The sequence below is a fragment of the Scatophagus argus genome, chromosome 5 (assembly GCF_020382885.2).
Source record: "Scatophagus argus isolate fScaArg1 chromosome 5, fScaArg1.pri, whole genome shotgun sequence".
NCBI lineage: Eukaryota > Metazoa > Chordata > Actinopteri > Scatophagidae > Scatophagus > Scatophagus argus.
Window position 1 is genome coordinate 5,082,886 of NC_058497.1, and position 144,179 is coordinate 5,227,064.

The window sequence follows — 144,179 nt, forward strand, 5'->3', positions numbered from 1 at the left end:
TCAGTCTGAGTCTTCTCACCAAGGGGTCATTCCTTCAGAGCTGCTAATCCACCATGATGAACACACAAACACACATTCATGAATGACAGAGGCAGAAACCGCCACCATCTGAAAGGCACTCACAGAAGGAGAGAAAAAACGTAAACTTTCTGACGTGAAATGTTATATCAGCCTCGTATCGTGTTTTCAGCTTCATCCATCTGACAAAACACTTATCTGTCCCATCTTGCGTATCTATTTCACCACTGGAATAAATCCAAGCTGTTCTGCTATGAGAGCCTTTCACCAAAATCCTCCCCTGAAGGGTCGGCATCAATCCCAGCTCCTCTTTCATGTCTAATCGACTTTTACAAGCCCCGTCGCTCATAGGATGACTTTTACAACTCTTGCTCCTGATTGGCCGGATGACTGAGTGTCGCCTAGTGGCACAGGTGCAAAACATTACCCCACTAATAAGAGCCGATTACAAACAGGTGTGTCAGCTGCGCAGGAAGGCAAGGTGACTCTCTGAAAAGGAAGCGAGCAGCTTCTGAGGCAGGGGAATCTTGACATGACTGAACACACGAGCGAGTATTTCATGAAACAAAATGACTCATTTTAATAAGCTCTGCTCATTTAAGTTTTACAAAACAAGATTGGGTGGACGCCAGTTCAATCAAGACATAAGTTCTGCTTCATTCCATCTGAGAGAGGGGCAGATTTAGGGTGGATGAGCCAGACTGAGTCACTCGACTCTTACTGCAACTAAACATCATGTTTGAGGAACTGAAGGCTACTGATCCCTCATGCCAACTGATTTAATCAGCAGCATTCCAATAAGCTTTTTCTTTCATTTATAAAAACCCCTGTAACTTTCAGTCAAGAGTGTCTTATGTTGCTTTGTTTGCTCTCAGAAATATTTAAATATTCTAAAAAATAAACATTTCCTTCCTTTGTGTGGTTTGTGACATTTAAAAATGTTAACAGGCATCATTGTCAGTTAGCTACCTGCAAAACTTGTTCGACCAATCAGCCGCCTCTTGCATTTCAGTATTGTTATGTTTCTGTCAGGCATGTTAGCCACTTTTTTTCAAGGTGCTTTGTGTCATTACTAGTGAGTGGCATAAACAGCAGAGAAAGATGACAGGTAATAATTGGAGAGAGAGTCAGGAAATGACTTGCAACAAAGGTCACAAGCTAGATGTGATCCAGTGTTGTTGTGATTCCCCAGAGTTAGCTACTTCTTTACCAATAAATAGAAGGGAAAAGAGTAACAAATATGGAGACTAAACATAAGAAACACACAAGACAATCCAAGCAATTAAACAGTGCTTTTAACCACACTCATACTACATGCCAGATATGATAGTTGTACCCTTGCATCAGTAAATTAAATGAACATAAATGACACTAAAAAGGATCAATAATACACTGATTTATAAGAAGAATAGAAAAATTGATGAAAATGTGAGATTTCTGATTTGTTTCAATGTTGATTTGAGGAAGGTCCACTAAGATTTGATGCTTTCATTTGCTGTTCTTCTTCAGTCTTCCAGTGGAGCTCAAGCTTCAGTGACAAATAACATGTGCTTCCTGTTTAGTGCTCATACAGGTTTTCTGTAAACAAATTGGGAAGAGAGTTGTCTTCAGGGATTACAATGTCAATAAGATTAAGACAACAACCAACCCTCCAACACCGTGAAAACACTTATGTTTATGTTGGTAAAACACCTCACCTCTCACTGTATTCCTATTGGCTGTTACGGGTCTCAGTGCTTCCAAATGTCCAGTGCAACTGGTCCAAACTAGTACTTTCTTTGTCTAAACTGGAAAATTGGTTGTGTTGGCCAAATTGTGTCAGTAAGCTGACAGAAAGATGTACAGCATTTTCCTTTTAACACTCCCAGCCTGGAGACTTTTACTGTCAAAGAATGGAAACAAAACTGTTTAGATTAGTTTAGCTTTGGACACCATTAAGACTTCAAGAAACATAACTTGAAATCCAGATGTAAATACACTCAGCGCATACCCAACATCTCATCAACTAAATCAGCTGTTGAAGAGAACCTTGATGCATTTGGTGTCATATAAATGGAAATAAGCTTTGTCATGTGGATCCAAGCAGGTAATACGCAGCTTAAGAAGTAAAACATTCTAGTCAGTATTGAATTGTTGAGATAATGCAGTAATCAAGACAACTGGCACGTTCACAGCATGTACACACAGTATTAGGAGAGGGAAAGACATAAACAGCAGTCTGGGTTTGAGTGGAAGAGAGAAAGAAAAAGATCCAGTCTGATCTGTTGGAGGTAGATTTGAATGTCAAGTAAAAATGTAATTCAACTTAACTAGACACTGTCCAGACATTGTACAAGATGTGTGTTCATGCCAGAAGATTGGGGGGGTGGTGGTAATTCTCAGGAATGAAGTGTTTTGAATCAGGAGCAAGAGTTCAGTAGTGCAGTAAGTTTAAGATCCATAATACAAACAGAAAACAGTGGAGATGTTCTAAAACCAAGGGCGTAATTTCCCCTCAAACAATTTGAGAGAGTTTCGTCTGTCAGGCCCCAAACAGGCCTCTGATTGGTGGCACTTGTTGATGTCAAAGGCAGCTAGAGAGGAATGTTTTTCAGACATTGCGTTAAAAAAAAAACTACGTGCCTGACAGGAAAAATGATTTAATGTATGGTGCAATGTGCTGCATTAAGGTTTACATTGTGTTGTAAGTTCATATATGCGTATGGTGTAAGTAAGGTTAGTTACTTTTACTTAACATTTTTGTTTGACCTCCGTTATAATGGAAAGCCTGATAACAAGTTCCATCGTAATGTGTTGTTTGTTAGATTGATGTGCTAGTTTTAATTCGTAAACCCACTGGTCCATCAGATGTCTGTGTACACCTTAGTATATACTCTAAGCCAAAGTGTGGCCTTAAAATCTTGTGACTCACACGGATTTCTTAGAAAATCAAACTTGGCCATTACTTAATTAATTAGGTACGGTGGCGTAATTTATTATGCAGCAGATGTTAAATAGTTTCCCTGTCTCTCTTTCAGTAAAGCTTGTGTTGAATCAAACAACAGAGTGACTCATTCGCTGACTAAGGCCTGCGGCTATGTGAAGCATAAGTGTTTTTACAAGATTGATTAATTCTAATTCCTTCACCCTGATCCGACTGGCTTTTAACTCAGGTCTGACAGCAGATTTTTAAAATGGTGAATGATGCAAAAATGAAAGCTACAGAGGAGTAAGTGTGTGTTTGTGTGTGTGTGCTGCTGTTTGTAAGGCCAGAGGAGGACAATATGCTCTACTCGAAGACCATGCCAGAAACTTGTATAAACAGAGCAGTGGCCACAGTGGCTCCCCTGCCAAACACTGGGTTTCTCATCAACCTCAGCGAGCCACACACAAACACAAAGTGCACTAACACAAAAACAAACACACAGGAATAGGGAGATAAAGTGAGCAAACTCTGCATATAGGCACATAAACACATTAAACAAGCAGACAAAAGAGATACACCCAAAAAAAGAGAAAACACACTTGCATATGTGCTAACAAGCTGACCTCGTGACTCACATCCCATTACAACTATGTGAGATTGAGCAGAAGCCAAGAAAATCAGTGTCAGAGTGGATCCAAACTAAACATGAAACCGCATCGCTTTCTCTCTAGCCTTCTGAATCTGAAAACAAAAACAACAACGTACAAATATATACAGATTCAAATGTCAAAATGATCCAATCTATTTCCATTTTGCACATATTGATTTAGACAAAACAGACCACAAACACCACAAAGTTAACAGGAGAGAGCAGGTCCTTGAGTTGAGGGTCCTGGGGGAGAGATGGAGGGATTTCCCACATGTGAGAAGTGAAATATGAGCACAGAGTGATGGAGGAGGAGGAATAGGGAGTTGTTCGGGGGCTGATATCCATCCAGCGGGTTCCTGGGACAGGAGAGAGAAGCAGGGAGTTGGAGATTGGCCTTCCTCCACCTTGACACGTGTCCAACAGCATCCTGGCTTAGAGATCAGAGTGAATAGTAAGGTTGGAGACGCACAGGCAAGGACTCAGGCCTGAATGTGCGTGGCCAATGTTGGGTCTGTCCCTCTGGGACAGCTGGGAACAGTGGGGGTGTCTAGAGGTGGAGGTGAGGTGATGGTTGTGTTTGGTGAAGGGCCATGTCCTGTACTGTTTTACTGCCTGGGGTTCTGAGGAAGGAGAACAGCAAGTGTGTGTTTACACATGTATGCGAGTGTGTCCTGTCTAATGTTACATACAGTACATACTACCAAAATGGAAATTAAAGGATCATTCAAGTTTATTACAGCTTTCTCTTATTTTTAGCCATCATTGCCACTGATTGTGATAAAATTATACTAACAGTAAAAATATTTGTAAAAATATATATGTAAAAAAACTAGCTAAAAAATAAGTCAAAATCATCATCATCATGAGGTCTGTATCTAAGAATGGAGCTCAGACTCGCTCTGCAGAGGGTGATGGTGACAGTCCAGTACGGCCTCAGTCCTTTGGACCTGCCTATAGAGAGCACTGCAGTGTTGGCCAGTTTGACAAGCTCCCAAAAGCCTATTCTTATTGGACAGATTCAGGTTCCCTAACTATATCAGATGTTCTTATCAGATGTTATCAGATGAGCTTTCTGACAGCACTGTTGACTCTTGTGTGTCGCAGGACCGTGTAGCAGTCCTACTGACCTAATTAACCTGGGGCCTTTGTAAAAACCTGTCAGATCATTGTGCTAGCTCTTGACCCATATGTCCTTTTTTATTTTTTTAGCAATGTTACTGTAATTGTGCCTGGGTACCACAGACTCCAATTTGAGAGGATTTGTGTCCTCCCTGAGTGATTTTTTTTATTTTTAGGGTTGAAGAAAAAAAAGTAATACTTTCCTTGTTGTCCCAACTAAATAAAATGATCTAAACGTTAATTCTATTCCTTGTTTTGCTGGGGACCCCCTTCAACCCCCTCAAGGACCCCAGTTGGTCCCCAGACCCCAGTTTGGAAACTATTGTCCTACATTTCAGTCAGTAACTGAGTGATTAAAACGTAGGTGCACAAAACACAGGAGACCCACTTATTAATAAAACAGAATTGTCCTTTAAGACAATGTTAACTGCGACCTCTGTTGAATATAAGATAAGCATATGTCATAATGTGAAAATCTACTTTTTGTGAACTTGGTGTTGGGCTTGGCCACCTCCTGCACATCAATGTTTGTCAAAAGCTTTCAGCGCCATGTTGTGAAATAGAAAACTAGCCAGTAATTTTTTTTCTTCCTTTCCCTGGCAAGCAACACTCTCTCTCTCTCTCTCTCTCTCTCTCTCTCTCTCGTTCTCTTTTGTCTGTCTTCCCGTCTTTCTCTCTTACTTTGAGCAGTCGCAGGCTGCTCTCAGAGGAAGTGATGCAGTCCATCTGGGGTGGTCGTTAACATGTTCGGCAGACAGCGAGCATTTGGCAGGGGACACATGAAAACATCTTACGCACTGAATCCACAGCAGAACCCAGGGGTGCATTATAATGGGAATTTTTTTTTTTTTTGAGGGGGGGGGACGTCTGGAAAGACAACAAAGCTGTGGGGAATGTTTATTTATTTATTTACACTTTATTTTCTTCTGGTTCAGCAATCTGGATTGCAATTGTTTAGGGGAAAAATCATTCATAAAGAACAATTTCTCAAATGCCTTTCATTTGTCTATAAAAATAAGCAGCTTAGATGTTTACTTGTCTCTTTTTCTCTCCCATTCCCCTTGATCCACTTAAATTCTGGGACAGATGCACTCAGCATGACTTTTTGGTACAGTAGCACTATGTCATTGGCCAGCAATAAAATGCCTACAGACTTTTAACACCATCCTACTGTACCATTCAAGATCAAATGACGACTGTTTTCTAATGACACTTACAGAAAGACGCATAATGTCATACAGCTGACTAAATCTAGTCAAATCCTTCTGGAAAAGTGATACGTGATGAAGTCATACAAGTTAAAATCACTGGTATGCAGATTTATGCTTATTAAATGGGGGTTTGTCTGCATAATGAGCTCAGTGGTGTGTCATGCTGGGTGTCTGGATATGCAGTCATAAATCTAGTGGCACTCTAAAATACAAACCACTGTGCCACATGGCTTTAAGAAGAGGTGATGAGATGCTGCTGGGTTTTAGGATTTTGAGGTCCACGTCACATGCGAAAATAAAAACAAAATAAAAAATTTTCTTGTTCACTTTCTAGGCATAAAAGCATATAGCCATCAATACATAATCTAGATATAGATATATAAAATATAGATATACAGTATATATACTATTTCTTGTGTTCTTGCATGCGTGTGTGTTTGTGTCTACAAAATATATAACAGTAGAATCCAAAAGATAAACATATAGAAATATATAATATAAATGAATATACATTACATACATTTGATTCAATTCAATGACATCTCCAAAACTTACTTACTCATTTACATGACGGCCATTTTTCTGAAACACACTAGGTACACATGTGCTGACTCAGGAAAGATGTTTGATGATCAATACTTCATACCCTGATGTACTTTAATATGAGTGTGATGTAAAATAAGGCTAAATGATGCATATTAAAATATAAAACAGGCAGGAATATCTATTTATATGGGCTAAAGCAGCTGTAACTGCTGGCTAAGTGATTCATTAATACCTCCATAGGAATGGCACTTTCTAGGCCCAGGGGAGTGCAGTAAATATAACATAAGCAAGTGCGTGTACACATGCCCGCATCATTGCATACCCACACACACGCACACTCACATTCTCATTCCACAGGAGACGCATTTGGAGGTGTACGAATTAACCTCAAACTATCATTAGTCACAAACAGCACATTTGCACTGTGCTACAGAGAGCACTTTCTGATTAATTTGTTCCTTCCGTCAGGGTACAATATGTAGGTAAACACTAAAGAGCGAGGCTGTGGGCGGCAGAGCTGGTATAACAAGAAGAATCATCCTCCATACTGTGTACTCCCGCAGGAATGTGGTAGAGGCTAACGTTAATGGCCGAAGTTATCAGTGTCTACTCAAGCCTTTTGCTGTTACTACTGAGTATGTTAAGAGGCGTGAAATAACTTTCCGTACATATGTACTGACATAAATACACAGACCACGCACTAACAATATACCAGTGATATGCTACGGTGGCAACACGATTCCTGAGTTCTTGTAGGAGGTTGGAGCAATCAGTTCAAATCCCTGGACCAGGTGCAGGACTGGATTAACCCACAAGGAAGGCCAGAGGCCAAAAAAAAGCTGTGGACCCCTGTTGACATCCATATGCCTATAATGACATCTGATCACAAAACCTTGCATTTGCACCAGTAATTTTTGATTTCTTCATTTTTCCTGCGTGTTTGGATCTAAGTATGCAAATTTAGCAGGCAAAGCTGGCAGATATATGAACAAACATAGTGTGTCCCAGGTCAAAGGAAGAAATGCTACTGAAATAACATGAACGTGAATGTAAATGTAACGTAACCATAGAGACCCTGCCCTCTGACTGCATTTTCTTATTTGCTGCGTGCGTGACATTTCTGGGTATAAAACCTTTGGGAGGTGGATGTGTAGCCCCCGGTCAACAACACCACAAAGCGTGAGGTTAGGACTCTATGAAAACATAATGACCCAGTTACAGCTCTCTCTTGGTCTGTCACGGATGTATAAAGAGATGTTGGTCTGCGTGTCTGCTTGACCTTCAGCAGGGCTGAGGATGAAGGTTGCATTTCGGCTGCGTTCACACAAAATCCAGAAATCCAGAACCAGGGCCTTCTTATTTGTGCTTTAGAACGTAACTGCCATGAAAAATCCAAAAATAATGTTTTATTTCTGTATTTCACCCCTTTGTTCTCACTAAGACCGTTCCCTCTCTTCATTCACTCTTTTCTTCTCTTTTCTTCGCTCGATCATCACTGTTCTCTCTCTCTCTCTCTCAACTGTTAAGTCAGGGAGGAGGGGACAAACTTAAATGGTGTGTTTACAAACAGTGTCTGACAAATCCTGCACAGTAAGCCTTGAAGGAGAGCTTCACATTCCCCACGTCTAACTTCAAATGACAGACATGGCCGTATGTACAGTTCATAGGGTAATTAGTCAGTGTAATTGATCTTCCTGTCCATACTGACAACACAGAGTCACTAAAGCGATTTCATGTAAATGATGGGTGCCAGTCTACGTTCTGTCTAAAAATTAAAGTTCCAAAGTTCAGCTGGAGTTAATGTAAGCCTTCAACTGCCTTTAAATCAAGTTGAAATCTTCCCAAATTACCTCTTTATGTTTTCACAGACTGTGTTTTCTTTCCTGTGCTGTGATGGAGTGGCTTTAACAAGGATTTGTCTCTAAAGACACTGTAACGTTGCCTAAGCCTCATTTTACACTCAGGTTTGCTTAGTTCACATGAATAATTTCTGTAACTTTGTTTGGACAAACGTGATGAGACATACTTCCATGCATTCATGATTTGGCAACATCTGAATCAAATGACAATTGTGGGTTTGGTTGCTTAAGCTGCCAGATGATGCAATTACACAGACTTGTGTAAACTAATTAGCAATGCAATGAACTCTCTGAGTCTGTCAGGGTCTGGGGACCTGTTGTCTCTTTTTCAGTGATGGTAATTCAGTCATGACCAGGTGGGATAGTTCAGGTGGAGAATAAACATGAACACTTGAACAAAATGCACGCTCTCTCTCGCACACACGCCTGGAACTGCAAAGCTACAACTTTTTAGTCGAGGCCAAATGTGCCTTTTTTACAGCAACAAAGAACATTGTGAAGGAGAAAATCCTTCTATTCACTCTCCTCTTCTTCTCTCCTCTGCTGCTTTTCCTGTCCAGTCCTATTTTCTTCTTCAGGGTTTTTTCCCCAACATCAAGCCTCACTTTTACATTCTGCACAGGCTTTAGCAGACGAAATGGAGAAGAAAAACCTCAGCCTTAATTTGCCACTTAAGTTTTGTCACATATCCTCAGCCAAATCCTTGAGTCTCAGCTTTTTCCCCTTGCACTTGAATTCACTCTCAACCCCCTCCCAAAATAGCTCAGTATCATTTTGTAAATCCCTATTAAAGCTAGAATTAGTCTGTCCCTGATTTTAACAGGAACATGACAATTTGAATGAAATCATCACCAGACCTCCTCCCATACTAACCCCCTCTCCCCAAATGTCTGGTTTTTTTATATTTTTTGTTCTCTGTGTTTATTAGTTTCTGCACTCCCCCACCCTCACTGGTTTCACCGCGGGTTCAATAATCTGCTTAAAACCTCTGGGCTGTGCTGTCTTTGCAGTGCGACCAGCCATGGCCAAATGTACCAAGACACAGGAGAGGAGGGGGGAGGCGATGAGAGAAACTATTGGGGGAGTCTGAAATGAATCCGGATTTTTGCAGGGTGGAGTGAGATTTCCATTTAAATACATCTCACTCACAGGATTTGGCAGTTTGTTCCCATGGCAACAGAGACCCATCTTTGGATTGTGTGTGCATGTGTGTGTGTGTATGTCATGTATTGTATGTGTGTGTGAGTCATGACCTCTTAGCTTGACACTTTTAGCCAGTTAGTTTCGCTGCAGAGGCTGGGGCCGACCAGTCGCTCTCATTTCAGAGAAGGATTTTCCGTTGCTCTCTTCCTTGACACTGAACATTACTTCTACTCTGCTGTGCTCTGAGGTCTTCTCCGAAATACTTACTAGACTGCAGCTAGACTGAGTATTTACCTCTTTTGACTACACCTGACAAATACACAGGATTAATGGTGTCATCTGGTATCACATCATGGATTATAAATGACAAGCGTGACTAGTGGACAACAATGGACAAAGATACAGTGTATATAGTGAATGCAAAGTTTTATCAGATGGATGAAAGGTGCACAGAAATATGTCACTTTTTAAAATGATTAATTCTGAATATTTTGTTGTCTTGTATCATCATTTTATCAAGTACCCCCTATATAGAATTCATATGAAACACCAACTACACAATATAAAATGAATAAAGATCTTAACTGCTATGTGTGATGAGGGCGGGATGATGCACATTTGTGTTAACTTTCAATAAAGAATGTAAATAACTACATGTCATTTGCGTTTATTATTGTGCAGTTGCTTCTGTCCAAAAGATTTACATAAATGTGTTACTTGTTTATGGCACGTTTTCTTTCACATGGTACCTTTGTCCAGTAGTGACTGAATATCACTGCTCATCAGTTCTAATTTTTTATTATCATTTTTTTTGTTTTTTACAAGACATAGAGATGTCTCAGAACAGAGACATCTAAAGTAGAAGCCAAATGAAAAATCTATACTGTGATCATGCTACAACAACCCCTCTTTTGAATATTTTTGGAGCAGATTATACACATTCCAAGAATAACGATCCAATCCAGCAGATGTCGGAGCATGTAACAGAAATTGACCTGGCTTATTCACAAGGCTGACTGAAAAGACTAAACCAGCCGTGCGCTGATCAGTTCAGCCCTGAAGCCTCTTAAACCCACGACTGCAAAATCATGAGACACTGCAATGAGGCCAGGCATGAGGAGGTGGGGCGGGGGCTGTGATAAAGGCACAAAAATTGAGGCCGTGTGCACAAGCTAAATGGATTACTTCCCCTTAAATTGAGAGATCATTGTTTGTCAGGAAACTGGTACCCCATGCTGGCTTTCGGGCCAGGGGGTGCATTGAAGGTTGGGATGCGGGTGAGTGGCTGAGTTCACTCATTTGCAGATGGAGCAGGGAGACAGAAGGAGCAGGATCTGTCAGACTGCAGGAAGGCAGAGCTGGGAGGGAGCAGTCTGACTGAAGGAGAAGCTCATAAAGCCGCTGCTGATTGAAAAAATCCAAAGATCCCCCCTACTGAGTGGGCGCAGCTGCAATGGCGCATGTTAAAAGAGTGGCGAAGAATTGGGGTGGGAAGGGGTGAATCTAGGTGTCAAAGGGAATGTGAGAGGAATAGGTGACTGTGCGTGTGTGTGTGTGTGTGTCTGCCTGCACAAACTCACAGCACCAGTAAAAAGAAGTGGTGCAGTTATTTTAGTTTCAGATTTGAAAAATGAGCTGTGACTTAAGTTATAATAGCCTCTAAATGTCAAGCCAGAGCCAAATGATCCAAAACTATATGCTGTCCTCCTGCTCCTTCAATCTCCTCCTCTTCCTCTCTCATTGTGCTCATTATTCTACGAGTTTTCTCTCTGGAGGTGGAGGGATTCCCTCTATTAACAATGATTACTCATAGAGGACAAAACTAAGTCCTCACAAAGGTAGCAGAACAAAAAAGTCATGTTTCCGACTGATGAGCAAAATAGCCAACACTGTTTCAGATGCATTTGTAGTTTCTGCTAACAGTGATATTTAAATCACTAGTTAAGGTTAGGTTGCTGATAGTTTTGTGTCTGTCTATGTTAAATGTCTATGTGTCTATGTGTCTGTATGTCTACAGACTACCAGGAGATGTGTTTCTTCCCTTGGTAGAGTCTCATCAACTCATCTCTCACAGCCACTGCACCAAGCTAACATTGCAGATGAGTCTCTCCACTGAATGCCCAGCGACAAAATTAATACCAACCTATGAGAAAACTCTTGATAAGACAGTAAACAAGCCCACTGTAATGTAATCACAGAGTTTTAGATTATAATCTCTATCACTACTTATAAATGGAAAATGTAATCATGTTATTATAACGCCCAACAATGAATAGCTATAGCTGCAGTTATAATTCTAGTTTGTATGTGCACAGTGTACACTGTGATACAAGGTCATTGGTCATTTGTCTTTCCACCAGCCCCTTCTTCTCAAATATTACAACATCTGACCCGACAGCAGGCCTCCGTTACTCTATCCCCTTTCACTCTACCTGAGATGATTGACAGCTGTGAGAATTGTGCAAACAATAGGGCTCCAGATAAACTGTGTATGTCCTCAGAGGTCACGGGGTCAGATCGAGGGCCACCTGTTTGGGCCGGGTGTGCCATTTTAGTGCTCAGTCCTGACACACACACGCACATGCAGCGGCGCTGAATGACATGGTTCTCTTCCTCCTTGGAATGGCAACAGACAGCAGTAAATTAAAATGCTCTTTTCCTAATAATTAGCCCCTCGGCGGGGGCGACCTTTGTGCCTCCCTCAGCAGGAGAAGCACACAGGTAATTAATGCCCCCCAACCCCATCCTCTTCTCGTCATCATGACACACACACACTCACACACACATACCCTGTGGGGTTGAGGATCACATGGGCCATTGGCTCCCCTCTGAAAATGATATCCTGTCCTCTATGCTTCCTTCGGGGCATCTCGCCTGGGCATCCATGGGCAATGGCAAGGAAACAGTGTGTGTACCTGTGTGAGTGTGTACTTAGTGTCGTGTTTATGCAAGGAAAACACAACGAGATTACTTGCATGAGGGGGTTACTGTAGTGACTGGTTTGGAAAGGAGAACAGGGTGTCTGCTAAAACTGAATGTGTTTTTGTGTGCTGATATATATGTGTGTATATGTGTGTGTGTATGTGCACAAGGACATTTGTGTCTGTTCATGCATGCATCCATATGGGTTGTGTATGCATATAGAATGTGTGCTCAAGCAAATCTGTTCAAGAATGCATCCATATGGGCTGTGTGTGAGTCTATACTTTGTGTGTGTGTGTGCATGTGTGTGTGTAATAGTGGGTTCTAGGCTGTCAGAATAGCTGTGTAATGGTGCGTGGTCCCTTTTGATAAGTCTTACAGTTGTGACTGTGGCCCCGTCCTCTTATCTCCAGAGGACAATGTTGCACTCAGAGCAGCTGCTGCCACAAGCACAACACACACCACCTCACACACTCCCGCTGCTTCACAGACTCCCATTCATCCCCACATGCTCAGCTTCACACAAACACACACACACAAAGATTGTTCCAAGCATAGAAAAGTGCACAAACATTCACACAATATGTCATGAGTACCCTCAGCCCAATGTTCCAATGCGACACACATATGCACACCATCACAGAACACACACAACTTCACAGTCTAAACAACTTAGTTCTTATCTGTTCAACTCTTTCTGACTTCAAATTACTGCGTCATTATCTAGCACTCACCTCCTTAAACGGTAATAATTGATAAAATGAGATTGATTAAGCATGCTATTAGTGCAGGATAATTGGCTTGATAATGAGCAGATTGCAAGCTAATTGCTGAACAGATAATAAGCCTCAAATCTGCCTCGGGCAAAAACAGTAAAGTAGCAGATATGCACTCAGTGAAAATGATCAAACTACAGGAAAATGTGGCCAGATATTAAAGATTGCCTCTTTGCCTTCCAACCACCCAGCTCAGAGTGGATGCTTACTGGTATTGGCACTTGTCACAGCTTAACTAGAGTGAGTCACAATGTTATGCATCACAATGACGAGCAAAGAGAAAGAATAAAAATGTGTCTGTACAAAGAATTTCCAGCTCAATCTTTGCTTTACTGGTTGTGGCTCGGTATGAATTTGCTTTATGAAATGTAACTGGTAAGTCATCTTCACTTAGATGCCAACGTGAGCTTCTCCTGCCATACACCTGATTAGACGAACATGGAACTTTAGTGGGTTGTCACTGATCTTTGCTTCTGGTGTTCCAAATAGAAAAACAGACATCATTTTTGGGAGCGTTGTCAAATTTTGCCCCATTTCAGACTATCCACTAAACATCAATGTCTGACCCAAAGACAACATTCAGTTGGGCTGAACACTGGGACAAACACAGGCTTTGTCACACTGCATGCAATAATTATCCATCTGATTTTATTGCCCCTGCATGACTTCATTTTTATCATTATTATTATTATTATTTTAGGCTTTTTCATATGTCTTCTTAAATCAGATATATATCAGATATGCACTGCATGCTGAAGTGACAGCTTGCTGTAATGGTGCAGTCATGGTACAGTGCTGTCACATGTGGGTTGAATGGAAACACTCAAGGCAAAGAAGATCAAGCCTGGGAAAAAAAAAAAAAAAACAATCATCATTTGTTTACTTCCAACTACAGTGTGAAAGCAGCCAAATGCAGGGTTGTTCAGAAAAAGGTTCAACAGCTTGTTATTGTTGTTGTAAATTTTAAAGTTGTACAATCCTGTCTCATTATATTTTAAGTCACTGTGCAGTGTTCTGGCATCCGATGAGCCTTCAAACACATGGTTCTATCAATCAAACCAGCTTTCCATGATTGTATTTTATCATGTCGCCTGTGCCTGTTGTGACACTCACACACCAAGCCCTTGTGCTTTTTATATGCAGAGCTGTTGTTGGTGTGAGTGTTCATTCAGACACATTAGCACATAAAACACAGGATACTGCTGCTACTTCTATGCTAATTTCACAATAGATAAAATGAGTTCTGTCATAATAATAAGTTGTTGCCATGTCATCTTTTAAGTCTTTAATGAAACAGATGTAAAATTGACTTTTTCTGTATTTCATCTTCTTCCTGATAGCTGCAGCAACAACCATATTTAATTGCAGCCCACCCTCAGAATCTTTATTCTACACCAATAATACTTAATTTAAGTAGTTGTACACATGAATGAGGTTTTTAGAAAAGTGGCGAGTAATGAAACCATCTGAACTACTCCTCATACTTTGCCGATTGGTTGTCCCAACCCATTCTCAAAAAATGTTTTCTTTCCTCCCAGACTAACACGGCAAGCTGATTTTAGCTGTTCCCTCCTAAAGTGAAGACCACTTTGTTCCCAGAAACTTAAGTCTGTATGCAAATGTTTTCAGAAGTTTTGGTGGCATCAAAAGAGTAGCTGCAGGCACTTTTCCTTCACTTAGACAGGGTTTAGTGAATTGATGCCCATGTGGCTCATCTTTTTTTTTCTATTTCCTCTCTCTCTCTCTCTCTCTCTCTCTCTCTCTCTCTTTCTCTTTATCTCTCTCTCTTTCTTCCCATCCATTGGAGGTGTCTTTCAGGATCCCTGTCAACATGCTGGCCATCAATGGTGCTCTGTCCTCCTGCCTGGGCCTCTATTTGCCTTAGGGCTTCCCCGTCGCTCCAAGCAGCCTCCCTTTGTGTGGGAGAATCACAAGGGAAGAAAGCAAAGATGACGGAGGAGAGGGGGGCAGACGTAGAGTTTTGGTAAACAGTAGCCTGTCACAGCTCAGCGGGAGATGCTATAGCCACTGCCTTCTCCACAGCCACCAGGGAGATTTTTAATCGCCGGGGCGTCTTAAAGAGCCAATTAGACAAAGGAGGGTTTTGTGTCATCTCTGCAGAGCGGTCTGGACATTGACAAACAACTGTGTGAGAACTGAGGGATGTTTCGGGTGCCTGAGAGGGGGCCTGTTATGGTCAAGAGCTGTCTGATTAATGCCTTCTTGCATACTGTACTGACAGATGGGCTGGGAAGTCTCGACGAGCCTGCTGAGAGGGATTTGGTTAGCAGTCACCTATAGAAAGTTTCTGAATATTTCAGGCCTTAGAGCACATCATGCTTTGTTACAGTACCAGGTGGACAGCAGGAAAAAGTACCTGAACTCACCCAGCTTTCACGCAGTTTTATTTCCAAGTTGCTCAGAAAATAGGGCACTTAGAAACACCTTTTTTCAGGTTTATCCAACTTAAAACGGGATCTTATGGGCTTGGAGTTGCTCTGAGCTCATCAGTGAATACAGTAAAAGGAAGAGGATGTCAGATGTCCTAGTCTGGATTCCAGGCGTGTTCCCAGACACCAGGCCACTGTGGCCGACAAAGTCTCCGCTGTCATTAACCTACATCGCTCTAAATTACCTCCTATTCCCAACGAGGGTAGAAAGAGAAGTGTGTGTGGGTGTGGGAGAAAGAAAGAAAGCAAGAAAAAAATGAAGACATTAAAAAAAGAAAGAACAGAGGACAAAGGAGAAGGAAAAAGAGGTAGAAAAAGTTACATTGGCAGGGATTTCAGGAGGTAGAGGCAGGAGAAAGGAGCCCAGGATAGATGAGGACAGTGATGGAAGCTGACAAGGAAGGAAAAAAGGGAATGAATGAGAGAGGTATGGCCTAAACCATTAGGAAATGAAAACCCTGCATAAAACTTTGTCATATTTTGTCACCGGATCCTGCATTAAATGTGAAAAGAGTGATTTATTAGTGTTGTGTTTTCAGCATGAAGATGTAATTCATTGGATTGTAAATACCGAGGCTGAGTGTGTGTGTCATTTTCACGACATTTGGGAGTTCTGGCTTTTAATTAAAATCCTGGAGAGGGAGGCAGAGACAGTGTGTCCTTGTGTGTGTTTCCTTTCTCGCGCGACTATTCTGTGCTTGTGCATATTTTCGTGTATGAGCGTGCGCACTTTGTCGTGTCTTTTTTATCATGTGTAATTAATGTGGTGTTCTGTTGGCGGCCGTGCTCAAACTGTGCACAGTTTTACCACTGTGGTCTCACAATAGCCACACACACAATGAAATGAGAGAATGAGAGACAGATAGATAGAGTTGACTAGACTGAAAAGAAAAACACACTCACACACTCCATTGCCTCAATTACCAAGCAGAAAAGAACCAAAATGATTATTGAATTCCAAGACAATTGCAACTGAGGCAAACAGTAATAAGTAATGGGCATGTTGTGCAAATTGATTATGGGGAAGAAATGGCCATGAAATTGAAAAACAACAGTAATCAGAGAACAAGCTGAGACAAAAGGAGCTCATTTAAAAGGCTAAGAAAGGAGAGGAAAGGAAGAGATAGTTGAGGGACAGAGTGATGTGACTGGCAGCTATTGACAAGGTGATTGACAGGTAATGGATGGCCTCACACACCTGAAGCCTCAGGGCAAGTGGGCGGGGACAAGAGCATCTCAGGTGACACTGAGAAGTGGAAGAGAAAGATCCCAACCGTGATCTAAGTGACACAGATACTGACCACACATGAGGGGTCACGAATGCTCACACACTCCAGTCCAATCATGCATGTAGACACACAGACACACACATTCCTGACGATGATGCTGCAGTGTAAAAATGAGTTGATCCCCACTGTTCAGTGCTCCAAGAGATTTTGCCAAAGCCAGAGACAAAACAAAATAAACAAAACAAAAAAATTCCGAAGGCTGGAGGCATTTGGAGATTCTGGCCCCCTCTGGTTTCTTTTATATCCTACAACTTGTAGACTGATTCGTAGACTGATTTTTTTCTTCTGTGTTTTGAATGGACCTCCCATCAGGAGTAGTATCAACCAATCAGCTTGCTCTGCTGCCTACAGCTAGCCAAAACAGCCTTTTGTGTACGATCACACAGATATTTTTATCATGTCGCCTGTGTGTAAAGTTCAAGCTGAGACCTGCAGTCGGTCAACAACCACTCAACCAAATGCATTCAGCTGGTGTCCAAACGTAGAAAAGATGACGTAGATCAGTTCAGTTTAAAAAATGTAACCACCTCTGAACTGTGTTGGGAAAAAGCAGTAGAAATAGTTTAAGCACAGATGTGGTTTCTTTTGTGACTGTTGCTCAAGCATGTCTTTTCCGCCCTGCCAGTTTGCACTAAAATACGATACAAGCTGCAACCAAATGGATATAAACAGTTATCGGAATCTGATATGTGGAGCATGTGGAAATGAACATGAAGGCCTGCAGTGTGAACACAGACTCAGACTCACAGACAGAACACATATTTCAAAAACACGTGGGAAGGATTCATAGACAGAATGCTCCTAGCCATAACATACATTTGCACATGCAAATGCCAAACCAGACACAGTTTCTAAACCTTATATTTAAACAAATCTTGCAGTGTTATATGAGAAACACCTTTGCCTTCACTCCCCACCTGTTTGGTAGTCTGTGCTGGACTTATATCAACATGCTAAATGTGCTACGAAGCACATGTCTGTCAGTGCTTCAAGAGCTTCAAAGCTAGCAAACACCCCTCTGGAGGTTAACTCCACATCCTTACATCTCTTTCCCCCCCAAACAACATCCTTTAAAATAACTTTTCATCTTTATCCTTCTCTTCTTCCCCTTCCTTTGCCTTCCTCTTGCCTTGTACTTTACTCAGGGATGCAAATGAAAAACAGTTTTAGCCCAGACGCTGGTTCTAACGTTACACTGAAGTTCTTTCAGACTCCCCTGCCGGTATTTTCTTCCAGGCAAGCAAGTCAACTCAGCAGGACAACTTTTCTATCTAATGCTCAGTAGTTATCTCATGCTGATGTTTGAGGGAATACTAATTTGTGTGTTTGGTTTTTTTTGCCAAATGTAGTGGGCGGGATTTGTGTTTGTGCATGGCTTAAGCTGAGGTAGCAATGCAAAGGTAAACATACAGAGGACTAACAAAATTGCAGCAGCTATGTGCACTCACAAGAGTCAGAATTTATGTTTGATTGCCTCCCTGCGTCAGCTTCACAGAGCCATAACAAAAACCAGGCACCCAGCCTCTCAGCTGCATATAAGAACACAGGTGCCTGTGTTTAGCTAATACTCATACATCACGCAGCATGTGCATAGGAGGGCAATATCTGCACCCTGGTGAACAAAAATAATAACTTTACAACAAGGTTGACAGGATTTTTTCAAATGGGGTAACACAAAAAAAACCATCGTGTCCTGAATCAGTCACACAAATGAATTTGTAAGATACTTGACACACAGGTGGAGGTATATATATGTGCGTGCTGCATTACAAGCTGTTACTTGGGCTGTTCTTGAAAAAAAAAAAAAGAGGGTCATTGGAGTTGACAGTTGGGGTTTGTAAAAAGTCCATAAGGAAATGAAGATCTGGGAGGAGGGACTTCCCCTTGATAGGTGACTGTTAGGCAAACATATCTGCTGTAAAAGCACTCATAAATCATGAGTAAGGGGCAAGGCTTTGACAGTACACACTATGGTCACAATGGGACTCACCTAGAGCTAAAGTATAGGGTGAGGAGGACGGGTGTGATGGCAGAGACAGGAAGGGAAAGATGAGTAGAGAGAAGAAAGAAACACAACGGCAAAGATAAAAGCAAGACAAGGAGAGGCGAGGACAGTCAGAAACATGAAAAAAGTTTAGAAGCATAGCTGTGTTAGAGGGCATAGAAGAGAGAAGTCCAAAGAACAACGGACAGCTCGTTTGATTGAGGAATGTGGCAGAAGCAGGGTGAGACAGAATTAAAGGAGTGAGAGGACAGCAAAGGGAGAAGGGGAGGGAGTGATTGATGAAAACCCTGAGTTACAGACCCTTGGAGGAGGACAGAACACCTCACTTCATCACAGTCACGCACGCACTTACACGCACACATGTCTTTGTCAAAGTCAAACTCCTTAGAACACCCTCAACACCCTTTGATCCCACAAACACCTCGAAAATCACTCACGAACCGGCCAGAGGCATCCAACCTCGTACTTTTCTATTCACTGACCCAGAACTAACCTCTGTTCGCATATACAACCCCAATCCCAAAAGTGTCTTTGTATTGTTGTCAGTCGGATACATGCCAAAAAGGATGAGCAAATTTTCACATTCTGTATTACTGTACATAACATCCCAACTTCTATTGGTATTGGTATTGGGTTGTACATAGCCTCCAGAAGATATCATGCCCTGTAGAAACAAACCCATCGCGGTACTCTAGCTTCTGATTGAACGGTTTCAGTATCCACCGTCAAAAATCAAAACAAAAAAACATTCTAAAGCATAAAGTACCAATCACATCTGACTCAAACATGAGGATTCCATCATAAAGAAAATGGCTTTTCCCAAATTATTGGGTGTAAATAAACAAGGACAAGAAAGGAACCTAAATGTTGTACCTGTGAACTCTTTCACAAATTATATGCACAAATATAGTCTCCAAATTGAACTTTTCAAGTCATAGAAACACAGTTAAAGGTCTGTGGCTAACAAAACAAAACAAAATTAAGAGAGCAAAATTATTTTGTGCTGTTTTTAATGGCCAATCTTGGAAAGCCTTCCAGTAGAGACAGACAACATGTGACAATCGTTTGAATATCAACACTCTCCCCTAGACAGCATTTATAGTGTTAAAGAGAGGCAGAGTTAGTAAACCAATTAGTGTATCCATGGTCTCCACAGGATGAATTACGCTGGCTTTAGTGAGCCCCTGACTTTTCTCCCAGTGCCACCATGAGGTGGACATTTTTGATGGAGCATCTCGTCAACTATGTAATGAAATTTAAAACAGACATTCGTTGAGGATTAATCCTACTGACTTAGCTGATTCCTAACAATATGTTTTAACAGATCGTCTATGCCATGTTAAAATTCTGAGCAAAACTGGGAGACGGCAAAAAAATTGATTCGTCAAAGGTGATACATTTATAACACAGTCTGACACACACATGGACACACACACACACACATTTCGAGCTGGCTGTCCAGTTTAATGCAAGATCAAACAGCATCAGACATCTTTATCTTTTAAATTTGATGTAGCTTGCCGACAGGTCCACAGGGAAACCCCTCTGTCTCTGTCTCCTGGCAACACTGATGCTTGCAGACAGCAAAAATATATCATAAAATCCCTTAAAATATATGAGTCCCATCTCATTCCCAAAGCATTAAATAGAGCAACACAGTAGGGTGTGACAAAGTGGCGTCAGTTTTTGACAACCTGGGATGGGAAGAAATATATAAATATGCATGCAAATGTGATCAGTTGAGACAAGAGAGTTGAGAGTGGAGTCAAGAGCATATTGCCCTTCATTTTCCCCCACATGAAATCTCCCCAATTGAGATTCTTATCATAGTAAGATTACAAAGACAGAGCTACTGTATATTGGTGCAATGCAAATGTGAAAAATCCACAAGTCACTCCAACAGTGACTTGTGGATTGATTTGCCTATTAGTCAGGGACAAAGCCTTAGTGTATGGATGCAAACACAGACACACACGTACACTGTTTGACAATGTTCCACATCAAACAGTGTCTCCAGACAGGTAATGTGTATGCAAAAAACACTAAAAAGGAGGACAAAAGTATGAAGGAGCGAAAGCATCGAAGGTAAACAGTGTGTGGGCTTTGATGTCGTTTGATGTCTGATGCATATTGCCCCATTCTCCTTATTAGATGAGAGAGGGATGGAGGCAGAAACAGCGAGGGGGATGAAGAGACAGACGACATGAAAGCATCATTAGACAGCGGTGGATTTAACCTCTCACAAAAGGCATATCCACAAACACAAATCAATGCCAGCAGATGTGAATGCCACATACTATTGTAGCTTTGGTAATGAAAAGATGCCTCCTCTATCCGCTCACATGCTGTCTCCTCTTGCCACCCTGAAATATCAACCATCCGTGCTGGGAAATTGGGTAAACTCATATGGGCTATCTTTAAAGTGGGTTTAAAAGTGTCTGCAGTAGCTATGAAGCAAATCATATTGTGTATCTATCACAGCAGGCTACTTCAATTCACAGCAAAAAGACAGGACTGTGAAGCTCCCGGAACAACTATCCTATTTTTTTTTACCTTCACCTAGAAATCAGTTGCATAACATTAATTAAAAGCCACATTTTAACAAAGTCCTCCATGCACACACACACACACACACACACACACACACACATACAAACACTCACACATGACACATATATGCTCAGTGACCCGTTGATCCCTGCGTCAATCTATCTGTTAACAGACCCAGTTGACCTCCACCTGACTGTTGATGCATACACAAGCCCAGAGACTCTCAAGCCACTAACTGTGCCCTCTTCCTCCGTCTCTCTTTCACACGCACAAACGCGCACACACACGCAAAGACACACATGCAATAAGGTGGTATAGTGTAGGCTTAGAGGGGTGTTAGTGATGTAGAACATTCCTGGCCTCCATTCTAAAATAAGGAACCTCTGGCTTGGACCATAATCCTTTATATGGTTTCTACTCCGGCCTTCTAAGCTTTAAGCTCACTCAGATTTTGGCTAAACTGACTGTATTGTACTGTATGGGAATCTGGTGGTGGAAAGTGTATTATGGCCCAATCCAAGTGCAACACTGATTATAAATTGAGGGCCAAGACTGCAATTAGAGCAGGAGAGAGTGGGTGCACAATCATTGTACACACACACACACACACACACACACACACAAAGGATTCAAAAATGTTTTATGTATGGAAGCAAATAATAAATATTTGAATCTTTTGAGCAACTGAATGCTTAATTGTGAATTTTAAAAACTACTGATTTTTTTTAAAAAATATAAATAGCCTACCACTGAATTTATTTAGCATTGAAATATGTGTATTTCAACATGTTCTCATTCAGATCATCAGATGCTGCCACTTTGTCACCCTCCCCTCTGACTCTTGCAAAGGTACCTGCAAACAACTTTGAGCACATTTAGGCAAGTTAAGTCTGAGTTTAAGCTTATTTATTATTATTAGTTTGATGAGGAAAACATGGGTCATTTTTGCATAGTTTTCATCAGAGATAGTTTTAAGCCCAGTGTGTCTCAGACAGACTCTAAAGGGTACCTTTTTCATTTGGATGAGATGGCACGGGACATGACAAATACCACGTCTGATGTGATACTTAAATTTATATGTATGTTCAACAAAGAGATAACAGCTGTTGCTTCTTAATCTGACACATCTTATTTTTCACCATTAGATCACAAAACTACAAAACAAAAATACACTACAAAGCTACAAAAATACCCATTCTGCTCTGATTGAAGGTTCATCCCTAACAAATGATCTCTGATGAGTACAGACACTACGGAGCACGCACATCAGACAACAGACAAGTTTGGTCTTTCAAGAATTCACAAGTGATTAAATTTCCCGATTATCATATTCAGTTGTGAAGGTTCAAATATTCAAAGCTTATATATTTTCTTCCTTATGCCTACTACCTATGGCACAGCATCACACCTCTGCACACACACTCCTCTTGACAGCCCCCTTGAGGTCTGCAAGCTCTTCTCCCGCTTCTTATCAGCAGCAGATTATCAGTGCCTACTGTATTGTTGCGAATGGGCACACCATCCCAAGCCTAATAGGCTGCCTAAGTGATTTTGTCTTTGTCCTTTTGTGTCCTTGCTTTTCAATCAACCCCCACTGATTGCAATCTAGCCAACCAGGTGAGTGGATTCGTCAGGAGAGTGACAATTGGCTGTCGAGATGGGACAGATCCTTTATCTCAGTGGGACTTCCTGGATTAATTGAGATCGGTTAAGTGGAACAGGGGAGCGAAACATTGCGATGAGTTGAAGATCGCAGAGTTAGAGGGTGCTGCTGATACAAGAGTGTGTGGTGCATGTAGGGGGAACGAGATGTCATGTTTCAGCAGTTCTCAGAGTGGGGTCTTTGAAGGCCAGTCACAGCAGGTTCCCACAACATGTCTGCTTTCAGACTGATGGAAAGCATTTAAAATACACAGTTAGGTGTTTTCTTTAGTTCAGCTCTCTGCTTTGCAAATTAATGCAAATGTATCCAGTCTGCATATATTCAGACAAGACCTGAGGACCTGAGGATAATTAGACTTGTTCCAAGATGCTATAGACCTGATTAGATCCTCATATAGAGAACACTGGCAGCGGCATGATGTGCCATCAATTAGCAAACAGATGCAGCATAATGACAGTATCCTAAGAATGGATGTGAAGTTATTGCAAATATTAGCTAATGATTTTTCAAAGACTAATTTCTATCAGTAACTGAAAGAAGATTTTCTAACAAATTTGGTAACTGCCAGTCAAAGTCCAAAAATCATGGTAATTGAGAAGCATAAATCTTTCACACAGGCTACTAATTTTCTCCTATGCATTTTCTCACAGTGATTGTGATGTTAAATGTGTTATCTTATTGGACTGACTCAGAACCTCAGAACCAACTGGAACCACGAAGACCTGTGGATTTATGACAGTGTATGTTGGACTGGCTCAAACTGAAGTAAAGTGTGTGTGTTCATGTTATGTTGTATGAACACAATTTTGGATGCCTGGAAATACATGTTAAGAGTATCAATGTATTGATGCTTTTGGTCTTTTCATAGGATTTTTTGCAAATCAGAAAAATAAGGAATATATATTTGTCCTTTAAGTGAAATGAGTTACTATAATTCAAGAAATCAATAACGCTCAATGGGAGTCCAGTGGGGTAAACTCTTCAAAAGGTGACATATAGAGCCTAATTGGAGAGTTGTCATATAAAAATGTCACATGTCTGTCACATGATGTGTGTGTGAGAGGGGGTTGGGTTGTGGGACAGGAATAAAGGCTTAAGCATTTGTGTGTGTGTGTGTATGTACTGAGAGAGTCAGCCTAGACAACAGTAGCAGTAGGGAGTGTGTTGTGAAATAGTGTGCAGAAAAGTAATTTCTAAACTCTGTTCTCCCCTATGTGGCCTGTTTGCCCTTAGGCTCAGCATGGCCTGGCATTTACATGGTCCTAATGTTCAGCACATGCTCATGGGACACAGTCCTAGGTACAGAAATGCACACACACACACACACATACACACTCATCCTTACAGACATGACATAGGATGTTCATCACAGCAAATAAAAACTTCCACATCACCCACAGTACACACACAGTCAAGTATAAGCTACCACAGATAGATACATCCAGGGAAATTAGGTCATGCACATCTGCTCATGCACACAAAATGTGCACACAAAGTCTAAACAGACAAATAAAACCAGAGGGCAGAGAGGCAGAATGACAGCCCAGACTGAACGAAGAAGAAAAGACATCACATTGTGGTTTCCACTGGTGCTCCCCTCTGTCATTCTTGACTCCTGACAAATGGTATGTCCCAGGCCACAAGTTAGCACATGCATGCTTCCTTTCCCAGTCTTTCTTTCTGTCCTTCTATTTGTCTCATTTTTATGTCTATGTTCATCTGTCTCCTCTTGTTGTTTTTGTTTCTGTCTCCCTGATCTTCCTCTGCTCCTTCAACCAGAATCACTGGCCATCCCTAAACCCTGTAAAACCCTTCATACATCAGCATGTCCTGCTCACATGCAACATTGAATCAACTTTCCTTTGACACTGATCCAACATTTCCCAAGCATTCCCACAGCCCTTGTTTAATCCCTGACTGGCTTTGTGGGGCCCTTCTGCTTGGCCTCTCATTAAACCCTTCGCCCTATTGTGATCCACCTCAGCAGTTTAAAGACAAACCAGAGACCTCGACAAGCTCTGGTCCTTTTTCATAGCCACATCAGCTGTGAATTAACTTTGAACGTTTAGGTTGTTACCCTGTATACAAGGTTGCAAGCGAGGGATTCATGTGTTCATGAATGTGTGTGTCCTGCATGCGTATGAGCTACTCCTTGCCACGCGGAGCAGGCTTTTAAAAGTAAACATCACCCATGACTCACAATCAATGATGTGTGACAGTCACGATCTCAGGTCTTCCATTTTTAGGCGAACCGCGACGCCCCGGCTCCTTCGCTGGCCTCCTCTCCCTGCCTCATCCCAAAGTAGAAGCACAATTCTGACCTTACAGCAATAAAAAAACATCACTGACATCTGTTACAACGAGCCCTTGGCTCTGTTATGGAGGTTTTATGTGGTAAGGTTCAGGGACAAAAGACTGTAGCCAGGATTGAAGATGTATGCAAAAAGGGTGGGACAGTAAATCTCAACCTGGAGTCTTAAAATAAAGCACTTTTTTTTTTAAATAAATAATGAAACTTCATAATCTTGTATATGGATAATACAAGTCAGTTGCAGCCTTCTGATATTGAACACTTGCCCTAAAATGGATACATCCTGTAATATAAAAACCTACACGTGGAAAATTGAATGGATTATTTTTCGAAAGTACTTTATAAACATTATAAACTAAATATTCTACAATGGCCAAGTTAACAATTATAACAAAGGAGTTTGCTGAAAAATCAGTTCATTCCAATGGAATAGTCTCAACTATTAGAACCCTGCTGTTGCTCTTATGAATTGTTTATAACCAATCCATAACACATTAAACGACCATTTCATTAAGTCTTCGATTACAACTTATGGACACATTATAGGAGTGACTTATTATAAATCTATACCAACAGCTTGATATCCAAAACTTCCTCTGTAAAGTCAGTACTGTCTATGACGCACCAAAAGCAGCTAATTGCTGACAAAGCCTGCTCCAAATCATTTCATAAAGTCATGGCTGCCAGACAAAGCAGCTTAGCATAACAAGTAATTCATGGAGAGAACAATAGAACAAAATGTGCTCTCACCATGCCAGATTAACAGCAGGAGAGACAAAGATAGCGGAGCAGCCAGACCAGTCAACGCCAGCTCCAGCACACCTGGTCCTCAGGACCTCTCACCTCAGCTCCAGACATCATAGCCAAGGCCAGAGAAACAGGAAGTGCAGAAATTACGACTGGCAGGAGGAGGATGATCAGAGGGAGAGGGAGACGACCGACTGCTGAGAAGGAGGGAGTGGCAGAACGGAGGTTTCATCTGGAGCAAAGAAGAGAAAGAAGCATGAAGAAGAAAAATAGCGCAAATGATGTCAACCCTATCTGCACGCATACACACACACACACATTGTATGTTATTGTGTAATGTTTGTCAAAGCATAGCCTATTTCTGGAAACCTTCACATACCGGGAGAGGTGATGTATTGGAAAACAAGCTGAGATGAACAAATGAGTGCAGCAACACTTGTAAACAAATTTCAATGCATTTAAGATGTGTGAGAAATCCTCCCTTAAGTGCAAAGCCAACACTTGCCACGGCTAAAACAAACATGCAACTCACACACATGCAGACACACAAGCACACGGTGGCCCTGATTTATCACTGGTTAAGTCAATATAGGCATAGATAACAGGAGATGGTGAAAAGAGAGAAGAATGGAAGGATAACAGGTGGAGGAACGGTCCCTCTGGCTACATTCAACACACAGAAAATGCCCAAGGTAAACACTGGCACCATGCCAAGGCACGAACATGAGCATGTGCATGAGCACACACACGCATATGTCCCGGTATACACACACACACCAGGATACACACTTCTGAGCACATACACACAGCCCACTGTAAAGCTGTCATATGCTCAGCTCTGCCGCAGTGCTGAACCCAGCAGCCCTCTCTTCTTTGGGCCCATCTGTCATTCTCCCCATCTCTCCGTCTCACTGTCTCTACCTCCCTTCATCGCTCTCCCTTCTCCTTGTAATACCTTTTAACCTTTCTTATATTCTACTTTCTATTTCTTTCCTTTCCTTTCCTCTATCATTTCATTGCATGCTCTCTCTTGACTCAAGTAAAAATCCAAACCCCACATAAAAGAGACATGAGGGGAGAAAGGGAGGAAGGGGGAGCCATAGAGAGTCTCAAAGCTCATGTCAAACACTGAGATTTGGAACTACTGTCAGAAAGAACCCCAAAATCTGACACTCTTGACATCAGACACACAGACGCGCTCATACACACTCCCTGGGAACACTGTGCTTGTGAGGAACTAACTGCGTTATGCCCTCTAGTACTACGATCCTCTTTTTGATTTTGCTGTGGTGTTTTGCACTGCACATCATAAGTTGTCATTAAAGTATGATCAGTACTGTGAGGCCTTTTTTTTTGGGGGGGGGGGGGGGGGGTGATGAAACTTGAGTTTCTGTCGGTGCTGCTCTTTGTCACTGTAGACACGATGGTTTGCAGCTGAAACTAGCTGAGCTGTTCCTCTTGTATTTATTCCAAACAAACTGCAAACTGAAACCACAGCACTACCTGTGCAAGATTTTTCCAAAGAAACACCCCGAAACAGCCGACAGGAAAAACTCTACCGAACTGCCTCTGGTTCATGACTGTGTTGCAAAAGGAAGCAAAACAGAAATCCATACACGAAATAATGTCCACGATTATGATTTTTAATTCTCCCATTTTTTTTTATTATAATGTAGAGACAAATACAAGATACAGTTTTTAAAAGACAAATCTAAGCTAATTTTAAAATTCATTTACATATCACTGAGCTTACAAAATGCTAAAACAGCACACAACAAAACATTTTGAGAAACAAGGAGAAAACAATTATTCAAAGAAAAGACTCAAAGATAAACTGAAGCCTGTCCATACAACACCTTAAATTTTAGCTTGAAATAAGAATCTTGAATTCTTTTTTAAAATGCACAGGAAGTCAGTGAAGAGAGACGGGAATGGGGATACCGTGTTTTCTTTCCCTGGTGTTTGTTCAGAGCCGATTGAGTGCGGTTTGGATGAACAGACGAGAAGCAACTAATTTATGGTTGAGGCGTTGCTTTTGGGAATAAATCTAATGAAACACTAACCATAGCACTGTCACATCATAAAACAGATGTGAACCTTCGGAGGGCACAGACGAAGGATGTCGTTTTGCTGAGGGGCTTCTGACCCGAAAGTGCTTCTGTGTTTCCTTTCAGACAGCATGGACGAAGTTTGTTTTGTGTTTGTCGAGAGAAACTGGAGAAAGTATTATTGATCCACCTTGGTTAATTAATTTTCAAACAATAGATGATTCAGTCATGCAACTGGAGGGGAATGCTGAAAAACAGTGAGTGATTTTCTTTTGTGAGAAACCAAACATTTCTCTGACACCTAACCCCCAACCTAGCTGAAATTTAAACCTTTAGATGAGAGCAGCAAAATGTTCTTTCTTCACCTTTCCACTCCTGTAAGGACATTCTGCCCTTTTAAAGAGAGAAATACAAGAACGCACTCACGTGGACACACACACTCAATTTCCCTCTCTGTCAGATACAGTATCCCAGATAAGCTATAAGGTACATGAGAGGGGGGTGACTGTCCATCTAGATAAAGTCCTGCTATTGATGACATGAGGAAGTCCCCGTGACAGGCTGCTGACAGGAGGGTCAATAAGGGAAGGAAGGGGAGGAGGAAATGGGAGGACATTGTCAATCATTAGGGCTAATGATAGGGGCCAACGCTCACACTCACAGACACAGACACACATTAACATACTTACACACAACAACATGAACACGCACCAGCATCGGAGGTCGAATGAGGCTGTCCAGCTGACTGGACAAATTATTGATTGCCACTGGGAGAGAATGATGTGGTTAAACATGAGGTCACATTTTAAAATGACTGCATCAGAAAGCTACAAAGGGGCATCCAGACGTGGATCTAACCATCAGCTGGTATCATATTATGCTTGTCATTGTAATGCTTATTATGTTTGTCAAGGGAACATTTTTATGAATGGATTTTCAGTTGCTTGGGTTAAAGACTGAATAGTATTTGTTGCTAAACAGAAGTTGTTCTCTCCTGTCCGGCTCAATGGCACCAGAGAGACGCGTGATTTCGATATGTTTGATTTGTTTTGATAGAGTTCAGACCTCACAAGCTGATTGGCTGGCGGCTAAACATTCACTGCCAAAAGGTTGACGCCCAGGAACATTCCAAACACAGCAAAATACATCCAGACAGAGGGCAGGGACGCTGTAGATACAAACACTGCCACACACTTCTAGTTTATGAGTCTATACATTGTTTTTTTAGGAAAAGTGGACAATAAAGACAAGAAATGTGAGTCTTTGGTGGAGGACTCCTTGTTATGTCATCCTATTTTAAGGGGGCAGTGAAGATGTGAGCTGTATAATAGAACTGCAAATGCATAAGAATTAAGATGGTCTTCCTTTCATTGATTCCTTAAGATAAACTGGTTCTTTGTAACAAATCAAATCAGTCAGTCACAAGTTCCACTTTAACCCTTTACATCACTGGTTAATGGTTATACTTTACCAGACTGGTCCTTCCCCGTCTGGTAAACACCCTTATTTTTCTAACTCTGCGACTCCAATTTTAAAAGCAGGCTTTCTGTCAAAAAATACTGGTGAAAACAACTGTTTTATTTATTTATTTTTAGGCAGAGTTGCACTGTCAAGCATACTAAATGTCCAAAATCTCTGGATGGCTCTTAAAAGTCCTAATAATTTGCTGGCTTCTGTATTACATTTTTAAGCGTTTAGATAAGAGTGACAGAAGATGATGACAAATGGAGGGAAAGAGATGTGATGATGAAGAAAAGAGTAATGGGAGGGAGATGGAGTACATTAATTCCAGCAGGATATGGGGAAATACATCTGAAGAAAAATCGAACTAAAGGGGGGGGAAAGGGAGAAAGGGCACTGGGAAAGATAAGGAGAGAGGTGACAAGGAAAAAGGAGTGAAAGAAAAAGGCGGAGAATTGGTAGTGACAGCCAGGTGAAAAAGGACAGGAGTGGAGAAACTGCAGAAAGAGAGATGGCGATTGTGTTGGAGGAGAGGAAGCAAACTGTGTGGATAGAGTGACACACAGAGAGAGGGAAAGGAGAAAAGCTCAAAAGTCAGAAGCAAAACTATTACATTAATTCTGACAGGTGAGGAGAGGAAGTGTGTGTTTGTATGTGTGTGTGTGTGTGTGTGTGGTAAATTGGTGCTGACACGGCTAGCAGGTTGTGACATTAATTAGCAAGCCTCAGTGATGGCTGAAACCTAATCTCCCAGAGAAAGGAGACACCGGGGGGACACATCAAAACAGACACACACACACACACACACTGTCTCTGTGCTGACCTCGCTTCCTGTTACTGGTGATGAGGGGTAGACATGGGTAAGGTTACTGTCTTAATGTGGGCAAGATGTGTCTGTTTGTGTATCTGCATTTGCGTGTGAGACTGTGTGTCTGCAGCTTTTAAAAATTCAGTTCAGTTAATGTGAAGTCAGATAAATCAATTATCAGAATCAATACAAGTACTGTCAAAGTATTTGGAACAAATAATCAGAATTTTATGGATCTGTTTTCCCCTTTTTTGCGTGTGGTGTGTGTTTGTGTTGATGTGACTTTCTGCATCATCATCTTGCAGTTAAATTTTGTCTTTATTGCCCCTGTGAGGGAAATTGGGGTGACAGCTACATTTATCAAACCAAAAAAAATGGATTAAAAGCAAAGAATAAAAATATTAACATCATGAGCTGCCTCCCCCCCTTCAATTCAAACCATGCCCTTAGTGTTAACATTAATCTGGAAATGTTTAGCGTTTGTTTAGAAGCAACATCCATAATATTTCTCTGGCTCTCATTTACAGGAGGCCATTAAATGGAAATTATTATCATATTATCATTTTTTGCCACATACAGTATGAATCGTGGTCAGTGTCACAACAGAGGCGGTACTGGTAACATTCTTTTCCTTAGTCTTCTATTTGATTCTATTTGTTCCCATCTCTCCATTTGCTCTCAGACGGGCTCAAATCTTTTAATAATCATCTTCTTGCGAACACAAAAACACAAATCAAAGAAACAATTATACAATGTCCAATATTTTCAATGATGTCCTATGCGTCCTTTGTAAAGGTTTGAGAAGTGTGAACTTATTGGGCGAAGGAGCATGAATATAGGAAGGAAATCAGCCAGCTTGTTCACTAGGAAGTGTATTCACCACGCAACCTTACTGCCACGATGATACAAAGCAGTTTGTTAAGTTCAAGGCCAGTGTGTTGCAAATGTTTTCTATCTACTGATTTTGGCTTAAGTGGTTAAGTTTGGAGAAAGATTCCAACGATCGTGACTGGCTCTCACCGCCTTTCAGTAGGTGGCACCAATCTACAACACCTTTCAATGTCCCTCAAAATCAGTTAGAATGAAGGCAGCGTCTGATACCAGGCAAGCCAGAATTGTATTTCCAAATCTCTGCAAGACAGTGAGTAAAATGTTATTATGAACAATACAATGGGGAAAAAAAATATGGGAATTAGACCCTAGGAGACAAATAACAGAAATTCCTTTTAAGGTTCAGATTGTCTTTAATGCATGTCTCGGTCTGATTGAACAAGATTAAATTCAAAACCAAAACTAAGCTTTTCACCTCAAAATTCCACAAGTTGATGCATTTATGGTAGGGGCTCAGTTAGGAGTCAGGAGTTAAGCTAGGCCAAACATAATGGGCACCAATACATGCGTTCTTTGTCCTCAAATGTCTTACAGTCAACAATAGTGGACAACACTGAATGTGTATAACCTTTGGCCTGCAGGGATCACATGTCGCAGACTTACATAAACACGCATGACAAGGGCACACGTTTGTGACAGCCCACATGGTAAAGCAGGTCAAAGGGCGCAGAGGAGACACAAAGAGACACAGGGACAGAGAGGGCCACAGAGAGATAGAGGTAGCTTTTCATTCAGACGTCTGAGTACTTGCAGGACTCAGACATACACAAGCAGTTAGCACTGTTTACAAAAGCCAGCAGCAGAACCAATGCAAACCATACGCAGAGCTGAGACACTGGGGTGAGTAAGTTGGAGTGTGTCTGTGTGAGTGTGTGTGTGCTGTGCCAAAGCAGCAGGTCTTAATGCAGCAAAAGGAAAACAGAGATGATGTTTTTTTTCTAATGTGCATACCTCTCCCAGAGCAGAATCCAGTTCCCTTCCCGGTTTCCCCCAGTGTCTCTCATAAGCACGTCTGGTTTTGGTTCACATCTATTCAGCCTTCCTGTGGGTCCAAAACCACAGTCACATTTCACAGACTCTGTGCCCGCCGAGCAACAGATAAAGCTGTTTTGAGTTTCCTTTCATCGTATCAGAACATAAGCAGGACAGAATCGGACGGTGAAGAGTAGTGATGCACAGGACCAGGGTGTTTAAGAGCTAAATATCATATGTGACAACACGGGTGTATTAAATTTACCCACAGATGCACACACTGTGAATACAGTTGGGAGCTGGTGTGGATTAAAGAAAGCAGACACATACAGCACATAATGTAAACACATGTGCACGCACAGGAAATCAGAGCTTATGATGATTCTGGCGATGAAAAAAATGTTCAGATTTAAGTTGGCTGATAAGAGACACAATACATCCATTGTGACACTGGAGGATAGTACAGAGAATTCAGTCCCTCAAAAAAGAAAAGTTTAAGGAAGCGTCCATGTGCTGCCATATACCAAAGAAGCATTTGTAGTTTTTAGTGTAATGAGGAATGAAATTTACATGATTATAGGGAATACTGTAGTATTGTTTCCTGTGTTTATATTTGTTTGATGTATCATTGTTTATTTGGAAATTATATCTTATTATTCATAGGTATAATTTTACCAGCTCTCTGCCCAAAAATATAACAAATTCACTCCTTTTCACCAGTATAAATATCTGGTGTGGACTGTAATATTTTTTATCAGATGATCACCTTTGGTTATCATTTTTGCTGCCTGCTCTTCTTCTCCTTCACAGCAGCCTTCAGTCCTACCTGCTCGTGCTCTCTTCTGGCATGATGCTGTGATTGGATATGTTTTGTTCCACATTACAGAGTGCTGAATGTACAGGGAACCTCTATGACTTCTCTTGCCCAATATTGTTCATGGCAGTAGTGCAAATATACTGTATAATTCTAATAATAAATAATAAAAAAAAAGTTTTAAGCTGATGTCTTGTGCCTGTTGTGGGCCTGTGGCTCGGGTCTAAAGCCTCGCTAAGACTGTCCATCAAAGAGCCACTGATCATATCCCCCGTCTGGGAAAGTTCCAGAAAAAAGTCAGGAGACTTTGTGATGAGACAAAAAAAAAGTAATAAAAGTGATTTTAAATACATAAATTCAGCCAGATCAAATAACTGCCAGATCAGAACATGCCCATAAGGAGGGCATTTGAATTCTTTTTCTTCCTTTTTTTTTTTTTTTGGGTCGGGGGAGGGGGGCATAAAATGTCAAGTTACCAAAAAAAATCCCAAAAAACTTAAATCTGCTGGTATTAGCGCCACCCTCAAACCTCGTATTCAAACAACGCAAGCCCACTTTTCATTTTACACACATGCTCTTGCTTTCAAAGCCAAAAAAGAATGATCCCAAATGTAACACAAGCCTCATAAAGAATTTCAAGGGTGAAACACAGACTCTGTCCCAGATCACAACAGCAGAATCACATTGGATGGATGCTGCCTCTTGGTCCAATGGCAGAAAATCAGCTTTGCTCAGTCTGCAGCTTTGACTTGGTCAATTTCACGCCTCTCTTTTCTGGAGAGGGGAGAGGGGGACCTAATTCAGTGTGTTTGGGAATGGCCTACATTGGGTGTAGCTGCTGGTTCAAATGCAGGGATGAATTAAGATCAATTTCAAACTGTGTAAGTGTGTGTGTGTGTGTTTGAAAAGCCTTTTAGGTTTTTCTGTTCTTGGCAGTTAATTTCTGAGGTACTTGGCACAATTTTTTTGCTCTCTCCATCCCACTGCCATGCCTCTGAAACCTTGCTTCCTCTGCTCTGTACCCTCTTGGCCCCGCTTGCTCAAATTCCACTGCTGTTTCACCACTTTCACTGTCTCGTTCTTTCCAACTCTACTATGTCCCTACCTTTTTCTCCTTCTCTTCTCCATTTTCACTGCCTCTCAGCCTACATCTATCTTTTACCCACTATCACTTTCAGCTCTCTCCCCTCTATCGCACTTTATTCCTGCTGGACTGGGCCTATGGGTAGCAAGAGTGTGAGTGAGTGTGTGTGGAAGTCTGACAGTGGGACAAAAAGACAAGCAGAAAGGAAGGAGGATGGGATAAAGCTCGAGGTGCGTGTGTGTGTTTCCATGTCTGCAAGTGTGAGAGGAGAAGGAGGATGAGTGTATTATATAAGTTATCCATATGTGTATGTGTGCGTGTCTGTGTGTGTGTGCTCTCATTCTAGTATGTTCCCTGCTGAATGAGCTGAAACACACATATGAGGCAGCTGCCAGCTAATGAGATATGAGTGTGTTTCCCCATGTGTGTGTTTATTTTACATGAATACAGTACATGCATATACAATATATGGAATTTGTAATATATTTTGCATGCATTTGCAAACTTACAAGTGTGTATGTGTGTCTTGGCAGACCCCCTTGGCTGTTTGCAGTAGTCTAGCAGTATTTTAGCTAACAAGTGCATATGGAGAGCGAGAGAGACATCTCATTCCCCCGTCTGACACTTCAGCCTGGAGGCAGGACAGAGGGAAGCTGACACACACACACACACACACACACAAGCACAGGCACGGACCCATACACACACACACACACACCCATGAACGCACACACCCTAACGAGACCCAAGAGACAGAAACTGGGAGAGATGAAGTTACAGACAGTGAAATGAATCTAACACAGAGTGAAAGAACGAAATGGAGACAGATATTTTAGTTACAAGCAAAGACAGACAGATATTATGTTATCATGATGACATATGATCCAAGCTATCATGCAATTCAGTATGAGTCAAAGTGGGTAAGGGGTCCATTAAAGCCTGATGTAGCTAACATATTCAGCACTGACAGAAAATGCTTTCATTTGCATGTTATTTTATGTTTACTGTCTGCAGTTATTTTGCCTGTCTTTCTGCTGAGATGCTTCTTATTGGATTTTGGTGAGTCTTGGTGTGGGATCTCTGTGATGTGACATTTTGGAAACGAATGATCTTCCCACACAGGTTGGACTTCCATGTGGGTACTACAATTACAGGCCAAAACAAGGTGACATGTTCATCGCTGATTGGCATACAGGGGTGAGGAAGCAGGTCACATCTTTTGTGAGGAAGAATACTTCTGTTTCATTGTATTTTTGTTTTTTTATATCACAAATCACAGTGTCACACTATATCTCCAAAATTTTATTACATGTTGAAGCAAGTATTCTCATATTCTCAGAATGTTCAGAACTTAATGTTATGTTCTATATCAGAAGGAAATTGAATAAATGTACTGAAATAGAATCTTATATGTTGAGAAAAAATACTTTATTCCTGCATGGAAAACTGTCCATAAAATGTATTCTGTTCTGAAATCAAACACTCTGTTTAACAACACATGTTGTAATACTATTCTGTATTATGGAGCATTCTGCTCAACAAACTGAGTGCGCTTTACCTACCCAAGAAAATAACATTCTGTTCTGTAGTTGAAAATTCTCTTCTACACTTAGAAATTGAATAGAATATTCTAGAATATTTTCTAGAACACACCATCCTAAAAGAAAAGAGGATGGAGTGTTCTATTCTAGAAGGGATGTTGCATGCTAATTAATTGTACCAAAACAGAATGTTCTAGAATGGAATGATCATTCACAAAGTCAATTATAGAATATGCAAAACTTTAACAAGATGTTACTTATAGCAATAACTGACCAATATCCTTAATGTGGCTTTTAATTAATTTTAGAGGACAAAAATATTAATAAACCATAATAATAAGCCATGTGTTAAAATAGATGGCATTTTAGTCAACACATTTTAACATGAAAAGAGTCATGTCTTTTTATCATCATCAAAGTGACTGAATGGAGTTATTGTTCTGTCATAGTCATTCAAGACAAGTTCAACATTTTCCTGGCACAGATGCTTGCCATTTTTCAGATGTTTTGGGCTAATTACTATTTTACTTGTGAATGGTTTCCCGCTAGTATTTTCTCACGTCAACATTTCATGTTATCACACCAAGATAACCACTACACAGAGAATATTAATTTAGTTCAACACAGATTTAATTATTTACATGAATTATTTCAAAGGATGTAGCTGGATTATGCTTGTTCGTGTGTGGAGTACAAGATATATGTGATTATAATAGTGTTAATCATATTTGCCCTTCATACGCCCTCCTTAGATTTATGAAAAAGCTTGCTAATCTATCTTCAATGTACCTTGTACCTATTGTTCCTCTTTCTGTACTTTTCCTATTCCCTCTATTTTTGCCCTCACCTTCAGCCATGTCTTCTGCTCATCCCAGTGTCCCACCGCTTATCCAATCTGTCCAATCCTCTGTCCCGGCTCCGCTCTGCCAGCTGGCCATGGACAGCGCCTCCCTGAGGGGAGAACAGGTGTAGCGACACACACTCCACTGAGCACTCAGCTACCTGTGGCATTGGGTGGGCATGCACCCAACGATGAGCAAATGCACACAAGCACAAAGGTACACTCATATAGTGATGCACATAAGCACACAGAGGTTTTCATAAGAACAAAAAAGAAAAAAAAAATGCACACAAATATGCAGAAACACACATGGAACTGAGCAGGTTGCTTTCAAGGTCACAGTGACAATACTTACCTTGACGAGACACTCAACAGAATAGTCAACAGAACACTGTGATTGGAAGCTTGCTGTCATAAAATTGTGCAAATAGGATGCATGCTCCTTCTGACACTTTGGTTGGCACACACTGATGAACACAAGCAATCATAAACACAGGTAGAAATAACTGACAAGTCATTTTCCACTTGTATTCCACCTACTGCGCAATTGCAGGTCCAGTTCTAAAGCTTCATTTACTGCTTCGCAAGGCATGCCGATGCAGAGAATGTCTAATACATTGAGTGATTTAAATGATTGCAACAAAAACACTGATAACAGAGCGATACTTGCTCCCTCTGTCTTTGCGTATTAACAATCAGCTACGTCGCAGTCCATCACAAACACCATCGCTCCACCCGCTGTGAGGGAAGATCATTGTTTGTGATTCATTTACATTCAATCATTTGTGAAAGAGAGGTTGGAAGAAATGGGGAGCTTTGCAGGATCAATGTGTCTGTGTTTACCCCGCTCTCTCTGGGGGTTTTGACACTGCAATCAGGTGCCTGACCAGAGACCAGAAGCAATAGAGAAGGGGGGAAAAAAGAGTTTTATGTGAATGAAGGAATAATGACCTTCACATGCAGGTAATGTTCGAGCAGAGGGTGTGGCTGGGAGGGGCATTTCCTGGAGTTATTTTAACTGCAGGGATTTGTGTTGTGGACTTTTTGCAAAAGGCAGAGACACTAAACAAGAACATACAGTTAAAGCTCTCATTCTCTGAAGGAAAAGTGCTCTTTTTTTCATTTTCTTTTTGAAACTATTGAATTGTTTTGTTTATCCTTCCATTTCAGACTTGGAAAAACATGAAAGGCTTGCGTGCATCCAGATAATCAATCTTGATCTCTCGCTAGAAGGAGAAAGATTGATTTGTTATGTCTTTGAGATGCTGTTTGTTGATTTTCCTTTTTTTTTTCAAAAGGTGGAAAGAAATGCTTGTTTTGTCTTGCCTGCCTCTTTAGCTCAAAAGGACACTGACCCTTAGCAAGTCCAGTCAGCAACCTTTGACCTTAACAACCAGGGGAGCCATTGATCATTCTAATACAGGGATTAGCAATGCACCATGGATTTTGAAGTCCCAAAGCCAAAATATTTCCTGTAAAGGTCCTTTTTCTGTAGGTTTGCAGGCTTAATATCTGACTATATGGGTTTTGTAGGAAAGGAATAGCTAATGTACAACAAATTAGTGTAGCCACCACTTTTGTAGCCTGCACTAATTACATTTGCTGTGGTAAAATTAACGATACGATAAACGGAATCTGTTGTTTGGGGATAAATGTTATCTTAATTGCCAGTTGAGATCCCCTTTGGGTTTCATTTTGATGTGGATCACTGAAGTCCACTGGTTTTTGTGGATGTATAATGAGATCTAAGCAGCTAGCTGAAGCAGGGTATGTTTTTGCGAAGGCGGTAATGTGATCGGAGTGGTAAAGGCAGGCGAGGCTTATGGGTCTTTTCAATCCAAAGTTAGTATGTGCTGTCATGAGGGAGGGGATCATTGAAATGGATGTGATGTGAATCCACTCCAAGTCTCTAGGGGGCTGAAAGAGGGAAGAATTAGATTAGTGGGAAAATGCAATCAGTGTGACTACATTACTGAGTATGATGAGAGAGGAAGAGAGGGGAGATGTGAGTGACAAGACGCTGGACGGCAAAAACTTTTCAAGCCTACGCTGCAAATGCCAAATGGGAGGACAAAAGGGAGGGAGGGAGGAAGGGGAGGATCCATAACCACAAATGTGAAATATCTCAGAAACCAAAGCCAGAAAATCGATTAAAAGGTTTTTTAAATATATATATCATCCTTACTCCCTCTCTCTTTCCTGTGCCCTTATTTCTCCAAAAATCAAATTACCCAAATACCCAAGCAGAAAAAAATCATGGTCCAACCAAACCACGTTATAGAAATTCATATGACTTTGAGGGGAAGAAGGCCTTTTTATAACTGCGAGTCAAAAGAATAGAGGGAGGAAAAACGTCTGGCACAAGTTTCAACATTTTGTCCTCCTGGTTAAATAATGGAATAAAGTTGGATTGAATAGAGGGGGTGGATATGAGTGGGAAAGATCGTGCTGAATGTGCAAGCGGTTTCCTTTTACATTATTTACCCTGACTACAAACCCAATTAGCTCAAATCAGATTCAGTGTTTACACTAGCATCAGGAGATGATTAAGTGAAACTTAGCATTCCAGTTTCACGTTTCCCCTCATCGTCTTTGGATTGTGGGTCTCACACACACACACACACACACACACATATTCAATAACATCCCAACCAGAAAACAGCCCCCTGAAAAAACACACTATTTCTAAAATGACTCTATGGAGTTCCAGAAAATAGGAACATATAACATTTTGCTGTAAAATACACAGGTTTATTGGTTTAATCCACCGTGTGATGCATTCCACCTGGCAGATAGACTGGTAAATGTAAGTTTGTAGTGTGCAGTTTACTAAAATTATCTTCCATATTTGCTATCATCTTCAACATCATTTTCAGTTTTCAGTACAAATGGTGTAAAATTGCAAACAACAGTTACAGTTGGCGACTAGCTGGTGAAGAGTGGAACACATAGGTTCCCGTAGGATATAGGATAGGCTTCAAAAATCCTTCTACTGACTTACAAGGCTCGCAATAGCAAAGCTCCATCCTATCTCAAGGACCTCATTGTTCCTTATTGCCCCAGTAGAACACTTTGCTCCCAGAATGCAGGTCTGCTAGTGGTTTCCAGTATCTCTAAAAGCAGACTGGGAGGTAGAGCTTTCAGCTACTGTGCTCCACTACTGTGGAACCAACTCTCTCCATGGGTCAGAGAGGCAGACACTCTGTCCACTTTTAAGTCCAGGCTGAAAACATTCCTCTATGATAGAGCTTATATTTAGGGCTGGCTCAGGTAACTGAACCATTTTATAGCTATGCTGCCATAGGCTTAGACTTCTGGAGGACACGTCAGGATACAAGGATCCATCTCCTCTCCTCTCCACTTCTCTCCTCTCCTTTCCTTCTACATATTTGCTGTTTTGTCTGGCCTTGGTGTCTCGCACTCTCTCTGTGTCTTCACAGATTTCTCTAGAGCTCCATCCACCGGCACCAACCTCCACCTGCATCACCTCCTTCCCTGCGCTTCTACCCTGCCTGCCGTCCCCGCTCATTAACCAACCTGCTGGTCCTGCTTTCCCTGTTCACGGCCCAACCTGTCCACCAGGAGCTGCCTCCATCAGCTCTCCTCTGACTGAACATTCCCCATCTATCCCGTATCTCATGTTGTTAACTGCTTTCCTGCCTGTATAACATCCATTGCACGTCTGCCCGTCCTGGATGAGGGATCCCCCGTCCGTTGCTCACCCTGATGTTTCTCCCATTTTTTTCCCTGTTAAAGGTGTTTTCTGGGAGTTTTTCCTTAGTCGATGTGAGGATCTAAGGGCAGAGGATGTTGTTATGATGTTATGTAAAGCCCTTTGAGACTGCTTGTAAAAATGGGCTATACAAATAATGTTGTCTTGTCTTGTGTTTGCTGCACCGTAATCTTAATTTATAGGCTTGCTTCTTTATTACTAAGGAGTAGACATTTCTTTGAGTCATTGCCTATACAACCACCACCCTGAACAAAATCCTTTTAAAAGACCCCTCACTCCTCACATATGGTTTAACTGCATCAGCTCAAAATCCGCCTCATTCGTTTAATCCCCACAATGGCCCTCTCTACCCCCAACCCAGTTCTCTATGCCTATATACTGTATATCCCACTGCCAAGTGCAACCCTACACGTACGCTTTGCAGGCCAGCAGAGAAAGCAAACAAAATGGAAGGCAAACAAGGATCTAAACACAGAATGTTTGGTGTCTGAACCGTTTTCCGCCTGTGTTATTGATTTTCCAGGGCAGATCAGGTTTAGCTGTTTCCCTCTTCTAGAAGCGAGAAATCATAACAAATCTCCTGTACAGGACTGAAACTATACGTATGTGCGTAAAATATGTTAACAAATGCGAGCACAAGTTTGACTGATGTTCACATATTCTGGGTGAAACAAATGCCATTTGGACTAAATGATCCATTAAGACAACACTAGAATACATTTTCCACTGTATGTATAATAGACGCCATTTAAAAACCTTCCCATAATGCCCACTCATTGAATATAAACACATAATGAATTCTCACCTAATTTGTCCTCTTATCTTTTTAAATTACACCCAGTCAGCTCCTCAGGGAAAATGATGACAGCTTCCTCTTGTGGTTTACATGGTTTACAAGGATCAGAGGGTCTATGCACGTGTTTATGTTTGTATATGCAACGTGTGTGTACACATGACAGGGCGGATGTTGTGTATGTAAGTGTGTATGAACTGTGAGAACCCCTTTGCTGCACCACAGGGGTATACAGAAGGGGGGAATTGTGTAAAAGCAACAAACCTGTCATTATTTTACCCACATCAGCACCTTCTCTATGCCACACACATATAGACAGACTGCCAAGGCTTTTCCTGGATCTTTGATCAGAGTCAAGAACGGAGTGTGACAATAGCTGCTCACGTTATTCATCTCTGTCTGTGTGTTTTTCTTCTGGCAGAACTGCAGTGGTCCTTCCCATGGCCAAGGCCTCCACACACAGGGTTTCTCACTTGATGCTGTGTTAGGGATACACATTCTTTGACAAACTGGTGGAACAAACACGCGTGCCAGTGCACTTTGGTTTTAGTTCCAGTCTTGCATGAATATGTGGGGGTTTTCGGTTTGAGAAAAAACCAATCAGAACGAAGACTTTGTGTTAGGTTCTCAGGTCTAGGCGGGGCTTGATTAGGTGACAATTTGTACTTAAAGGTCAGGGCTGTTCTCAAAGCTCTTATTACTGCATGGCTGGGTTTTCAAGTTATTCTGGTGTCTCCAGTAGGCATTATCCTCTTGTATTTCCTTCTTTGTGACCCGAATGTCTTTGAATGTCTTTGTTAGAACTATTAGAATTTCATATGTTGTAAAAGGCAGCTCTGACACATTCTGTATAATATTTTATGACTTATTTGATCCCACTAAAGGTTTTACTTCCTCTTTTTATTTTGTCACTGTCTAATCAAGGAGAATTCTTGTGAGAGGTGTACTCAGTTAACCAATACCAGACCTCAGACTTGAACCGTGCCAGATCCAAATTATTTTGGATCTTATTTTATTTTTGGGTCTCTGCTGAAGGTCTCTGTTCTGTGTTATAAAATCAGGGAATATTTCTTCATTTATTATTTGCAATGTTACAGACAAGTTTTATAAAGGAGTTTAGTCTGGAAATGTATCTATAGGTCTATAACTGTCTTGAAAAATGTTTTGCTTGTGCCTGACTATGTGTAATGTAACGTGTGTCATTAGTGAAACTAAACCATCAGGAATTATCAGCTGAGGACTTTTTATTTTGTCTTTTAGCTTCCTGTTTTGGTTTTTGTTTTGTTGCCCCATCATGCTTTATTTATTGTTTGTGAAAAATTATTACAAGAGAATTTGGTCTTCATTGTTGTTCATTGTTAGGTCGTTCTTTTCTCTTCACCGCCCTCTCTTCTGCCTTTCCAACTCTCACCCAGCGAGGGTCACCTTACCAAGGCCGCCAACCTTTCACCTCCAGTACTCTTCCCCTAACACACTCCTCTCACCCATCTCTATTTCTCTCTCCCCTCCCTCTGTTTGTTATCAACACACCTGCTCACAGCACGAACTGGTAAAACATGGTAAACATCTAAGAATAACTCCAAATCTTCAACTAACGATGGACACCACGTGTTTCAAATTAAGATTTACCAAACAGTGGAGGGAAAGTGGATGAGGCAAATGGTTAAAAAAAATGATGATGAAGTGTATTATAAAATATAAAATTGGATGTGTCATGTGGGCGAGCCCAGAGGAGAGAAAATCCCCCACACCAGAAAGCAAAATGTGAACATGTCAGCAAACATCTTTTGCTTAATTATCATTTGCCTTGCTTGCTGGAACACGGGTCAGTATGACTGGTGACTGATCTCTTGAACACACACACACACACACACACACACAAGCCATGGTGAAGTGCAACCCTCACAGAATACAAGGGCTTTGATGTTCCTGCTTCTCGTGGACAGCTTTATTCCCTTCTCTCTATCCATCCCGTCTGAAGAGAGGAGAGAGCAGAAATTGAGAGTCCTGACAGCTTCAGCTAATTGAACTGTTCACTCTGTTACCATGTGAAAAAATGTGGACATGCAAGGTGTGTGTGTGTGTGTGTGTGTGTGTAGGAGGGTGAGAGAAAGAGTAACACAAAGGGACATAAATAGAGATAGATACACTCATGCCCTTGCTTGTATCTCAATCCTGCTCAGGCATTCACATCTTCCTCAGCACTTCTCTTCCACGTTTGCTCCCTCTTTTTTTCTCTTCATCACCCTCTCCTCTCATTGTCCGACCTCTACCTTTGTTGATCCGCCTCCTTGAGATTCTCCCACTCCACCTCCTCTCTCCCCACTCTATCCATCTTCCTCTCATCTTCCCTTTGATGTGGTGATGCGGGGTTATCTGGGGCTCTCGTCGAAGGGGAAAAGGTAGGGGATGAGTGAGACTGAGTGGGGAAAAAGAGACAGAATGTGGAAAAAAAGGAGGGAAAAGCAGCAGGGGAGGAGCTGTGGAGATGATGAGGATTTTTTTTTCCCTCTCTGCGACACTAACATCTCTTTCAACTCACCCTCCACCTTCAACTCTGAAAAAAAAAATGAAATGAAAGGGTTGGATTCACAACCCCTCCCCACCCCAGAACATCCCACTGTCCTCTCTGGATGAAATTCGGACTCTAATTCCAGTCCAAAAATCCTATTGCTGTGGCTTACGCGAGCAGTGAAGTGTGGTGGAAAACCAGCATGACTTCAGTCAGCAGGCTGGACTAAGATGACTCTTTTTCTGTGTATGTTTTTTCTGTGATGAAGGGCTTTGCCATGTCTTTTAAGTGAACTCAGGAGGTGGATTTTCTGCAAATTCCCATGTGCTTTTGCCCTGGCAAGGCTGTCACATCCACCTTGGTAGAAAATATATAAGAGGAGTATTTTTAGTGAAGAAATTCCTTTTAAATGTAAAGGAAATTGAACTGAAAGCACATTCTCCTGATGGAATAACACCTTTATAGAGAGGCAGAGAGGGGAGAAATGCAGACATTTCAGGTTTTTTGTTTTTAAGGAACACACATGTGCTTAGGAGGAGGGGAAGAGTTTCCTCTGCCAGATTTCTCTCCTCTGGAGCCACCAGGTCACGATCCTGCCAGCCAGCCCACCGTGTAGCCTGCCAGCTCTATTTAAACACATATGTATACAAACACAGTCACCTACACACACGCTGCTGCTGCCACAACAGTTTGCACAGGCACAAGCACATGCAAGTCCCTACACACACACACACACACACACACACACACACGCGTATACACACACAGGTCCTGTGATATGTATGTCTGGAGAGTAGTTGCTAACTAAAAATCACTTAGCTGTGTTCAGGGTGTTTTGTGGTGGTGCTGAGGACTGAGAGCTCACTGGTTAATGAATTGATCAAAGTCTTACAGGCAGCTGATCAATACCCGTACCTCTTCTCACGTGTAATGCCCATGATGTAATTATCACACACTCACTGTAGATAAATAAACTGCCCTAATAATATATTCATTGATTATTTGGGCCCAGATTGGTACAGGAAACACACAAGTAAAAATGTGTTATTTACTCATTTTAACTTATTTATTTATTTATTCTTTTAACAAAAGCAACATCAGCTCTGGACTGTGAAACATCTCAATATGTCCCACAGCATCATCAAAGAAAAATAAAATAATACCCACAAAATCAATAAAAAAATAAATAAATAAGGGTCTTTAATAGGATATAGGAATTTTTCCAAAGCAGCCAACCATCCATGAATACAGCTCCATGCATTTCAAGTTTCAGCTTCGCTTACTTTATTTAAGTCGGTCAGACTCTCTCCTGACCCTGGTCTAGATTGAAATGCCAGAACATTTTATACAACATTCCTGGTCCCCAGAGGATGAATCACATGGACTCACCACCAGCACCATGATATTGATGTTTGTGGTTCTGAGTGAAACATCTGTATAATTTAGTTAAATCAAGACGGTGAACATGATAAACATTATACCTGCTAAACATCAGCATGTTAGCACTTTATTTATCCCTGGAAAATCGGGGAAGCAACAGCAACAGGCTTCATGCACAACTGGCACATGTACATTTTTTTTCTTTAACATGTTAGCATCCTGGCATCAGTATTTTGTACAAAGCAGCACTGTCCCTAAGAAGGGCACTGAAATGGCTGTAATATCTTAGGATTAAGATTTAAAATAAGTTGGAACCACACAGAGAGAGAGACAAAGAGAGACAAAGAAAGAGAAAGACAGAAAGACAGTGACAGAGAGAGAGGGATAGAGAGAGGGAGAGAGGGAGACAGAGAGAGGAAGGTAGAGAGAGGGAGACAGCATGTCCAGCAGCAGCTCAGAGTGGAGATAGAGATTTGGATTGGATTTTAATAAGAAAGTAAATACAGTCAAACACATATAAATGTCTGTCTGTGGTGATTTTACAGTTCATTGTTATTTTAGTTAAATTTCAAGTTTGAAGGACACAAACTGCAGTTTTCTGTCCAGTTTTTGTTTACGTTACAGTAATCTGATATTGTGGTCATTAATACTAGTCTAATTATATTATTATAACAAGCGGTGGCAGTGAAACCAATTCCGATATTTAGCCTCACACACACAAATGCATATACACACACGACAGCAGATCAGTCATGTTGGTATGGACAGACCAGGCCAGTGCCATGGTAACGAGACTGCTAAGAGGTTACATGGAGAAGGCCATGCTGCATAACACAGCAAGCTCTTGAACACACACCTATGTGTATTACTGTAGATGTGAGGACCTTTCATTCACTACTTCCTGTCCCTGAAAGCCTTTTAGAAAACTTGATCATCAAAATGGACTTCAGGATTTCCTCCATGTCTCTCTCCTGAGGATATCAGAACCACATGCGAACACTCACAGGCTCTACGCTCTCATTGTACCAATAAACATTTTCCATAAAAATGTGAATGTACTTCAGTGTGTCTATGTAGTGTGCATGGATGTGTGCTTCGTGTCCACTTGGCTGGGCTCAGGTGTATGGGGTCTTCCTGTGGTCTGTCAGCAGTTGGGCACCCACGTCCCCTGCAGGATGCGTTGATTAGTTTTGCCCTGGCTGAGCCAGGATGCCTGTCGGGTGCTCAGCAGACTGTACCAAAGTGACAAGGGGATGAAAATGTGTTAGCAGAACACGGAGGGCTGCACAAGGACACAACAAGAGGCGATATGCTTTGAGCAAAAAGGGAAATCTTTGGCTCTGTTGTTTCAGTTTGACCAAATGTGTGTACAGTATAAATATGCTGTACTTTGGCAGCTAACTAGCTGGAAAATTATTTGCCTTGTCATTCACCTTTTAAAATCTTTCAGATAGTTATCACCTAGAAATGGATCATTCATTCACAGTCAGTTTCAAAGATTTTTCCTCTAAATTTATTTTTTTTTTTCAGCAAATTTCTGCTAAATATATTCACTGAGGCTTATGACTGGTTAGGAAGTAAACAGGAGGATACAGTGAGTGTTGTCTCCAAACCTAGTGCCACCACGGGGCACTTAAGGTAGGAGGAATTACTCCATTTCTGAAATGTCTGCAAACTACATATACAATAGAACTAAAAGTGCTTGACTTGTACAAGAGGTTGTTTAGAGATGATGCGAATTAGTGTTTTGCCTCATTTGAGCACTTTTCATTCGTGCCACAGAACAGCTTTATGATTTATCCAATTGGACTTTATCAAGGTCAGGCCAGACACAATATTTCTCTGATTTCAGAACTTTAGACATTTTAGTATTTTGTATCCTTTTGTTTCTACATTAAATGAAAGAGGGGATTTAGATTTTTAGTTAATTTTTGGGGCATTTAGGCTCAGTACAGCACTTGTGAAGTCCAAGATTTGCTCTCTTGTAGCTCTGTCTCTAAGTCTACATAAAGTCCTGAGGGAGGTATCTGGCTAAAAGGATCTGCAAAATGTTCCACTGTGTTCACAAGCTAGTAACCCACTTTATGTGTCACTGGTTGCTAGGGAGAGTGTGTACAATATAGATTTAAGCTTCCTGATAATGTTACGACACTGACGAGAGCATTTACGAGCTCTCGTCAGTGTCAAAACAGCAAAGTTCTGGGCTGTTCAATGCACTTTTGAGCTGTGGAGAAGTGCACGTTTGAGTGGTAACTATCAGTGATTTCACTGCTCTGACAGACCATTTTCACATTACATATAGTCACTTTTTACTTTTTTAACATGAAAATATCAATATGCACAGCTGTAAACACATCTTTTTAACTATAAACATGAAGTATCATTCACCTCCCCTGATGTGTCTAAGCCAGGGAAGGTTCTGATTAAAGTCTTTTGCTGGTCATGTTTCATAACCCGAGTACTATGAGTAAAATTGAACCTATACCTTCTTTAAACTCAGTCAATCAATCTTTTTATTTCCTACATATCATTTCACTTATCTAATTTTTAAAGCTGGGATGGATTGAACAAAGATCGTTGTTAGTGGCCAGTCCCCTCGTGGTTATTATAAACAGATTCATTTAAATTAAAGCATCATTGCACTTGTCTTTGCTGTTGTATTTATGCACATACATGCTATTGTGTGTGTTTTTCAGTGTGGTATAAATTGTGCTGTACAACCAAAGTTTCATTTCAAATTTTTATGGTATCTCCATAGTGCCATACTGTACAGGAGAAAGGGATAAAGGCAGTGACCAAACTAAATCAGAAAGAGTGAGATGGAGAGAGCAGTTTGAAGACAGATCTGGACAGATAGGTGGTGAGAGACTAGAGAGCCTTGAAAGAAAAGACAGGCAGGAAGGGAAGAGTAGGAGAGAGAAAGATAGGAATGGAAGGATGGATAAAGAAAAGAATGCAGGCGAAGGAGGGATCCTGCAGTACCTGTGATGGATGAGCTTTAGCTCAGGTGTGACGGCGCAACCAAATTAAATCACTGAGCAGACAGCAATGAACGAAAGACAAGGTTATCACTTTCACTCCTTCACTCCCTCCCTTCCTCTGTCTAACACCCTCAGTCTGAGTCTCAGCAGTCTGTCCTCACATCGCTATTGTCAGTTCTCCGCTGCTCTGCTCACAGTCTGGAGGAAGAACCGGCCTTCACCTCTGAGTAATGTTACACACATTTCAATCATGCACTGTGGGAGCCTGTTTTATGACATCACTTAGTGACTTGATAGCTAGTGCTGTCCATGAGTGATAAAAGGACTCACAAAAAGGGCACATTTTAGTTTAGAGTTTAATTTTTGGTATATTTTAGCACTTGACTTCAGAAACTCAAGTCATAAATAGGCTACGTGATGAAGATATGCTACATGGCCAAATGTGCTTTTGGGTTTTTGCGTGCTTGCTTTTTCATGGTTTAGATGCCTTGGTTCCAGTTGAGGAAAATCTGTATCCAAAATATAATGATATTTTTGACTTAAAGTGTGCTTCCACCTGTGTGTCAACAGTATGAGGAAGAACCATTCCTATATCAGCATGACAGTGCTCCTGTGCACAATGTGAGATCTGTAAGGAAATGATTTTCCCAGTTTGCCATGGAAGAATTTGAATTGCCTGAGCACTGACCTCAACCCCATCCAACGCCTTCGGGAAGAACATGAAGGCAAACAGTGAGCACTCATGAATGCTTTTGTGGATGAATGGGAGAATATCCCTGCAGCCAGATTCCAACATTTGGAGCAAAGTCTTCCCAGAAGAGTGAACACTGCAACAATGGCAGATAAATGCCCAAGGTCTGGGAATGAGAGGTTTACAAATCAAGGGTGTCATGGGTGTAATGCCATGCAGTGTGTATATATTCTAGTGTATTTTAAACAATTCACAATAATCACAGCTGCAAGGCAGTAAAAACACTTTCATGATGACTAGTTATGTGTAGGTGTGCAAATGTATTGAATAGACCTTTTTGTCCTTCTGTTCCCTAAATTAGCAGAAAGTAACAGGATAAAGCTAGAACAATGTACATTTAACAGCCAACTATAACATTATGACTTAAAAACACAAAAAATTTGTTCATGGTTTAACTAATCCAACTCATCTGCTCAAATCAAAATCAAAATTTAATTCTGCAAAATATATTTTGCTTTTGATTTGGCTGAGGTCATTGTGGCTTATGCATTGTACAAATATTATCTGCATAAATAAAACTTGTGAAGAAGTGAAGAAATTTCATTTGATGACGATAACCATACATAGTCAATAACTGTTTTTATAACTGTTTTGTCAGGGGCTGTTTCCAGTTTCAGCATTCCATGAGTTCCATTACAACTTGGTAAACTTTAGATTCTGATGAATACCATGTAAGACGGTCACAAGCTTGGGAATGATATCAGTAAGTGGATCTTGCATCTCTTTGTTGATTTTATATAAGTCTTTTACATGAAATGTATGAGATATTGGAAACATTAGAGGGAACAGTACGTACGTACTGTATTTCATTTCCATCATCATCATTCCATTTCCATTAATATCCCTCCATATGATTACCATGTGCACCATTCACCACATGACATGACAGAGTTATGTGAGTCCTGATGGGAAATGTTCCATCTCTTCCTACTATATACAGACCTGTTGACAGAGGAGGCTCTTTTAATGGCGACTGTTCCCTAACCTCTGACCTTTCCCCTTTGACCAACCCCGTGGCCAGACATAATGATCCGCTGCCATACTGTTGGTGTTGACATCGAGGTTCCCTTGTCACTGGGTCACAAAGACAATGACCAGCTTGTATGTGAGGACAATGGAGAATGGTATAGATTGTAAAGGGTTGTGACTTGAAACTTTAAAAAAGATGGATGTTGTAGATAGAGTGGAGGCGAAGGGACCAAGCAAGGACAAAGGAAAGGAAAATGTCAGAAATATTTCTGTGGGAACTGGAACACGAAGCTGTTTAATAACTTCAATCCAGTTGAGGGAAATGTATAATCCTCCTTCATCTTTGGACATTTGGAAAGTTTGCATATTTGTCTCCACTGCTGCATCAAAATGTAACTCATGTCCTTTCCTTTGACAAAAATACACCTCAGTACAAGAATCCACCAGTTAAATAAGGCTTAGACTGCAGGGATCATGGTTCCAATCAAGATCTCAAACGACTTGCATATCTTAAGCAAGTCTTCCACATGGATTCTGTTGCAACTGATAAACAAGTTAAGAATAAATTAAAGGATTTGCTTGATATTTTTTTTTTTTTTTTTTTTTTTGCAGTATGTCTCTCATACCGTCAAAAGACTACACTGGCTCTCTTGAGTCAGGGCTAATTCAAACCCTGATCTGAGGAAGTAAATTCCAAGCAAAGCACTTAAACCACATGTACACACACACACACACACACACACACACACATCATCAGCAGTCTCATTATGTTGTTGATTCTTCGTCTCCCTGCAGACAGTGCTATTTACCCAGTGTCTCCGAGAAGGGGGAGATGGGTAATGAGACTGATGTGTGCAGGGGTGCGTTCTGGGTAATTTGTTTGATACAAGACCTGATGGGAAGTGAAGGGATCAAAAGATTAAAACAGCGTTCTTTTTTCCCCCCCTTCACCTTCCCTTCATCTTTTCCCAGCCCTCATCTCAATGTAAAAATGTCGAGAAACAGTTGCTGTCTCCTTCTCATTTTCTCCCTGTCTGCTTTTAATTTGTGACTAAATCCTCACCTTGACTGCGGTGTAATGGTGTATATTCCCACACATACACATGCAATCAGTGAAACAGAAGCATGTCTTTCTCAGGGCTATGACCCTCTACTCCCCCATTAGCTCATTCTGACCCTTGAACCCATGACGTTAAGCCCTGAGGGGGTCAAGGTTTCCTCAACAGGTGGACTCAGGTGTCAAACAGGTGTGGCTTCCTGACATCAGCCCAACCTTTACTTTTTTATGTCCGCACGCAGGTCATCTGAAATATCCTACTTTTTCAGCAAACTAACTTGATTAAGTGCTATACACGAATTATTAGGATGAGACAGAAGCCAGAGAAGGGGGATGGTTTTAGTAGTCTGACTTTGTTGAAAGAGTCAGGGAGGGTCTTCTACCTTTTTCTCAACCAAGATTTATATTTTATTTCAGCCTTCCCTGGAGTGATTTACATGTCTACACAGCAGAAAAAGCAGAGCAGCAGCAGCAGCCTCAGAAGAGAAGCATACCTGTCCCATCAGGCGGGCGACTGCAAAACCCTGCTGAAATGTCACCTGTACAGAAAAGCTGTCATTGTAGAAAATGAAATTGCTAAATCAGAGCATTAGTTTGCACTCTGAGTAACAAAGCTGCTCTTTGGACATATTCAAACGACATCAAAAGCAGCAGTGATGTTAACTCATTGAACTAATAACTTATTTAGCAGATATTTTGTTGTACCTGCCAGAGATTATTTTCTATCGAGTGCAGATCTTTTACATTTTAAAGCGTGAAATTACATGCACACCAGAGAATTTAGCAAAACCTTTGTTAGATTGTATTATTCAAAAACACAAATTGTTGCCGTCCAATGAAAAAATGTATCTCCACTTTTTACGTTTTTGACATTTTGCATTGCATTCCTCCCTAGCAACTGATGTGTTGGGTATTTAATTAATTAATTATTTTAAAAACAAATTTTGGAGATGCGTTTTTTTCACGGGGCAGCGACGAAATACAGCTTTAAAAAGGCTAATTCAAGGCCATGATAATGTAACAGTAACTTTTCAAAATGTATATGCAGTCTGACCTAAGAATACAGTCAACACTGACTCAATGCCTTAATTCCATCCTAAAGTTAAGCTGAATTAATTCTTTGAACAGTCACTGAATTTTTGTGGGAAATGAGTCCGACAGGTCATTCTGAGCAAAACACTGTCCACTCAAGGTCAACTTGAGTCACAAAGTCTACTTCAGTAGGAGTTTACTCACCTTTCTCTTGTTTGAAAAGTCAGAGAGGTGCTCAGAATAAATACGGAATGTGATTTACAGAAATAAAATGTATAATCAATTACAGATACATGGTAGCATTGTAATTTTGACAAAATCACATTTCTATAGTCTCTTACCTTACAGTGTGAGTGACCACATACAAAAACCTGTATGATGTACATAATGGATTGCAATAGAAAATACCCAACATTCCTTCCCAACCCAATCTGTGCTCCATATTAACATATATTAAGAATACATAAATTGCTAAATTCTTCTTAATGAGAACATAAGCTATGTTATATAAATAGCTGAACTGAATCAACATCTGTGACACAGTGCCACTGACAGAGTTCAGTAACTGCACTAGACAACTTCAGTTACTAAATATTTTCCAAATTAAGACTGTATATAAAAACGATGAAAAGCTTCTAAAATACTAGATGTGCCTCCTTGTTATGTTTCTTGTCTAGGTGAGATTTTCAGCTTTTTCTGGTGAGCTTATGAGTTCTCTTTTGAGCTCTCTTTAAAAAGAATTTAGCAGTTTATTTACTCTTCATACAAGGTAGCAATGCGAAAACCTAATAAGGAATAGTCAGCAGTAGGAATAAGGGCTTATGAGATGTCTGTCACTGTGTGAACTTTGCAAAGCAGCCAAAGGCAATCTGACCTGAACTATCCAAAAATTAATGCACTGTAGCTAAGATGTATTCACAGCAACAACATAAAAGGTGACATTTGAAAGGTAGCACATTAGTGAAATGCACTGGATACATTAATTCAGTGTGGCTAAAAGCCTTGTTAGCATTCACAGTTTGAGTCTGAATGTACAATTATGAGACAGAGAGGAAAGATGGGGAAGAGAGGGAGGAGGGGAGACAGAGGGAGAACAAAAGGAAGCAGAAGAGAGGGAGAGAAAGCGGAGGACGGGGAGAGAGGAGAGGAGAGTCTTTTCATGTCTCCCCTGAGTTTGAAAGGCCTCCCTTTCATGTGAGCATTGTCATATTCTCTCTGTTCTCATTCCATTCGCTCCACCTCTCTTCCCATGATAAAGACATCACTCTTTTAGTACAGGGAGGGCAATACAGACGAGGACATGAGTGTGTGCACTTGTGGAGTGCCTGGGTACGTGAGAGAAGTGCGGCAATCTCATATTAATACTAGCACTGAATGCAGGGTGCAATGCAGGAAACTCCATCTTCTAAGAACTCAACTCAGTTCAGTTCAACTCAGTTCAACTACTTTGCAATCGCAAAAACATGATGTAAGAAACGTGATGCCAGTTACACTGACTCATTCAAAATCTGGAAAAGTGTTTACTACATATTACATTTTTTTCTCCCTAAAATATCTGCTGTAGCCAACTAAAGCATGATTAACAGCCATGGTTTTGTTTGTAGACAACTTAAAGCACTTTGTTAAAGTTGGGGAAAAAATTGCGGTCATCTCAGCTTCAAGTCAGTGCTGACTTGGACTTCCAGTGTTTAGCCAAAACACAAATTTTCCCCAAACATTTTTGGATATATTGGAGAGTTACTACAGTTTTTATGGTGAACAAATCCCATTAAATCAGTGATGACCAATTATTCCAATTAACAAGTATTGCCTTTGTAGCCAAAGTCTGATATATATATCTATATATATCATCCCTCAGTGCTACAGAGCACCACTGCCATCCAGAAAGATCTGAAAAGCCACACTTACACTTATTGACAGGTTCCTCCATTCAGATGGCCTCTGTACCAGATGTTGATGGCACCAAATGCACTTTTACTTTATCTGAGTAACGTTCACTAAAAACTGCAGTTCCCCGATGTTTTTGGAAAATATTGCCTTTATTCAAAAATGAAAACTAAATAAACTCTTTTTCATATATAGTTCTATTTGGGAACATTTTATGCCTTCATTTGATAGTCAACAGAAGAGTGATGACGGGAGATCAGGTGTGAGAGAGAGAGACAGTAACACACAACACCAGATGCAAGCTGGGGACGTTGTGGTTGATTGTGGTGGTGCCTTAACCCGCAGACTAGTGCACCTTGTGACGTGTCTTCAAAGATAAAGTCTTCCGTTCACACAAACGTGCTTGGGGTTCAGTGACGCTAAGCGCTTAGAGGCACATTAATGCTTTGTTGGTTCTGGTCTGTTCATGGGATTTGTTGACATTAAGAAAAACACAAATCAGCCTTTCCTTTAACCAATGGGTGCAGAAATTGAACACCAATCATATTTCTTGCCACACTTCCTGGACTGGAAAAAGGTCCAACGGGGGACTTGTATTTTTATTCCTTGGTCGCACTTTTCCTGTTGAAGGAAATATAACAGAAGAGACAAGAGGAGAGGAGTTAATAGAAATGAAATGAACAGAGAGAAATTTCTATTGAACACAGTGTGGATACCAATGAAAAGATGACTATGACGGCAGCTGAAAGAGAGCAGGAAAGACAGGGTACTTTTTATTCATGTAATCTTTTATTACAGCTCCAACTCCATTTCCCATGGGTCTTGTAGACAATGAATTGGCCTGATTGGTCTTGGTTTACAGGCCTGTAGACATGGAGGTCAAACACACTGAAGCCTCAAACTGTGGAACACGGACATACTATACCACAAAATAGATAGTGTTTGTGATTGCCTTCCCCTCTACCTTTCAGTTACAACCACCAATCACATTTTACGACATCCACCCTTAGGGCCCCCAGACCAGACAGACTGCACCAAAATTTTTTTTCTTTTTCTTTTTTTTTTTGGATGGGGTTCACTTTCCGTTAGCATTCAGGGCCAAGTGTTTCATAAATCCCTTCTTTCTGTTGTCCCTGGTACCGGGGGTGTGAGGTTGTCGCAGGTTACAATAAGTTCCACCTTCTGATCTTAATTGGACCTGATGTGTTGCTCTGCTCCCAGGACGCCTGTTGAGCCCGGTTCTGTTCAGTTTCATTGTAAAGCAGGCCAAGAACTCTTGGCAGACGCTGAGCTATAAAACACTTAGGGCGCAAAGCTTTGCTAAAAGGAGCTGGCGAGAAAAGAAGGACCTGAAAATAACTGTTATTGTTTTGTTTTTTTCACAATTTCTTTCAGGTTTTTCTCCTGTGCTCGCATAGTCACACACATCTGCTTGTCACAAGATACGGTCAAGTAGCTACAGTATGAACACTCCCACACTCACAGTTTGCTTTAGGTGATGTATTTCTCATTTTGAATGTCATTGTCATTTAGAAAATTCATTTTTAGTTTTGATGATAGCTGTTAAAGAATTATGGATGGGAGCTGCAGAAATGGGGTCTGTTAAAGCTTATTTTGATATTTCATCGCGCACACACACATGCACACACTCACATCTTCCTGCTGCGAAGGCCCGACGCCCGTTCCCTGCTGTGATGGTTTTCGTTGGAATTTCCCACTCTGGTGTGGAACAGCTTTTGGAAGGATTTGGAAGTGGTGATGGAGCGGCTGTAATTCAGAGGGAGGGACACCCAACTTCCCTTTGAAACTAAAGACACAGTCTGTAAGTGTGAGGCGGTTGTTTTCCCTTTTTGGCTGTTTGTTTTTTTGTCTTTCTCTCAAACCAATTAGAGTCCGGTACTGGGGGAAAACACAATAAAGCAACACAATCAAAGAAAGTTTCAAAATAGAAACAGCTTTGATTTCTTACTGGAGTGATTATAGCTCAAACATGAAGACTAAAGCATTTTTAATAGACTGTAAATCTCTCTCAGTTTCTTTCCTTTAGTCAGTTGTACACTCACTCTGGAATATATTGACTGTGTGAGACAAGAGGGCCTCAGGTACCTCAGGTACTCAGACCTGCACAGGATGTTGCTATCCTCTTCACATATGGTTACTCTCGACCATACTTACCCCACTGTGATGTTTATGTGGAAAATTCATATACAGCCTATACAGTTGCTTTCTGATCTGAGGCCCAGTCCCACAAAAGGACAACATACCCAGCAAGTCCTCATGCTTTAGTCACAAAATAATGTTAGACAAAACTACAATCATGAACTTTTTCTGAATTGCCATTTTTATATTTAAGTCTAGGCAACTAAAACTGCTTGACTATCTCCTGAAGGAACTGTCAGGCTGTGAGGTGCTATAGGTGCATGGCTTGAAGGAGCCTAATTCGGCTGGAAACGGGGTTGATGAGAGTGGTCACAGTGAACAGAAACGAAAGTAAAATTGCAGGCCATACAACCAAATGGTATTTAAGCTGTAAACTACATGTCTAACAGGTTTCACATCACTACTTTCCACCACTTTCATTTTTGCTCTGACATGTTTAAAGAAATGACTAATGCTCTCATTTTTCTGGCAAGGACAATGTCTTGCAGGATAGAGTGGTCAGCAGAGCAACAATGAGCAACTTAAAGAGCTACAAAAGAGTTAATATTTATTCAGTTAATAGTGAGCAAATAGACAAAATACATACATAAAGATATAGACCTATTTATTATTCTGTTTATTACATAGCACAACAAAGTACATATTATATGCTTGATCCAGTTTTTTCTGCTTATATTTTATTTTAGGACACCAAGGAGATTTATGCTGTTTAGTTTCTAAAATAAACCACAAACCACCAAGCAAACTATTCTAGGATCTATTTCTTGAAAACACTCAGTGGAAGACAATAAAGCCACATTAACTGCCTCTAAACCTAGACGTATGAGTTTACAAGAAGCACTGGAAGGCAGCATGTGTGTGTATGTTGGAGGGTAACTAAGCAATGTGTGTATGACTTACTTTGTGTGTATGCATTCTTGCATTATGTCAGCACTGAAGTTGCAGTTCCAGTGCACAGACCACCCCCGATAATGGTGAAAGAGACAGTCCATCACACCCACTCGTTCTTTCCCTCAGTTTTCCTGTGGGATCCATGAGGAGAGAGAGAGAGAGAGAGAGAGAGAGAGAGAGAGAGAGAGAGAGAGAGAGAGGCCGGAGGAAAAAGGGGGAGAGGGGAGCAGTCTGTCTCCCATTAACATTATCTCTATGGGAGCCCAAAATGGACTCTGTCAGCAGAACACCGTCCTGCTGTCAAGAGAAGAACATGAGGACGAGAGAAAGGGGAGAAGAAAGAAAAGGAAAGGAGAGGTATTACTACAGCATCCTGCAGGTCTGTGTTTTATATGGAACACCTTATATATCACTTATTACAAGAAATGTAGTCAAAATATACAAACGTCACTGAGCCTGAGTCAGGAACTTCCATAAAAAGCGTCTCTCCTCGGTGGGTATCAGCTTCAGTGTTGTAACCAGTCGGACACCTTTCACTCACCTGGTGCAGAACAGTTCTTTAAACTGATTCAACTTTCTCTGTCTGACAGTAAATAATTCATGAATGCTTCATTCGTTTCACCTTTTCACCACATCCTTGTGGGCAATAGCACTTTTATTTGGTGAGAGCTAATAAAGCAGCGTTTTTTCCTCTTGATCTACTGATCCACGTTTCAGTCCTTCTGTCAGTTCACTGCTTTGGTCCATGAAATTTTGCACAGATAGACATCATGGTCTGCAGAGGAGGACTTTGGTGATCCACTTTGCCTTTAGCGCCATCATGAGATAGACATTTTTGGAAAATAGAATGATCATTTCATTTTGCATTTCATATTACATTCTGGTTTTTCACTTTTTAATTCATTTGAAAATCATGAAACAAAATCCTTTTTTAACTCGTGCTAATAAACAAGATAATTTTTCTGGTGAGTGCCATGTATTACATTAACAGTTTCTCTGCATCTGAGAAGTACTCATTTGATACATTCTTTGTATATTTTATATTACTTTTGGCTGTTTCTTTATCTATGTAAATAAATGTTTTAAATTTTCATACCTCTAACACTGAGACGAGCTACACTACGAGCTATAACTGTTGCACTTATTGCAATTTATTGCAACTTCCACTTCCTGTGAGACAGGAATTTCAATTTGCATTCATTCCCAATAATAAAACAGAGTAATGGTGACTGATTACAGCGCAGCAATAATAATCAAAGTGAGGAAGAGTCTCAGTCAGCAGCAGAGAGTTTCTGTGAACCAGCTGAAGAAGTTTTGGATTCCACTCTTCATTTGGACTTCACCCCTGCTGATTATCAGGTCATCCTGCACTGCACTTATGACGAGAGGTTCATCACGGGGAATTGGAAGAGCTGGTGGAGTCACAGCAGAGTCCGGTTCACACAATCACCATTCATAACTAAAGTAATGACTGTGGGTTTAGCAGAGGGAGTTAGATGTCTCTGCAGCAGAGTCTGGTTCAGTCTGACTGATGGTCAAACTGTCCTGCAGTGATGACAGGAGGATTCATCAGCAGGAGTCACTGGAGGTGGTGGAGCTGGAGCCACAGCAGAGTCTGGTTCTCTGCTGATCTGCCTGCTCATGTTGTCACTATCCAGAACAGATGTAGTGACTGGGGACTCAGCAGGTGTCAGAGGACATTGTGGAGGTGGGGTAACAATGATTCGTTTTTCACCATGTAAGCAATAGAGTCAGCCAGTAAGCTAATGCACACTCCTCTCTTGAGTGTCATGTAGAATCACTAGCCTAACTATGGAGATTCTCAGTGACTATTAACAACAGGTTTTTGTACCCCATGTACATCCTAGACCCTTTAATATAAAATGATTCACTGAAATGTAAATATCGCTTTTTATCCATAAAATCAGCAGCTTACTACTCAGCAGTCTAGTCCCTCTGGCAAATCTGTCAGCTCCAGTCAGTTCCGCTTGATTTCTCCAGGCTAGCTGAGCTTCTCATAGACTTCATTAACTATTATTACAAGGAACAAAACAATCAAATAGGCTACTGTGTTTCTAGATCTACACCAACATCTGCACCAGTATAAATCACTACAAAGCACTTTTTTATCACTTGTATTTCTTCCACCTTGCTTTACAATATTTGTGTTTCTGCACTCCACGCTCAGGTTTTCTACTATGTTCTTGTAAAAAAAGAAAAAAAAGGGGAAAACACAACACTTAATTTCTCATATCAGATATTCCCCATGCAGCACTTTATTTACATTTGAGGTCATCCATTCGTGTGATGCTGCTTGACCCCCATGTGTCTTTTGGCTATACTTCCAGTCGCTAGAAGCATGGAGGAAGACAGATGTGGGCCGTACAAGATCTCTGAGCAAGTTCGGCAGAAAAAGGTTCAAGAGCGTTAAGTAAACATAAGAAAAAGAAAGTGAGACACAAGTCTTCTATTGAGAAAGATGCACTTCATTTACTCTAAAACAGACACCATTAGAGTCCATAAACCTCTCCCTTCCCCTCTGCTGTACCCATCTGTCTTACATGTATGGTGTCTGTGTTTGGAGTCTTGTGCCATTAAGGGCCATGATTTGTGATTTACACTGTGTAGTGTTCCAAAGGCTACGTGGTGGTAGATGATGACAAATGGACGTACTGTGGTTATGACATGTTTAAAACCCAGAGAGCTCTGTTTACAGTCCAGGCCTTTGTTCAAGCCCAGGGTTTCTGGCCTGACAAGTGGGAAGCAATGAATCGTTCTGGATGTTCTTTTGGAGAATGCCACGTAGACACAGAGTTACTGGAAACAAAACATACACACATCATTATCCAACATGTACATGTACATATACATGAGTAGACACGCACACGTTTTAAAGTACATTTTCAAATATGTTTACGAATATGGACACACGATTTAAGATAAGATAAGATTTCCTTTATTGTCCTACAATGGGGAAATTCACAAGGTGGGGAGATACAACATGAGGGTGGTTTGTTGAATATTTTTAGAGGAGAGTTACTTCAGCCAAGACTGGGACATGACTGGTCACCCTCTAAGTCTGTTTGTGTATTCTACACATACAAGTGTATGACCATATAAAAAGGCACAATGCCAGCCTTGATGACATGGTTTTCAATTTACGGTTCAAAGCGGTTCCATTTTTTAAAATAATGTAACTACATCTTTACTAAACAGCGCACCATTCATTACTGCCTTATCCGCCCTTAAGGGATCAATAAAGGTTTATCATATCTTAAACTGACATTCAGTTCATCTTTTTTTTTAATTTTTATTACAATATCAAAAATTGTATGTGAATATTCAATTCACATATAATTTGAAATATTTGATAGTATAAATGTCCAGAAAAATCAATTAAAGAAGAAATAGTTTTTCAGCTCTGAGAGTCCGCAGCCAAGAAAAGCTAGTCAAATTTGTAGAGGTAAGACCTGTGGCAAGTTCACATGCAGAACTGCTCTGGGAAGCTTATTGTCATGAGCATTGTGTAACAACTGACTAAACTTAATTCATGTAAATATACAATAATAACATAAAGTATAGTCTCTAGTGTGGATTTAGCAAGACAAATAAAAACACAGTAAAACTCAAAAATGTGACTGATGATTGATGATGATTTCAGTGGAAATGAAGAGAAGAAAAACTGTTAATGACAGTATTTATTTATAGTATTGATTAATTAATTTATTTTTTATTTATTTTAATTTATTTATTTATTATTTAAGAGAAAAAACAACAGAGTCCATCAGATCTGTAAGAAATTTACAAAAAAAAAACTTAACTACAGAACTTAATTTGCATGAAAAAGTGGTCACATGCACAGACACATACTTGGCTCATACTGAGGAGTGTATATACTTAAAACTCAGATGGCTTCATTATTTATGAGCACCCTTGGACATTTTAGCGCTGCACAGGATTGGTTTAAAATTGAGAGAGGAATAAAAATGAGTTTTATGATGTTGCAAAATTACCAACATGTGGTGTAAAACCTAAACCTCTGCCTGTCAAGGAGAGAAGAGAGTCATGAATTTGGAATTGTGTGTTTGTATATATGTGTGTATGCACGTGTCTTTGTGTGTGTGTTGCGTGTTTGAGGACTGATTCATCATTGCAGCACACAGTGCACCACGACTCAGCTACCTTCTTTGTCCTCCCAAGTACAGCTCCAAACCATCTCTCTTTGCCTTTCTCCAACAGTTCCCATCATCCTTCACTAATGAGGACATATTAATTCTGTTTTAAATTGACAGCATCATGGAAGAAAGCAAAAAGGAAAGGAAAATATGCTCGAAAGGCAGAGGAAAACCTTACGTCAGAAGCAGAGAGGTGATGGGGGTCGAATGGGTGCTGAAATGAGGTGCAGACAGGACCTAGTTGGGAGGAGGACACATTTAGGCCAAGTGCTGAGTTTCAAACCTCAAATGTGTTTGCACTGAGCCAAACAGATTTTATTAATTATGCACCAAATCATGAAACATGAAACATATGTCCACCATATCATGTCAACAGAGGAAGCAAGGGGATGGAGATTAACATGGTACCAGTTAAGTAAGCTGTTGTTTTAAGTCAAACTAGTACTTCCAAAACAATGCTATTCTGCAACTTGAAAGACACGCTGACAACTAATGGATGATGGGAAAACACTTTTACACACTGTATGTTTTAATATTTTTCAGTCAGCTGGTCATTGTTGTACATGCAGAGTCTTTCCCCAAGGAGCATCACAATGATCTGTTACTGTACTTTCAGCACGCTCACCTTTTCAGCACGCAGGTGGGTGGAAAACATGCAGGGCATATCTCGCTGGTGCACCTCCATTAGTGCCCTTGCATTTGCAGTGGGGTCATCAGCTGGGGAGAACCAGACGTCCACATTTTACTCCATGGGCTGGCGCATCTGTGGACCATTTCCATTGTCAGATGATGAAACTAGACTTTGTAGTTGTTGCTCTGTGTTCAAAACTGGCAGGTGTCAAAAGCTGACATAGATGGCCTGGTCAGATTTGTAATTGTTTTGTTTTTTAATCACATAGTTCCTGATTTAAAACAACACTTTGCTAGTTTTAGACTAGACTAGACTATTTATTATTATTTATTCAGACATCACATGTGGAATTTCTAACATGATCAAATATTGCACTTTTGATAGCTGTTGCAAAAGAAGTTGCCACAGCACTTGCATATATCCCAGATTATAATAATTGTGATGTCATTGCACTGGACATATATAAACATTATGCAAACATAAACACTGACATGTCACATAGACATATAGCTGAGAGTTTCTGACTTATGGAGAGAACGTGATATCATGCATGCTTTGAAAGAGAGTTGATGTACATCAGTGCTGGGAATGAGGAGTGGTGTAAGTATGCCTCTGTTGTGGGCTTACATACCAAATGCAGATGAGTAAAATGAAGAATAATCTAGAGAAATATTTTTAGACATAAAAAGATACACTGTGTAGGACCATATCAGACCCAAATTACTATATAAAAGGAAAAAAGGCACTGAGTTGAAGAAATTGCATTCACTCTTTATCCCTCATTGAAAAATCTTGAATTTCAAAAGCTTAACTGCTGGAAACAAGATGCCTCCATCAGTCTTTGTGTATGTGTGCTGTAGGCCTCAAGTTTACGCACACACTTACATATGCTGGTTAAATAGTTGACCGTGATTGGCTTCCAAACTAGTCGTGTCACAAGATCCTGCTTGAGATTTAATGTGAGCTCAGAGAAACTTCCCCTGTCCAGCAGATGAATGTGAAAACAGCCAGCACACACATCATTCAGAACAATGGAGCTCAAACATCCATGCGAAGTAACAATAACCAAAATGCATCTGAGTGGGGAGGATAAACACTCATTTCCAGAGTTTACCATCAAGCTTCTTAGAATCTTTCAGGTCACAGATGTTGTTAGGAGGCTTCCTGTAGTGTAACAAGAAGTCAGTTAGTAGCCTGTGTGATACAGAGTAAATGGATTGCTTTGATTTGATTGGTTCATGATCAGACAGTGTTTCAATGGGTAGAAACTTCAATCTTATTGTCTCACAAATATCATAACAGGATGACAGGAGATTTTTATTCATTTCTCTGCCAAAGACAACATATGGATTGCAAGGAGTCACCATGTACGTAAGCCATATTCATATCCTTCACATGCTTGTCAAGTTCATTGATCAAAGGTGCTATGGATGGAATGCAGGATATCTTCTGCGATACAGATGTGAGCTTTGCTGTAGCCAAAAAGCTATTCTGCTTAACTTTTAAGGCACCTTCTGCTCCTTTACCTTTCTGGAAGTCGGTGCCATAATGAATGTAAAACTACCATTGATTCTGCAGTGAAGCAGGTGTTGGCCTGTCCAGCAGTGGATGAGCCAAAGTCTTGACCTCTACTTAACTTGGAGCTCCTGTGATAAACACATGTTCTTGACCATCTTTTCCAAAAACTATGTACCGTGACCGCACAGCTTTGAGGTACTATGACATTCATGATATCTAACACCTGAACTTGACCACAATAATATTGACAGGCTTAATGGAGGCCAAAGGATCTCCAGTGCTAACAGGTTTGAATTGGCTTACCACAATCTTTTTCAATAAGCCTCCAAAGCTGCACAGAGTCATTAAAAATATACACAGGCACAGAGTGCTGAGGCAAGAATCTTCACTGTATGTATGTTCTCAAAACACTGATGCTCCCTTCACTTTATTTGGATAGTTTCACAGAGGGATCCTTGCTTATTTTCAGCCATAAGTGCCTGAAGTAATAAAATCCCAAATGAAATATTTTCTTTGCCGCCAGCACCTTTCTGCCTGCCACTTTCGCTCCCAGGGAACCATCCCATCAGGCCTCGCTGACTCTCTTTTCGAACCGGGGATTTACGGAAGATTAGGGAAAACTATGTAAATGACACTGCTCCTGCGGAGTCAAGCGAAACCTTAGACTCCAGAAGAGGGAGTTGAGTGGAAAGTGGTGGTGGAGGAGACGCATCTTTGGGAATTTCCCTTGGAAATCTGTGGATTATCCCACCAGTTTTAATGAAAGTTGTCAGGATTAAGAATGTCCAAGTCCACTGAGGGCGGTGCTGGCATTGGGATAGGGATGGTGCTTGAGCAAAAAGAAGGAGCGTGAGGGATAAAAACAAGGAAGTTGTTATATTCCCACATCATTTAATTTGAGATAAAATGTTCATGAAGCGGCTCAGTGATGTTCACCGTTAGACCCTAATACACACATCAAAAAACATATATATCAAATTTGTATCCAACTAAAATGTCTCATTTTGTGGGACATAAGTCTAAGACCATGGCATTCCTCTTAGACATACTGATTAACTGAAATATCTGTCATCCACGGCCCTCCAATCTTCTTTCCCTCTCTTTCTCTCTCTCTGTCTTTCTGTCGATGATGAGACGGTCACCTCAGTGTCAGTGGTGATGGCTAAGTGGAAGCTTGAGTACTTCCTTAATCAATCTGGGTAATAGAGAGGAGCTTGCCAGCCGCACAACTTCATACATACTCTCTCTCTCTCTAACACACACACACACACACACACACTCTGAAAGACCTGTCAGCTCTCATTCTCAGCCAACCTCACATATCATTGAAGCATTAGGCTCTCTCTCATACACAATGACAAAGGAAGTAAACAGATTTGACACATTGCTGTATGCACACCTGCACAGTAAAAGAAGAACATTGAGGATAGACTGGCACAGTGGGGAATGAATTCACAAACACATACAGGAAATTATAAAGTTCACATAGCTTGGAAAACATACTCAGACACTCAGACACACTCTACTGTCAGAGGGATAGAGGCAGACAGCTGGGAATGTCACGCATGCACACTCTACAGGCGATCCAGTAAAGGAGAGGACAGAGCGAGCAAGCAAGCGAGGGCGAATACCTTGATAAGCTGTGGTATGCTTTGCATAAACACTTGCCTTGGTTTAATACAAAAGTATTTTGAACATGCTGGCCAAATTAAAGCATTGTTAATGCAGTAGTGATGAAGCGGGAGAGGACCGAGAAGCAGTCCGCTGCTCAATATCATGGCAAGACACACAGCTGTGGGTGTGACTCTGTGTGTGTGTGTGTGTTTGTACGTGGGTGGGTGTGTGTGTGTCCAGTGCATCCAATGAAGATGTTTCTTCAGATGAGGTCTATCACCACGTTCCGGCTCTGCCGTTGATACCCAGCCACATCTGCCAACTTTCCTCAATATATTTGCAGCATCCCATTCTCCTTCCTCTGTCTGTCTTTCTATAACTCTGTATTCATAAGTCTCCCAGTTATTCCTGCCTTTGTCTTTACATAAATATCCATCTCTCTTTTTGCCTCGCTGCATCTCTCCAACCTTGTTCTCATCCTGCTCTGACCCAGTCCAAATGGCCTCAAGATGTTGCTGCACTTCATTTGCGTTTACTTACATCTCTAGTATGAACACGGCCAAGAAAACCTTGGAGGAAATGTTGACCACGTATTGCATGACAAGAAGTGGCAGGCTGAAGATTGTATTGCGTGATATCTGTCTTCAGACAAGCATACAGAAAACAGTTTATCACACTTGCTGGGATCCATTAAAACAATAAATGAGTGCAAAATGACTAATGATAGATGTAGCAAATTTGCTAGCTGGTAGCACTATGTTTTATGTTGTTTCAGACCACACAACCAGACTTTTAGGCTAATGTTGCTCCAACACCCTTTGGTTTGTAATCCAGCAGCAACGAGCCGTGCATGTTCATGAAGGTGGCAGCCACCCTCCTTTACCTTGCCAAGTGGCAAGTTACATTTTAGAATTTTATATTTTATAAATTTTATAATACGATTGCATGTTTTGAAGACCATATGTTTTTTGTTCATCTTTACACCCTCAGTCGTAATAGCAGACAGTACATAGTAGCTGTCAGTTATGCAAGGACTAGGACAAGAAGATGTCTTTCTGAGATGTCTTTTTTGATGAGAATTTTTGTTGCTGTAGTGGTTTATTCCTTGCATTTCTGATAAACATTATCCTCTGTTTTTACATCAAAGTCAGTTGAAATTTGCTTTCTGAAAAACAGAAGATCTTGACTGGTGACTTCATGGGACACTAAAGGTTGCAAATAAAAATTCTAATAAAGCCATCACAGATTTTGTAGAATCCAACTCCTACATCTCAACCATCAAATAAAACTGCCTCCATCTGGCCGAATTCCTGTTGCTTTAGATGTCCAACAATCCCTCCTCCTGATAAATCCTCACCAGCATTCACTTACTAACAAGAAATACACCAAACCAAGGTGATGTTCTCTCAAAACAGTTTTATTATAGTTTTTGCCAAGTTTCTGTCTGCATCTGTGTATTTTGCATGTTGGCCAGAAGGAAAACATTGCCACAGTTCAGCTGCTTTATAATTGTAAGGTTTTTCTGGAGTCATGTTTGGACTCAAGAAACATTTGCAGCAATGTCTTGACACTGATTTGGCTACTTATGGCTCTCCTTCTTCCCATCATCCTTCCACTTTGCGTTCTGCTGTAGGCCAGTCTCCTCCCTCCTACCTTTCAAGGGAAGAATTCTTCCCTGTAATCTGTCCCAGCTGTGGCAGATTGCACAGCCAATTAAAGAAAAACTGTTTGGCTCGTTCCAAACGAGATGACCACATGTTGCAGCGTGATCTCCCCTCTGCCTTCATCCCCTCTGGGACTTCACCTTTGAGGGTTCAGAGGTCGCTTGTGGTTTCTTCCACAACGGAGCAGGGACAAAAACATGGAGACTGCAGACAAACAGGACAATTAGCTCCAGTTCTGACTGAACATCCTCCCCTTGAGGTGATTTACCCCCCTGCACGGCTTCTTCTCTTCATGCTGATCATTTTGTGTTATGGTTTGTTGGTGGGGAGGGGTTGAAGGTTGAAACCTCTGCTGATGGCATGGATTGCTTTGGACACTGAATAAAAGACATTTCTGCTGCTGTGAAGGGATTATTGATTATTTTCTCACAGAGTTGTGGACATGTCAGGGAGGGTCAGAATGTGCATATTTCGAGAGTTGAGAAATGGAGAACAGCTAAGCAAGGGTTTTCTGTGAGGCTGGTTAAATGAGGTTTAAAATTTATAATAACACTGCACAAGAAGAGTGAGGGGCATCTCTGAACAAAAACAAAATAGAACACTAATGCAGATCAACAGATGGGACCATTTCTTGTTTCAGTTCTTTCTGTGACTGACATGCCTGTGCCTGAAAGTGTATACATGATGATGCCTGTGTTCATATACATCATGGTTTTTATTTTCCATGGTAAGCCCTGTTGGCATCCGCCCCCTCATGTCCGGTCCATGAAATTGATGCAGTACACTTTCTTCCCATAATTCGGAGCATAAACAGGAAATCTAATCACAGCACCACAGCAATGCAGACCCTGATACTGTAAACACACATAAGCTTACAGTATGTATACAGCAGGGGCATATGTGAGGATAGGGAAAGTGCCCAGTATAGATTTGCCTCCCGAAGACACTAAAGCATTCCTGCTCACTGAGGTCTGCACAGCATCACGTTGCCTAGTAGAAACAGATGCGCTTGATGTAACTTTATTCTATAGAATACATGCATGACTCCTAGTATGGAAAACCATGACCACTTGTGACCTTAATGACCTTGCAAATACAGTGTAAGTATACAGTGTGTAAAACATATGTAGTTAAGCTAGTCCTTTTGGTTAAACAAGGTAAGTAAAACTCAACATGAAAATACACAGAGTGAGTGTTGAATTCCAGCTCAATTTGCTGATTTTGGAAGCATTCCACTGAATTTTTATCTGTTGGAATGAGGTAAAGCTTAGCAGTTTGCCAGATGATTTACTCTGGACACCTTATAAAGCAGTAGATCAAATGCAGACAGAACAAGTAATGCTATCAAGTATTTAAATGCCAAAGGCATTTAAAATAACAGCTGATGCTAATGTTATATATGGAGTGTCGCTTGCCATAAATGTATGCCTGTCTGCATTTACATTTGTGACAGCGTATTTTTTTGGAAAAAGTCTGACAGAAAAAGGCAGAAAGAGGGCCGGTAGCAGAGACATAGATGGACAGAACCACCCGAAAGAAAATAGACAGTGTTGCTTTCCCCATTATGGTTTCAGATTTTGATATGAACCAGAGAGGGAAAGTGGTGGCTACTATATCAAACCCAGATCTTTTCTTGCCTGCCTCATTTTTGCAGTCATCTGTGTAATAGCAAGATCAATGTGAATGAAATCAACCGGCTGTCTCTATTATGACTGCCCTTCTGGTAAATCTCGAACAAAGATGAGAGCAGTTCATTGGACTCTCCCTGGAAACTGTTTAAGCTGTAGGCCAACTGGTTGACAAGGCTGATTCATTCAGCATGCTTTAGGTTGGAAAATGTCCTCCTTTCTATATCTCGGCACAAATGTCAGCACCCTCGCTGTTCCTCCTTTTGCTGATTTTTCCCCTCCCCAGTTCCTTTTTTCCCTTGCTCTGAACCCGTTTTCAATTCCCTCTGTGTGTTGACAGACACTCTCATCTGGACGACCTTGCTTTCTTCCTGTGTTTTAAGGTTTGGGGGAGGTTTGAGGGGTTGAAAGGTGAAAGGTCGGCCTTGTGCTCAGTGCTGTCTCGGCCTCTGTCAACACAACCTCTGCTCTGTAATACCATTTCCCCTGGATCATACTAACAGTGTAGCTTGGGGTGATGGGGTGTAGTCAAGACAGTCACTTAGCTGCACTGTTGTAGGCTGACATACCACAGAGTGAACACATCACACCACACTGAATCTGTAGTGCATCATGAGGGCTATCAGAGGGCATTTTAATGAACTACCATTTACGTACACATAATGCTTGCTGGTGCATTTTATCAGCACTCATAAAACATTACAATGATCATATAATAAATTGTAAGTGCATTTGAAGAACACGTATCAGATTATTGAGATACACATGTCACTATATTGAAAGAGACACTTTCAAGGACCACAATATAGCAGAATATTGACCATTTATGGCATCAAATTAAGTTGATGAGGTCAGACGCATATGTCAAAAAGAATAAATAAGTGATTCTGCTGTGTTTTATTTATGTTTTACAGAGTATCCAAATTTTTTGGATCTGGGGTTGCACTACTGGAGTTGTACTCAACAATCAATGTTTGGTCATCATGAATGTAACTCAATTCTAAAAGCTCAACACAACACTGAAAGCATTCCAACCCCCCATTATGGGTTGACTTTTATTGTGAGAGATATACAGTCAGTGTTTGTGCTTCCCTCTTTAGATGCATGAGCCTTGTGCCCAATCCTGAAAACACGTAGTGAATTGCATAGTTTCAGAAATACCCAGTGAAGTAAACATAACCAGATGTGCCAGAGCCCAGCCAGCAATCTCACTGAGTTTTCAAAATCTTCCCTCAGTGTGACTTTTCAACTCTAACCTTTAAGGTCATTTGTAGAGGGCGTCTAAACTCCTGTTTTGCCTTCCGTATCTTTTCAATCAAACATCAAAAAGATTATTGGTAGGGTCAAGCCTTAACATGTACCTAACGTGCCGTCTGACCCCGTTGCTCAAGTTAAGGCCTTCTATGATCTGTTCAATACGCTCTGATCAATGTCACTTAACTACTTTCACAATGCAGCCTTCCCTTAAAAGGTCAAAGGTCACAGTGATTATGAGCATGCCATGAGTGGCACCCCCCCCCTTTGGAAATCCCCCATATTTCGTTTTGACCCCACCCATTCAAATATCCCGCAAGGTGCAAGGAGCCACCTGTCAGAGTGATTGATTGTCCCTAAATACAGCAGGCCCCGATCAGTGGCTGGTTTCCGTGGTAACTCACAGCGGGCCATGTGTGTATTTGTGTATGTGCCTGTGGTTTATTAAGATTGGTGGTTCTACACCATTCTCACCCTACAACCCTTCTCCATATAGAATACCATGTTAACCTAAATATTGGTTCGTCATCTGTTGCCAGTGTGTGCATGGGTGTGTGACTGGGTGTGTGACTGCGAGTGTGTGTTTTTATGTCTCAGAATGTGAGAGCAATAGACGAGACCTCAGCAATAAGCGACAGAAGGGAATATGTTTTCCTTTCCATTGCCAGGAGAATGGAAAAAATTGGGGGTGTAATGACTCTATCCGTGAAATGGGAGTTAAACCATAATAATCATTAAGGGGCGACCACACACAAACATGCACACAGTCGCACTGTCTCTCTCTCTCACACACACACACACACATAAGCACAAATGAATAGAGACACTACATATCACCAGCTGCCTTGTAAGGCTCCATATTTCCCCTGTGAAAACAGAGAAATGGGTCACACAATGACACAATCACACAGATACGAAATACAAATACAAATACACAAAATACCTTAGATTGGCCAGTGGTCCTTGTGGTCTGATCCTCCATTTTAAGAGATGAGCATTAATGACAGCTGAGCCACGAGCCTGACAGCCAGCAGTGGGAAGCATGCACCTCAGCAGCCGTCCCCTCAGACATGCTACAGTATTACCAGGTCTTTTGGACTCCTTCTGTTAATACCTGATGCCTGGTTTACACCCCCCATCTCTTATCTACTGCAGTGTAAGCTAGTGGTCCCCAGGGTGAATCCACATGGGTTTGATAACTACAGATGTCACTCTGTCTGTCTGTCTTTCCCTTTGTCTCTTTTTGGTCTCTTGTTTCATCATAGCTGTCCACTTTTCACCCCCTTATTCTCTTTGTACCCCCGCCTACTTGTCTCTCTGTCATTTTAACCTTCACTCTCTGTCTGTCTGTGCTTGTCAGTCTTTCCCCTCCTCACTACTTTTCGCTTTCATCATGGCTCTGTTTTTCTGCCGAGGTGAGTGTTGATAGCTCCCATATTTTCTCCCAGCCCTTTTCTCTTCTTCTCCTTTCGTCCTCTCTGCACCACATCGTCCCATGGCCTGTTCCCTCGCCTGGACCAAATCAGACAACACATCATAGCACATAAAAGGTGGTTTTCACAAGGACACACATTTCCAAAGACGTGTTTTTTTTTTTTAAACCACTATACTATCATCAAGGTGCAATCATTATCTAAGGCCATTTTCAGGTCACTTGCACCGACACACTTCACTCGCACTCCATCACTGGATAGTTACCACCTCCAAGAAGGTCGTGTTTGTCTCTTGTTTGTCCATTTGTCAGCAGGATTAAAAAATATTTTCAGTTTTAGCAAAACTTGGTGTCAGGGTGTAGCACGGGACAAGTAAGAACCCATCGCATTGTGAATTGGATCCAGATTGTTTCACAGTGCTTTCATTCAAAAACAAAATAACATACATACAACAATAAAAGAAACCGAAAAAATATCCATGTAGATCACAGATGGAAGTGGAGGTGTCTAAAGACCCACCAGGATGTTGCAAAACACACCCATATATGAATGGGCTCTGCAATTCCACTGGCACATCAAATCCTGACCCAATACCAAAATTGCATTGATGACTGAGCTGTTGGAGCCTCAGCAGGAAAAGAGGATCCTATCTGAGGTGACTGGCGAAGAAATGACAGACTAAATACACAATAACACTACAGCTATGAAAGTTTGAGTTTGGGGACTTTGATGATGATGATGATGATGATGCCAAGCCCCTCATCAAATAACAGGATGAAAATGAGAGACAGTGTGTTTGAAGCCAGAAGGCTGCTCCAGTCTCCAAAGGACATCCCTCCTTATTTTCAGCATCCAAACTTTATTAATTTGGCTCAGGAGTATGACAAGAGCTTTACAGAGCAACATAGCAGTTCCATTGTACTGTAGCTATATGCAAACAAATGAGCAGGATGTCTTTATGCAAATATTGGATTTCTAGGATTTTCGCATCAAAAAGTATGTAATTGCCTGGCTTAGCCATCTGTTCTGTTTGTTTTTTTGCCCAGTTAAATTTCAGGAGTGTACTTATCACAGTATGCAGTATATTGCTACTGTAAAATATGAAATGTAAGATGTAAAATTATGTATTCTGTGATAGAGGATTTTATCCATATTGCTCACCACTGCTTGGAAACAGATATGGTGCAACGAATTCATTAAAAGGAATAGTTGAACATTCTAGCAAATATGTCTGTTTACCTTCTTGCTGACAGTTATATGGGATATTTGTGAGTTAAATGTGAAGCTACAGCCAGGAGATGGTTAGCTCAGCTCTGTCCTGTCTGACACAGTCATTCCTGATGATGGGCTCTAATGAAGAATTATCCAAACAGACTTTACCAGACAGAGACAAATGTTAATGTACAATATCAAACTGGTCAGAGGCAGCATATCTTATTTTAATCCTTAGTCCCTACACATACATTTTTTTATTGACATTTGATTTTGCAGAATTTGCCACCATATCAGCTGTCAAGCATTTCATTTATACACCAGCATTATCCAAGAATACCAAATAAACTTTGAAACTTAATCAGTGTAGGAGTCTTGTTATTTATGCGGCAGTCTTGTCTTCTTACTGCTCTTAACATGAGTGCAAATATTCAGAAGCATGACCAATGGAGAGTTGCGATCTAATGGGCCCAAATCCATCATAATTCTTGGTCAAGTGCTTATTCCTGACTGGACATTCATGGTCTTGTTTTCTGAGATCCCAGGAGTTCTGTCAACAGGGCGTCCAAGCTGGAGAGCACATACATTCCCTATGTGCCCATGTCTGTCTGCTGTAGCCAGAGATTGAGTTACACTCCTCTCTCCAGCATATAGCCAGGAAAAACAAATGACATCCTTTTTAAAGCTTGGAATCCAGGACAAAATTTCTTCTCCCACTACTCTCTTCCCTTTTGGTTCGTGATAGATCCATCAATGTCAAAGCCTCATAGTTTGAGCCAATTGTTTTGCCCAGCCATGATTTGATGGCTTCCATATGAGTGAGTATCCTCTTATATTATAATGGGAACTGCAATCAGAATCAGTGTGTGAACGGTGGCTGACATCTCGCCATAACGCACACTGGAGCAGATGCTTGCAGGCACTGGCATGCAAAGACAGACACTGAACTGTAAATGCCTTCATGCCTGTATTTCACTGAATCTCGACAATAGTTTCACACACTCACATACACACACACACACACACACACTGAGCACACTGAGCACACACTCTGTGTTGGTGTTACTGTTGTCAATCTTCATCTCATATCATTGGTTTGTCATCAGCAGTGAATTCAGCCTTCAGGACAGGCTAGTTCTGGAGACAACACTTGTACGGTGAGGTAAAATGGCTCTGTCGTTCCCAATCCCAGCTCAAATCCATCAGCTCCTTTGCTCCCATCACCAAAAGAAACTGAGGAGACAGACCGATGGCAATCCAACTTGGCAGGCACCTGGAATAATTTGGAAAATGTCATAGAGACCAAAAACTATTCCAGAAATAGATTCCTTAACAGTGTAACATTGAAGAAAGAAAGCCATAAGAGGGCTATTCAAAGCATAATGAAAAATAATACACTGTGGGAATGGAAAGCTTGGATCCTTAAATTGTGGCAGTTGTGAAATGACTAAACACTGTAACCAGGAAAGGTCAACTGTGTATTATAAAGAAACTGAAGTTAAAATAATTCTGGATACCATTTAGCAGTACATTCAAATAAACAAGCAGAGGACTGTTTTAGTTTCAGACGGAGTGCCAACACTCTGAAAAACAACTCAAAGAAAATCGCGATATTTTTCAGCGCAGAAGAGTGCACCAGACGCCAAAACAGTGTGGCCTTTTTAAACTTTAGAGTGGAACTTAAATTACAGGCAGCCTGCTTACATCTACACTGATTCATACCAACATGCACCACACAGAAAATTTTGTCATCTTTTTGCTAAAACCGGCTAATAAAAATATCCATCATTCAAGCTGATTTCTAATAAAATATCCTTGTTGTATCCTTGTTAATTCAAGGTACTAACTAGGGGTGTGATGTTCAACCTAAGTTCAACTTAACAAAGTAATAATATTTTAAAGATGTACTTAAATTGATCAGACAATAAAATATGATTTTTATGTGAACCCCACCTTCAAAAAAAAGTGAATCTAATCAAATCAAAGCTGTGTGACTGTTAATGATCCAGATGGAAATTAAAAGTGGTTAGTGGGAAAACATAAGTCAGAAATGAATAAAGTGCATTGCATTGTACGTATCTGAACATTTAAGCTATTAGAATTATTAATAGTGAATAGAAAAGAGAAATAATAGACTAAAGTGAGTTGGTAAAATTAAAGTTTCTGCAGAGAACCTGAACAGTGAACACAAGAAAAGAGTTTAGAAGCCAACATAAAATGTACTTAAATAAAAAACACCAAAAATCCCCCCAACACATTAAAATGTTTCACCACAAACAATCAAAGAATAATTAATGAGGATTAGTATGAAAAATTCTCACAACTTGAAGGAGTAAGATGTAAGATGTGAACATCTAAATACACAATGTCTTTCTTTTGGATAAAGCCTTCTAGCAGAGTGATGTTAACGATAAATGGCAATAGATAGGCCCTGCTGAGGTCAAAGAATGCTCTTTTAAATATGTTTGTGCTATAAATGAATTCAGTTTAACACAAGTCTAGGGTATATCTTTGTTAATATTGTGTATAGGAGCAAATGAGTCTGAGATCTGTCTGGTCAGGCTGACCTGAGCCTCTCATACAGAGATCTGCCATGTTTCCCTTACACACCGCTAAATCTGGGCCATAATCACACCCTAATTCATACGCTCATAAATCTTCTCCCTCTAGCTCTGATGTCAGCCTTATCCACAGATACACACACACACACATAATGTTCATCATAAACTACTGCAGGAGGATATTTTTAACAATTCATTTCATTGCCATTCCAGTGCCAAAGTTTGGGGCCTTTGAAGTTTGAGTGGAAGTGCAAGAAAGAGCTAGTTTAATTTCACTTTGCTCAAAAGCTGCCAGGGTCCATGAGGACTTTCAAAAAGCATTCAGACGGCTATAAAATTAAGCCCTGCTAAAAACACAACATAATGAAAAAAGAGGTTCTGAACAAAAAAAAAAAGATCATGTTCAAGCGCTTTCTACATGTGAAGTTAAAAGAGAACGTTCAGGGACTGGATAGCATTTCAAAACATTTATCAAATCTGTTGCAGGATATGTATTCATCTGTTTACAGTTTCAGAGCAGATCCATTGTACAGAGCAATTTTGGACAAACTGGCGGCAGATTTTCGCTTTGAACATATAAATTTCAGGCATGTCTTATACTTGAATTGCTTAAAACAATGTCTAATCACCCTTTCTCTTTCTACTTTGCCTTTGAGAAATGAAATTAAGTCAAGGGAGCAAGATGTCATATATACGAAGCGGCGTGACAGATGTACTAACACAGAAACAAAAACGAAAGTAAAGCAAAGAAAAAAAGTCATAAGGGGAAATGCTTAGTTTGTCTAAAATTCTCAAATCATTTGGAAAGATTTATAATAGTACTATTGTTTTCCCATGAAGCCTTTTTTCTTAGATTATTTTTGAAATGGCTCATAATGTGTTTAAAAACATTTTCAGATTTAGTTTTCAGTCCTCTGTCATTACTAGTATGCTAGTTGCTGATTTTTTTTTTCTACAACCTGTTGCCTTCAGTTTTGCACTATATCATGTAGCCAGTAAAAGAAAATTCCAGTGGTAAATCTGCCAGATCACCATTGTAAACTGCATATGCCAATGCAGGAATGACAGACATAGCAACAGTTACTCAGCCAGGGTTTAACCATCATATTAGCCCCATATTTCAGGCATCAAGCAGTAAGAGAGCAAATTAGAAAACATATTATGCAGCAAAGAAGATGACACAAAGTAATTACAAACATCACTGAAAATGTGCTGGATGCACATCATCATCTATCACGGCCGTACAATTAAACTGTTACCAAATGCGAGAGAGGAACGTGTATGATCTGTGATTGATGCAGAAGTGGAGAAAATAAGCGAGAATGAAACCTAAGAGGAGAGCGGTCCTTCTCGTCCTACTCCTCCTCCTCTGCCTCCCATCAGTCTCCACACATTAATTGAGTTTGGATGGATTGGAGATCGATGGCGGGGAGGCCCCTCGATAGCTCAGCAGTAAGAGGGATTAAAATTTGAAATCAATTAGTTTTGTGTCTGCAAACCCTTACCTCTGCGGGAAGGGAAAATCAATTAAGGAAATTAAAAGTTGAAGCAGCGACAAGAAAGTCATTTTCAACGAGCTTCTCTGCTTTCATCTCAGCCAGAGCTCGGGCCCACTCGGCACTCAGTGGCATTGAGGATCAGATGGTGCCTTTATCTCGATTCCTTAGAAGAGGTTCAGCCCCGTGGAGAAATTCAGCGAAGGTATCTGACCTTTGAACTTTTGGCCTCTGAAGTGAGGGACTCCTGGACACACCTGGCTCACTGCTGCTCGGCTCGGAGCACACACACACACACACACACACACACACACACACATAAAATGAGATCAAATGAAGCTACAGTTATAGTTCAGAACTCTTAGCTTCACAAAGAAAGCTCAAAGTCTGTAGCATCAGGAGTGTTTATTTAATGTACAGCAAGCAAAGCACTGCAGTTCTATTCCATTCTGAATTTCACAAAAGACTGGAGCTCTTAAACATCAAACTGTGACTTCAAGTTCTGGAAGCTTTTAAGCCACATAGTCAAACGATCCCCTGGAAGTTCTCTCACATGGTATAGAAATATATATATGCTTTTTTATCTCACACAGGGCCCATATGTTTGCTGTGAAAAATCAGCATTCCTGCTGCTCAGTAGCTTCTAATCGCTTAGGAGAGAGGCAGACATATAGCGATAAAAGTGCAGATAGATACTGGGTATGGAGATAGAAAGGTTAGAGGTAAGCAGACAGAGAGTCTCTTTGAAGATGGCAGTCTGTTCTGCCGGGTAACAGACCACACAGTGCAGTCAGTGCAATCATCATCCTCTCTGCAGGGAATCATCACCACAGGTCAGAGGTCAGCCGAGGACCAAACAGCAGCAGGAGAAGACATGCAAAGTTGAGGTGAAAGAGATCACTATAGGATGACTTCAGCTGGTGTATGTAACACACAGGGATGCAAATATGATAAAAGAGGCAAAATTGTCATGTCTTTCTTTAAAAGAAATCTCTTTAAATGTATTAGATGCATAATTTTGCTGCTACTAATTTCTCTTTGAGGGTCTGCTGGGCTCCTGGGATATCTTCATCCACATATATTCAAATATGTCTCTGCCTCCACCCCTGTACATTTATATAAAAATATTAATTAAAATAAATATTATGCTATAAACGCCAATCATGGACTGCCTTCTGAGATAATCATTAGCAAATGTAATCAGAATCATATCTAAACTTAACAAACTGCCATTAATATTACTAGTGGTTTTTGAATCACAGTGTAGACTTCTGCAGTTCCATTCAAATGGTGTTGCTGTCCGGCAGAAGCCACTGCTCGAAGGTATGGGTCGGCACAGTCAGTGTCAACACTGGACTGCCGCTTTATTCTTTTCAGATGTATTAAAAAGTATAATATGAACACTCCATAGGCTTTATGACTTATGACTATGATTGTACTATGAAAATGATCATTTTATGAATGGTTAGGAGAGGAGAGCCAATGAAAGCCCAGGAGAGGAAGAGAGAGGACTGGAGAAAAGAACTGACCATTGTAAATAAACTATTAGACATTATCATAGAAAAAAGCTAAAAAGTTAATGAGTGTTAGTGAATTTTTAAATATTTAAAAATAGCAGCCAATGAAATTGATGAATTTTCAACTATTTATTTGTTTGTTGGTCCCATGGTTACAGCCTTGGTTCAAAGGCATATTTAACAGAGCTGTGCTGACTAATAAAATTTTCAGTGAGTCATATGTAATGTGTAATTCATTAGATGTTTCAGGTAACTTGTCCAACACAAACTCAAGACCAAATTCTGATGTCTATAAACTTGTGCCAGGCTGAGTTCACCATGAAACACAGAGAGCTGTGGTGCTTGTGTAGAACACATTGTGTAAAGTGTTCCGCAGCCATCTCATTACCTATAATGTAATGTCATAACTGAGAACCACATTAGAGGGGAAATAGCTTTGTCTTTATTAACAATTACTGATCAGTCTCACTAATGTACAGGACTGGTGGATGCTGAAGTACTTAAAGTCAAAGCTTTCATCTCACTTCTTTAAATTGACCAATGCGACTTTAAAGTCCTTCACGTTTTGGTACATTATGTTTATATCATACTCTTATTACAATTACTCTGCACTCACATGTGCTTTTAATTCCTTATGAGAACCAACCAACTTCAAGAATTACCCATTAAATATATAAGAATACACACACATTCCACACACTCTGTGGATAAAGGAGCTCTTATGTCAGCAACAGAGAAAGAGAAAAGAAAGAGTTCCTCTACTCTGTCTGCCTACAAAAGAAGCAAACAGGCTTTGATATCGATGAAGAGAAGTTCCCACTGAGACCAGTTGGAAGCAATCTATTCTGTACATATAAAGACACAGGGCCATTTCACTGCCCTGCACTGGTCCTACAGTGGAGAGTCTTTCCAAACGGAGACGTAGGGGGACAGAGAGCGTGAGGGAATGAAAAGAGGGGCACGGGGTAAGGACGCAAAAGCATATGAGAGGAGAAAAGGAGCTGGGAAAGAGGAGACGGGACAAGAGTGGTAGAGGAGGAACGGGGGGAAGAGAGGGTGAGGGCTGAGGGGGCGATGAAGACAAGAGCGGAGAGCAATGGAGAAAACTCATCTTGTCCCAAAGTATCTGCACCTGAGAGCAATTTGTCCCCAATTTTGGGAGCTTAATCACACCATTGAAGTGTGTGCACACAAACACTGACACACATACACACACACACGGCAGCAGCATTTGCAGGGTCTGGAGGGAGTTAGACACGCGGATGATGTCTTCTGGGAAAGCTGCAGGGGTCTTTGAAGACATACCCAGCTCTCCACCACTCTGCACGCTAGATGGTGGGGGCCCTCTCATTTCTAGCACAACAAAGTGTGCGTGTGATCCAGGCTCCTCCATCTTCTGACATAGAGTGTTTTTTTTTCTTTTTCTTAATACTGCACAGGCTCTCTTTCATGGTCTGGGCACTAAGCATTTTCCCCTCTCTCTTCTTTTTCTTCATTCTTTCTTTTTGCTGAAGTAGCTTGGGTGGGGTTCCTCTTGTGGGCAAGAGTGGTATGGAAAGAAAGAAAGAAAGAAAGAAAGAAAGAAAGAAAAAGACTGCACTTGCTTAACTTCCCTTAGTCTTCCTTATCTGTGTGTCGGAAACAAGACATTAGCCTCAGGAGCGAGGCCAGCGCTGGTTCTTTATGATTGGGTTATAATAAAACCTGCCCCGAGATCAGATGAGATGAGATGATGGAATGAACATTTGAGATGGAGGAGGTGGGAGGACAGGAGGAGTAGGCATTGGGAGGGTGACGAGAAGGGGGAGGAGGGAGTTTTGTGGTGAGGAGAGTTTGCTTAAAGCGCTGAGCTGTTATTGCAACGGGCGGCTCAGGAATGCAACCGCTCACTACTCCGACCGAAGAGTCAGAGAGAGTGAAAGGAAAAGAAAAAGAGGGAGAGAGAGAGATTGGTAAACCAGAGTGCGACCAGGCAAACCACATTATGTCATCAGGGCTTTATGATCTGCTAATAACCAAATCGTATTGAAGAAAAACACTCTGGTTTCAATTAGAGTCCACAAACGGTGCTTGACATTTAGATATAGGGTCCATATCTGGGAATACTAACCCAGGCTAATTGTCAAAGCATGTGGACTTTAAAAGTCAGAGACAAGCTAGCTAAAGCCAGAAATGATGACAAACATCAGCGCATATGTCCTAATCCAAAAATACACGAGATCTCAACCGGTTGTGTGCATGACATTAATTTGAACATATGTGCAAAGGAATGTAATCCTATCCCCATAAATTGGTAGCTATAAGAAAACATGTCAAGACAAAAATGCAGAACACAGGCAAAAAGATGAAAATGAGCCAAAAAAATACTTGTTTTTTTTTCACATGGACAAGCTGTGACCTTAGAATGATACGCCTCAAGCTGACCTTTTTTTTTTTTTTTTTTGTCAAAAATCAGTTATTCAGGTTACTGGGGCCGTAACACTGAGGACCCAAAGGTCGTGTCCTCTGCATTTTTGGAGCAAACGTGGAGCAGCTTATTAGCACCGTTGGAGATGGCACAAGAAGTGTGAAGGAGAGTTTCAATTATGTTGCAGTTGGTTATACTGCAGTTAACATTGACTCTTTTTTCCCCCATACAACTAATTCCTTAGTCCAACGAAAAAAAACCTATAATTTGAAGGTTCCATCTTCATACTTGGTTCTAGAAAGGTAAGGTTTTAATCTCAAACCTTCAAACATGCAACTAAAAATTGACAGTTTTAGTGGAGACATTAGAGATGCTGACTCAGTTGAGAACATGTGTCCGAACTTAATGCTTATTTTTGTATTAGCTGACATGGCAGTCAGCTAGCTTGATGAGGTGAGTGACACAGGAGGGAATTATTGTTAATATTAGCAACTCTACGACTTGTTTCAAGGATGACGTAAAGAAGGCTATAATTATGATGTGTAGGAAACTGAGACACATTTAATTCCAGGTGTTTGTACTGATGTTAACCCGAATGTGCTCTGATTGGGTTTATGCCCGTTTGTGTCCAACTTGTCGTCTGCATAAGATCCACGATGATTATAGCGACTGCATTTAGAGCATATTTCAAAATTACTGCAGATTTCACATGGAACCTCCTAATAACAAAAGCACAAAGCATTATAACTTATAGATTCAATAACAATATAACGTCATAGGTTGTGTATCTAACAGAAAGAACCTCAGAGACCGCAGACAGGGCAGAAGGAAGTTACAGTATAACACTGCGTCAGATTTAATTCAATTAATGTCTTATGTGGTTTAGCTGCTTGGAAGAGCATCAAGAGCAAAGATACTGTGGTACAATTTCCCCTCCGACATGCCAATGTTGATCATTTGATTAGGTACTTTTAATTAGTGGCTAACACAACCAGAAAACATCCTGAGACAAATCACTTGGAGCAGCTCGAAACCAAGGGCAGGAGGGAGGGAACTGGGTGGCGTTAACCCATCCATCACCCTGTCTCAAAAGGTCTCTAATTAGCCATGGCCAATCAGCACAGGCAATCCATCAGCCCTCACGTCGCCCTCAACCAATAGCAGGCCCCCATTAGTCAACGTTTGAGGCTGCCAGAGCCAATGGCGCAGCTGGATGATGGAGGGAAGCGAGGGCTGGCTGCCAGGGATGCAGGGGTTTTAGAGGACGAGGGGTGGAATGAGCCGTGACAGCTTTATTCATCCGACGCTTAAACAGCCTCAGAGGAGAGGCAGAGAAATGTCAACGTGGAGAGGACGATTACGAGAGATATCGATCCTCTTTCCTTCCCCGAAAAGAAAAGAAAACACTCCTCCTCCTCCTAGTCTTCTGCCTCACCACTCCCTGAGGCCTGCTCCAATAGACGCTGAGAGACGGGTGGAGAAAAGAGGGAGGGTTAGGGGGAGGATGCTCTGTCCCTGTCATTCATCCTTTTCTCTTGCTCATGCTAGCTCTTGGTTTCTTGCTGGCAGTGCATTCGCTTAACAGCAATACAGATAATGCTTACCAAAGGTTCTTCTCTGGCTTTGGGCCATCAGAGCAACTGTGGCGAGGAGAACATAGGCTGAAATAAAAAAAAAAAAAAAAAAAACAACCAGCAGGGATGGAAATGTTGTCGTGATTAAAAAATAGTAAGGAATAAGCACCATAAATCACTTGTGACATGACAGACTTGTCTGAAAGTTTAATGAAGCCAGAAACCATTAGGATTATATTTTGATCATGGTAATTGCTCGTTCATATTGCTTTTTAAGTGTTTCTTTCCGTTCATTAAAAACCCAGAAGCCTCAGATGAACAAAGTGGTGAGGAGGGAATGACAGCTCCAGACACGCAAAGTCACTCAGTGCCCACAGCTCAGTGGCACACTGGATTAAGTGTGCAAAACACACACTAAAACTGTGGTTACATTGGCACTTAACAACGCCGTTCATGCTAGTTCCATGGCACCCTGTTTGTCAGAAAAGTGTTTTACATGTTGTCCGACTACACTCACACACACATACACATAAACTGCCCTGCTGCTATTTACATTGCACAAATGGATTGTTCGATGTCATCCGGGTAATGAAATGCATTAAACAGAATACATTTTGGGGTAAACACTGAATACGACATCTTTCATAAAACTGCTTCACTCATCAGATCACCCAGTTTGCTGAGCAAGAAAGCTGATTAGAAGGGCTATAAACAAGCCAACATTCGAGTTTTTATAATTAAATACAGTAATGTATAATACAATCAAATTACAAAATTGAAAGTGAGTATGAGTGCACAAGGTAGACTGTAGGCAAAAAACAAACAAAACAAAAAAACAGAAGTTGTTAAAAATTCAATTTAAAGGTGTCCTATTAAAAAAAGGACCTAAACTGCAATAAACCAGAATAATGATGAACTTCAATCCATTTGAACAGCTATGTTTCTTTAACACACTGTAACATATAGATATGCACGAACATTATATTAAGCAGAGTTAATCATCATCATCACAGTCAGTATGTGCAAACAAACATACGGTTGCTCCCCTCAACCGTATTTTCAGCCATTTTCCTCTCTCTCTCTTTCTCTCTGTTACACCCACACACACACTCCAAACGATGTGCTGTGGGTGAACCTGGGCGGTGTTTCCTGATGTCATTAAGTGTGGGTTCTCCAGGGCCACATTGCCACATTTCCCTCTACTACAGCTGCTGCTCAGGCCAAGTCCAGTAATCACTACTTACCAGCCACTCGGAGCCACAAGCATGCCAGCAGAAAAAGGCTCCAGGACCTGTGCACAGGGCCAAATTGCTCAGCCCATGTCAATCACATCTCCTTAGAAAGGAGTCTGATACCAAAAGAGTCTCCTCTGAGCCCAAACACATTACATGAATTGAGAATGTTAGCTCGTTTACATGGATTGGCAGCATTTATGAACAGATGTACATTTGCCAGAACAGAGTTCCTGAGAATTTACGAGCCAAATGTTGAGAGAATCTTGAGCCGACATTTTGAAAAGTAATTGTCCCTTTAGTAAAATGGTGGACAGCTAAAGCCACAAAGCCTAATAACAGAACACTGAGTTTCCTCATGGGCCTGCTGCTTTATTCATTTCTTTCCCCTGCTGCTGCAATTTGAGCAGACCCCTCACCTGGCCCACTCACAGACTGTTGGTATAAAGCATATTCTTCGCCAACCATTGGTTAAATGTCTGAGCCAACAGGATGTGACCACAAAGGCATGAGACATTTTATAGGAGTTCAGTGAAAAGGGAAAAAGCAAAAGAAGAAAGGTGTCCAGGCAATGGCAAACAGTCCTAATATTCTACAGGAGCTGTTTATTTTTGTTGTGCTAATTGCAGCTCAATCTACAGGAAATGTATTGGGAAAAGTGTTTCAGAATGTTCTCCAGAAATAGTGTTCTTGTGGTTATCAGCATCTGGCTGGAACAATGGAGGAAGTGTAATTATACTGTATGTGTACACATTTGGAGGGATGTGTGTGTGTGTGTGTGTGTGTGCGTGCGTGTGTGGTTAAGAAAATAAAGCTAACATGTCACTGCTCTCATGACAAAGCTGTAACTCCAATTTTGCCAATAAACATCAATGGATTCATTTTGACTTCAAAGAATAGTTCAACACATTGGGAACGTTTGGAGGTGCTGCTAGAAGGATTTAGTTACCTTCAGACAAAACATGTCTAGCTGTTTTCAGTCATGATGCTGAGCTTTGCTTTTTTATTCTTTTCTATTTTTTCTTAAATACATGCAAATATGAATGTGTAAATATTAATGTAGTAAGAAATTGTGAGAAATTAGATATAAGAGGCAAAACTGCTTGAGAGGTGTAGGTAGCTGTTACCTTTGAAGACAGCTAGGCTAGCTGTTTCCTGTCTCATGCTAAGCTGAAACTGTGCAGGGTAGAGCTTTATAGTCACACTTCAGACTTCAGAGTGGTGTCAATCCTCTCATCTAACTCTCAGCAAGAAAGTTAGTAAAATGTTCCTTACGATTCCTTACAGGGTTACTTGCTATTTGAAGCGTACAAAACCAGTCTGAATCCATTAGATGATGTCCAGAATACTTAATTGTTCGGTCAAAAATGTTTTGCTTTGGTCCCGCAAAGCTGACATGTTGAAGATACAAACTTTCCTCAGACATGACTGGCACAAAGAAAAAAACACCAATCCTTCAGGGTTGTAGGGTATTAATTTCATACCTGGAAAAAAGAAAACGTTTATAGCCACCCTCAGAAAACATCAAAACACTGTCTACTCCTTGGCAGCCACAGCTCAAATCAGAACTGCCAGCACTTGGAACTAAAGAGGACAAAAGAAAAAAAAAAATAAAGAGAAAGGAGAGCAGACCTTCATCTCAGCTTTACTGCCTTGGAGCCAGAGGGATTGAAATACAAGATACTGGGTGAGTTTGTCACATCAGTGCCAAAGTTTATACACTCACAATACGTGTGCTATTAAAGACAAAAGAAAATGAGAGCGGAGGCAAAGAGAGAGAGGAGTAATTTAATTTCATCTGCACTAAAAGGCAGAGTGTTGGCATCGGTCAGTGATTCGCCTCGTTAGCTCCCACCTCTCTCAGTCCAGCCAGTGCATACTTCACTCGTGAGTAATGTGGTAGATGGAGAGTTTGCCTTCCTTCTTCTCCTCCTCCTCTCCTCATTGTCCTCCCTTTCTTCTTTGTTCCACCTCTCCCTTATCTGCTCATCCTTCAACCTGCCCTCCTGCAGTACAAGTTGAAACATTTGAAGTACAGATAAAGATCTCGGAACTGCTGCACAGCTTTTCCTTTTGTCTCATATGAGTGGGAAATATGTGTGTGTGTGTGCCTGTGAGTGTGTGATGCAGTTCAATGGGTTATTGTAGCAGCTCCAGGAAGTGTAAAAGGATCAGCAACATTAAATGCCCAACAGGGTCAAATATCAGATTCCCCTAAGACAAGCCAGGGCAATTAAAAAGAAACAAGACACACACACACACACACACACACACACACACACACACACATATACATGGCCACTATGCTGTACTGTCCTATGTGTATTCCACTTGTATCTGATTAAGAAAAGCAAGCAAAACCAGATGCACACATGCGTTCACACATGGACAAAACACAGAGACTCACACATGCACTAGCCACACATATTGTACGCCAGCACAGCCACACACACTTCTCACTTCATCACCCTGAGGGCCTGTTAAAAAGCAGTTTGCAGCGTGCAGTAAAGCAGGGCTACGAGTTGCCGCGGCGAGTCAGGTAACAAATTGGCAGGGCTGTTTTCCTTTGCCATTGATTGTAGGAGTGGGTGTTTTCACCGCCTTCGCCGAGTCACCCTGTCAGAGACCCGGGCCTGCGCTGGAGCGTGAACGAAAGGGAAATGATGGAAACACTATTCATGTCTTCTCTCCCTCTTTTTCTTTTCCTTCCTCCACTTGTGTTTCATGCTCCTCTTTTTTTCTTATCCCTTCTCTTCTGTCTGTGTTTGTCTCTTCCGCTTCATTCTCCCTGTCAGCCTGGGGGACACCAGTCTCATTATTAATCTATTACACTCCCTTTCTCCTTCTCTTCTCATTTGCACTGTCATCATGCTTCCTTTGCTGAGTTTTTTTTTTTTTGTGCATGTGGGTTTTTTTTGTTTTTTTTGCACTCTGAATCACTCTGTGGCTGTATTTAATTTCAATGTTCAAACAGAGTTTTAATTTAGTTTTCAAACGGTGAGCAGGAGACACAGGGAAGAAAGCGGACAGGCATGAGACGAGTGATTCAGAACAACCACACACAACAAATGTCTTTGCCTGAGGAAGCTTTCACTACAGTATGATATATTATTAACTTTAAATTTGCATTACATAATTTTTTGGTTATTTGGAGGGCAGTGCAACAACCTGTAAACACAACACTGACATTATTACTGTATGGAGATGATGTATGCAGTTAGCATTTGCCATCTAATTAAATATCCAGCAGCCACAAAGCAACACTAGCATTTATCTAAAGTTTCTGTTTCTGTCCACCTGATGAATTTAAGTCCACTATTCACTCTTGTTTTGTTTTGTTTTGGTCCCAACTCACTCTTTAAGAAAACATGTGTTTCTTTAGCTGCTAAATCCACTGCTGTACTCAGCTTGTAGCTGTAGTGTACTGCAGGTTTATCAAAGAATTTTACTTTTCTCTGATTGATATACGTAAAAAATGCACACATATTTCTCTTACTTTCTTATGTACTTATATTTCTTTTTATTGTTGTTACCTTATTAATTTTGTCCAAAAATCCATTAACACATTTTTAGCATTAAGTTGATTTAGAAGCATTAGCATTTATTTAGAATATTTCAGAAATTAGCACATACATCCCCAGCATTATTACAGTGATTATAGGTAATGCTTATTGAACCCTTTTAAAGCATATTGTGGTAGTTAAAACATACCCTCAAGCGGCAGACAAAGTGTACTTTAAGGCTCTGAAGTATGCACATTCAGAAATGATCCATATGGTGCAGCAATTTCAGCCTGGCCTTCAGCTAAAGGGAAACTTTTAAAGAGAGGTTTTAAAAAACACGACAAGAGCATAAAATATTTAATGAATTGTTTAATCAATAAAACAACTCCTCAAAGCCTCAAGACAGACATGAAGATGAAACAGATTTTGTTCAGCTTGCTTGTTACTACTCTGTAAAGCAGTGTCCCACAACAAAAGCTCCCCAATAACACAGGGTAATTTGGCCATAAAACCCTAAATGGGATGTAGAAAGAGGAAACTAGAGAAGAAAGAGCTCAGCCTGAAATGTTAAGACTTCACCATGGTACTATTTCCTGATGGGCAATCACAGGCTGTTCGTCCAGTGTGCGTGCATGCATGTGTGTGTGTGTGTGTGTGCGTGCGTGTGACTGGAGGCCAACCCCCAAAACACCTATGTGATTACAGCCTGACTCTCTGCTCTCTTTTCCTTTTTTACATCTAGGGTAATGACTGCACACTCAGACAGTGGATTACCAGCCCTTTGGCTGATTGGAGGCAGGGCAGAGCAAAGGACGCAGCTGATTGGATGCAACACTGACAGACGGGCGAACAGACAGTGAGGTGCAGACAGGAGACTTTCCTGACTATGCGAACCTCTCCCTCTCTCTAACTTTTTTTTTCTTTTTCAGTTAGCACTCCCCGCCAGACTTTCCCTCAGTCTGACTCCACAATCCATCTTCAAATATTAACTCCATCCACAACCCTCTCTCCTTTCCTGCACAAACACTTACACACGCACACACAGATAACATGTTGTAGCCACAGCCCATAATTCTGTAGGTTCTGACCCTGACATGGTGAAACATAAAACAGTCTATTTAAAGGGGATAAGCAGGTTTTATTGGCACACTATGCTCCTGTAAGAAGCACAAATACACAGCTATAGACGTGTCTTTACAGTGTGGAAAAGCGAAATAAGGTTAGACAAGATAAAGAAAGTCAGAGCAGTTCATAAAAGCCCTCACAAGGACAGGAATACAAGCGCACACACAGTTACTCTTTAGTGTCTAAAATGCTGGTTTTCCTACTATGTGTGGGCATCTGTTTAGAGAAGCAGATGGCTGTGGAGTGAGCAAAAGAAGGAAAAGAAGTGATTGCAAGTCTTGTATGGAGGACTTTATACTTCATGTCTCTCCAAATTGGAGTCCTTGGCAGTTCCCGGTCTCGCTCATACATACATGGCAGCAGATCAGTCTTCACAACTCTTCAGACATTCCCTTTCTGTGCCTTTTGGTACTGAAATCCACAACTGTGAATGTTCCTATTTGCATGTGTCACTGCACATGAACTCGCCTATGTGTGTATGTACGTGTCAAGTTTAAAGCGTGAGTGAGGAGAGCGTAAAGAGAAAAGAGAGCACGGAGAATCCTGGTGCACCGAGGAGTCATTTTTATGTCGCTCCAAACTGGAACACTTGACTGCAGATCGTTGGCTTATTTCTCATGCCACCCAGCTGCCAAGTCAGATTATTATCCAACAGTACTTGGGAAGTGAACACTCTCGGTTTTCCTCTGCCAGTCTGCTCTTACTGGGATATGACAGAGTGTTGCAGGATGCATGCTGCTGCTGGTGGTGACAAGGCGATGCATTGTCTGGGTTTGATTGTCCTTCCTCTGCGCAATCAAGAAGGCTTGATGTCAGGAGATGGCATATTTCCTGTTCCAGTCATTGACAACTGAGCACACTTTCATGACTAACTGTATTATTTTGGTTTTGAGGAGTGAGTACATCCACTTTTACTCTGGCTTAATGGTTGTGACTTTTTGGCTTTCCATTCCTGTGCATTGATGTGTGTGTGCACACCTATACACACACACACACACACACACACACACACACACCGTTTCCTGCAGCACTTGACATTTCCTACATATTTTCTTACATTAATGCAGTCTGGTGTTCAGTAGGAAGGAACAAAGAAGCATGAGAGCAAAGATTAACTACTTCTTGAGATTTGTCCTAGTATTTGGTCCAAGAGAAATGACAGTGGACTGTGGGGGAACAACCTTTAAGTATTTTACAAGATGACTGACTAGCAGTAACCCAGTAGTCCTTATTTTATGAAGAAGAATTTAATTTAATTCAAAGCGTGTAATTTTATTGTCCTGCTACTTTAAGGTTCACCCAGTTAGGTTTATTTCAAGTTTTTTGGTTGATTTATATGCCTGTCAACTTTATTTTATTGTTACTGGTGGAACTACGCAGTAACAGCATAGCATTTACCTCCTAGAACCTGGACACTGGTCCACTACTCAGCTAACTGGTCAGAGCTTACTTTGGTCCTCAACCATTGAAAGTACGTCAGCAGGGTTACACAGGGATCTGCTGTGCTTGTGTGTGTTGTCTTGTAGGAACAAGTGAACATCAGAAATAATAACGAAAATATACATTTTAACACTGTATTTACTTTAAAATAATTATTACTATGAATAATATTTAAATTATTGAAATAGTTAAATTAGTACACAGACCTCAGCAAGATTGCCAGACTGGTTGTTTTGTTTCTGCTATTATGTTCTGCTGAATGAACACACAATGTAATGCTGGTTGTCTCGGACATTATACTGTATATTTTGCTGCAATATGAACATGAATTTTTCAAGAACCTAATTTCTGGTGAGATGTTATTTCCATCATGGTGGCAGACCAGTTTTAACAAAAGAACATTTGCATTTCGTTCTACAACAGATGCCACTTACTTGTTTGCAAACAAGAGTCACCTGAATCTCCTGTTCCTGCTATTTTTTTTATATGATATGTAACAAAATTTAAATACCTTAACACAGACTTATTCAGTGGCAGGACAAAAGCAGCTGCAATTATAATTTTGAACAGATTACCATTAATCAGCAGTCCATGCCCTCAAATTTAAGTTCATATAGTACTAATTTGCAATAGGAAATATGTTTTGAAAGAAATTCAAAGTTTCCTGGAGTGAGTTTTTGTGTAGATGGCTTGTTAAAAAAACTTAATCTGTAGCTTCAAGTGGGGAGGCAGGGAACAAAATATATAGTGGAAACATGCAACAGAATGGTATATTTCATAATAATTTATATTCACCAGTCAATAACGTATATTATATTTATGGGTTATTTGTGGTTACGTAAGCATATTTTGATTTTAAAAGGAATACAGGATGAGAATCCCCATCCTATGGGCAAAAAATGTTAGTCTGAAGTTAGTCTAAAAAAGAAGTCTAAAGAGGTTGTGGTGTTAGTTTCTCAGAGTCAAGAAGTGAGGGCCTCGTTGTAGAGAAGCCATTTTGAACTAAGGTTCAACAGCCCCAGAGGGAGACAGCAACTGTTGAAAAGATTGCATTAGACATTTCAGCACCACAAGACATGTTGCATTTAAAGTAATGGGAATAAGTCTGCTTGTCGTTGACTTGAAAAACTTGCTCTTTTGCCCTATTGCTATTACTCTCTCTGGGGGTTGTAGGTAATCATGAAAAGACGTGGGGAAACGTGGGTAAATATAAAAACATTATAACATGTCATGAAATCTAACAGTCTAAGAGTATTTCACCAACTATATGATGACTAGTTTGTATGACCTGTGCCAAGCTACATGAATTAAAATCTAGAAAAGCTGTGAGGCTTTTTGTTTCACGTTGTATATTTTAGGTACCTTTACTGATCTTCTCCTTACTGGAGAATGACAGGAATTGTTGTGGACATATTTTTCACAAGTCTACATTTTGCTTGTGTGTCTGCTCAGAAACCGAGTGATGGAGATGACAGCGAGGCCTGGCTTCTGTCAGCAACCAAATGGACGGAGGTCAAAGTTCAGCCAGGAAGTTATAGAGTGATGCTGTCGGTGAGATGGAAGGACAAACACAGACGGAGGAGGAAGGAGATGAAAGGAGACAAGAGAGACTGATGGAGGCATGTGATGCTGATAGGGAAAAAAATGTTTTCTACACAAATAACAAAGGAAGACTATGAATGAGGGAGATCCCATGTGAGATACAGAAAGGAATGCTAGTGTGGCTTACAAGTGGTTTATAGACCACTTTACTGTACGTTTGTGATTTACATAGCGTACAAAGACAGCTTTACAAGACATTAAATGCATATTAGTCCCCAGAAAGAAAACAGATAGGAGGTTTACTGTATTTTGTCTGTTATATATATATATATATATATATATACTGTATACATATATATGCAGTTTTTTGAAAATAAATTGTAAGTGATTGGGATGCAAATGTAACGTGTCATGGGATTTCACCATATGTGGATGAGAATATGGGAGTGTCGTGCTGCTCGTTGCCTTGTGTACCACACACAAACAAACCTCGATTCATGAGAAATGGGCCGTCACAATCAATCATCTTCAAACTTGTATTTACCAGGCAATAGTGTGTGTGACAAGCGAGATCAACCAGCTGTCTGAGGAGAACACACACACTCATAGGCACGCAGTAATTGTCACACATGCATGGGAAAGGCCCATTCGCACCGACAGTATTCACATACATGAACCTTAAGTCCACACACACACACAACAGGCAAACAAGCCATCAGCAGCACTCATTGCAAGAGAAGTGTGGTATTTCCTGCCCTGCTGACACATATTCACACACACACACACACACGCACACACACCCTCATCACCCCGACTTCCCTTAGCAGATGTGCAGAGCAGGCCCCTGGATGTATACAGTAGTGCTAACAGTTAGGTCTTGTTGATTTAACACTTAGGGAATAAAGCTGAGACATGAGTGTTATTCTTAGCTTTCTTCAACACTAATACATATATACATAAAGAGAGAGGGAGGGGGGGAGGTCTGCTGTGGTGCATTTTGAATTTGATATGACTCAAGGGGATGTGATTACAAGGGTCAATATGGAAATATATGAAGCTGAACAAGACTCAGTTCAGATTTACACTTGTGTTTTGTTTTTATGTAATAAACATATATAATCTTTTATGTAATCAAATCTGTATGTAGCCATGTTTATTGGAAAAGTGATAACAGAAGTCATGTATCATTGTGTGTGTGTGTGTGTGCGGGGTGGGGTGGGGTGGGGTGGGGGTGTTCCTGTCATACTGAACTGTAGTGGCAGTGTTAATTTTCCCCTTTATTTCCCACACCCTTTGGGCATTGAAGATTCTGTCTGTCCTTGACTTAATGAATAGGTGTGGAGCAGGTGTGTGTGAGAAGAGAGGTGAGCAGGTGTGCACAGCAAAACAAAACCTGTCCCACTGTAGCTGGGAGGAGATAACTGAAGGAAGCCACAGACGTCCAAACAGATCATGGCATCAAAGCAGATGCACCACTGCAGCCAAGAATGAGAGGTACACACGCTTCACCCCTCCATCACTGATGTCCGGCGTCTGTGTTCGAAACTGTTCTGTGCCAGTTGTGCAGATTACGCCTGGGATACTCTGCCTTCCTCTAGCAGTGCGTGACGACTTCCTTGTTGAGCTGCTGCGGCTCATGTGGGTGTGATGTTCTGCTGCTGTTGCTGCTGCAGTGCTGTCTCTGTAACAGCTCTGTCTTTCTGCTTGAAGTTTGCCTGTAATAATGGCGGCGCCATAAAAGCCTTGTTTGCAAATGAAAGATTATGTCCAGAGCAGGTTTTTAACGTGAAGAGGTATGGGAAGTGATGAATTTTGTGTATTTCTTTCATGTGTGCAACATATTTTACAAATAAAGTCATTGAAACTGTAGCGAAAGGTGCAATTTTGCTGGTATGATGTCAGTATGATTATCAACAGATTATTTTCACACTGTTAATTTCTCTGAGCATCACACGCATTACACAGAAAAAAACAGGCAACACTCCAAATCTCTAGATGATGTGCTGCTGCAGCCACACCTGAGTCGTGCTGCTGACGTGGGCTGTGTGGCTGCTCTAACCTGGTAACATGGAATTTGAAATGAAAAGCAGGAGGGTTTGCAACACGGTGTCAGGATTTTTTTTGTTTGTTTTTTGTTTTTTGCTTTTTTATATATTTGCCTTCATTTTAATTCTATTTTAATTAAATAGAATGCAGTGCCCTTTCATGAATGAAGTACAATCTCTACAAACTGTGAAGACTAACATTGACTGACTGAATGTACATACATGCATGAAAGAGGACTTTGTGAGAAGTGTGTATACAGTATATTTAAAAGTATCATGACCAGCATGTACAAGGTAAGACGCTTCCATCAGTGGAAGCTCATTTCCATGATGTAGTGCTTTTTAGTAGAGACATGAAGCCAAGAACAACAAGCATCTCAGATCATTTCAAATTGGCTGCTTACACCCCACGCTGATCCCATGTCAGGCATAAGTAAATAAAGTGTGAATCGATAGCCGCCATTAAGAGTAACCTTATCCACTGAGCCCGGATATTCATACAGTAAATCCACTTCATGAAGCACGTCAAGACACGAACCAAAACACAGACTCTTCTCTCTCAGCTGCCAGCAGGGGATGGTGGGAGGTGAATCCATGTAAAGGTTGCTCATTTGCAGCCTCTTATTACTTCTGTTAAACACAACATGAAACCAGGTGATTACTTACCGGGCTTCAGCAATAAACTGTTCAAGCACGGCACAAAATTATTCACCTTTAATGGAAGGCAACGTAAATGCAGATGGGGAACAATTTTGTTAATTGTCACAGTCAGGCAAGAAGCTTGTGCCTGGAAAATGTGTACCTTTTAGTCTGAAAGCAGTTTGTTTAATGGATTTTAAAGGTTTCACGAGGCTCTTAAGTTGGGGAATTTTCTCAACCTTTTGCAAGTTCCTTTTACACAAATGAAAAACATCATTTAAGTTAAAAGCAAAATGAAAGTTTGGTTTTCCAAACAAATCAAAGGTTCACTCAGTAATCTTTCTAACCCTATAAAATACAAGTAAAATTGCATGTATGACTGATAGTTGTTAAATTGTTTTGTATATTTTAACATCATCATAAAATATGATTTGATTTGCCAACTCTTAATGCCTGAAGTAAAAGACATGTCCATCAATGAGAGTAATTCCAATCCTGTGTTTTTGTTTTCTTATTTGCCAGCTTCATGCTGTACATAGCCTGTTAAACAGTTTCTTTACATACTCTTCTTGGAACAATGTAGAGAAGAAACTGCTGAAACTGGTCGCGGTAAATTTAAAGATCTTTAAAGATCTTAATTTATTTTATGATGGGTTACTGACGCATGTTGAACGGAGAAACATAAAGAAAATTATTAAATTCCCCAAAGACAAGTGGACTTCGGTCAATCCAAAACTATGTTAAGAGAATCATCTGTTGAAGAGTCATCAGTTTGATGGTATCCTGGCTCTAGAGAACCCTATCAGTATCACAGAGTGTTTCACAGTATGTCTCAGGTAACACGATGTTTGGGGTTTATTTTGTTTTTTTCTTTTTATGTGTGCAGCCAAATGTTACATTAGCAATGAGTTGTATGTATACCACAATAGCAAAGACTGAGGGATAAGGGCAGACAAATTACAAAGAGTTTCCTAAATGCTATCAATTAGCTTAGATAAAGCAGGTCAGCTACAAATAACCTGAACAGGTTGGATAAGGGCAGTGCATGGATTTGTATTTAATAAGCAAATTCAGATAAAATGCTTTCCAATGTCAACCTTAGACACCTGTAGCTCGGCACCTACCTCACTTAATCTCTCAGTAAGTGACGTCAAGCTGTGTATATGTTGATGCCGTATAAAAGCTCCACACGCAAAAGAACAAAGAGCGAAAAGATATTTTCTGGCAGCCAAATATGGTGCAGAAGCGAGAAACACATTGGAGCAGATGCATAGGCTGCAAAAGGGAGACTTGGCATAAATTTATGATACACAAACACATTCATGAGTGCAGATTGGCACAGGGGAGGCCGAGGACACACTCCGTCTCTCACACATACACACCTATGATGATTTCCCCCCAGACTCCTTGTCCGCCACAGTTGAACACATGTCATTTGTATGCCGCCTCTCCAGCACGCTGACAGAACGGCATTTGGAAACATTCATCTCCTGATCACATCCCTGCTCTGCTCCCTGTTATTCCCAGACAGGTGTCCCTGCACACACACACACACACACACACACACAAAGAAACATTCAGACTTACACATTATTCAATACTGTATATTCGCATATTCAAATATAATCTGATTCAAACAAACCTCATGTATAAGCCAATATACTCAAATCATAAACTCGTACACATATGCTCACACTCTACCTCCCTGGTGACTGCTGAGCTTTGACACCATCAAGTGTGTTGCCTCTTCATTAGGCTCTTCATGAGCTCTGCTCCGTGTGACCATGCCCTCTCTCTCTCTCTCTCTCTCTCTCACACACACACACACACACACACACATGTTGGGCAATGAGGAGCCTTCCATTCCACTGACTAATGTCTCCCTGTTGCCTTGTTAGTGCTGGTTTTGTGTGTATATATAGATGAATGCATTTGAGCAAAAATGTGTGTGTTTTTGTGTGTACATACAATGCATACATACATACAGTACATTCCTGCTCCCAGCTGCATTCGTGTGTAATACACCAAGCGTGTCCTGTTCTCTTTGTATGGGTGTGCGCATGTGAAACGGTCCCTTTACATCTGCTGGGAACTGTGTTAATGTGTGTGACTGCTTCTAACCCCAGGTCACAAGAGGGGTGTCTGGGTGATATGGTGATATTTGGAGGGTCACGCACGATATCCCCACCCATATGGAGTCTACCACACACACACACACACCCTAAACAGGAATGGGGTAATTAATAGCCCCTCTTTGCATCACTGATACACCCCAGAGACCTGGCATTCAAGGAGGGTCTCACACACACTTTATCAGAGCAGGTGTGTGTATATTAGGGGTGTGGTGTACGGTGTGGAAAAAACACTTCCATTTCAGTTTGTCTCATCCACTAAATATTAAAAATAACTTTACAAAACAATTATAATCATCTTATTCTTTATCGACCATTTTCTTGATCAGTGGAAGCACAAGCAGTTGTACAGCGCGCATGTCAACTGTCTCACTCTTTACTCATCCAGATTTCTTGTTTTTGTAATATTTTCCAAACTGCGGCTGCCTGCTTGACACAGAAGGCAGAGGGAAGAGTCTACGAGCTGCTCTTTTAAAGGCGTTTCACCCAACTGCTTTTTTGGCAGAGTGGAGCACTTCCAAAAGTGAAACATGTTCAACTTATCATACAAAGTGCAAGGAGAGAGGTCAACCGCTTTTTCTTCAGCCAACCAATCACAGTGAAGAAAACACAGGGGTCCCACAAGAGAAACAAAAATAGAGAAATGCCAGAGGAGAAATTGGCCAATGGAGGTAAATACTGGCAAGTGATCCTTTATGTCTAGCAAGTAAACCCGTAGGAATGTACAACATAGCAACAGGAATATAAAATAAGATCTGTTGTTAACATTAACAAGCAGAGCTCAGGATTGCACAGAGAAGCTCTAAGTCAAATTTCATGGTCAGTTTACCTTACAAAAGCACTGATATTTGATGTCTTCTCCTTATTATGGTTATTAGCTATTAGCTATTACCTATATTATGATATAGATATCTGTCTATAAAATGTCTACCGCCAAGTCAATACAGCAGAGATCAATGGAATTCTTTAGGGGTGCTCACAACATAGAAGCTGAGTTTATAAAATTATTGGGACACACTGTGAAGATTTTTTTTTCAGTAGAAATTAGTTGCAGTCAAAACTGTTGCAACAATAACCTTTGCACTTCTGAGTAAGACTATAAACCCATAAGCAGAAAACAATACAGCACCATACATGTGGTCTGCTTGTTGCTAACACATTCTTATAAGGCAACCGTTCCAAAGTATCTTAGTGTTATCTAAACTAAGAATCATTTCTGAATCATGCAGTTTCTAGTATGCATATACCTTCCGCCTCCTGCTCTCCCTCCCCATTTATGCATTTTGGTTTAGTCCAGCAGCTGCTCAACAGATAGGTCAGGAAATGTATGCGAGGGGGAGACGGGGGAGGAGGGAGCGGTTGAGAGACGAAACTGAAAATGAGATCGGCCAGATTAGATTGCTTGATTGAGCAATTAGCTATCGTCTCCATCATTTGGCTGAGGCCTGGCGGCATCTGCCACTGTGGGGTATACACTGCCACACACAGGCCTGCTGCAGCGTGCACACACACACACATACACATTCATAGCTCATAGCACATGTGCATAAAGTTGTGAGTCTGTGTGACTATGCCAAAGGAAATGCGTCGCACCAAATGTGTTCAGCTCTTTCTAAATCCAGCTTGAGCGCCTGCCAGTGTGTATGAGTGTGTATGTTTCGGTGTGTGCCTGCCTTCTCCTTGTGGTTTATGTCAGAATAGCTAACATAGAGGTTGTCAACCACACTCCTGTTTTCATTTCCTTAATGTTGTTCCATGTCTATCGCACTCTTTCATTCCCTCCTTCTCTTATTTCTCTTCACTCGCTCACTGATGTATTCTTTCATCACTAACACCCCCCACACACTCCTTCCTTATAGCTCTCTCTCTTTCTCACTCACTGTCTGTATCATGCTGCTTCTTTTACAGTCACAGCTTCAATTTAGAGCTTGATTTGTCTTCCTCTCATTGTTAAAAAAAGCGAAGAAATAAATTCAACGATTGAGTAACCGCAGTAAAAGAGAAAGAAAATTAGTCTTTAAAATAGGGCACCATCCATTTCTTTTTACTTACTCCTGAGGCCGGTGAAATTTCAAACAACCTCGCGTAGTGAGCCATAACTCATGTTTAGCACCTTGAGTTTTGTCCCATATCCAAAACCAGACTGATAACTCGTAAGAGGGGTTTTAGCTCTTTCCTTCCACAGAGGCCCACTAAAAATGTGTTTGATGAATTGGTCTCCATTGGTGCTCACTTATTCTCACATAAAGGGGTTTATGGCTCAGGAAAAAGGAGGAGAGAGAAGACGAGCTATTCCTACACATGACGAAGTAAAACTCCATCATGTGGACATCTGGAGAGAGAGGCTTAACCTCAAGGGATGGGTGTACATAAGTGTCCGTTTATGTGTGTGTAAATCTGCGATTGAGTGCATCAGCGCATGTGTTGCTCATGCCAGTGTGTCAGGTTACAAGTACAGGTTCATGGGTGTGTGTGGATTTTTGCATGTGGCTGTTGTTTGTCAAACTTTTGTGTGTGTGGTCACAATTGATTGCTAGGCGGCCAGTGATAATGAATGATGGTGGCCGTCCCTCGCAGACAGTGGAGAGTTCACCTGTCAGCGTGGGCTACCTTAAGACGGATGGACATCTGGAAGCCATTGGCATGCAGCTGGAGAAGCTGGCCACACACCCCTACACACACACACACACACGTAGATATACATTTTAAGTGCACACATAACTGTTGGGAGAGTTGACAAGGGCCCACATAGATCTGAGAGTGGAGACACTGAGTACAGACATAAATCTAAAAGCTCTTGTTCTCTTCCTCACCCTTACATACACACACACGCGCACACACACACACACACACAGCTAGCTAATAAGAGAACGACGAGTCATTCTCTGCTTGGATTCCCCCTCCTTAAGTGAATAGCTGGCAGGTGCTTCCAATGAAGAAAGTAAACTGAGCAAGGGGAAAAAAATTAAAGAGCAATAATGATGATGACGATGATGGAACATTAAAGGAATTTAGATTGCGTCCAAATAGGCGGCAGTCTGTCTAAACATGAGATGGACTTTGACAAATGTCGCTAACAATCCCAAACAAAGGCTTCATTGAGCAGAAGGGATATTAGAAATACAGTTAAAGTGCTTATTATCAATCTATGTCAGGTATTATTTTCTCATAATATGAGATATTCTGCCAGTCCTGGACACATAGAAAGAGATATAGATGGATGTATGCTTCACACACATGCATTTATCCACTCATGTTACACTGCTAACAACTTAAGCACACGCACGCACACACACCCACACGCTCGCGCGCGCACACACACACACACACACACACACACATATACACAGTTGTGTTTCCATCACTTCTGGGGACATTACATAGACTTACATTCATTTCCTTCATTCATTTCATAACCACCTAACCATAACAATAAACATTACTTGGCTAATCCTAACCCTTACCTTAACCTGACCCTAACCTCAACCTAAACTTAAAGCAAGACTTCACCCTCATATTTAATGACATTGTGGAGACTTGTCCCCATAGGTAAGACGGGTCCTCACACTGACTGTGTAAACAGATTTTTGTCCCCACAACTACAGGAATATGCACACACACACATCAGTGGGAATAATCAATAGGAGTGAACTCAGTGGAATTTAGATGCTGTTTTTAACACTCTTACACATTCCCCTGATGAACAGGAAAGTGCTAACACTCTGACATTGAATACCCTTGAGCTTCAATTGATCCCTCATATTATTACACACACACACACATACACACAAACATACACAGACTGGGAGTGCAGGTGGGCGATGGACATCTGGCTCTGCTCCTAAAGTGCCACTGTGAGTTCACCCGCTCATTTCTTAATTTCAAGTCTGTTTACCATAATGGTGGCAAACCAGCTCTCAGTTCATCTCGCAGTTACAATTTGCAGTCAGTTTATTGACTAAATTCATTTTGTATAATTAGGTGGCACAAGAAGTGTATTTCCACTTCATTATATTATTTTCAAATAAATTGCAACACTTAGGTGTAATTATTGTAAACAAATAACCCACAGCTAAGAGGCAGCTTTTACCTTTACACAAGTGGTGTTGTCAGTGTTAAAACTGAAAATTAACACATTACTTTCATGTCCTGCACTACTATTTTACCTTACTGATGGCTTCCAGAGGATGGAAACCTTTTCAGCCTCTCACCACCTACCAAACTGTGAATAGTTAGAGTATAATGACTTTCAGCTTATTGTTTAAGTTCTCAAGCCCACAATTTTGCTGTTTTGGTTCACTCTCATGGCTTCTAACATAATTTTCAGGGAGCGCTTTTTCCCATAAAAAGCTGTAAATATGCACTATACGTTGCCTACTCAGAAAAACAGAGCTAACAGAAGAGTGAGGATTGACTTAAACTGGTCATGAAAGCCAGATGTGCTACACACTTATCCTGCAGTCTGACCTCCACACCTTTACATGCAGCCTCACTCCAAAAAGGAAGCACTATTTCCTGCATTGGTACTGTGAATGCGGGCAATTGAAATGAAACTTTCAATATGAAATAAATAAATACATTATTACCCATTATACACAACCCCCTGGTCCTGTTATCACTCACTCTTTATGTATTTTTCTCAAGATCCATTTTATAAAGCATCTCTTAGCGCTCTCTCATGCTCTGAATAAGACCATAAGCCTGAAAGCCTCAACTGGAAAATGGAGCGCTCAGGATGAGCCGCCTTCACTGACAGAGGGAAACTTTGTGTGGCGATGACTTTGGATGAAGTATATTATTGAACTACTACTAGTATACTGAAGGTTGTGCCTGTAAACTACATCTATCATCTGGGAGATGAGGCACAAATAAACATACCAGGATGCACAAACACACACAGACTATAATTAGTTTGCTTCATTTCCTAATCATGGTGACAATAGGATGGCCCCCTGTTAGAATTTATCTCTCTCCTATTCTACCTCCCATCCAATTCATTCCTCTCTCTCGCCCCCCACCCACTCCTCCCATGGAGTCAGGCTACAATAGGCCAGAGCTCCCCTCTCACTTTGCTGCAGAGGCAGGATAAGAGAAACTGTAGCTGTGAGGAGAACATATGGCCTCCACCACACACTAAACAAACCCTATACATTGTGTGTGTGTGTGTGTGTGTGTGTGTGTGTGTGTGTGTGTGTGCATAATGAAAGGGAGGATTATAACAGGGTAATGAGGTAGAAAGGAAAAGGGAAAGAACAAACAGAAGAGAAACAAGCACTGTATGCAACAGACTGTCAGAAACCACCAATTCTCTTTGTCATAGTCTGTAACAGAGAAGACCACATCATCAAGAAGTGCACCAGAGGGAACATGAAAGGGCTTAAACGTGACAGATATTAGCAGTACACAAAACCCATGAAGGATTAGTAAAGTAAAAATCCTATTCCCCTGACTGTCAACTGAAATAGACATATAAATTAGCCCATATGAGTGCAATTTCATTCTGCATTGACCCCAATTAGTAGGAATTGACCCAGTACCACAGTGAGTCAAAGGAGAGAGAGAGAGAGAGAGAGAGAGAGAGAGAGAGAGAGAGAGAGAGGAAAAGAATATGAAAGGAAGACAAATAAAATGAAGTTCATAGCAGCAAAAGCACTGGTTAGAGTTCTCACCTGGGAAGGCTGTCATAGTTCTCACCCCCTGGAGGGAAAATCATAACCCGTATTACACCAACGGGAAGATGCAGTCCATCTTGGAGGCTCTCGGTGTTCTGAGAGCGTGTAAGATGAGGGTATGAGGGCTTGTTTCTTTTTCTTCCTCCTCCTCATTCTCTCTTTTACTTCTTCCTCTCATCCTGCCAAATCTGAAAATCTGATATTACAGGCATTTTTCTCCATATGTGTGTCACTCTTCTCTGTGGTGCACATGCCTTGCAAGCTGGAGCTGATGAGTGCGGGTGTCCACGAATGTGCGTCCTCTCGAAGTTTCCCGCTCTATTTTTACAGCTTTTTATTTTCACAGGCCCTTTTATCATTTATTTCCTAAAAACTAAGTGCTTGAAAGCAGTAACTCTAAAAAACTTGTTATTTTTCCTAATTGTGTGCTAATTTGAACTGAAATGTGGGACGTTTAAAGGCGTAAAATGGCCTTAATCAAATTTGTCATCATGACATCAGTTCTCAGTTCGTTCACTGACTGAGTCCACAGCACAGCATTTGGAGAATAAAAATCCAGTGGAGCGTTAGATGTATTACATGCAGCAGAGTTTCATGATTCATTCCTACTGCAGTGCAGAAAGAATGTAAATCAAATGATAGATAAGCAGGCTTGACATGTGATTGATTAATAATATATCATAATTACATAATTACAATAATTGGTACAGTTCAGAGGAATTAGAAATTTGGTTTCAAAAACTTTCCATTTGTGTCTGTGTAGACATGATTCATGACATACCAGCAGCCTCTGGTAATGTAGCGTTATTGGTCTCTTAATCACAACAAAAGATGTAAATAGCGTACGATCATGGCAGTTGTTGTCTCCATTGTTAAAAAAAAATCCACCATTTAATTCACCTTATGTTTAGCCACGTTAGACAACTTCCTTCCTCACTCTCTGACTCTCTCCAGAAACTTTAAGCGACAGCTGACCAAATTAAACTTTCAAAAGTTTCACACTGTACAGTAAGCCCATCAGTAACAGTTTCCGTTAAGCTTGCTTGTTATTGGCTATTTTTTGTCTTGTGTTCATGCCCCAGCAGTGTAGTCGCGTGTTACCTTGAAGTTAATTTTGGTGCAGTTTTATAAATGTGCACAGGCCCTGTTACACTGATGAAAAACTAGACAAAAACTTGTGATTAACAAGCAAAATTAGTGTTCTAGTGGCCACAGTCTTCTGCCACGAAGAAGCCACTGCCTTTTTATAATGCTCTTTAACTTGTATAAATACATTTTTGCGACAGATTTAGTGTTTAACAGCCATTTATTGGTGTTACTCTAGCCCGGTTTAATAAACACTGGAACTTACTTTACAATTAGTGATAGACATTAAGTACTTTTACCGAGGTTACAATAAATCGTGAATAAACTGTGAATGAGCTTACTGTATGCAGCCATCCGACCCTCACTCCTAATTTTCTTCCATCCATTCATACTTTCCACTTTTCTCGACCCTCTCTCTCCCCATCCTTTTAATCATTTTAATAGCACTCCTTGTCTCCTCTAAATTCAAACCCTTCCAACTTTCCACTCAGCCACTCTCTCAAGTATCCTTCCTCTCATCACACTCTCTTCTCCTTCTAGAGTCTCTTCTCTTCCACCTTTCCTTCTGTCTAACTCCATCACTGTCTTTTCACAGTCGGAGAAGAGTGATGCTATTCATTTGTACCGTTTACAAGCCACTTCAGACTAACACCGACACCCACGCTGTTAAAAGGATGCAGAGTGGGAGAGAAAGAGCATGGGAATGGCTCCTCACTGGACATGGATTTTTGGTAGTGTAGGAGAGGACCAAAAGCCAACCAAAATGTCCAAATAAACAGAATTATAACAACTCTTTCCTTACATGATGCTGTCAAACTCAGAACAGACAAGGCCTTTTTCAGTTTAACAATTTAACAAGTGGCAGTACTAGAAGACTCCTCCTTCTTTTATCACATTTTCTGTCTCTCTGCCTTTCTGTGCCTGTTTCTCCATGACAGACCCCCTTTTCTCTGCACACACACAGACACACACATATCCCGCCACCCCTCTGGTCATATCTCCCCGTCTCCCTGGGGTGCAGTGTAACACTATCTGCCTCAGCCACGCTCCGGTCCCAAGCAGACAGCTTGGTCTTCAGAGATTCCTCCCTCTCTTTTTCCACTGCTGCCATTTTTTCTCCACAGGGACAGAAACTAAATATGACAGCTACACCAGAGAGAAAGAGGAGAATGTCAAACTCCTCCAACCCAAATGATGAAGCTTTGAGCATATCTGAATCACAGTGAATAGACTATGGGAAGACACCATGCTGTTTTGTGTACAGAAAATTATTTTTAGAAACATAATACTTGAAAATATCAATCTTAAAAAAAATCATTTGGATAATAAGACTGTGTCTGAAAAAAACATAAATACATTGTGGATCACCTGAACTATTCCAAAAATAAACCACAACTTTCTACACTATGTGGCCAAAAGTATGTGGACATTTGATCATTACAACCGTATGTGATTGATGAACCACTCACAGCAAATCTCTCAACACAAATACACTCTGATAATGAATATTTTTCTGGGAAAGTTTTCCACAAGTTTTTTGGATCATGGCTGCAGGGAGCTGTTGTATTCAGCTACATTAGTGAGGTCAACTACTGATGTTGGGCGATAAGGCCTGGCTTGCATCCCAAATGTGTTTGAATGATGTTGAGGTCAAGACTCTTTGCCGGCCAGCCAAGTTCAAACTGGGCAAACCATTTCTTTTTAGGCCTGACTTTGTGCACAAGACACTGTTGTTAACTTTAATATCTGGAATATTCCCCCATCGCTTGCCAAATCTGTGTGCATAACACACTTGGCGCACATATAGAAGGTGGGGGTAATAATCTGTCTGTTTACCTTCAACCTCTCATTTTCTCTTTTCATTCGCCTAACCTGGTTGGTTTTGTTTATAACCTGACTGATTGTCTGCTGATGTTTTTTGCCCTGTGTCACTTCCTGTTAGTGATGTCAGTGCAATCCCAGACCTGTTTAGCTTATTGAACATTTTTACCTTTAGGAATTGACAAAACTATGAAACTTAAGCTAAGTTTTTCTACAATTAAATGATACAATATCAAATAATGAAACTACAGTGTGTTGTTTTGTGGCAGTAAGTGCCCCATATGATATCAGCATCCCTAGGCTTAATTACTCTGTTACAAATCAATGCCAGTTTTTGCTCATATGTGGCCTCATAAATGTGTATCAGACATTACATCAAACACCATTTGTTCAGTTTCTACTGAAAATAGGATAAGATTTTCCAGCCAGACTCTTGCCTATTTTCATTTAGGAAATCTCTCTTATCCTTGCTTTCCCTTCTTTTTGTTTCAGTCTTCCATGTCTCTGTTCTCTTTGTCCTCTTTCTGCCTTTCTGCCCTTCCATTAATCTCATCATCTAGCTTTTAGTTTTACTCTGTCACAGTTTAGTCGACACAGAGGGATACACCACGAGGTGACAGTTTTTACTCACTGAAACAAAAAAAGTCCAAAAAAGGAGGAGTGGGGGTGCATAAAGAGATTATTGTGGGAGGTACTTTGACTGTTCTTCTAATGTTTTTTGCTTCTTTTCTATTTCAAGCCTTGGTGCCAGGCAGAAAATTCAGTAGAGTTGAAAAAAGGAGAAGAAAGCAGAAAGGGATGATGGAAAGAGAATAAGACAGATTACAGGTGTTTCACAATAAAAATAACAGCGATGGTGGTTCTGGTGTGTGTGTGTGTGTTTAGGAAAATCTATGTCAGTAATGTGTGCGTTTGATTAACGTTGATGTGTGCTGATTCACAACAGGAGAGAGGTGTTATGGGTGATGGTAGGTTGCAGACTGGTTTCATATAAAACAACTCATGCCTTGCATGTGAAACCAGTGGATGGATCAAACAGTCACACTTGCAGTATAGGAATAAAAACAGAAACAAACGTCTCTGAACGTCACCCACATGTGCCACTTTAATGCTTTATAAGGGTATTACTTTGATTGGACTCTTGAAACAGGGTCAAACTCACAGTGGATTTTTTTTTTTTAAAGAAAAGAATAAAAAGTGATACAGAACCCGAGACAACATCATCTTTACTGCATACTTACATGTCAAAACACGGCTCCTGCATTACCCACAATGCATCTCAGTCGTTGATGGTTCAGTGAAAGAGTTATGTAATGCTAGTAGCAGCTAACATAGCCTTGAGCTGTTAGCCTCAATCCAAGATGAAGAGTGGCCTAAAGAGGTCTGTGAAGCAAACTTTTTTCTAACTCCACACCCTGAGACCTCTTTCATTTTTAAACTTCAGACCAACCAACACTGACACAAGTGATATCACTTGGGAGAGACATCTCTTTTGCAGCTCCCTCTTGAGCCACAAAAAGCTTTATACACTTTGTCCTTGCACACCCCAACACTTGTAAACAGACATGTATGTTTTTGTGTTGGAAGAACAATCTTGCATGTGTGTGCCTTCAAGAGAGAAATGTACTGTGAAATCCACAAGGCTATGTGTGAGTATTGTGTATGCATATTGTTTATAGGTTTGCACTTCATATATATCTACATGAGTATACGGTGGACATATCGTTTATATTGCATACTGATGTCATCTGAAATCCATGCACACTTCCTTTGTCCATGTATGTGTGTCTGTGTGTTCTCTGGCATCCGTAGCGTGTGTTTGCGTGTGTGTGTCTATGTATGTGAGTGTGTGTGATTAGATCACAGAGCGCTGACGCACGGACGTCCTTCAGGTAACCAGATTTGTCACCTTGCCAAGCATGGCCATCAGGTGGCGACGCTAAGCGGCTCAGCCTTGCCACGAAGGTCACCGGGATGGTATCCCAGAAACACCCTGGGGTGGCAGGGGGGTGGGGCAGCAGATGGAGGGCAGGCAGCAACACACTAATGACAAGACACTAATAACACGACAGCGCCACTGGGGTCGGTGTACAACATGCTATTAACGTGTAGCACGCTAGGCTAGCCAGATTATGCCAATCCACTAAAGCTATTACAGAGGCGCTGAGCCTGTATGGGATGTGTTTCGTGTAAGAAAGAAATGGTAAAAAGGGGGGCTAAATGAATAAGGGATGAACAGTGCAGCTGGGGGTTTAGAACGATAAGTGTGTGATGTGTGTGACAGAACTGAAAGAGATTATGATGAATATTAGAAGCAGAGTAAGAAACGAAGAATGAAAATCAGGGTGTCATTCCTGTCTCCTCCCGGGGTTCAGCTGATCTGCATTGCAAGAAATAAAACCTTCAAATTTTTGATCTTCTGATTGAGCACTCGACCCTTTCTCCCCTGTGAGTCCCTGATTAGAAGAAAATTGTTGATTTATGGAGGATTTCTCCTCATCTCTTCCTAATATTAATCCGTTTCTGAGGTTGGTTATTAGGAGGCGGATCACGTTTTTTAGAGTCAGATAAAGAATATCCAATCTGGATCCAGCACGGAACTCAACGTTTTCCAATTAATGATGATATACGACATATTGAAAACAATCAGTTGAAAATTCGGCCTGCATTTGCTGTTACTCTGCGCCAAAGATGAAAATTGTAGAACATTAGCATAATGTTGAAGAAAGTTCACAAATGGTAATGAATTCCAGGCAGCAAAGCTAAGGATGAGCTCTTCATGGCGATACAAGTCCTGTCCACACTTATCCCTCCTCCCCATCCCTTTTTTCCCATCTCAAGGCCATGAGCCAGAGAAGTAGAGAAAAAAAGGCAGCTGATGGAAAAGAGAGGGGAGAAAAAATGACAGAGATAGACAAAGGTTGATTAAATTGGTTTTCAATTCTGGGTGTCTCTGTCTGAAGCTACTGCATTAATTTGCTCCATTACATATTTGAGAGCCAGTGAGTGTATTAAGAGCCGCTGTATATCATATCAGTGACTGCTCCATGAGCTCCCTGCCAAAATAAGAGCCCTGGGTCCATCTATTGGAGAATTAACCGAGGTGACTCAGCACGTCCAGGTCCAAACACACCTTTTACTTTATGTGAGAGATTCTTTGTTCATTGTAGCTGTCTTTATGGCTGAAGCAAGGCTGGCATGACTCTAGTCCTGTATGTCAGGGTTAACATGTGTATATGCCTGCTAGCTGTTGATTCATAATGAAAATGTATTTCAGGAGAATCTGCTTAGCAGCTTTGTCAGAGCTTTACCTTTGTATTAAGATGGGGATAAAAGCAGCAGTGAGGAATTCCTGGCTCAGTAGTATAAGATATTAATTACATACTCGTTTTTTTTGATTCTATAAATCTACCTTAAATCCTTAGCTCAGGATCTATGTCAGATTCATTTTCTCTTTATTTTTCCCTCCATTTACAGTTCAAAAGGACAAGTAATAAAAAATGCTGTCAGGTTAATTTATTAGAAAATAATTTAAAGGCTGCATACAAATGTGGTTGGTGAGGATAATTTATTGGGTTAAAGGCTCACTCACAATCGGTTTTAGAATGATTTCCTATCCTGCCTTGATTTCCAAAAGCCTTTTCAGACCTGTCTTTGGGGGTGAACTGCAGGGACTTTAGACAATTTAGAATCAGTGAGACTATGCAAATGAAAGAGCAAAGATGTAATACAGTCCTCAGGGGATATCCTGCTATACTATACTTGGTCTGGTATGACCTGTAGCTTAGTGCTAATGTTGGCAAACATTGAATAGTCAGTGTGCTCTAAGAGTCAGTTCACTTTGTGACTGTTATGATTTGTTACCGCAGTTACACTACATTAACATTTCAATGGTGGTTTTATTGATGTATAGACAGCACAGCTCACTGGGAGACATGTTTGTTGTTTCCTGTGTGTCTGTGTGTCTTTTCTTCTCTTTTACTTGGTTTCAGTCATAATGATGATGACTTTAAAGTCCCCGAAAACTTTGTTTACATCAGTAAGAAACCATCAAATTTAAACTTGGCAAAAAAGGAAAAAGAAATCTGTTAATCTGCTCCATCACTAAGTGTAGCTGACAGTGCTGGTGACATAATAATTCAATAATGATTCAAGTGCTGCCCGGAAGTGTATGACATAACATTTTGTCAGATGAGCCTCTTCCAACCACTACAAAGAACACAGAAAAAATCTAAATATAGAAATGTTTCATGCAAAATAGCCCAAACTGTTCAAACTTTGGCAAAAAAAAGACAAAAAAAGTTTTCCTGGAGGATCCTATTGTGCACAATAAGAAGTCAATAAGTAAACAGATGTTGTGGATGTTCAGAAAAACTGATTCCAGAGATTCTTGGGAATCCAGTGTTCCATCATCTTGTCAGTACTTGAGACCACAGTGTCTGCTGTTCACTTTAAGTTACTTGCTGTAACAATCAGCTGTGAGGACTGGTCCTCACATGTTCATTACCCTGCAGTTCAACAGTCAGCTCTAAAAATGATGTCAGAGTAACTTTTAATTTTTCAAAACAGCCTTTTTTCTGGACCGTAACTAAACACAACAATGAAGTAACTTTGCCAAAAAGTAAAAGCAACAAATTTTTCACTATGATGGATTATCTATCTCAAGTTTCCAGGCCTTCCAAGTTTTCATATTGAAATGAATGGAAACCAGCGGGTGCCTGGAGGGTGGGAAATCAATCTAAAAACTGAATGTATACTTTGGAGAACAGTCAGCAGGAATGTAAAACATAGGCGATTTGGACTTAATGGGCTGAAACATGTAAAAACATTGGCACCGTACTGTTAAATAAGCGGTTGCGTTAAGTTCTTGCTGTTTATTAAAAGTAATAATAAATTACCAGCCATTTTGTCTGAAGATATACTTCAGAATTTTCCCTTATTTTGCTTTTTAAAGGAGACAAAAATTGAAGAATATGACTACAATAATAAGATTTTATCCATGAGGAACTTATGATGGATTACAAAAACTGCAACAGTAATTTGAATACTCTAACATGCCTGATAACAACTGAATGAGAATGTAAATTAAGGCTGAGCTTACTATCCCAGCCGTGACTCACACATACACACACACACACAGCATGCCCCCCTTTCTCAGTTTTTGTGCATGTGAAAGGGATCTCTTCAGGACTGTCGCCACTCTTTCAGCAGTGCTATTCATCATGGTTTTACATTCGGAGTGTATGCAGGTGTTTACTGTAAGGAGGAGAAGAAAAGATGAGAAAAGAAAGGATGAAAATGAATGTCAGTTGCCTTGATGTCTGGACAGCAGATGGAGAGGGGGACAGAGACAAAGACACTGCATGGGTAAGAGACAAAGTAAAATAAAGCACAGAGAGGGGGGGGGGGCAGTCGTTAGCAGAGCCTCAAACTGAAATATTGTTTCTCTATCAGTAAAATCTGAAAGGGAAAGGATCTGCGTAGCTTCCCAGTGATGTTACAGACCACCCAATAGGAGGAGAGAAACTTCCAAATAAGGAAAAGTGAGTTTGTGTGTGTGCATGTGGAGGCTATTAAAATATGGAAATAATTTTCTATCACAGTGATCTAAGACAAGACATAAAAGGAGGTATAGCTTCCCTCCTTTGACAGGTTGAAACTTGACAGAAGCATAAATGTAACTCTATAGCTTAAAGTTCTGTTCATTTTCAGGTGAGTCATCAGGGTAAAACACTAGAAAATGTCACATTTTTTGATAAAAACAAAAAACAAAAAAAAACCTTAAGCCTATTTTGAATCCAACAATTTTGCCTAAAAGAAAGACATCAACTACAATTCCCATGTTTTTGTTTTTTCAAAGGAAATATCCAGTCACTATAATTTGGTTGTGTGCAGTGAGCAGAGTCTACACTTCCTGAAACCTCACAAAACATCAGCATTTTTCTCCATAACAACAGTAACTGAGGCTTATGAGCATCATAGCTGATTTATATCAAACTGAGCTAACTTGAAAAAACAGAAAGTTCAACTGATTATGTGTCCCATCATTCCTCAGAAAATTGTACCCAAACACCAAATACACAAAATCAGAGTCAAATAGCTTATTTCCAAGTTATTTGCTAATCTTGAAATTCCTGTAAATGGCATTTACCAACACAAATTTGTACCGAATGCTGTTGCTAAATCATAGCTGTGCTAGAAATACAATTACTTTTGGTTAATAATGAATCCATCAGTGATGTTGCTAGGTGCATGTCTGATGCATTAAAATTTGAAAGAATGCAGTAAACTCACAATCAACACACCAAGGAGACACACTTTATTTACCTTCATAATGTTATGCTGTAAAGACCAAATCTATGATGAAATCATAAAAATAAACATAAGAAACCTTGCTGTCAGGCAAAAATCCACCGTTCAACATTGTCTAGCATTTGCACTCTGTGTTCATAGTCCCAATCATCACCTAAACCCAATAATAAACTAAACCAAATCTAAACCAGTTCAAGTTGCAGCATCACATCATCACCTAGCTGCACTTTCTTCATAAGGAAATACTGCAATATACACATTAAAAATCAGGAAACACGTATGTATTCAGTCACTCATGACTGCTCTCATTTCCTCTCCTTACTTGCTGAGGTCGACATACTGCCTGGTTTCGAACCACTCGCAGAGTCAAGGGTCATACCCACAAACCCCCAGGCGGTGCTTTGAATCCTCGCCTTGCTTCCTGGGTGTAACCTACAAACCTCCAGATCAATATGTTTCAGAAGTTATTAATGTGTTTATAGCCTGATCGTGACTGTAATCTGCGTTCCAACACCAGTGGGTGAGAAGTTGGGATGTTCTGTGTTATCTAAAGCTGCAAAGAAGATAGCTTCAGTTTCAAAATGGACTATGGACAATCACACATATGAGGGCTGGGGTATGTGTCACAACGTGTGTGTGTGTGTGTGTGTGCCCTCCTCCCTTGCTGTAAATCCCCCAAACCCATCACATTAGCCTAATGAAAAGTAATAAGAGCGCTCCAAATGATCTACTCCCTGAGGTTGCCTCGGAGCTGTGTGAAATAAGATAACATTAACCTGAGTTATATGGCCTGCCAACGGGAAGTGCCATAACAAGACACACACGCACACATATGCATGACCACATACCCACATCTGTCTTATCTAGTGTTTACTCTCCAACTGGGAGTCATGGTGTCACACAGGCACCATAAACTAGCAGCAGTATGAAACAATAATAAACACAATTCATAGAAGAAACAGAATAAATATACATGTGGTCTCTTGTAGGGAGCTCTGTGTGTGTATGTGTGTGAATGTGTGCGTTTTACTGGCCACAGTGTGTATTTTTACTGTTTATCGGTTAAGGTTATTATTGACTGTTGTGTAGTTTTACATAAAGCATATATGCAGCTGTGGGAGCTAGAACATACTGCATACTCAAAACACATGTTCGTGCACTTTTGTTATGCATGTGCCTATAAGAGCGAGGAGGAAGAGCAGAGAGGAAGGATGGAGAAGGGAGCGAGGATGAACAGGAAGCTGAGCTGTTGGGGTGACGAGGAGTGTAAATCTAACAATGGCGAGCTGAGAAAACAAGAGAGAAACACAGAAAGAGTGCGCTAGCAGTACACACACATCATCTGTGATGGCAGAGTCATCAAAGAGAGTCTACATGAAGAGGGAAATTATCTCTCACTTTGTGCAAGACACTTAGACAAAGAGACACTCACTAACATTTGTCACACATGGTGGTGGCGGAGAATAAAGGCTCACATGTGATGCGATTAGAATGATTATTTAAAAAGCAGCAAATTCATTCAGTCACAGTACTAGTAATGTGTGTAGAATGAGGAATGACTTGCAGCTTTGCTCAGGATGAAGCCATCAGTTACAAGTGGAGGTAATTCATTATTCAGTTAGTGTTTAGAAATTTGCATTTGCAAATTTGACACAGTACCACTTTACCTACCACTGAGTCAGTGACCTGTGTTAGTAGACGAAAACCTTTAATGTCCAGATGTCAACAAGTTGGTCACATTTTGCAATAGCCCACTGACACCTGAAGTTTCATTAGGAAGCAAAGCTAGTAATCAGTGTAGTCTTTTGAGCAAAAACTCACCTAACCTAAGGTTAACAGTTATTAATGCTGACATTAAAGGTGAAAAATGCAACTTTCTCTCTGGGGAAGCTTTGTCAAGTCTGAAAAAATAACCCCAATGGTGTCACCACCTTAGGCTTGGGAACTTTTAATCTTTAAAGAAGCACCACCTGGGGACAGCAGAACAAGCTGTAAAGACAGTACTGACATAGTAAAGAAGACATGGCGATAGGACACAAAGGTGTTTTTGGGCTATAAATTAAATGATATGACTGTATTATACTGTATGCTGATGCAGATGTTAACACTGGGGTTGATAAGATACAAGAAACCAACAAGAGGGGATTTTGAAAATAGCCAAGTGAAAAAATCCCAGCCCCTACCTTCAGGCTGCCCTTTCATGCCACACCTTCGAAACACGTGAGCGTGCACCGCCTGACTTCTGCCTGAGTCTTCTTTCAGGGCTGTCTGATCACTGCACTGAAGTTAGTTTTAGGTTACACAGGTTGGATTTCTAAAACTCTAACACTCACTAATACACAGACCATCGTTGTCATCACTAATCATATCCAGCCACCTACTATGACCATATCTCGTTCACATGAGAAACAAGTACACGAGTGAACTGAAATGACTGGATGAGCTTGTCATTGAAGGGTAACAGCCACAGACACCAGATTCCCTCAGAGCATTTGCTTTAATAAATGCTGTTGGGATGTTGAGAGATTTTAACAAACACGACACCAATTTTAGAAAAATCTGTTTTTGTTTGTTGAAAATGGCTCAACTCGTCATCTATTGTTTTAAATCATCCATTTCAGGTGGCACTATGTCATCAAATTTCTATGAAAAACCAATGTTGATACCCTCTAACCAGAGGCAGGCAGCTCTCTGCCCTCAGCCTCTGCTGTTGAGTGGGAGTCCGTGATGCTCATGCTCATTTTTAAATATACACTGAGCAAAACTCATTGTTCACAAGAGCTTACTCTATTTTTGCTTCATTTCTGCTACAATGGTTCAGCTTTGTGTTTTGACAGCTGTAGAAGCATCACCAGATTGCATTCTTTCCCTCGATGATGATCCCACTCCCCCGCAGAAACACACATTCACCTAAGAGCCTCTCCACATCTCTGAGTCAACAGCCCAACTAAAACACAGGTACCGCACAGAAACTTTTACAAAAGGCTACAAATGTGCTCCACCCTGTCCACTGCTTGCCCTTCTGTGCTTTGGAGTTCTTTATACATCCAAGACAGACAGAGAGCATGGGAGAGCCACTAAGACAAATGCAACCTGGTCACCATCTTGCCACGCCTTGTGTTTAGGTTATGCCTTGTTTTTTGGTTTTTAGTCCATGTGCCTTGTTTCATGTTTGTCTTGTCATGTGTTTCCATGTATTATGTTCCAGGTTTTTGTCATGTCCTGTTTTATTTTCAAAGTGTCACTTCCCCTGTGTGTCTTTTCATGTAGCTTTGCTTTGGTTTATCATGATTGCTTTGTCCTCCCCTAACGTGTTTCACCTGTCTCTCGTTGTCTTGTCTATTTAGTCCTCGTTATTTAGTCCTTCCCTGTCACTCTTGGTCGGATTGTTTTTTGTCTTCATGTGTCCATGCTGGGATTTTCTTGTCTTGTCTTGCCATGTTTTTTGCCACAGCTTTTTGTAGTTTTTTGTTGATCCTAGTGCAACAGTAAATGTGTGCCAGTTTGAGCTCTTTTGTTAAAAAAAATAAAAGCATATTGCTTTTGCACATCCGCCTGCCTTTCTTTTTGAGACTCTGCATCAGGGTTCAGCTCTCCGCGTCAGCGACGCCGTACTTCCATACATCTTTTTTCCCCACCTCACATCCTCTGTGCTGCTATTGACTACACGCCCCTTGCCCAAAGGCTGACGCACAGAAACATTCCAAAGACGCAAAACTGAAATGATATAAGCAGTAGGTAGCAACACACTTCTTGCCCGCCCATAAGTGATAATCTTGATGGATTACTTTTATGAGTCTGTTCGTTGTTATTAGGAAAATCCTGCATAGTATAGCTTTAAACAGTACTGGCAGCTTGGGTAATTGTAGTGTCGCTACTCCACAAAAGTAGCAATTGGATTCGAATTGGATATCAGAAACACTGATAAGTGCAGCTTTAACACAAAGCCTACATTACACACTTTCACATTTGGATTTTGGAAGACATGAGAATTTTCCAGGAAATCAAGGTTTTATGAAAAGGTGGTATTGGTTGTATTATGGGTAATTTGGAATTTAACCCATACTGAGGGATGAAAGTCAGCATGTTTCATTCTCTGCTGCTTCAATTTTGATCATTCTCCCTTTAATCTGTCTCTCATGAGGCCTCCAACCTTTTGGAAATGTGCAGTGGAGTATCATATTGCATAAGGCAATGGGCTAATGACTAAACATTACTCATAAATTAAAAACTGGTGCTAGGTAATCAATAGATGAACTAGCTGCAGACAGCTACTAGAATATTTTAGATGTGCCTAAGGGGAAAAAAAGCAATTGAGAAGATTCTTTCCAAATCAACATATTTAGAGGGAAAAGGGTATACAAAAAAAGCACGAAGACCAACTCTGGCTGCTTACCAGCAAGAATCAAACACAAACAATGGCTCAAAATAATGTTGTCTATGTAACCAGGCAACATGCTAGCTAAATGAGACTAGCTAAAAGAGTCCAAGAAACTAAATATACTTTGGATTTGCCAAGCATTTTTATTCATTAATGCAAAGTACCAGCCTTCAGGTAAAAATGCAAAAGCTTTGTAAAGACCATGCAAAAATATGTGATATTTCTTGTGTGTACAACAGGTAAGACACATTAAGTCATGCCCTCTTCTATCTTCTAATTCATACACATGAAGTTCAAAACAACAGGCAAATGAATGCAGGGAGAATCCATGGGGTGCTACATCAAGGAGGAGGATGGAGAGAAGGAGGAGAAATGGATCTGCACTTCAAACCACCTGGTGAAGACCTTTACGAACAGATCCAACTCTCTCTCTCTCTCTCTCTCTCTCTCTCACTCTCTCTCTCTCTCTCTCTCATGCTCTCTTTCTGTCTTACTCTGACAGATTTATTAAGAGGCAGGGATCAAAACGAGTCCCCAGGTCCCTCCTCTCCTCATCCCTTGCTTTCTCCTCTTCTTCATCAACTGACAGTGTCTCCTCCCTCGTTCTCACGTAGCCTCTCCCTGTCCCATGGCCCAAGCCTATATTTTTGAGGCCTCAGAGAAAATAAGAGAAATAAGGGATGAGGAAGGAGATGAGGAGGAGTAGATAGGGGTGGAGTGGAGAGGATGAATATCTTTTTTCTGTCCCTGTGGCCTGCTTTAAAAGATTCTTTGCATTCACAGACATACACACAAACTCACATACACAAACACAAACTTGTCACTTTCTTTTCTTTTCTACACATGAAGTTGTCTTTTGTGTGTACTTTGAGCAGACTTCAGGGGTATTTTTTATAGGGAGATAAAAACGGGATGTCACCATCAGTGAGCATGCAAGCATGTGCTTACTCTGGCATATGCTATCTTTCCATTGGCCTCAATGAAGCTACATGCTGCATTCAAAGCATATGGCTTGTCAGAAAAAGCATCCAGTGTTGACAGATGGGGGGTATTTCTCAACTGCCATATTCCTGGAGTGACGCTTTCTGTCACTTTAGCTGAACAACAGTGCAGCCTCACCATGCAGAGATGGGGAAAAGGGACAGCAGAGGTAACAGCAGCGACCTCTTTATGAAACTTTTCTATATATAATATAATAATAATACATCTTTCCTTGTAGGTAATACAGTGGATCAGTGAATCTATTTTCTTGGTTTCAGAGTTCTCTACATTATGGAAGCAGTTAATTGGAATACCATTTATTAGAGGTGTACCTCTAGAGGTGTGAGTGAGCACTGTCTCTATTTTCCCTTTAATTAGTACCAAATTACATAGTCCGTTCCAGGAACCCTCCAATGAATTTGCAGTTACATATCACTTCCCTTCTAGGAAGTTATAGAAAATTAAAGTAAACTAAAGTGTTACCCTAGTGTTTCTCATCAGTCAAAAGGTATTTTGTAAAAGAAAATTGACAGAAATATTTAAAAGTACCTAATTACAACTGTGTCCCTAAAAACAATTTAGCAACAATCATTTCTGACACTGTACACCAACAACTACTCACTAGAGTGTTGTTTAAGCCTGCACAAATGACAAACCTGCTATCTAATGCACCAGCATGACAGGAGATACACTAAATAGTTGTCTACTGCATGTTGTCATTCATAAAATACTTCATTATATATTACATTTAAATACCTTTTAATTTTATTTATATGAACTTGGAACTGTAATCTACACATAAAAGGATGCAAGCACACTAGATATTTTTACTCAGTACTCCATTCTTGTAAATCCATGGCTGGACTGCAGAGTTTGACTGCATCATTTTGAAAAAAAATAAATAAATCTGTTCCAATGATGTTGAAAGGAACGAGACAGAGCAGGCCAGAGACAAAGAGGGATGAAGACAGAGAGAGACTAGAGACTGGGTTTCCTCCATTACCCCCTGGCCTCTCTGTCTGGCAGTACGCGAGCGGCAGCAGTGGATGGACTCGGCCCATCACCTATCAAAGCCCGTCTAATGAATAGTCCTCTAATCCCCTCATTGAGATACAGAGAACAGGCTCACTGCTAATGCTCTCAGACAGAGATGCGCTCTTTCTCTCCCTCTCACACACACTGAAACACAAAGTCTCACACGTGAACAGGAATTATGCAAAAACACACACACCGAGGTGCACACAGCACGGACAGCACACGCCTACACATCATTCACATGCAAACGCTGCCTGTGTTTTTGGGATATCACGCAGGTGCCTGTCTCTCTCTTTCTCATACACAACAGTACAATACAACTCAATAATATTCTGTCTTTGTACTCAGCCATAAGCCTCCTTAATTATTCCCGAGCAGAGTGCATTTCAAAGAGGAAAGACAAGAGGCCCTCGTCATTTTGGAATCAGTTTAACGTATTTGTTTTATTCCCGGTTCGTTTATGAGCTGGCTCGGCGTGTGAGAAATATGAAGTCATTATGTTTAGATCAATGAGAAAATTACTGTATATCCTGCATTCTCTTTCACCCAGCAAATCATTCAAACACTTCTGTTTTGACATCCTGAGCTGAGTCTCAGTGTGTCTGTCTTTCATTTCCCTCGCTTTGTTTCTTGTCTTCTTTTAGTCTTTTGCCTTTTTTTATACATCCACTGTATATTCAGCCAAACATGGAATAAACACACCCATCTAGCCTTTCACTCTCTTTCCACTCTCCTTTTTTCCTTTTTCTCTTTTTTTTTTTCTTTAGAGGTGGGGGGAGGCTTGTTCTTTCATTCTAGTCGTGCGTTCAGGCCAGATATCAAACAAACACAAAAAGCAGACAAAGCCGCCATGCAAGGTCAACATACTCCTCCACCCCCACCCACCCATCACTACCACCTGGCCAGGAGTGAGTGCAACCCACTGGACTTGCTCAACAGGAAGAACTTGAAAATGGAGGAGAAAACTTTTTCACTTCTGTGGTGGATGTCATATTTTGGGAGTCACCTGTTTCAATAAAATTTCATAAAATACTGCTGCAGAGGATTTGAAAGAAGTTCAGGGAGGAGGGCACAAGGGACACCCTGAGCAGCATTAAATGTCAGCCAGAAACCAGGTAGCCATACGTGGACCTAAAATGGAAGCCAGCGCAGCTGGGAAACAAAAGGGGGAGAGGAAGAGGATGGATGGATGATGATAAAGAAGCGGAAGGGAAAGTGCAATGAGATTAGAGGAAGACAGGAAAGATTAGCAGCAGATGATATAAGGAGGAGAGAAATGAATGACAGATTTGAAAATGAAGCTGTAAAAAAGGGAAGTATGAGGGATGGAAAATGAAGAAAAGAAAACAGAGAAAGGCTGCATTCTATTTACGCTCCACAGCAGTGACCTAGAGGGGGTCCGGAGACCTCAGCTTTTTATTTACATTGGCACAAGCTCTTGCACATTATCATCTCGATGAATATTTATTTATATATATTTCTGGATTTGTTCTGCTTGAAGGGGTCCTGTTTGGGTTGGCTGGCCTTCAACTGGACCATCTGGTTGTCCTCAGGTCGGTTCTGAAGAACCGGACAGAGTCCAGAAGCTCAGCACACTCTAAAAACAGGTCCAGGAATATTTCTCTGATCCATAATTCATGCAGCTAGGGCCGAGCTCACAGACGTGAGGCAGGGGACTGAGCTGCAAAACTGTGCTGGGTTTAGCTACATGGCTGCAGGCAGGTGATGACAAAACACGGTGAGATTTTTGTTCTTGGAATAGTTCCCCTGAATAGAATAATTGAGCTTTCACCTTTACAGTATTATGTTGGTGACTAACTGATTTTCTGCCAGATATTCATGAAAGACCATTTCTCAAAGCTCTTCTCTGTGACCCACAAGTTTTTGAGTCAATTGCTCCCAGTGACTAAGAAGTCAACACAGTCAAAGTCAAATAACTGAGAGGAAAATGTATTATTTTCCTAATATATATATATATTTGCAACATTTTAAATATCTGCCATGAAATGTTTGTCTTATTTTTAATAATTTATGCATTTTATAGGACTTCATGGTGTGTAGAGCCTGTTTAAACACATTACATATGGCATTGTTAGGAGTTTCAGTTGTAATCATTTAGACAAGTGAAGCATGAAAATGCATCTGTTAAAGTTAACATCCATCATCTGTGAACAGGGGAACAACTGGTTTCAAGAGTTCAAATACAAGGTGCACCAAGACACCTTGGAGCAGCTCAGCCCCAGCATTATGCCAATCCAAATGTCTATTACAGTCATTTCAAAACTAAGAGAGTGTAAGAACTACAAAGCAATCATGGAGCACTTCACTCCAACAAGGATTTACATGAAAGACAGATAATGAATGGTGGATAATTAGAATTAGAAAAATGTCAATGTTTAGAAGTGACTCAGTATCGCGCTTAAATAAAATAGGGAACTGAGTCAAACTATAAATACTGACTGACTACCAAACTGTGAGGGAGAATTCAAGCGCAGGGCCACAGATGAAGAGTTGAGAGACAAAGATACTCTGTGATGTGAAAAACAAGCTGTATTTTGGTGTGCTAAAAACAACTGGGAGAGAGTCATCGTTGTTTACCATGTTGATTTAGGCTTATGGTCGACACAATCAGCAGTAGTGAGGTACTTCAAAATCCAAAAGGCCCAATTTCTGTGTTTTGTGTTAAAACTCCTTCTTCTTGGAGTTACACGTTGATATGACATGATACACATAGATCCAGTGGGACATACTCTTCCCGAGGATTTCATTATCATCTTTGTACATTGTGAGTCAACATCAAAATTCCCATTTAGAAATTATTTAAGAAGATGCTCCATATAACTCAAGAACTTTCCTGACAATCAACACATTTTTTTACATTTTCTTCAGTAAGTGAACAGGAATTATGCAAAAGTAGTTCACTGATAGTAGCCTGCATGTAAATGGGTACAATATAATTAGGAACTGTTTGTAGTTAATTTGGTCACACTTTCAGTGTGCCAAAATGTAAACAAATAGTTTCTCCGTGTTGCGCTAAGTTCTCCTCTAAACCTAGATAGCACTGCTCTGTAAACCAAAATCCTCCCTGATTGAGGACCACAATTAAGCTGCAGACAGTTTTCCTTGCCTTCAGTAGAAGTAGACCTTCACTGGGAGTTTCTAAAGAAACCCTGCCTTGCTTTAAAATGCTGTGGCGTTGCCACTGACCCAATTCTTACAACGAACCCACAAGGGGTGAGCTGCTGTATCTGCATATTTAACAGGAGGGAGCGGGACGGAGGCGGTGGGAAAAGAGGGAAAAGGAACCCGCTGCCCCCTCTCCTCTCATCCTCAAAGCGTGCATTTAGTGACGTATGAGTTTTTGACTGCCATAAATAAGGACTAAAGATGAACCTCAAAGAGAGTCCTTCACTTCTTTTTTGTGTGACTCACCCTGTTGTATGCATTTGTTGGTGGAGGAACCAGCTTATGAATATGCTGTCCGTAGAAGATGTTCAATCATCACAAAACCAAAGGGCCGCAGACAAATTTAAGGGAAGCTTTTGGCATAACCGTACCTTCAGGAAGCGAGACAGTGTGTACCCATGTGCATTTAAAGCAATGTTTCATTTATTCTGTGAGTCTGTGTTTCCCCACATGCCCTTCAAGACTTCTGTTTTTGCTGTTTTGCTGTTTTGCATTTTGAAAAGGGTTTGCCGCTTGCACACATTTAAGTTTCAATTTGAGAAAACAAAAACAATTCACAGCAACCAGCAGAGCTGAAGCAAAGAATATGATTCTGTTTGACATGCTGAGATCCAGTCTCATCCTCAGCTGTCTGTTTCAGATAAGCAGACAGAGATATGGATGGAGAGGAAGGGTAAATAGAGCGTAAATGTTCCTTTAACACATCATACATTCTGGGCTATATCTACTCATTTGACCCCCTTTATCTCTTCCATCTTGGACACACACCGTACTCCAGGCCTGGGAGGTATACAGCATGGAGCTCTCAGACATATTGAGTAAATTAAGCATCGTTAAAGATGAAATGTTTCAGTTAAGATGCTATCAGCCTTGTGGACTCTCCTCAGGAATCACCTCAGGAACCATGAGAAGCCTGTTTCTTGTTATGCATATATCATAGATGAGTGGAGCAATGCAAAGAACTGAGTGTTTATGTGATGAATCTTGTAAAATAGTATCTGTAATGAGGTAATTTTATGTGAATTTATCCTTAAGTTTGGACATTTTTCTGCCAAAAAGCCCTGAAACTGTTTTAAGTATATTAACAGTTCCTATAACATGATGAAACTCCTGACTCAGGGAACGGTATGTGTGACATACCATGAACTAACTACATCTCACCGTCTTCATCACTGGGTGGAAGTCACTGTCATGTGATCAGACTGTGGAATTCTGAAGGCTGACATGTTTCCATGAGACATGTTTAATACCACTCTATTGTCTGTAGGATAATATGAAGCCACAACCACCAGTAGGTTAGCCTAGCTTAACATAAAAGCTAGAAACAGTCTTGTTTGTTTAATCTACACAAAAATCAAAGTGTAAAAATGACAAGTTGGGGTTCTGAGTGTGACTTACCTCTTGAGCTGATTGCTCCTGGACTAGTCAAGTCTCGAACTGTCAAACTATTCCTATAACCTTAACCACCATTTTTACCACAAATGACAGTCCAACTGCAATGAGCCTGGACAAAAGACTGAAAACACTGGAAATAATCATCAACTATCTGTGAACACCAGATCAAAACTGGTCAAAACATCAGCTTGGAAGAGGTAAACTTGAATGGCTGGAGAAAGATCACGGGGCCAACACATGCAAGGTCAAAGCCAATATTTAAACTCAGGTGGATTTACAGTTTCTCTCCTAAAAACAATAACGTGATGATATGATATGAAAGGTCTGAAAGTGCTAAGAAACAGAGATGAAACAGTTTTTTCCACATGTAGTGAGACACATTTTACTGTCCTGAAACCATTAAATCACATCAAAACTGACTGATACATATTGGATTGTTAATAAAAGACCCCTTTTTGGTCATTGATCTGTCAATCAAATTCTCATATGGAGTGATTTAACTGTGAGTATTTCTTTCACAAAGCAGTCCTTTTTTGTGACACATACACACCTCTCATGACTTACCTGGCTTAAGTTTTATGGCTGCCAGGGTGACATAACTGTATCTGAGCTGAATGACAACTGGTTGAAGAATGCCTCCCATGTGTTGTACCTTTTCTGGCACTTAAGCAGAAATCAATCAATCACTCTTCCTGTCCAGATCTGTACCTTATTACGAGTACAGTCTGTACGTTTGTGATGCATTAGGGAGTCAGCTTGTCGTCCACTGGCTCAGAACCAAGTTCCTAACTTCAAAATGTGGGTTACATATGGTGCGAAGTGGGTGTGAAAAAGAATGTTAATCAATGTTTAATGCTTTTGTCTGCCTCAAAGGGTGGAGTTGCATGCGTAAATGTGCATGTGTGTGGACACATGAATGTGTCTATGTATGCACATGCTTCCATATGTTGCTACACTCAATGGGGGAGCATGTCAGGACGTCTTACACTAACAGCTGGAGGAGCACAACTGTTAGGCACAGCGGTGGGTTTCAGCCATCATCACACCCAGTACACAACCGGAATGAACCATCCTGCAATAATTTAGTGTGGTGAACCACGATGTCCTCTTTAATCACTACTGACCAAAGTCATTCTCTCAGAGAACATTGTGTGCAAGCTTACTGTAAATGCAAGGAAGCGACACTGTAGCAGGGCAAAAAAAGAGCCTGGAAAAGCTCCAGAATTACAAAGCAAGCACCATTGTACAGTTTCTGGGCCACAGTGCAAGTGTTTGTGTTTCTCATTTGAGTCTGGTTTGTGGTGGGGGCTGAGTCAGATGGGAAATATTGGCTAGTCCCCCCATGCCTCTGCACTTGTCTCATAAATCCAGCGTCCCCCTGTCATTCTCCTTCAGTTTTAGCCCTCCCTTTGGTGACATTCAGTCTCCTCACCCCTTGTGGGTGTGCTGTCCGCTCATCATTATTTTTCGTCTTTTTTCTTTCTTTCACAACGCCTCCCTGGCTCTCTCCCTCATCTTCTCACAGTTTCACTCTCATTCTCAACACGCTTGTCATATCTGCAGAAGAGTTGTTACTCTTCCACTTCCCTGGAGTTCCCCTCTGCCAAGCTGTCTTGAGAGAAAAACACTTAAGATACTTTAGGAATAATTAACACCCTGGTACGCTCTCAGAAACAAAGCTGTGTGCTGCAAGATGTGTGTCAGAAGTGGAAACGAACATTCAACCGAGCTTTCCAGACACTAGACACTTATCTGTGACATATTTATCACTTTTACACGTGCACATTAACACTGCAGCACAGAAGCACTTCTCCACATTCCCCATTTCTTCTTTTCCTTGCACTTTTAAAGTTAAAATGATACCAAAATTAATTTTTGTGGAGAAATCAGTGTGTATATCCTTGGTGTTTGTTTTGACTTACAGACTTACTAACAACCCAGACAGGTGGACTAAGCAAGGGCAAACATCAGTCCCCAGTTGGTTGGTTACCTGTGCATTTTTAGCGAAAGAATAATCATATGTGCCTGTGGGCACTAAAAAATATACAGGTAATCAGTTCGTGACTGGCATTTGGCAATGCTCAGTCCATCTGTTACTCCCGACGGCGCTCTTTGGTGTGATTTGAATCTCTGACTAACACATGGAGAGCTGAGTTTGCAGGAAAAAGGGTTTTAAGTTCAAGAAAGAAAGAGAGATATACGCTAGCCAGGCGCTTTTGTATAATGTGAGCCAATGACAATGATTATATAGCTAACAGCTACTCGCTGCGTGTTAAAATACCATGGATGAAACATGACATCCTGTTGAATTCAATGCTAACGTTAGCAAGCGAGGCTTACTAGTTTCCACTCTCATCGGCTCCTCAGCTGAGTTTGTTAACTGACACAACTGAGAGAGAGAAAGAGTTCCTCTGGAAAACAATGGGTTTTCTTAGTGGTTGAACTGCTGTTTGGTGATGAAGGTCAACTTGTCCCCACGACTACAGTCACAGCAGTGCATAATTACAGAAATATTTGTGGGGGAACAGTAAATGCCTTTCCAAAAAGCAGACAAATCTGTTGCTAGGCGCTTTTTGAAACATAAATGCGAAAAGGTCATAAAAGTTGGAAACACTGATGCTGGCCTTCATATCAGTCACCCACTGCCGTGCCACACAGAGGCTTGAATTTTAGATGCTATTTCCACAAATATGCCTCAGTTGTCCTATTTGAAAAATAAAAAAAATATGCACAATATCTACACAAGAACTCAAGAGAACACACAATTTTCATTTGTGTGTGTGCAATCACAAGTGCGTTAGTGCACAAATGTGGGTATTTCTGCCTGTGTTATTACGTTTTATATGCATGTACTTATCAGTGTGTGTGTGTGTATTAGTGTGAGTGTGTGGAGACGGACTTCTGATAATTACAGAGAGACAGCACACGGCTTTGTGCAGCTCTACTTTGACCATTCAGTCCAACACAACCGTGACGAGCAGTGGGGCCATTCAGCAAAGCGCTCAGACAGCCTGCATTCATGCATGGCCCTTAGAATTACATACACAGAGACACATGCACAAACACACACCATATGCAAACACACACACATACGGATATACAGATACTATCTCAAAATACGTTATGTGGGGACTCGAGTTTACCCTAATTCACCCAGTGCACACACACAGAAACCTGCCCTGCTGCCTTCTCTTTGTGTACATACTCACTTAGATATAAACACACATGAAACAGGAGACACTGATGATTCAATCAAAAAAAAAAGAGAAAAAAAACAGACACACACATTTTCAGAGGCCCTCAAACGCAGCCTTTACTTGTTTTGTCTGCAGTGTAGCTAAGTAGAATTTGCGCTAAAATAACTTCAAAGGCTCTGAAGGAGGGGCCACTCCGAGGAGTATGGGTAATTAGGGCTGTGGATGGAGAGAGAAAAGAGAGAGAGAGAAGATGAGTGAAAGGGGGGAAAGGGAGAAGGATCCTCTCAGTCACAATGGATGAATAGGAGGAGAGACGGTTTGGAAAGAAACGACAAGGGGTGGAAACTGTGAGCACTCCACGATAACACTTGAGCGTGCGTGTGCGCACACATACGCACACACACACAGATTGGTGGTGTGATAGCACGCCACGAGACAGGAAATTTTGGTCGTGGAATTTAGTCCCAGTTGTAAACATGACGCTGGATATATAGACACAACCACACACACGAAGCAAGTCGCACAATCAAGTAGAAGCAGACAAACACCGGCGCAGACCAAAAGCAGACATTTCTCTCACTCTGTCTCACACACACACACACGCACAAACACACAAAGTGCTCCTAATGGCAAGAGTGCAAACAGCAGTGTGTTTTCAGCCAGCCGTGCCGCCAGTCCACCCAGCCATCACAAGAGCCCTCGCCACCAGCTAATGCACTACTATTTATAGCCTGTAAACAACATTAAACACAACAAGATTGTCTCTTATCGCCACCTGTGCAAATAAAACCAGATTTCTAAATGTTACCGTCAAAAAATTAAGCTCTCTGCCTTTTAAAATATCAGCTACATGCATATGAAACTCCTAACAAATCTTGGCTAACAGATCTCTTTCTGCTTGTAAGAACTGTGTACCTAAAGATGCAGGCAAAACCTCAGTAAACAATGAACTGAAACGAGAGAAAATGGAGAACTGAAGCTTGGAAATGAAAGCTTAGGGAGAAAAGGGAATCTATGTGTATGTGTGTGTGTGAGGAAGGAGAAAGTGGATGCAGACAGAGGGGTGAGAGTGCCCTCTGTTGACTGAGCTTGGTTTAACAGATTATTATCAGACTGGCATGACACGAGTGTTTGGTTACTGTTTAGTCTGGAAGCTAACTCTCACACCACCACAGTCTCAAGTCTACACACATGCAACTTCCAAAATATCAGCAATCCAGATTGGAGAATAAAGACTGTGACACAGAAAGGAGGGTGCGTGAGGAGGGAAAAGCATGCACCCATGCATGAGTGTGTCTTAGAGTGTATCTGTGTGTACGTAAACCCTGTTGGGCCATCAGCCATTCTGCAGATTTTTGGATCCCTGCTGAGCTGCAGCTGCCTGAGTGACATGTGCTGGTTGAGCCCTAAAGCCCCTTCAACTAAAATCACTTATCCTCCTTCACCCACACAACCACCAACACCACACACACACATAAAGAGTCTGTCCATCTACAACTGTTCTGAAATTGAAACAGTTGTATATTGAAGCAGCATCCAGCAGTTTCCTGTTGGGATCAGAGGAGAGTCAGGCAGTTTGACGGATGACGTCAGCTGCTGAAGACACATAAAGACATTTTTTGGTACTTTGTCACCATAATTTTGACTGCACTAACATCACGTGTCCTCTTTCCTCCGTCTTTTGGTCTTCTTAGGTGCTGTTGCATCTTAAAGCCTGAGAACTAAATGTAAAATGTGACTGATGAGTTATTGTGACCTGCTGAGTTGATTCAGACAGATTCTGACGCTTCTCACCTCAGGGTCAATTCAGTCAGTAGATGACCTCCTCACACATTAAAACATGACAGTTACTGTATGTGATATAGCACCTAATCTGTTTTTCCCGTGAGGTTCATGTTAAATATGTTAGTATATAACATTGTCTTCCTCTGTTAACAGGGGCAGTCTCTATTTTCACATGACAGAGACTCTGATACTGCATTTCAGTGCATAAAATGGAAGAAAATAGTCTTGAAGCCTAAAAAGACATTTCAGATGTCTGTCTAGACGGCTGGATTGATTAAAATAGAGTTGTATCTGTCAGACACATGTGAGATGGACAGCTGAAAAAGGCAAATGTAACCTGTGCAGACAGGCTGTAAAACTGTAGGGTTGAACTATTATGGCAAATACAGCAGGTCATTGGTGCAGCAGCTCTGCAAGATCTAACTGGCATTTACATCATCATCATCATCATCATCACTATTTTCTCTATGCACTTTCAGTTCCTAACAAGACTGGTGAAGACAGGGTATTTTAAAATGTTTTTCACCTCTTCTGTTGCCCAGGGGCTTGTTTCACAAAACAGATTTGTAAGCACAGCTTGCATGCAGACTACAAATAGTGGTTAAAAAAAAGTCATTTCATGAATGATTGTCATTGCCAAACTCCAGTTACATTTTTCATTTTTTGGGTCCTAAAGGGTTTTTTGCATGCCCATGTATGGAGTTCATTCTGGTCTTTATTGTTACAGGCCCCATGTAATGACATCTGACATGTTTCAGTTGAATTCATATTATTAGGGTTGTGTGACCCTGACTCCAAATACCAGTATCTTGTCCAATAGGCCACACCACGAAAGTTCAACAAAACAGTTATGAATCATCTGCTGGTCTAATTCTACTAGTGGCACTTCTGGCTCATGTTCACTAATTGATTCTTTCAATCCAAACTGGGGAAATGTTCTTTTATCACTCTTCCAGACACTCAGACATCACCTGTGCAAACAAACAGACACACACAGACAGGTGGCGTCATCTGGGTGACAAGTTGACAGTGAGACGGTGAGTCTGGCTCCGAGGTGGGGGGCGTCTGCTGTCATATTTAGAACACACACACATGCATACACCTGTTATGTAACACCACTGTAGCCTGAAAACCTCATATCCTCCAATGTGACATTTCTCACTTTGCTAATTGAAGTGGCAGCTATGATCACTGACTTTGATGTCTGACAAGACAAAAGTAATTACAGCTATTCAAACCCCATATTGTGACTCCATTGTTGCTCTGATCCACAAGACTGCTCTGTTTTTCTGATTTCTCAAACCGCGACGTTCTGCAGATGTGAGTTTTTGTCCGACAGCAATGATGATAAGCGCTAGGAGCTTGTCATGACTTTGCCCTGGGTTGGAGTTTGTCTTCTGTAAAATACCCAAATGTCACTTTTCAACCCCTCCTCCCCATCTTCTCTTCCTCCGCCACCCTCCTCTCCCTATATTCTTGCTGTCACTCTGTCTCTTTCACCCCAACTATCAAAGCTTCCACTGTTTACTTTCTTCACTCTTTTCCCTTCCATCTCCCATTGTCACTTTCTTTTTCTTGTTTTCTTGCTTTTTTTCTCCCATTGTCTCCTTCTCTCTTTGTCTCTTTGATGTTAGTGCAGCCCTGACACAGAATCAACTCCCCTTGAATGTTAATAGAGTTCACAGAGTCTCAGTTTGTGTGTGTTTGCATGTATTTGTGAATGCTGTAATATGAATGAAGGCATGAATTCCTCCTTGTGTCCATTTTCAGTATTTGGCTAAATCAGTTCTGAAAACAATATTTTTATTTTCCTTGTTTGCGTTACTTCAAGCATCTTGTGTAACATCTTAAAATCTAATATCTTCAGTACTGCTCCGATCTGTATTTTTTGAGAAACAAAAGGTTGTATGACCATGTGTATTGTGAAAGGTCTCTTATCACCCCATCACCACCAGAGTTAGTAAGTAGTGGAGCATTTAGCAGCTAAAGGGACAGATGTTTCCTTCAGGAGTTGGTGGAGACCAAAACAAGAACAACATGACTGCAGATGAATGCCGCTGTCAGCTAAATGTGTGTTAAATCAACTTAACCTGAGTGACACTTTAAACATTTTAAAAACACAGAAGTGTTTATATCATTAACATTTACTGTTTCTGAATTCTCAAACTTCCCCTCTTTCTGTTACTACAGTAAATTTTTTTCTGTGTCTTGCCTTAGTAATGTTCACTGCTGTTTCTGTGCTGGGATCATTATATGTTATATATTTTAACGAAAATAAACAAGTTAGTTAGCAAATGAGAAAATAAGTGAACAACTGGCCCTTCATAGTCCGGGAAATCACACTAAAATCAATTTAAGCGTTTTTTGGCAAAGTGATTTTTGGCGAAGCAGTGCTGGTGGATTTGACGTCTTCCACATGTGTCCTGTTCCCAGGTCTCTGGAAGGTGGAAAACTCTGGAACGCACCGTGTTTAGTAGCCACATCCAACTTTCCCTCCACAGGCCTCCACTCAAGGGGCCTAGTGCAAGAGGTTAGTGAAAACACACATGCACTCCTCACACTGTCTTACACACAGCAAACAAGACAAACACTTGGACATGAAGGTGAGATGTTTAATCATTGTTCATCTGTCTCTACCTATCTCTGAAGCAACGTTTACAGTGCTGAGTTGCAGCCAACACTACAACACCCTTGTGATTCAAACATTTCTTTCTGCATTCATCTTGCTCTTTTCCCAAAGAACTCATTTTCTTTTGGTATCCTTTTAACCCCCATTCCTTCTTTTTCTTGCTTCCATCCTTCACTTCCCCCTGTCGAAATTCCTGCAAAGCCTTGTAGTGTGGCAGGCTCGGAGAAACAAAGTAAAGTCTGATTTCTTTGCTATTATCAGCGTGCCTGTTTCCCCTCATTTCCACACAAACGGCTTGTCAGCCCGATGGCACGGTGCCACAACCAATGCCAGTCTTTGTAACTCTTCCAGGTGGGTGATTTATGCGTGGCGCTGAGCCCCCAAAGCACCACCAAGCCTCTGTCGTCTTCCTTCTGCCAGGCTTGGCCCCTGATGGGATATAAATCCTTCTTAGACGCCACCACCGACTCCAGCGAACAAACAAACTTTTTCTCTTGTGTTTTCTTTACTTGGTAATATTGCATCTGTATTTCCCTTTAACCTGAGCAATGGACTGATCATCTTCTAGTTTTTGACTATCTTTCTCTTTATTATGCCGCAGTTATTTTTTAGCATCACTATTTAACTGAGACATCTGGAAAAGCATTAGGGACAATTTAATTTGAAAAAACAATAACCACTTAAATTGACTGATTTTTCAATGTTGATTGAAAACATATCTCTGCATTCAAACTGTGCAAAGCTCATGTTTTGCGGATATTTAAAAACTTTAAATTTGACCACCGTGCAAATTTTTTCCGTAATAATTTAGATTTTCTATCATAATTTTAAAAGTCTTGTCATGGTGAAAAAATGTCTGAAACTGCTTTGGACCAGTATTTACAACAAAATCAGTACTGGAAAAATTCAATTTAAAAAAAAAAAACAACCCAAAAACCCAAAACCCAAACCCCTTATTATATTAGTTCAGTTCAGTGAGACTCAGAAGACAGAGTACTTGGATTCAATTATCATATCTCCAACACCAACTGACTGAACCATAACACGACTCTATAAATAAGAAAGCAACATTTACAAGAACAGATCAAGAGACACCAAAAACAAATCTAAATCTCTGACTCTGTTAGTTAGACTGTCTCAACCAGTGCTTCCATGGCACATGAACAGAGCAGATCAGGATGCTGGTATGAGGAAGACGAGGGCCAAAACTGAGAGAAAGAGTATGGAAAGAAAGAATGAAAAACAGCAGCAGAGAGGGGGACTAAGGGGTTAAAACTGACCTGATCCTTCCGTTTTCACCAGAGGGGTCAGCTGAACACACACTGCTAATTGTTCCCATGACTGTCACGCAAACACACACTGTACACACTCTAACTGAGTTGTCATTTTTCTTTTCCTAAGAACATGGAAAAACATCTGATTCATGGAACATGGTAGATGGCATAGTCTACAATCAGATGCACAAACACACACACACACACACACACACACAGTACCATCATGAAATAAAGATCGAGGTTGAGTCTTTGTTTTCATAGCCTGAGTGAGCTGTGCAAAGTGCTGCACTGTAATTTTAATGATATTTATGACCGTGCACACTCACATCTGTCTCCAGCTGTCAACTCAGACACACATACATGTATGAAGACATGCAAGATTGCATACACACTGACATGCAAATGTGTGCAGGCTTGCAAAGGGACACACAGACCTACGCTCCTATGACAACACACACTCCAGCTGATGCAATATGCATGCGGACATAATAAATGGAGAAGTGCTGTTACTGCAGACAGGCTTGAAAGAAGGTCAGAGGGTAGAAGTGCGTAGAAATACTAAAACATTGTTATAACATCAAGAAATTTGAACAAAAGATGGAAATGATTAAATCTGGTATAATAAAAAAAGGAAGGACCGAAGACAGAAGGAGGTAATAGTAGGTTGAAGAAGAAATAGGAGGGCTCTGTTTGGAGTTTCACACTACGGAATAATAGATGGTTGTTTGTGTGTTTGTATGTGTACGTGTATGTGTGTGTGTGTGTGTGTGTGTGTGTGTTCCCCCCTCACTGGGACCAGATGAAGTATTCCTCAGTGTCCGTGGCAATCGACCAGAGCAGCGCAGCTCCAATGATGGATACCACTGCACTAATCGCTCCTCCGATGCCTTCTGTTTCTCTCACACATACTTTGCTTCTCTCTCACTCATTCATTTATCTCTCCCTTTTTCTCTCTCCCCAGTCCCCTCACTCTCTCCTCCCTCCCAACTCTGCGGCACACAAGCAGAAACAAATCACAGATTTAATGAAATTAAGTTGGGAGGGAGGCCTGCCGGGGGGGACGTTCGTTTCAAGTCTTCTGACAGCTGCCGCAGTGGCGCACCTCAGCCACCTGACTGACTCCATGGCCTGAGATGACTCCTCTTTAAAAAGTTCCCATCATTACTGGCTTTTTAAGCATGGAAAGCTGCATCTAGCAAAGCAGTTTGCAACATTCGCCCTTTGGGGGAGGATAAATCATTTAAGGCAGTGGTCCCAAAAGTGGAGCTCGGGGACCAGCAGGGGTCCATGAGAGGGGATCCAAAATCTGTGCGTGAACATCCTGGAATTTGAATGACTTAATTTTTCATTTTGTTGCTCAATGAAAGAGCACGTAAAGCTGGAAACAGAGTGGTTAAGAGTATTGTGTCCTTTGGGCTGTTACTTAAAATTCCTCATGCCTTTCGAGCATGGGGAAAAATAATTGTTCAGTCATTAATGAAATGTTCAAATTCAACCTTCACAATGCATAAGCGAGAAACAGGCAGTGGTTTGCACTCCAGCGAGGGGCGTTCCTAAAATGCAATATTTCTAATCCATTTCAAGCTCTGCTGCCCAACCACTAAGCTAGGCTATTGTTCTCTTTGTTAATGCTATATGAAGAAACCTAGAATAAAATGTTAAATGTATAGTTATGATATCAAACCAGCTGATTTTTAATTTGACACTGCAGATGAAACATTTTGGATAAACTGAAGAATCTGTTTTCTGATGTAAAATCCAACTACCTCTCAATGAAGACAGTTCTAAAACATAGTTTGGGATTAGTCTACATACAAAGCAAAGCACCAAAAGAAAAATGTCAAAGGAGGACAAGGAGGAACATCAACTCTGCAGAGTGCCCGGGAGATGTTTAGGTGCTAGGGTTGGCTACTAATTTTTTGCTGTTTATTTCAACTGCTATATCATGCCAATCATCACATTCCCATCTGTCAACATAAACAGCGAGTGCATGAGAGGGAAAACGATTACCAGCATTGAACTTCATCTACTGTTATTATTTCATGTCTGAAATGTCACCGGGCTGCAACATACTCAGTCAAACTTCAGATTTGCTGCGACACAAAATTATAATTCTTACATGCTTGACAATTAAGCACAAAAGAATTGATTTGTTTTGTACCACAGTTTCACTGCTGCATCTAAGTCAGTACCATCCTATATCTAATTGGGCTATTTGGAATGCCATCTAACCAAGTGGGAATCTGTGGCCTCACGCTGGCAGCTCTTGATATGGAAAAGGATAGGAGCCACTGCTGTCAGTCTCCAACAACCAACCAACGAGTGTATCCTTTTAGAAATGATACACCCAGGTTTTCTTGCATTCAGGCAGTGTGTCCTCGAAGCACAAAGGCCCATAGTTCCTGCAGGACTCCCGGGGGTGAAAGGGATGTTCATGCTGACAGGGGAGAGATGGAGGGGGCGGGGAGAGCGGAGCAGGACAGCGGGTGGGATGGCAGAGGGTCTCTTCTGATCCCTCATAATCCCCCACTTTGTTTTAGACCCACTTGAAAGCTCTCGCTTGAACAAATACACACTTCTCAGACTAGCTAGCTTTCCAAGACACCCCCCTCCCCCTGTCTCTCCCTCATCTATCCCGAGACCCCATAGAGAGCTTGTCAGAAGCACTGTTTTCCTACTTTCATTTTTTTAGCCTCTTTTGTTTGTTTTCCAAAATAAAAGGCTCATTGAGCAGTGCGGTAAGTGAGTGCGTGTGTGTGTGTGTGTGTGTGTGTGTGTGTGGTTGGCTGTTTTTGCTCTTGCCAGTAGAACCTTAATGACCTGAGTTCCACTCTGCCCAGCTGTCTCCACTCTGCATCAGCATTTAATCTGCACAAAGGCTACAGGACCACCCCAATGGGTCACACACACACTTACGCACACAACTCGCTCACCAGGTAATTATGAACCAAGGGAGAAAACAGGAGAGCAGTCACCCTTTCCTCTCCCCCCTCCCTCCCTCTCTCCATCTGTACTTCCCTGCTTCTCTAAGTCTATTCCCAAGGTTGAACACAGTTAGCAATAAGCGTGCATGTGGGTTTTAAAGCAAACTTTGTGAATTATGAGGAGTAGGGAAAGCTACGTTGCAACTTAAAGAGCTGAGTTAGCAGATGGGATACAATGCACCTCAGGGATACGGCGGGGAGAGAAATGAAGGCCTGGAGATCAAATCAAGACCTCGAGAATCTCATTCGGAGAGCAGGGGAAGTACATTGTATAGGGGGTGACACAACAGAAAAACAAATCATCCATAAGAAGAAAAAAAAAACTTCCTTGGTGATATTTCCTGTTCTCTGGATCTTGTTGCAAGGTGTTTGTATAAAGTCGAGATCTGCTGTTCGCCTAATCGTGTACCCACACTACAAGAACCTCCAGCTAGCTGTGTGTTGTCAAAAGTGCAATTCTTTCATATCAGCTGAAACAAACTGACCCATGTTCTTCAACACAGGTTGTCTGCAATGGGGGTTTGGGACACCATGAAAAAAGCTCCCAGTACTGAGAACTGAATATCAGTGTTTGAGTGTTATTTTATTTTGATCTTATTTTTGGTCTGATTTTGACTTATCAATTCTGTAGAATCTCAGCAGTGACTCATCTTTCTACAGACTATTAGCAAGGCAAGCCTCTATTGATATTTAATTTACTTATCACATACATATTTAAAGGAGTAAAGCTCAGTAGGCTACAGTCCAAACAGACTTCCTGCTCCAGCTGACAAAGAACATGGCTGTGAGGTTTGTCAAATGAAGTGAAAATACTGATCATGCCTCCACCATTTTATCACCCCAACACACAAAACAAAGATGAGTATTACTAATAATAGTAAGTAAGTAATTATAGGTAAATTATAATAGAGATGTCATGGCAAACAAATTTTCCAACCAGTTAATAGTCGTGACTCCAGAGTCACCAATTACAACAAGCATTTTACAAGAAAAAATATTTGTTGGTGACGCTCAATATCTGTATGCTGTCTGTCGTGGCAGGCCTCCTAAATGCATGTTTGGTCTTTTCTGGAGTAGGGTGTGGGCAGGAGTCTCTTAGGTATTAAGGCTCACTGATGACATGTTTTTCAGAGATTATTTCCTAGAGCAGATTCTCATTTCTTCCTTCATGATTGCCAGAACACAGGGCATAATAATAATGCTGCCCTGATATTTAAACACAATGGAATATGGATAAAATAAATCAGGGTCTATATTTACTGAACTAGATGACCTTGTTTTGTAAAGGCTGGTTTTCCTTCTGTGAAAAACTGATTGAAAGGCAAGAAAAACGGGTACTTTTGAAGAGCTGAAATAATGGGAACTCATCATTAAATGGTGCCTATACTTGTGAGTGGTATGGGGTTTTTTTTGTTATTGTTTTTTCCAGCTTAATTGCTGAAACACATATTACCTATGACAGAAACTCACTTATCAGTATTGGTGAGGCCAGTACCATGTTTAGATTAAGAGTGGCAGGTGGCAATCACTGCCTGTGACCGTTCAACTGTTCAACCAGACCCGCCAGGCCAACCCCGACCAAGTGGAGAGGAAAGAGATCCAGCCCTGCTAGCCCAGTTTGGCTAATGTTCGGTCACAGGATAATGAAATACAGGAAGTGGGACTCAGGCTGGTGATGGATAAGCGGTATAGAAAATGGATGGAAGGATGGGACTCAGGCTGGGCAAGCAACAAAAACCAGAGACTGTTGTGTCCTCATCTTTCAAGGGACTTGATCAGTCTGTTGCACTCAACAAGCAGAACCATGTTCCAAGAAAATCTTGTGTTGCTGGAGAATTTTATCAATATGCGTACACAAAGAATACCCTCTGTTGTGGCAGAGCTCACTGAGGTCTGAAAATGTTTTAAGTGGAACTCTGTGGTTGCTTTTCAAGATGCACAACAATATCACTTGTTTCAACAAATGCCCCAAAATGACATGTTTACGTTGAAGTAACAATGATTTCTTGTGGGTTATGACTCTTGTTCTGGAGGGAGGAGTTTAAGGTTATAAAGCCACAGATTCTGTAGAGGAAGGAGGTCTGTATGGTTGAATGGGTCTTGAAAACATTTGATACTGTTTATTTCTTATTTCCCACTGACAGTCAATATATGTTTCCTTTAACCACAACCACAACTGTTTGCTAACCTTCACCAAGCAGTTTTTTACCCTTTCCAAGTCAGATTTGGCTCTATACCTAATCAGACCTCAGAGTGAGAAAATGGTTTAATTTTTTTCAATGGTAATTTGTAACAATTTTTAAAAGCTCTGACAAACGATGTATTTTTGCTGAAAGAGACATCAGATCAGAAGACAGTACATCTTGGGGGCGGTTACAAGTGGCGTATCTTGTTGTCTAATTAGGAGGACCTGTTGGTTGTACAAGTTGTTATAACCACATCTACAGGAAAAATGTTTTTAACTGTTAGAAATGGCCATGTTCAAAGGCAGTCATACTCAGCTGTATATTGTTACTGGCCAGTCACTGTCTGGTGAGTATGGTTGTCAAATTTTCAGTTTCAGGAAATTATGAAAGACTTGCTCAAATCTGCTGTCAAACAGGAAATTTCACATACTGCTGGACAATTATAGACGAGCACTTTATTTAAAGCTTACTGTGACTCTAAGGTTCCCGTCAACATATGAACAGCAACACTGCTTTAATAGCTTAGGGAAGCATGGCAATATATGTATAAACTATTTTTAATGTAATGCTAAACCTGCACCTATAATAAATGTTGTGGCACAAACTCAGCGGCAAAAGATTTCTTTTCATAAATGAAATGTTAATATGAAATTGCTGTGAAATAATGACATGCAGCATGTGGTCTGAGCCATAATGAAGTTATGGTTGCATGATCAAGTGTTTCAGTCTGCAAACACACACACATATATACACAGTTGGATGGATGTATCAGTCCCTACACTCTGATCAATCGGTGTTCCACTGCGGGGAATTGATTGATCCCATGTTGAATGGAGTGTCTGAGTGTCTTTGTGTGTGTGTGTGTGTGTGTGTGGGGGGGGGGGGGGGGGTAGTTGTTATTGATATCATATGGCTGCCTGCTGCTCAGATCAATAGCTGTTTCTCTTCATAAAGGAGTTTTGACTGCATGTGCTATATGAAACCCATCTATACACCACCCAGCCTCATACTCCTCACACATGGGGACCAAGCCGCCAACGCTTATAAAAGCATTGTGTTTCTTCTTGAATTAAAATTCTCACTCTATTCCTAAACTGGCTCCATCAAACACTGAAGCGTGTTTTTCATTAGAGCACCAATGTTTGAGCCTGGTGGCTCATGCAGGGTTTATATGGTCTGAGGTTTACCCGAACAAGTTCAAATGGGTGGATAAACCCTGTAGTCCTCTCCTGAGCTTTGACCTCATGACCCCTGATCATTCATTCATCCCTGACTATAAAGACCCAACTGTCAACTCCTTCCTTGCTTTGCTCTCAGTCTTCCACCTTTGCTTCCTGGCTAGACAGGAAGAGAGAGAGACGGGTGCAGTTAGTGGCCTCTGAAGGATCTGGCTGATTAGAGGTTTTATGGGTTTTACTTTTGCTTTTTGGGGTTATGGCTTGATTTGTTTGTTGTTTGTTTGTCAGAGATAGCAGGGTATTTTTAAAAAAAAAAAAAACAAAAAAAACTTGCAAACAGATTTAAATTGTATATGATACAAAGTTAGGCCACGGCACAAAGAATTATTTTGTTTCAAAGACATATTTTCCATGCATTGCAAAATAATTACACAGCTTATATAGATATGTACTTATTCACAGTGAAGAAACAGTGAGCATCATGTAACATTCTGCCGCATATTCTGTTGGTACGCTTGTTTTGAGTACAGGCCATGCAATTACAACTTTTGGGCCGCACACATATATCCACACAATGTCAGATTGAACTTCACTGCCCTGTCATCCAGCCAGAGCTAAGAGATGGATAACCCTGAGCTGGACCCGAGTCAAACACAGAACTTATATCCTCAGTCAAACAATATATCAAGTGGGACTACATCCCATGTTTAGTAGTTTAAAACATCTTCTGGCTTACTGTCACATAAGCACATATTGTTGTTCCAATCAGCAGGCCCACTGTTCTTGGTAGTGCTTTTCCATATCTGTTTTCCTCTCTGGTGGTTGGTTGCTTCCCCTCCCATCAGCAGCTTCAGGTATGCACCATAAAAAAATGGCACTAAAAAGCCATCCATCACCTCCTGCATCTAACACCCATTGCCCGCTCCCTCCCCTCCTTCAAACCTCTATTTCCTGTAGTTACAATTGTGAAGAATTCCTAGGGAGAAAATGGCAGAGAAGAGAATGTAGAGCTTAATTTTAGGGGGATATGCTTTCATGCTTCGAGTAAAAAAGTGGGGATAAAATGGATTGAAGAAAACAGAAGATAAGAAGTAGGGAATAGAAGACTGGTGTGAAGGAGTGCGGTGGAATGACTGCTTTGTGTCACACGGCTCCTATTAGTCTCATTTGTTTATGCTTCCATTTTATTATCTGGTATATTTCTAAAAGGTGATTCTTGTGTCATGTTTTTTTCATTTTCTTGTGTGTCTGCTACCACTGGTCGTTATCAAATTGTTCGCATACTACTCGCTCTTAATGATTTAACAGTTCATTTAATCACAGTAATTTAGCTCTTCATCTATCAGAGTTACTCTGACTGACAGTGATGAAGTATGAAATGTCTGTCACTGCCACTGCCAAGACCAAACTCTGGTTGAGGTTGATGGATCTATCTAGCTGTGGGCTGTATGGAGGGAATATGCTGTTTTCACATGAGGCCTGTCAAGACCGCGTGGCCCAGGGGTGAAGCAGGTAACGTATTTGCATTGGCATCTGAGTCCTATAGGCCAACAGCATCAACCAGCACTGACCCCCGGCTCCTGTCACAGTGAGAACACCAGTTCCTGACAACAGAAAATGACACAGCTGCCACAGGAAGAGTTCTCGTTTAATTTAAAGTTTAAATTCAGGTATGATAACCTATGAACTTAAGAGTGTCTGTTTCTCAGAATAAAGTTAATTTGTCTCCCTCAACTTTAGAAAACATGCTAGGGGTATGGTTGTGGCAAGTCAATGTCAAGTGGGATGTCCACAATTAAATGTCTAATATTTGATGGATTGGGATTAAAATTGATATAGATATAAAATACAGAAGAAAAATCCTAATAATGTTCACCTGTTTTTCACTTGCTGGTAAAATATCTCAACATGTGCGTGAACCACTGATAAAACTTTTGTACATTCATGTTCCCCAGAAGATGTATCCCACCGACTATTCAGTGTGTATCTTGACTACAGTGCCACCATGAGACTGGTATGTGGTTTTATAGAGGAACACACTGTGTAATTTAGCACACAAATTCATTTTCCCCTCAGGATGAGTTGTATCATCATTTTGACTTTTCTTTGAGAAACATCATCAGGTCCTCATTTTCGATATGTCGAACAGGCCACCATTACCTGCAAAACTGAAGACAAGGCTCAGCTGTATCTTCATGCAAATTAGTAAAGGTTAGAAGATAGTGAACATGTTATATACATGTTATTTCATGCATTTTAAGCTTTCACATGTCAATTTACACCAAAGTGTATTAGATGTGTATCAAAGGATGAAGTCAGGTGACTTTTATCATGTGTATCTTAGTTGTCTTGGTCACATGACCTATGGGTGCAGTTTGGTTAGGTTTAAGCATAAAAACCACTGGGTTCAAAACACTGAGTAATATTAGGACTTATTTATTTTTCACACAAGAAATCTCTGGTCTGGTCTCCAGGGTGAAAGTCCTGTGTTTGGTTGACCCACCAATCACCCCAACCTCCTCTGTGCGCTTAACTTCTCATTCTTTATGCTTATATTTATCATTATTACTTTTTTTTTTCAATATGACATTTTCACCTAAAACAACACAAAATAAGCTTAATGTGGACACCTTTGCATGACATTTGAAAAGCAAAAAATGTATTTTAATAACACGTAAGAAGAATTTTGTATGCTACTTATATGCCATTTGACCAGGCTGGTAAACACTATAAATGTTAAACATTACCACACATGTCATATGGGCACACTTCCATGCTGACATTAGCATTTAGTACAGCCTCACAGAGCTAATAGCATCGACTCTCAGGGTCTTATTTCTAAGGCACCTGATTCTCTAAAAAAATTCCACTGTATATCCATTACAATTTCTAAAACCACAAGTATGTATCTGTCCTTGATAACTGTAATGAGCACTTGTGATTTGCCAGATTTATTTCACGGACTGTTGTTTTTTAGCTGCGCCTGGGTAGCTTGCATAGCAATGTCCAACCTCGAGAAGAACTTAACCTTTAAAATGTTGCATGTCTATCTCACCTGGGGAATGCTTGGTTGTATTTAAGTCTCCTCTAATCAACATAACAGATCCAATGGGGAAAAGCAATGTGGCTGACCTTGGGGCTGGACTGTGCTGCATATCTTTAAAAACACAAGTGAAATCTATGCGCCTCCATGTCTGTGGGCTGCACCAAATAACCAAACTATAACTCCTGAGCCACAAAAGCGGTAAAAAACATAAAAAGCATTGCGGGATATGTGTTTAGCAGCGTTCTCCAGTCTGAACGGCAGCCATTGCAGACAGGCTATCCATCCTGTGTTTGCCGAAGCTGCATTAGTGTAAGAAGACAAGGTCAATATCATGTTCCCCTCAGTCAATTCCCACTGTGAGTGTCCATGGCCAGAGAAGGACAGCTGCCAAAACTTCTCATCCAGCGGCTGCTCATGTGTCCCAGGCCATGCATGATGGAATCAGATGATTGTTGTAAAGATTCAGAGGCAGACTGAGTTACCAGGCTGAAAGGCATTCCATGTAAAATCAGCGGGCCTTTGGCTTTTTCTCCCACACTACACGCTGTACATACTCCATCATTTCTTTGGCTGGGAGAGAGTGTGTGAGAGTCAGAAGAGAGAAGTGGAAGGGATGATGCAGGATGTGTGTGTGTGAGTATTCATCCATGCATGTCTGTGTATGTGAAAAGAGTGAGAATTGCTTTCTGAATACATACGCACACATTCCCTGACATACATACATACATTTGTCTTCTTTCTTTTCCTTCTATCTCTCTCGCTCAGGCTCTCATGTCAGGCCAGCTGACAGATCTGGCCTGGCACTATGGACTAAGTGTTTTTCAAAGCACAAGACAACTTAGTGGGTTGCATCACTGCAACGTGACCTAGAGAGGCTTAAAACATAGAACACAGGCTTTCAAAGCCCTGCACTGTCTCACTTTCTGCATTTCTATGGCTCTCCTGCGTGTTATTTTTGCCTCTTCTCCTTTCTGCAGCTTAATGAGGTGAGGAAAAGTCAGAATGTGCAAGCTGGACCTTGGTGTATGTGTTTAAATGTGTGTGTGTGTTGGCTAAGGTAAGGTAAAATACAGTGGCGGGGTGCTTGTTATGACAGGGTAACGAGTGAGACAGGCCAGAAGCAACTGGTCATGGAGAGAAAGAAACACTTACACAATGTAGCACTGACACACACTCACATACCTACAGCACATGACAGATTTGAATCACATGCCCACTTGAACCACACACATTTTCTCACACATAACAGTAATAAATAAGCATGAACAGAGGGATTTTTAGGAATAGGATTGGAGTATTTTCTAATGAGAAAGCCAATACTCTGGCTCCAAACCCATTGTGGGGCTGAAATATGTTACTGAGCTTTCCAGAAGGGATGGAAAGTTGACCCAAAAGGGTATAAGTAACGCTGCAGACAAACGTCTAGGTAAAGAAAATTCATCGTAAATTGTGTTGCTAACCACACCATAAGGACGTTCTTCAATACACACATTAGCACTCAAACAGTCTCATAAAGACGGCTAAGTTTGAGTGACAAGCAGTTCAGCACATGCTAACCAAAATGCGAGTCAGCACTCAATATCAATTAGAGAAAATCCTAAACAGAGACAAATAAAGACGCACACGTAAGCCAAATCGACAGAAACTCCAATGAGTCATTAAAGGCCCCTGTGGATACTCACTGATCTAAAATGGCCACTGTGCACAGGCGAAAGTCAGTGGCCTAATGAGAAGTGAAGGGTAAATAAACTCCAAGAGTGGTGAGACAGGACAGACTGGCCAAACCGCCACTTTGGTTCCCCTTTCAGCATGAAGCTCATCGTGAAGGCGACTTACAAATGCAATCTGTCGTCAAGTGTAATGGCTTCCTGCAGCCGCCCATCAAATTCCAACATGCTTGTAAAGACTGTAATATGCACTAATGAACATCTGATGAAGGTAATGATGACTTGTCAGACATTAAGGGACACATGGAGACATACAATTTTCCTACGTATGTGCATACACTCCTCTGTACACCATCTCCTAACACACACACATATTTCAGATGTCATGGGTACTGACGTGCTGGACGTGAGTCAGGATGAGACTAGGCAGAGTAGCTGGCTCTCCCATTCAGTGGAGCAGTGGAGGAATGTCAGGCTAAATAAACAGGGTGTCTGCCAGAGGACTGAACCAGCCCTCCCAGTTCCTCTACACTCCCTGCAGCCAGGAGGAAGGGAGGGTGGAAGAGTGGGGTGGTGGGCAGCATAGAAAGGCACTTAACACTAAACATCATTCATATGCACATATACACATGTCTGTGAACATGGAGACATACAAGGGTTTGAGCAGTATAGGTTTTGAAGGCAGATAACAATGTGTTTATACTGAGAGGCTGATAGTATCTACATTCGACCATTCCTATGCCCCCTCCTTATGTGTCCACGTTGTCCATCTGTCCGTCCCATTGTTGTGAACATGGTTTCTCAGGAACGTCTTGAGGGAATTTCTTCAACTTTGGCACTAACATTCACTTCAATTAAAGGATGAACTGATTAGAATGTAGTGGTCACAGCTGATCTCACACAACATGATTTAGCTGCATCTGGAATTCGGACTCTAATTATGGAAAACTTTAAGGATAAACCGCTGAAGTGATGACATTTTATATCCAAAAGTTTTTATATCCAACTTCACTATGACATCATAGTGTTTTTTGTCCATTATTCAACACAATAACTCGGAGACAGAAAGGTTAAGATTGTGAGCATATTTCACATTTGGTCAGATACTGAACTGGTGTCACCAATCTTGGGTGTCCACCTTGAAGCTGTGCTGATTTTTTCAGTCTTCTGTGCTGCTGGGTTGAAGATGTGTGTGAAGCAGCCATGTTGTAGAATTTTGTATTCTAAAACAATTTGTAGCTCCAGGATCAGGAGGAAGGATCTGAACACATGTATTCTGTCTCCAAATGGTCAAAGAACACAAGGAATCTGAATATAATCAATATAATATCTTCTAAAAAAAATACAATTCATACCTTTCTGAAAAGTCTTCACTCCATATATCTGACTGACAAGGATGTAAACTGTTCTTGACTAGCTGGTGCTAGCAAAAATCCAATGTGGTAATTCCAGTTATTACACAAAAAAGAACAAAGACCCAGTGATGCACATAGTCAATGAAATATTACGTTTTTAATATTTTATTTTTTTGATTTCTAGTGTGTGTCTCTTTGAATCAACCTGAACTTTGTTATATATGTTATATGTGTATTTAAACCATCATTCATCCAATACGTCCATTTCACTGTGGTGTCAGTTTCACTGTGTCAGCAATCCAATCTGTGATTTATGTGTTCATTTTAAATATTTCTGTCATTTATGTTGTGTACTGTGTGCTTTATAATTCCACAAAACATTATCCTGTCTACATCTCATCATTACATTATCTCATCACTACAACTATAACTAGATTTAGTAGCATCCTGATACACTAGATAGACAAAAGTAAAAGTAACCTAAACACTTAAGCATACCAAGACATTTTGGACAAAGTTATGTTTCTAACTTTGTTGCAACAGTTTGGGGAAGACCCTTTTCTATTCCAGCATGACATGGAAGAACTTGACTGACCCACACAGAGTCTTGACCTCAACCCCATCCAACACCTTTGGGATGAATGGGAATGAAGATTACCAGCCAGGCCTTTTTGAGTCAACATCAGTGAATGACCTCACAAATGCTCTACTGCATGAATGGGCAAAAATGTCCACAGAACTAGCTCAAAATCTTTAGTCATTATACTGTATCTGCAGTGATCACTGCTGCCAGGGCTGTTAACTTCTAGCTGAGTTGAGTTGACCTAAAAAAAATTAAAGAATATGTACACAAATTTGTGATTGACTAATGAGAAATATGCAACAGCTGTGCATTTACAGTATGGCCATACAGCGCGTCAACACCATCTTTCTCCACCCTCTGTGCAGTATTGTACATGGGCTCAAACCAGAGACCCCAAACTATTTCTACATACAAATGCATCAGCACCACAATCAATCATCCTGTGGGTTGCACAGCACATGAAGGAAGACGGCAGCTGCCCAGTGAAAACATACAGTTGCACATATCAAACGCACATCTTGACCACAGTGTCTGTGTAATGTCCTGAGCCAGTTGCTGTGATAGAGTCATTTCACAGAGAGAAAATGAAAAACAGAGCAATGATATTTTTATGTGGGAAAATGTCATCTCATTATCACTTGTCAAGAACTTTTGTGTATCTACGAACAGCTTTGTGCAGCTGTGTTTACATACGCTGTTGCTTGTATGTGATAGCTTTGGAGGTGTGTGTATGTTCATATAAGTTATCAGTGTGTTATCAGTGTGTATATTCTGGTCATGGGGTCTCTATTTTCTCTGCGTTTGACTCCCACACGACTGACACGGTCTGCCCTTATCTGTTTTGTGTCACTCTGCCACAAACTGATATATTTAGACAAAGTCTTGACGAATGTCTGCCTGAAACATTGGCTGAAAGGATGAAAAAGCTCAAAACTGAAACACCATGAGGGGGAAAATGTGGGAATTCAATAAAACAGCAGTGATAGAGAGTTATATTTGGGTTTAGTGCTAAGACAGGGTGAGTGCTGTTATCCTCTCTGCTGGTAAGTACTCCATATGAAGACGTCATGCTGAAAATTGTTTCCACTGAGAAACATGTGAGCCATGGAAGAGATACTGTAAAGATAAATAATCTGTCATGATGTTGGGCATTTTTTTACATAAAATCTGACCTTTGAGATTTAATTGTCTTTGTTAGTTTAGGAGGGTGATCACAATTAAATAAATCATAAAATAAATACTGTGTAAACAAAAACAACAACAATAATAATGAACACAAGTTCAGGTTCATTTCAAAATTTTTGGTAATAAT